General features: G+C 51.9%; 5 protein-coding genes across 6 annotated transcripts; 2 read left to right on the forward strand and 3 right to left on the reverse strand.

Moving 5' to 3' along the window:
- The first annotated feature begins 22,549 nt into the window (after positions 1–22,549).
- LOC126028233 (interferon-inducible GTPase 5) lies at positions 22,550–23,953 on the forward strand. Its single transcript, XM_049787282.1, has one exon. The coding sequence runs from the start codon at positions 22,550–22,552 to the stop codon at positions 23,951–23,953; it is 1,404 nt and encodes a 467-aa protein (XP_049643239.1).
- A 1,980-nt stretch (positions 23,954–25,933) lies between these two features.
- On the forward strand, positions 25,934–28,650 carry LOC126028561 (interferon-inducible GTPase 5-like). Its single transcript, XM_049787517.1, has 3 exons — positions 25,934–26,025; positions 26,789–27,440; positions 28,105–28,650. Exons 1-3 carry the CDS (start codon positions 25,934–25,936, stop codon positions 28,648–28,650), a joined length of 1,290 nt encoding a protein of 429 aa, XP_049643474.1.
- An 856-nt stretch (positions 28,651–29,506) lies between these two features.
- Positions 29,507–44,971, reverse strand: SMG9 (SMG9 nonsense mediated mRNA decay factor). The gene is made up of 14 exons (XM_049787267.1): positions 44,696–44,971; positions 41,899–42,054; positions 39,201–39,275; positions 38,821–39,085; positions 38,640–38,737; positions 36,253–36,365; positions 35,552–35,663; positions 33,675–33,770; positions 33,214–33,299; positions 32,258–32,364; positions 31,656–31,763; positions 31,450–31,578; positions 31,218–31,362; positions 29,507–30,383 (listed from the first exon to the last, which is right to left on the reverse strand). The coding sequence occupies exons 2-14, from the start codon at positions 42,046–42,048 to the stop codon at positions 30,305–30,307; spliced, it is 1,563 nt and encodes a 520-aa protein (XP_049643224.1). The 5' UTR covers positions 42,049–42,054; positions 44,696–44,971; the 3' UTR covers positions 29,507–30,304.
- Positions 44,972–52,162: 7,191 nt separating this feature from the next.
- On the reverse strand, positions 52,163–67,575 carry KCNN4 (potassium calcium-activated channel subfamily N member 4). The gene is made up of 9 exons (XM_049787287.1): positions 67,417–67,575; positions 62,345–62,440; positions 60,964–61,376; positions 58,666–58,801; positions 57,188–57,298; positions 56,976–57,094; positions 56,453–56,522; positions 52,495–52,667; positions 52,163–52,195 (listed from the first exon to the last, which is right to left on the reverse strand). The coding sequence occupies exons 1-8, from the start codon at positions 67,573–67,575 to the stop codon at positions 52,503–52,505; spliced, it is 1,269 nt and encodes a 422-aa protein (XP_049643244.1). The 3' UTR covers positions 52,163–52,195; positions 52,495–52,502.
- Positions 67,576–83,617: 16,042 nt separating this feature from the next.
- LYPD5 (LY6/PLAUR domain containing 5) lies at positions 83,618–87,179 on the reverse strand. Of its 2 annotated transcripts, none has more exons than XM_049787325.1 (5): positions 87,138–87,179; positions 85,597–85,711; positions 84,714–84,890; positions 84,381–84,527; positions 83,618–83,886 (listed from the first exon to the last, which is right to left on the reverse strand). In XM_049787325.1, the coding sequence occupies exons 2-5, from the start codon at positions 85,658–85,660 to the stop codon at positions 83,618–83,620; spliced, it is 657 nt and encodes a 218-aa protein (XP_049643282.1). In that variant the 5' UTR covers positions 85,661–85,711; positions 87,138–87,179. The 2 variants fall into 2 exon arrangements, with proteins under 2 accessions (XP_049643282.1, XP_049643281.1); XM_049787324.1 differs by having other exon boundaries at positions 85,597–85,716; positions 87,122–87,179.
- Positions 87,180–104,660: the final 17,481 nt, after the last annotated feature.

A 104,660-nucleotide genomic window follows, 5' to 3' on the forward strand; every position in this document is an offset into this window, starting at 1 on the left:
TGGGAATTGAACCCAGGTCAGCCATTTGCAAGGCAAGCTTTCTCCCCTCTGTACTATGGCTCCAACCTAGGGACTATTTATTTTAATTTATTTCATTTTATTTTATTAGTATATATATATATATATATATATATATATATATTTTTTTTTTTTTTTGGCCACACCTGGTGGCACTCAGGGGCTATTTCTGGTTCTGTGCCTAGAAATCTCTCCTGGGAAGCTGGGGATCGAACCTGGGTAGGCTAGATGCAAGGCAAATACCCTTACCCATATGTTATCACTCCAGCCCCGAGACTATTTCTTTTCAAATCACAACACTATGAGCAGCAGTAAGAAGCTTTGCAGCTGCCCATGAACCACCTACAATCATAATTCTTGGAATCTGCTATTCCATCAGTGCCAATGTTTCAATAGAAAACCACATTCAAATGATTCACGGCTTTGTTTTGACTCAGGGAAAATATGTGTAAGCCACTTCCTCTTCCATGTTTCAGATCTCTATGAAACACCCAAAACTAAAGAGGTGGTAAAAAAAAAAATACCTAGAAATCTAAAATAACTGGGCTCTAGGGCTGGAAGATAGGACAGAGCATAAGACACTTACTTGCCTTGCATGTCACCCACCCCAGCTCACCCTGACATGGCCTTTATCAAACCTGGGAATGAAAAACACACACACACAAAAAAAATTCACTTTACGGGCTGGAGAGATAACACAGTGGTAGGGCATTTGCCAATTCAGGTGAGATGGTGGTTCGAATCCCAGCATCCCATATTGTCCCCTACTCCTGCCAGGAGTGATTTCATAGCACAGAGCCAGGAGTAATCCCTGAGCACCGCCGGATGTGATCCCCCAAATGAAGTTCACTTTTAGGGCCAAAGAGATAGTACAGTGGGGAGGGCGCTTGCCTTGCATGTGGCTGACTTGAGTTTGGTCTCCTGCACCCCATATGGCCCCCTGAGTACAGAGCCAAGAATAACTTCAGAATAACTCCAAGAATAACATCGTTGGGTGTGGCTCCCCCTAAAAGGTCACTTTTCTCCCTCTTTCCCTCAGCTTTTTTTTGGGGGGTTGTTGATTACTGGGGTGTGCTGGTAATGGCAAGGGGTTGCTCATTTATTTCCAGTGCTCAGGCAGCACATTTTGGTTGTTGTACTCATGAGGGCTCATGCCATTTTATTTTTGTTTTGACTTTGGGCCTTACCCAATGGTGCTCAGGATTTACTCCTGGCTCTGCACTCAGGAATCACTCCTGACGGTGCTCTGGGATGCTGGGGAACTGAACCTATTAGACGCGTGCAAGGCAACACCCTCCCCACTGTATTCTCTCTCCAGCCCCCTTTTTTTCTAGTCCCCTTTTTAATTGTTTTAGAAATGTAGAGCTGGAGCAATAACACAGTGGGTAGGGCATTTGCCTTGCATGCAGCCTATCCAGGACCGACCCGGGTTCGATCTCCAGCATCCCATATGCTCACCTGAGACTGCCAGGAGTGATTTCTGAGTGCAGAGCCAGGAATAACCCCTGAGCACAGCCGGGTGTGGCTCAAAAACAAAAACAAAATTAAAAGAAATTTAGGTGGCTGGTGTTTGTGTGTGCATGTGCCCTGGTTGCAATGTCTAGACACTTGACTGTGGTGCCCCGAAACTGCACCTAGCAGTGGGGTGTTTTCTGGGAACTGACTCAGGAGAGAGGCAGGTAGTACCCTTGAGCCTCTCCCGGGAGCCTCTGACCCTGGCTGGGGGCCGGGCCTGCAGAACAAGCCCCGACCTACTGGAGTACACTCCAGTAACACAAGCCTGAGAACCCAGGCCCCAAAGTTTGCTCAGGACCCTCAGTGGTCGCAGGAGGCAAGTCTGTGGCTCAGCTCTGTGCAAGGGATGGCAGGTGGTGGGGAGTTTGTGGGGCAGGGGGCCCTAGAGAGGGGGCACAGGGTGACTCCACTTTCTCTCTCCAGAGACAGAGACTGAGGCCCAGCCCAATGGCAACCAATGTCACTACTGCCACGGTAGCCTGGAGGCCCCCTGTGACTCCCTCTCTGTCCTGAACTGCTCAGGGAGGGAGACTTCCTGTGTTGGTTTTCCAGGGAGCTGGCATGAAGGTAAGACACCCCCCCCCACTACCTCCCAGTTTGCCAGGACGCTGGCCCAGGACTCTATTGCACAGAGCAAATAGTGGTTCTATACAACTTTATGTTTTATGTTAATGTTCTAATTTATGCTTCTCTTTATGTTTATGTTCTCATGTGTTTATTTATTTATTTATTTATTTAGGCAACACCCAGAGGCACTCAGGGTCTGGGGGGACCATATGGGTGCTGGGGATCCAACCCAGTTCTGCCCCAAATCAGCAGTGTGCAAGGCAAATGTCCTACTGCTATGCTATCCTTCAGGCTCTGTTCTCATTTCTTTATGAGCATGCCCGGCAGTGCTCAGAGCTGTCTCCAAGCCCTGTATTCAGGGATCACTCCTGGCGGGGGCTCAGGGACCCATAGCGGGTGCTGGGGATTGAACCTGGGCTGGCTGCATGCAAAGGAGGTGCCTTTACTCATTGTCTTATTGCTTCTGCACCCAGCTTGGAGTTTCTAAGAACTGGGGGGAAACCATGAGCAGACCTAGGTCTTGAACCTGCTCTGGGTCAGCCACGGGTGTAGGGCGCTGAGTGTCTGGGCTCCTATTTCAGCTTGGGCCATGAGGGGTTGGGAGGGGAATAGTGGAAAGGACCCCATGTGGATGAGGCCTCTTGGCTCAGCACAAAGGCAAAATTCTCTCTGAAGAAAAGACCCTGTGGACTCCCCCTAGACCCACATCCACCCAAGTTAAGTGCATGCTCTCTGAGGAGCAAAGAAATTCTCCAGGAAAGGGGTCTCGAAGTGTCAGAGGTAGAAACAGGAGTACTTGGGGGGAGCCCCATAGATGGGTGAGATGAGGGCAGATGGCACCTCAAATGGGAGGAGTCCAGGTGGAAGGGAACTGGTAGGAGGAGCTCCAGGTGGGAGGACTCCTAGTGGGAAGAGTCCCTGGAGGGGGGGGGCCTCATGTGCTGTCAGGATCAGCGACCCAACTGAAATAGCAGCTAGCCCTGTTGCTGTGCCAGGCATCATAAAGTCAGATTCCTCCAAAGGTGTGACCCAAGCTTGGGAGGAGACTTGAAAATGAACCTGTCGCCCCATGCTGGAGGCCTTCTCCCTAGCCTGGGGAGTGCTGGGAGGCTTGGCAGGCCCCCAGCCGTCCTCCTCTTTCTCTCCTGGACTCCAGGCCCTCCCTGGGTGCTGGCCCAGATGGCCAGAAGTGGATTCAGGTGGATTCTTAGCGATCCTCAGGCTTCCCCCCTCCCTCCGTACTCCAGTGGGGAGGTGCATGGGGAGGAGGGTAGGCAGATATCTGGCTTCCGGTTTCCCCTTTGATTCTGGAGACCAGCTCTTGCCAGGTATGGGGTTTGGGGAGAAAAAAAAAAAAAAAAGAACCTGTCAAGAGAGCCAGGACAGATAGAAGCTAAATAGAAGCTGAGGAAGACAGACATAAGGGTGGGGCCTCCCTATTCCATTCCCCTGCCCCTGTTTCTGCAGGGGGTCCTCAAATCCTGATGGGCTGTGGGACACCAGAGATTTGCGAGCAGCAAGCCATGGCCGCCCTGGAGACGTCTGGATTTCAGATCACCTCTAAGGTCGAGTGTCGCCCCACAGTTCACTCCATCCACCCAGGTGCTTTGGATGTTTTTTTGTTTTTTTCTGTTTTTGGTTGGGGGGAAAGTTTGGTTCATGCCCAGCTGTACCCATGCCTTCCTTCTGGCTCTGTACCCAGGGATACTCCAGGCCTGCCTCGGAGGAACTATATATGATGCCAGGGATCCAACTGGGTTGACTGTGTGTAAAGCAAGTGTCTAACTCCACCCCACTCCACCCCCTGCATAGCACTTTCTTTCTGGTTGGGTGCTTTGAACCCCAACTTCCTGAGACCCTACATGCCCTTCCCAACACTGTGTCTCCAGGGCACCCTCTCCTCCAGCTCAATGCTCTCTGGGAACACAAACACACACACACACACACACACACACACACACACACACACACACATCCCACCAGACACATTTCCTATTGTGCATAATTATCTCCCCTTATATCCCAGCACCCCAAAAGCTAGCTACAGAGGAGCGCAGCTTTCTAAACACGAACTTCCTATTATTTAAGTGAGATCAGAAATGGGCCTGGGATTTCAATAAGAAATCTGAGTTCCTTTTCTTCACTTCCTCGCTTGTGAAAGCAAACAGATTTGCCAACAGTCCTCTCTCACTCGGCTTCACAAAGAACACGGACAATCATTTTTTATCTGGCAGGAAAGAGAAATGCTGATTGAGAGCGCCATTTACTGGGCCGACAGCTTTTGAAGCCAGCCGGCTGAGTCGAATTATAGGCATTTTCGGAGTGAGAAACTCACCTTTTCACCCCGAGAGAGCCTTGTCCCCTCATGGAAGGAGAGTGGGATAGGAAAAGGGGTGGAAGAGAAGGGGATGGGGTGTGTTTGCAGGCAGCAGGAGGCTTTTTTCCTCCCCTAGAGACCCCATAACAAGTTCTTAACTGGGCTGAGGATCTGGTTGGCTAATCTGCATTCTGCCCTCTGTGCTTCTCATTATAAGCTGTTTGGGACTTTATAGCTCAGTTTAGCTAGTGGATTAAATAAATGACCACCATATTGAAAAATAATGTGGCCAGGAAGCTAAAAAAATAAAGTACAATAGAGGGGCCAAAGTGATAGCACAGTGGGCAGGGCTTTGCCTTCTATGTGGCTGATCCAGGTTTGATCCTGATCCTGGCATCCCATATAGCCATTGAGCTTGCCCTAGAGTAATTTCTTTTTTGGGGGTGGGGTGGGGGTGGGGGTTGGGTCACACCAGCGGTGGCGGCAGTGTTCAGGGTTTACTACTGGCTCAGCACTCAGAAATCGCTCCTGGACCATACGGGATGGCAGGAGTCGAACTGGGGTCTATCCAGGTTGAGCACATGCAAGGCAAATGCCCTACCATTGTGCTATTGCTCTGGCCCTTCTAGAGTAATTTCTGAGTGCTGAGACAGAAGAAAGTCCTGAGACTAGTTGGATGTGGCCTACAGAAAACAAAACAAAACCAATTTACAATATGAAAAAATTTCAATAAAGGGAATCAGAGATAGTTGTTTTTTGTTTTTTTTTTTTTGTTTGTTTGTTTGTTTGGTTTTTGGGTCAAACTTGGCGGCACTCAGGGGTTCCTCCTGGCTCTGCCCTCAGAAATTTCTCCTGGCAGGCTCCGGGGACCAAATGGGATGCCGGGATTTGAACCACTGTTTGTCTTGGGTTGGCTACGTGCAAAGCAAACGCCCTACCACTGTACTATCTCTCTGGTCCCGAGATAGTATGGTTGAAGGTACTAGCCTTGAATGCAGTCAACCTGGGTTCATTCCCTGGCACTGCAATAGGAAATAAAGTCAGGAATAACCTCTGGGGGGAGGGAGGGGAAAAAAGGCAATAACCTCTGGACATGGCTTACTCTTCCCTCCCCTCAGAAATTACAGTACAGGAGGGAAAAGCACCAAAAGAAAACTGTTAACAACAGTTGCAACCTCTTTGGACAGATAGTCCTGTAGGAAACCCCCCCCCAGTTGTTGGGGACACACATGGACTGAGTCACTTGCCCACCACCAACATAAAGAAGCATAAAGAAACCAGATGTGCCCAAACATTTGTGTTTCTTTTTGTTTGTTTGTTTGTTTTTTGTTTTGTTTTGGTTTGGTTTGGTTTTTGGGGCCACACCCATTTGATGCTCAGGGGTTACTCCTGGCTAAGCGCTCAGAAATTGCCCCTGGCTAGGGGGGACCATATGGGACGCCGGGGGATCGAACCGAGATCCTTCCTTGGCTAGTGCTTGCAAGGCAGATACCTTACCTCTAGCGCCACCTCACTGACCCCAACATTTGTGTTTCTTACACATCTGCCTCCACAGGGCTGAAAGTGGCCAAACCTTCTTGGGTGCAGACACAGAAATGGCACACAGACCGACATAAACACAGATGTGCTTGTGTCCACACAAGTTCTCTCTCTCTCTCTCTCTCTCTCTCTCTCTCTCTCTCTCTCTCTCTCTCTCTCTCTCTCTCTCTCTCTCTCTGTCGGGCCACACCCACCAGAATCGCTCAGAGGTTACTCCTGGCTCTGCATTCAAAAATCACCCATGACTGGCTGGGATGCCAGGGATCAAACCCAGGTTGGCTGCATGCAAGGCAAATGCCCTATCCATTTTGCTATTGCTCAGACCCCTCTATCTCTTTATTTATTTATTTATTTATTTATTTATTTATTTATTTATTTTTTGTGGGGAGGGGGGGCCTGTCAGTACTCAGGGCTTACTCCTGGCTTAGTGTTCAGGAATTCCTGGTAGGGTTGGGTTGATCTGGGTTGGCTGCATACAAGCTCTCCCCGCTGTGTTATTGCTCCAGCCCCATATGCTCTCTTCACCTGGATATGTGGAGATCTTCCAGTTCTCAGAGGGAGGCAGGGAGAAGCACGTAGAAATGCCCCTGCTCTTACAGAATGCACCAGGTTCAACACAGACATATGCAATCATGTGTGCAAATCAAGAAATGAGGGTGGGGAGGCTTCCACACAGCCTGTCTGTGAGGAGATGGTACACAGTCCTGGTGCACCTTGACCCTTATACAGGGGCACTGCCAAGAGGTGCAGGCACATATGTACACACACAGACACAGGGACAAATGCCCTCACATGTGCAGGACACACCCTTGCACATGCGTGCACATACCAGCCATTCATCTTCTCTCTCCAGCCTCCCGCAAGACTGAGACATACCTGGAGGTAGATGCCATTGACGGCAAGGCAATTGATGAGACAGTCAAGGGAAAGGATGTGACCACCACTGCAATACCTAGTACCTATAGCAATGGGGCCCACGGCAAAACTGGGATCCACCACATAACTAAGACCAATGGCACAACAAAGGCCCATGGCACAAGAGAGGCCCGTGGCACAACTGGGATCCACCAAACAACTAAGACCAATGGCACAACAAAGGCCCGTGGCACAACTGGGACCCACCAAACAACTAAGACCAGTGGCACAACAAAGGCCCGTGGCACAACTGGGATCCAACAAACAACTAAGACCAGTGGCACAACAAAGGCCCGTGGCACAACTGGGATCCAACAAACAACTAAGACCAATGGCACAACAAAGGCCCGTGGCACAACTGGGACCCACCAAACAACTAAGACCAATGGCACAACAAAGGCCCGTGGCACAACTGGGACTCACCAAACAACTAAGACCAATGGCACAACAAAGGCCCGTGGCACAACTGGGATCCAACAAACAACTAAGACCAATGGCACAACAAAGGCCCGTGGCACAACTGGGACCCACCCCAAAACTGGGACCCACCCCACAACTGGGACCCACCCCACAACTGGGACCCACCACACAAATGGGAACCACCACACAACTAAGAGCCCTACCATACTCCAGAGCAGCAGTGTGCTGAAGAACACCATGTGTTTCAACTGCTTGGACCCCAACAACTGTCAGACTTCGCCCTGTCCACTGGACAAGGATTACCGCTGCCTTCAGGTGGCTGGTGTAGGTGAGTGGCCCCGGGACATGATGCCCAGACCTTTCCACTTCTGCCTCCTGGGGACTGAGGCTGGCATGGGCTGGTGGCAGGGGAACTGAGACGCAGCCACACTGGCTGTAATGCCAGTGGCTGCAGCACATATTGGCTTATGGTCCAGTGGCTGGGTCAGTCCCAAAGAACCAGTTCCGCTGGAGACCTGAGTCTCACACCATAGACAAAGAAAACAAAATGGTAGCAGCTATTGTTTTTTTTTTCTTCTTTTTTTTTTGGGGGGGGGGAGGGGGTCACACCAGCAGTGCTCAGGGGTTACTCCTGGCTTTGTGCTCAGAAATCATGCCTGGCAGGCTCGGGGGACCATATGGGATGCCGGGATCAAACCACCATCCTTCTGCATGCAAGGAAAACGCACTACCTCCATGCCATCTTTCTGGCCCCTCTTTTTCCTTTTTTTTTTTTTTTTGTTGGGGGGAGCACACCAAGAAAGAGAAAGCCAGCAAAAAATTGTGGGAGCCATAGTGATACTACAGTAGGAAGGGTTCTTATCTTGCACATGGTTGACCCAAGTTTAATCCCCAGCACCCTATAGTCCCTCCAAGCCCCACTAAGAGTGATCCCTGAGCCAGGAGAAAGCTCTGAATACTGCCTCGTGTGACCCCCAAAACAAAACAAAAAAGTAAAAGAAACAAAAAATATGTTCTCTATGGGGCTGGGAAGGTGGCGCTAGAGGTAAGGTGTCTGCCTTGCAAGCGCTAGCCAAGGAAGGACCGCGGTTCGATCCCCTGGCGTCCCATATGGTCCCCCCAAGCCAGGGGCGATTTCTGAGCACATATCCAGGAGTAACCCCTGAGTGTCAAACGGTGTGGCCCAAAAACAAACAAACAAAAAAATGTTCTCTGTATTGTTGAAGTGTTTTTTTGTTTGTTTTGTTTTGGCCACACCCAGTAGTGCTCAGGGGTTATTCCTGGCTCTGCATTCAGGGATCACTTCTGGCAGGTTTGGAGGACCATATGTGATGTCAGGGGTGGATTGACTCTTGCAAGCACCCTACCCACTGTACTATTTTTCTGGCCTCTGAAAAGGCCATTTTTTAAAAACATTTTTTAAAAACATATTATTATTGTTTTTGAACCACATTCGGTGACACTCAGGGATTACTTCTGGCAATGTGCTCAGAAATTGCTCCTGGCTTGGGGGACCTATATATGACACGCTGGGGGATCAAACCATGGTCAATTCTAGGTTAGCCCATGCAAGGCAAATGCCTTACTGCTTGTGCCACTGCTCCAGCTTCTAAAAACATATTGTTGACACAAATTCATTATTAGTTATGTGGTTTGTAAGTTTTTTCTCCAAATATCTGGGTTTTGTTTTGAAGTGGTGAGGTCATGGTGGGAGGGAGGGAGTATCTCCAGCCATCTGAGTGGGGCCTTCCAGAGCTCCTCCAAGTCTGCCCCACAAGAAACTGGAACTTTCTTCTGTAAAGGGGAAGAAGGATTCCAACAATGCATACAGGAATGAAGACTGTCCCAAACTGTGTGGGCATTTCTGGGGTCCTGGAGAAGTTCTGGCTCCATTCATGAAGTGCCATGACAGGTTGGACATCAGGTAACAGAACCTTTCCTGATGAGTGGACAAAGAAACGGTGGTATATTTACACAAGGGAATACTATGCAGCTGTCAGGAAAAATGAAGTCATGATGGATATTATGCTGAGAGTATTATGCTGAGCGAAATGAGCCAGTGGGAAAGGATAGATACAGAATAATCACACTCATTTGAGGGATATATTTTAAAAACAGATAGTATGGTAATAATATATCCAGAGATAATAGATAGAAGCGAGGGCCAGGATGACTGGTCCATGGTGGGAAGCTTGTCACAAGAAGTGGAGGGAGTGCAGTGAGGGCAGAGAAGGGACCACTAAGATCATGATAGTTGGAAATGATCACTCTGGACAAGAACTGGGTGCTGAAAGGAGATAAAGCGATATGCATGATACCACTTCAGTAACAAGGTTGTTGATCACAGTGTCTAAAAGGGAAAAAAAGGAAGACAGAGAGAAGGGGGTGGGGAATGTCTGTCATAGAGCTGGCAGAAGGGAGGGCGGGGGAGAAATTGGGCACATTGGTGGCAGGAAATGTGCCCTGGTGAAGGAATGAATACTGGACATTGTATGACTGAAAGTCAGTCATAAACAACTTTGTAATTGTATCTCATGGGATTCAATTAAGAAATGTAGGGCCCGGAGAGATAGCACAGCGGCATTTGCCTTGCAAGCAGCCGATCCAGGACCTAAGGTAGTTGGTTCGAATCCCGGTGTCCCATAGGGTCCCCCGTGCCTGCCAGGAGCTATTTCTGAGCAGACAGCCAGGAGTAACCCCTGAGCACCGCCGGGTGTGGCCCAAAAACCAACCCCCCCCCCAAAAAAAAAGAAATGTATTAAAGGGGCCGGAGAGATAGCATGGAGTTAGGGCGTTTGCCTTTCATGTAAAAGGACGGTGGTTCGAATCCCAGCATCCCATATAGTCCCCCCGAGCCTGTCAGGGGCGATTTCTGAGCGTAGAGCCAGGAGTAACCCCTGAGTGCTGCTAGGTGTGACCCAAAACTAAAAAAAAAAAATTAAAAAAAAGAAATATATAAAAAAAAGGGGGGGGGCGGAGAGATAGCATGGTGGTAAGGCATTTGCCTTGCAAGCAGAAGGTCGGTGGTTCGAATCCTGGCATCCCATATGGTTCCCTGAGCCTGCCAGGAGTGATTTCTGAGCGTAGAGCCATGAGGAACCCCTGAGCACTGCCGGGTGTGACCCCCCCCCCCAAAAAAAAAGAACATGTTTCTAGCAGAAGGTAGGCCAAAGGCCAGGAAAACTTTATTTTTCTTTTGGTAATTTGGGGCACACCCCATTACTTTGGGGTGACTCTCAGCTCTGTGTTTGGGCATCATTTCTGGTGGGACTCGGGGCACTATACACTGCTGGGGATCAAGAGGAGTTTTTCAGGGATGCCCAGAGTTTACTCCAGGCCCCCCCATGGCGCAGGAGATTGAGCCTAGCTTGGCCACATGCAAGGTCACACCTTCTCCACTGTTCTGTTTTTTGAGTTTTTTTGAGGGGCGGTCACATCCAGTGGTGCTTAAACTTGATACAGGCTTGGCTCTGTACTTCGAATTCACTCCTGATGGGCTTGAGGGAACCATATGGGATGCCAAGGATCGAACCTGGGTTGGCTGCTTGCAAAGCAAATGCCCTCTCTGCAGTGCAATGGCTCTGGCCCCTTAAAAGGCCATTTTGAACCTTGTGATCAGATCAATAGTGATGGGATCCCAGCCTAAGGGAAATCAAGAGGGATCTGGAAGCTCTGGTTCCTTTTTTTGGGGGGGGATGGGGGGCACTACCTGGTGGTGTTGGTGCTCAGGGCTTACTCCTGGCTCTGAGCTCCTGGAGGGGCTCAGGGGACCATACTGGGTGCCAGGAATCGAACCTCGGTCTGGCACATGCAAGGCAAGCACTTTCCCCACTATACTCTCGCTCTGGCCCAGTGATGGCCTTTCTCCAGTTTGCTTTCTTCATCTTCACAGCCTCCATGCACAGCAGCATCTCCCCTACTTCGTTTAGAAAGGGTTTCTGTGTGGCAGCTGAGGATTGCCGCTTCAGTAACGAAATCGTTTCCTTCACCTTCCGCAACGGCTCTGGTTTCTGGGGCAACATCACCTGCTGCCAAGGCCACTGCCCGGCCCCTCCTCCTCTCAGTAAGCTGCCCACAAGGCTGCCTGATGGGTGTGCCGGCTGGTGCTGGGTGACTTGGGTGGGGGCGTTAGGCCTCACTGGCCCCAGCTCAGTGGGAAATGCCACTGTGTCAAACTGTGCTCAGGGACCCGCTGATCCCCTCTCCTATAGAGAAGTTGCCGGTCTCAGATCGCCAGAGCAAGTTCCTGTGTCCTGTATGTGCTGAGGACATCCCAGGACCCTGCAAGTCTTCCTTATATATGCAGTGTCCCAGCAAGGAGACCAGCTGTGTCCAATTGGACATAGGGCAAGGTATGTGAATGTCCATGTGTGTGAATGCATGTAGTGCGTATGTCCATGTTCATATGTTCGACTGCATTGTGTGTGTCCATGATGCACATGTGTCCACCTAAGCGTGCATGCATAAATATGCATTTGTCCATGTATGCATGAATGTCCATGTTTCTCCTTGTATATACACATGTGTTTCTGTGTACATGTATGCACGAATACATACATGTCCATGGATGCATTGTTGTGCATACGAAGCTGTGTGTTTGCATGTACACACGCGCTTGTTCATGTATGCATGAGCATGGTTCGTTGGAACTGGGGCCTGAGTCTATTGCTGAGTCTTCGGGGTACAGAAAAGAGAGAGGCTTCCTTTGCTGACCCCCCCCCCCACAGCCACTCCTCTTCTGCCAAAGAGGTTGAGAGAGCCACCTGCCAGAATTTGGGAGGATAGAGAGTTCTGTGCAAGGTGACTGAGGCAAAGTCACAGAGCAGGACTCTGTGGGCTGGGGAGGACTACAAGTGGCAGATGGAATACATGCCTTACTCGGGGGAGGTCCTGAGACTGACCCCGGTGAGTCCCCCAAGTCCTCCCCACACTGCAACACCAGGCCAGGTACCCAATTGCAAGGAGGGTTCCCTGAACAACATTGGGGTGACTAATCTCTGTGTGTATATGTCTGTAATATATGTATATATATAATATAAATATAAACATATATTTGGGAAGACAGAGAGATCCATACAGAATTGAGAAAATGTGGGTAAGGGATTAGAGAGTGTAACATGCAAGAAACTTGCTTTACATGCTGCCAGTCCAGATTTACTCCCCAGCGCCCCCGAGGGTCCCCGAGTCCCGCCAGGAGTGATTCCTGAGCACAGAGCTAGTAGTCAGCCCTGAGCACTGATGACCCAAAGAGAATCACAGTGGAAGGAGCCACACGGCGAGCAAGATCTTCACTCAAGGACCAGCACATTCCTGGGGCAGAGACTCGAAAGGCTTACCATCCCCTTCACACCCACCTCTGACCCCAGTGACCCCAATTTTGTTGCGGCCAAGTCCTTTCAGGAAACCTGGTGGAGGTGGCAACCCCAATGGCGGAGAGTCTTGGGGAGTCTGTAGTATTAGGTGGGAGAGTGGGACTGGGGCACACAGGGGCACCTCTCCATGTGGTCGTGGTCACTGCGCCTTTGCAGGTAGCCAGAACATCAGCATCAAAGGCTGTGGCACCCCTGACCTCTGCAGCATCTCCAAGATCTCAGATCTCATCCAGTTCGTTGCCTCCGGGCTGCCCCTCCCGCGTGTCCATTGCGATGACAGAAGCCGTGTGGTCATGGACAACAGCGGACACATAGGTGCCACCCCAGGCCTCCACCTGGCTTTACCTATGCTTCTGGTGGCACTGGGAACCACACTGTTCTGAAGAACCCTCCATGCAATGCAGGACCCCCTTCCTGTCCTATCCTCGCTCGGTAACTCCCTACCCTCACCCCATCATTACTAGAAGCTGCTGGAAGCTTCTGGTGAGAAAGCCAGGACAACCTCCTCCCTTAGACTATGTGCTTCCTCCCTCAGTCTAGATTGCCTTTCTTCCTCATGCCAGAGACATTCTCCTTCCCTTTGGGCACCCTGAAAAATATAAAGCCTCCTTCTTTTCACCCTTCTGCTGGGGGTGGGGGGACTTCCCCAATACCAAGCCATCCTTCTGTGTATGGAATAGCAACTCCTCCTTTAGCTGATCCCCCCCCCCACTACTTTCTGGTTTAATAAAGTCCTGGGTAGCCAAAGTGGACCACATGTACCACCCCCTTTTTGGACATCCAGAACAGCCATCCTAAACCCCCCCCCACCCTGTCTTAGACCCTCCCCTGGCTCTGTCCCCAGCTGTGGCTACATCAGAATGAATCCAATCCCATAACAAGCGGTGTGTTTTCTTTTTTCTGAAGGGATTTGAGAGTGTGGGGGGGGTTCTTTTCTCTCCTGTGGGGGTGTCTGAGACCTCGAGGGACCCACAGAGCTGAGATGTGTGGATTTGAGTGCTCCCTGGGGAGTGGAGCCTGGCCCAGAGGACCAGGAAACCTGCTCTCACAAACTGTTTTTGTGACGAGCACTCGAGCGTGTGTGTGTGTGTGTGTGTGTGTGTGTGTGTGTGTGTGTGTGTGTGTGTGTGTGTGTGTGTGAAAGAGAGACAGAGAGAGACAGAGAGAGACAGAGAGACAGAGAGAGACTATTACACAAATAATGGTAGAAAGCCCCTTCTCCTGAGACATAGCACAGCAGGAAGGGCATTTGCCTTGTATGAGACTGACCCAGGTTCGATCCCCGGCTTCCCTAAAGTCCCCCGAGCACTGCCAGGAGTAATTCCTGAATGCAGAGCCAGGAGTCACCTCTGAGCACTGTTGAATGTGGCCCACAAACAAACAAACAAACAAACAATAACAACAAATAAACAAGAAGGGCACTTGCCTGTAGGGCTTCTTGCCTTGGACAATTGATCTGGGTTCGATCCTTGACACTCGTATGGTCCCTTGAGCCCTACTAGAATTGCTCCCGGAGCACAGAGTCAGGAGTAAGCCCTCAAAATAACTGAGTGTCCCTGAGCCAAACATAAATTGTAAGAGTGAGTTTGGAGGGGCCGGGCGGTGGCGCTAAAGGTAAGGTGCCTGCCTTGCCAGCGCTGCCTTGGACGGACCGCGGTTCGATCCCCCGGTGTCCCATATGGTCCCCCAAGCCAGGAGCAACTTCTGAGCACATAGCCAGGAGTAACCCCTGAGCGTTACTGGGTGTGGCCCAAAAACCAAAAAAAAAAAAAAAAAAAAAAAAAAAGAGTGAGTTTGGAGGGCCGGGCGGTGGCGCTGGAGGTAAGGTGCCTGCCTTACCTGCGCTAGCCTAGGAGACGGACCGCGGTTCGATCCCCCGGCGTCCCATATGGTCCCCCAAGCCAGGAGCGACTTCTGAGCGTATAGCCAGGAGTAACCCCTGAGCGTTACCGGGTGTGGCCCCCCCCAAAAAAAAAAAAAAAAAGAGTGAGTTTGGAGCTGAAGAGAGAGCACAGGGGTTAGGGCACTTGCTTGGCACTCCTGTTTCCATCCCGGTGCCACCGGGTCCTCTGAGCATTGCCAGGTAGAATCCCTGGAACCCCCAGAGCACTCTGGCATGTGTGTGTGTGTGTGTGTGTGTGTGTGTGTGTGTGTGTGTGTGCTTGATGGTTCCCAGAGGTCCCAGACCTGAGTCGTCTGGCACTCACAGACTCTAGCACTGGAATGTCCATCCGAGAATCATTAGGAGTGAGTTCGGCCTCCTCAGCACCACTTAGGGAGCTTCTCTATGGTCTCCTCCAGCAAGAAAAAGTTTTCTCTGGCTGACTGCAGCAGCAAATAATCCCTTTAAAGAATGAAAAAGAGGGGTCAGAGCCATAACACAGCGGTAGGGCATTTGCCTTGCATGCAGATGACTTGGGACAGACCTGGGTTCAGTTCTCATTGTCCCATATGATCGCCATAGCTTGCCAGGAGCGATTTCTGAGCACAGAGCCAGGAGTAACCCCGAGCGCTGCCGGGTGTGGCCTAAAAACAGAAACAAAAGAACGGAAAGGACTGATGCCCTGGATTGATGCTGCATTGCTGGCTTGAAGTTGGTGTCATTCAAATAGCCAGCAAGTGGCCACAAGGGACCAGAAGTGACCTTCAGCTTAGAGCCAAAAACAACATTCGGGAGCCCGGGGCCAGGGCCTATAAAAGCAGAGCACAGGCCTAGCACATGGGAGGCCTGAGTCCCACTGTCAGGTCAGGCTTCTAGTCCCCTGAGTTTTGCAGGGGGTGGCCCCTATGAAAACAGGGCCTCCAGCGCCCAAAGAGATTGCTCAGTGAGCAGAAGCATAGCTTTTTTTTTTTTATATTTTATTTATTTATTTATTTATTATGGTTTATTCTTGTGTGTGTGTGTGTGTGTGTGTGTGTGTGTGTGTGGTTTTTTTTTTTTTTTTTTTTTTGGTTTTTGGGCCACACCCTGTGACGCTCAGGGGTTACTCCTGGCTATGCGCTCAGAAGTTGCTCCTGGCTTCTTGGGGGACCATATGGGACGCCGGGGGATCGAACCTCGGTCCGTCCTAGGCTAGCGCAGGCAAGGCAGGCACCTTACCTCCAGCGCCACCGCCCGGCCCCCATGTGTGTGGTTTTTGTGATGCTCAGGGGTTATTCCTGGCTCTGCACTCAGAAATCACTCTTGGCACGCTCAGGGGACAATATGGGATGCCAGGGGATCAAACCCAGATCTGTCCCTTGTCATCTGCATGCAAGGCAAATGCCCTATCACTGTGCTATTACTCTGACCCATATTTTTGGTTTTTGGGGGCCTACCCATCAGCTCTCAAGAGTTACTTCTAGCTCGCAGTCAGAAATCACTCCTGGCAGGCTTGAGGCACTATAGGGAATGCTGGGGATCAAGCCCACGTAGGCAGTGTGCAAGGCAAAAATGCCCTACCAGTTGTACTCTTGCTCCAATCCTGCATAAGTTTGTTTTTCTTTTTCTCTCTTTTTTTTTTGGGGGGGGGCCACACCTGGCTGTGCTCAGAGGTTATTCCTGGCTATCTGCTCAGAAATAGCTCCTGGCAGAAACAAGGAACCATACGGGACGCTGGGATTTGAACCAACCACCTTGGGCCCTGCATCGGCTGCTTGCAAGGCAAATACCGCTGTGCTATCTCTCCGGTCCAAGTTTGTTTTTCAAAGCAGGGTTTTGGGTTCTACCTGGTGGTGCTCAGTGGTTACTCCTGACTGTGCTCAGGAGCGACCCCTTAGCATGGCTTAAGAGACTGACTCTGTGGTGCTGGGATTTGAACCCTGGTTGATGGGATGCCAGGCCAGCACCTTACTTCCTGTCCTAGCTCTCTGGCTCTGGAGCATTTGCTTTGGGTTTGATCCCCAGAAATGAGCACAGTTGGGAGCAACTCCTGAGCACTGAAACAGAAGTAGCCCTTGAGCACTCCCCGGATCCCAAAAGCAAGCAAGCAAACAACAATAACAAAAAACAAAACAAAACAAAACAAAGAAAACAACCAAATAAACAAACAGGGAGGGGACCTGAGCCATAGTCCAGCAGGGGGCCAACTCAGGTTCAATCCCCGGCGACCCATATGTTCCTGAGCCTGCAAAGAGTAATTTCTGAGCTCAGAGCCTGGAGTCACCTGAGTGTGGCCCAAAAACAAGAACATAAAATAGGGGCCGGAGAGATAGCATGGAGGTAAAGCGTTTGCCTTTCATGCAGAAGGTCATTGGTTCGAATCCCATCACCCCATATGGTCCCCCGAACCTGCCAGGAACAATTTCTGAGCATGGAGCCAGGAGTAACCCCTGAGTGCTGCTGGGTGTGACCCCCCCCCAAAAAAAAAAACCCCAAAAAATAGAGGTCAGAGTGATAGCACAGAGGGAAGGGCATTTGCCTTGCACACATCCAACCTGGGCTAGATTCCCAGCATCCTATATGTTCCAGGAGTGATTCCTGAGTGCAGAGCCAGGAGTAATTCTTGAGCATCACTGGTTGTGGTCCCAAAACCAGCAAACAAAAGCCCAGCAAACCTCACAGAAGCAGCGGCAAGAAGACCGAAAATATGAGTCTTGAAAAGGGACCCACAGCCCCGGACTGGTACAAACCTTCCTTCCTGCCTTATGGTCCAGTGACCTTCACCCCAACCTGGCACCTGTGATTTGGTTCCACACCCATTTACATTGGGGGGGGGGGCTGAGGCTATGGAAGTGGGGACATATCAGGAGCAGGAACTAAACCAGCCAATGTGCCTAGCCACATCTCTAGTCCCAACTTTGCATTTTTCTTTGTTAGTTTTGGGGCCACACCTGGCTGGGCTCAGGAACTATTCCTGACTTTGTGTTTAAAGAGTGATCTCTGGGGGTTCTTGGAGGCTGCTGTGTTTCTGGTAACCAGAGTCAGCTGTTAACCCTATACTCTTGGGCACTCCTTGGCATTATTTGACTTTTATCTTTCCTCTTTGACTCACTCCTCTCTTCCTCCCCACCTAAAAACTCTTCTCCAGGAATTTGGGGCACTCCTTAAGAGTCTGGGGTTAGCAATCCCTTCCTGTTATTTTCCCCAACAGCCAGTTAGAGGTGAGTGCAACTACCGTACAGACAAAGTGTTGGTAGTAGGGCATAGCAGCAATGATCACACTAGAGTAGGGGTCTCAAACTCACGGCCCTCGGGCCGCAAACAGCCCTCCATACAACATTTTGTGGCCCTGCCCTAGAGGAATCCTTTTTTGTTTTGTTTTGTTTTAGTTATTTGGGTCACACCCTCCAATGTTTAAGGCTTACTACTGACTTTGCACTCAAGGATCACCCGACTTTGCCTCCTGCGGCCCCCAGTAAATTGAGTTTGAGACCCCTGCTAGAGTGTGCAGGATGGGGGGATAATTAATGATATTGAGGCTCCGTGCTCTCTCTCTTTTTTTTGGGGGGGAGGGCACATCCGGCAGTACTTGGGTTACTCCTGGCTCTGCACTCAGAAATCTCCCCTGGCAGTCTTGGAGACTATATGGGATGCCGGGGATTGAACCCAGGTCAGTCCAAGGTTGGCCATGTGCAAGACAAACACCCTACTACTGTGCTATAACTCTGGACCTGAGGCTCCATTCTTGGCAGCCTCCTTTGCTTCCTCAACAGCACCTCACAGCAATGCCCTGAGTCATCAGAGCCCTGCTTTGCCATGGCCCCGAGGTTCCCAACTTTGAGAACTCAGGCAGATATACTGAAGAGTTTGTAACTTCTTTTTTTGGGGGGGGGGGGAGGTTTGGGTCACATCTGGCAGCGCTCAGGGGTTACTCCTGGGTTTACATTCAGAAATTGCTCCTGGCAGGCTTGGGGGACCATATGGGATGCCGAGATTCAAACCACCGTCCTTCTGCATGCAAGGCAAATGCCCTAACTCCATGCTCTCTCTCCCCCACGTTTGTTTTTTCTTTTTTCTTTCTTTTTTTTTTTTTGCGAGTTTGTAACTTCTTTGTCATATTCCACAGTGCAGCTGGCAGCGAGCACACTCTTGTCTGGGGCAGACAACTGTGTCGTTCCCATATGTCTTGTACACGTCTAATACATTTTATGGATTTGGGGGGGGGGTTGGAGCCACTCTCAGCAGTGCTCAGGGCTTACTCTGGCTCTGTGCTCAGGGATCAGTGTTAGTGGTGCTCAGAGAAGATGTGGTCAGGGACTGAACCCATGTTGTTGACAGGCCAAGCAAAGGTCCTCACACCACCACCACCACACTGCTATTCCAGTCCCTATTTTTGTTTGTTTGAGACCACACCCAGTGGTGTTCAAGGGTTACTCCTGGCTCTGCACTCAGGAATCACTCCTAGCAGTCTCAGGGGCGATATGGGATGCTGGTGATCGAACTCAGGTCAGCCAAGTACAAGCCAAGTACAAGTACGTCCTCCCCACTGTGCTATTGCTTCTGCCCTGTTTGTTTTTATGCCAGACTTTTCTGTCAACACTAAAGCAATTGGGGGGAAAAAAAGTAAAAAACCAAAATTCTAAAATGGGTCTATGAAAGTACATTATTTTGACTTCATCTCTTTTATTTCTACCCAAACAGAATCTATTATCGTTTTATTTCTGCCAACATCAATTAGTAATTATTTAGATAACATTTGGTCCAAAGAAACTGTGAAAATGATCTCTCTCATACGTGGGATATAAAGAATCAAAACAAGGGTAACAAATACTCAAAGGCAAGATAAACTGAGAACTAGACTTCAGCTGGAAGCTCCCACAAGGAGGGGAGGGGAATTAAGATAGGGAAGGGCAATGGTGGGGGAAGTGATGCATGAAATCTTGTTATTGGAAACTCAGTGTCCGAAAGTCAGCATCTGGCCCACAGGTGTTCAGGAAGAGTGTGTTGAAGCTGTCATTTAGGGGTGCAGAGATGGGGAAAGTGAGTTTGTAAAGAAAGATAATCATGGGGTGGGAGATAGCGCAGCCAACTTGAGTTCGATCCCTGGCATCCCTTCTGGCTTCTGGTCCCTGTTGCGCCACCAGGAGCGATCCCTGAGCATAGAACCAGGAATAATGAAACCATTTATGTTGTTGTTGTTGTTTTTTGGGTCACACCCAGCAGCGCTCAGGGGTTACTCCTGGCTCTGTGCTCAAAAATCACTCCTGGCATGGGGGACCATATGGGATGCTGAGTTTTGAACCACTGTCCGTCCTGAATCGGCTTGTGCAAGGCAAACATCCTACCGCTGTGCTATCTCTGTGGCCCCAGAGCTGATCTCTTTCTTGGGGCTGCCCTACCTACCTACCTACGCACGCGAGACACACACACACACACACACACACACACACACACACACACACACAAACACAAATGTTTTCCAGAATAGAGGTCTAGCGCCCCCTGCTGTCATGGCAGGAAGCACTGCCCCCCCATCAGCTAAGTCATCTCCTGAGGTGAGTTGGTGAGCAGAGATGGCCACAGTCTCCCAGATGGGGAAGAATTTGGGGTAGACTGGACCCCCCCCACACACAAATACTAGGCTGTGGACTGAGAGAGTGGGTGAGGGGGGCTGGTAACCAGGGATGAGTCTTGAGTCAGTCTGTGGAATGTCTCTCTGGACCCCCCTGAACAGTAGAGGGTGGGGCACCCATGGGGCACCCATCCCAGGACCCACCCCCTGACATCACGCTCACATTATTGCACTGGGTCCTGCCGACCAATAAGCTGTGTGTGGCTGCCATAATGGATCTTAGCAACAGGGCCTGAGTGGGCTAAAAGGACCCCCCCCCCCCAGCGGGGACACTGAGGGGAGAGGGAGAGCCCACAGGGCAGGTAAGTCCCCAAGGTGGGGGCACACTCAAGTATAGCCTCCAGAACAGTCCTCTGAGCTGTGCCCCTGCCGCCATGGCTGAGATCCATTTGGGGGGGGGGGGCCCAGACTCCTGCCAAGGGTGCAAGGTTGGGGTCTTGAGCATCAAGCTGGTGGGAGCTCAAATCCCAACCACTACCCTTGTTTTGAAGGCCTGGGCATGAGTCCTGAAAGGTTCTGGGAATCCAGCAAGCATCTCAGTGAGAAAATACTTAGGAGAGTGAACAGGGAGGGGGACTGAATCTGTGGGGACCCCCCTGCTGGGCCCCAGGAAGGGAGGAGTGCAGCTTTGCCAGACCAGCCAGCTTTCCTCCAGCCAGCTAAACTCATAGACCTATGGGCACAAGTGGCCCTGAGCAATATTGGGGGCAAAGGGTCAGTCTCCAAGTGGCACACGGGCTCACAGAGGTCAGGGCCTGGCCATCAGTCACCCAGCTGAGACAGGGAGGAGAGTGGGGAGGGGGTTCAGAGGCAGAGCAGCATGCCTGGTGGGTGGAAGCCCTAGGGTTGATCCCCAGGACCACAGACAGCAAGAAAAATGAAGCAACACAAAACAGGGAGAGTGAAATTTGGTCCATGCAACTAATACAGGCTGAGCCAGGAACATCTATAACTATTTTTCTTTTTTTTGGGGGGGGGGGGGAATGCACACCCAGCAGTGCTCAGGGCTTACTCCTGGCTTGGTGCTCAGAATTCACTCTTGGTAGGGCATGCAGGGCTGGGGATCGAAAAGAGGACAACCACGTGCAAGGCAAGCACGTTACCTGCTATACTATCTCTCCAGCCCCTACATTTCTATTGCTGAGGTTTTCTTTTATTTTGGGGGCGGGAGGGTGTTGGTCATATTCAACGGTGCTCAGATTCTTACATGCAGAACTTTTGTTCTAGCCCTTAATCAACTTCAGCCCTGAGCTAGGCCCTCACTGACTCTCATTCCCAGTGGCCCTATGAGTGGTAGCTGAGTTAAGGCAGCTGGGTCAGTAAGAGTTAATGACAGAACCAGGATGGGAGCCCAAGCAGATAGGGTCTGAGGACATGGAATAGGGCCTGTGGGATAGGAGCAGGCCTGGTTGCAGAACTTTGGATTCAGGGACTAACAATTTTGGGGGTTGGCAGGGGGCTCAAATGGGAGAGGAAGGCCCAGCATGGGGGTGGCTCTGAGCTCCATCCTCAGGCCACTGACCCCTGCCAACAACCACCAGGTAGTCCTCGAACACTAACCCCACAAAGAAAGTGAGGCCCCCTCGGAACTTAGGACTCACAGATGTGGGTGGCCCTGGGTTCCAGTCCTGGAGCGTAAACATTGACAAAAACCATCAACAACATATTCAGGGGCTGGAACGATAGCACAGTGGTAGGGCGTTTGCTTTGCACATGACTGATCCAGGATGGGCCTGGGTTGAATTCCCGGCATCCCATATGGTCCCCTGAGCCTGTCAGACCCGAGTTACCCCTGAGCACCATCAGGTGTGGCCCAAAAACCAACAAAACAAAAACAAAACAGAAAACATTCAGTGTTAGCAGAGGGTAAAGCTAAGGCCTGAGTGCAGAGCCCTGGGTGACCCCTAAAATGAGTCCCATTCCTAGATTCCTCACCTAGGTTCCTCAGCACCTTGGGAAGAAAGTTGGCACCAGGAGAAGCAAAGCAGCCCAGAGAGGTGCTTGACTTGAGCCCAGGAGGACACACAGCAAACCTTGCCTGGGGGAGAGGGGGTTCCAAAGTCCCCTTCCCAGTATCCTAGTGTATCCCAGGTGTGAACAGAGAAACAACACAGGGGTTAAAGACTGACTGGCCGAGCTAGGTTCAAACCAACACCATCAGAGAAACCCAAACACAGAGTCAGGAGTGAGCACTTGAGCACTTTGAGCATATGTGGCTCAAAACAGCCCCCAAATGACCCTTAGATTAGGGGGAGGAGAGGACAAGGTTTCAGAGGGACTTTTTCCCCCCCATACCCCACTGCCTCCCTTCTCTCCCCTCCTCCTGCAGACGCTGAGCCCCGTATCTGGGGCCTCGCAATCACCCCCCACGGCCCTCTGAGCTTGGGGTGAGCATGGCTGAGGCCAAGCTGCCCACAACGGCTGGGGGGGAGGAGTCCACCATCCTTATGGCCAAGGAAGAGCTGGAGGCCCTGCGCAGCGCCTTCGAGGCGGGAGACCTCCCCCAGGCTGCCTCACGTCTTCGGGAGTTGCTGGCCTCCACAGAGACCACCCGCCTGGAGGTGGGGGTGACAGGCGAGTCAGGGGCCGGCAAGTCGTCACTCATCAACACCCTGCGTGGACTGGGGGCTGAGGACCCCGGTGCGGCGCTCACGGGCGTGGTGGAGACCACCATGCACCCTTCAGCCTACCCACACCCACGTTTCCCCGACGTGACCCTGTGGGACCTGCCCGGGGCTGGCACACCGGGCTGCTCGGCCGACAGGTACCTAAAGCAGGTGGATTTCGTACGCTACGACTTCTTCCTCCTGGTGTCCCCACGACGCTGCGGGGCCGTGGAGACACGCCTGGCGTCGGAGATCCTACGGCAGGGCAAGAAGTTCTACTTCGTACGTACCAAGGTGGACGAGGACCTGGCGGCCACTCGAAGCCAGCGGCCTTCGGGCTTCAGCGAGGCCCTGGTGCTGCAGGAGATCCGGGAGCACTGCACAGAGAGGCTGCGGGCGGCTGGTGTGTCTGAGCCACGCATCTTCCTCGTGTCCAACTTGTGTCCCTCGCACTATGACTTCCCGCTGCTCTTGTCCACTTGGGAGCGTGACCTGCCGGCCCACCGGCGCCATGCGGGTTTGCTGTCACTGCCTGACATCTCGCTCGAGGTCCTGCAAAGGAAGAAGGACCTGCTGCAGGAGCAGGTGCTCAAGACGGCACTGGTGTCGGGGGTAATCCAGGCCCTGCCTGTGCCTGGGCTGGCAGCGGCCTACGACGACGCGCTGCTCGTGCGCTCGCTGCGTGGCTACCACCGCAGCTTCGGCCTGGACGACGACTCGCTGGCCAAGCTGGCCGAGCAGGTGGGCAAGCAGGCGGGTGACCTGCGCTCGGTCATCCGCTCGCCGCTGGCCACCGAGGTCAACCCCGAGACGGTGCTGCGGCTGTATGCACGTTCATCCGACGGTGCCATGCGGGTGGCACGCGCCTTCGAGAGGGGCATCCCGGTGTTCGGCACGCTGGTGGCCGGCGGCATCAGTTTTGGCACCGTGTATGCCATGCTACAGGGCTGCCTCAATGAGATGGCCGAGGATGCCCAGCGGGTCCGCATCAAGGCCCTGGAGGAGGACGATGAGCCCCCCACGTCGTCCGAGGCCGGCCTGGAGGCAGGTGGCGACCCCAGCCTGGAGAAGCATGGCCCCAGGGAGGCAGGCAGCGACGATGCCCCCCTCTCCACCCGCAGGAAGCTGGGCCTGCTGCTCAAGTATATCCTGGAGAGCTGGAAGAAGCGGGAATTCTCCGAAGAGAAATAGGGCAATGTTGTCCATCAACCCCCCCATCCCTCTCCGCTGCCTCCCCACCACAGCCAAGCCTTAAACAAAAATGATTGAATGAACCAAACCGGGCCCATGCACGCAGTGAATGCCAGAGCTGGGGTGGGGTGCAGGGGGGAAGGCGGAGGGGAGGCCGCTGTGCCATCATCTCAGGCATGGTGAGTGAGGAGGCGGCGGTGGGGGGAGTTGGGGAGACTCTGAGTCTCAGAGGACTTGAAAGGTAGAACAGTGGGGAGGGCGTTTGCCCTGCACATGGCAGACCCAGGTTCAATCCCCCCCCCCCCCAGCCCCGCACACATAAGATTCCCTGAGCTGGGGCCAGAAAGATAGCACAGTGGTAGGGTTTTTGCCTTGCACGTGACCAACTCAGGACGGACCCAAGTTCGAATCCCAGCATCCCATATGGTCCCCCGAGCCTGCCAGGAGCGATTTCTGAGCACGGAGCCAGGAGTAACCCCTGAGAGCAGCCGAGTGTGACCCAAAAATCAACAAAAAAAGATTCTCTGAGCCTCTTCAGCTGTGAACCTTGAGCCCCACCAGGTGTGACCCCTGAACCTTGCCAAATACCAAACAAATGAAGATCTTAGATCGTCAGGAGTTGGTTCAAAGGGCTGGAGCAGTGGCCCTGGATTCTATCACTGGCACTGCCAAGGACCATCAACTATGGACAGGAGTGGGGGTGGGGGTGAGGGGTCTCAGGGCTGCTTGGTATTCGTCTCTCTGATCCCCACCCATGTAGTCAGGGGCACTTATGGGATGACAGGAAGCCCGACCTGGAGAGTGGGGTTGGGCCTACTAAGGGCCTCATTTGAGTTTGACTCTATCCCTCCCTCCCTGTGTCCCATGGGAAATCAAGGGCGGCCAATCGGTGCCCAGGATGAGCACAATGGCGCCTAGCAACTGGCTAAGCAGTCACCTAGTGGGTCTGGGTGAGTGATGATGGGTATGGGTGGCTGGGGATTAGGGCTTTCAGCTGGGGCTCTGGGCAGAAATGGGGGGAAGATGGGAGCGAGGGAGTGAAGAGGAAGGATGAGGGTTCGTGAGCACACAGGAGAGAGGAGGCAGGGGAGGGGTGCTTCTCCCCATCCACCTGTGTCCAGTTTGAAAGGTCTTTGGGATGGGGGAGGACAGGGGCGTCCCAAGTCAAATTCGCTGGCATTTGCATGCTGGAGTCTCTGATGTCAGGGTACAAGGCCGCTGTGTGGTGGGTTTCTGTGCAGGATATGGACATAAGCAGCACACAGGATGAGGAACCCCAAGATTCTCATCTCCCTTGCTGTTTGGGGGGTTCCCCTGACCTGACACCCCTTTCCTTCTCACTGAATGAATCACAGCAACTCATCACCCAGGTTACCTTCTACCTTCAGTTCAGATGAATCAGCAAAGGGTCAAGTTTCCAACTAGATGGAGTCAGGGAGCGTTCCCTCCCCACCCCCACCCCACCCCCGCCCAAGCCCTGCTGGTTGCCCACACTGGAATTTTCCAGTTTGTGATGGTCCTGGTCCTATTCCTGAACCTCACATTGTCCCAGGCCCTGGAAAGGTTTTTATTCCTGCCTGAGAGATGAAAGAATGTGCCAGTTCTCTCTGCCCAGTGCATATCAAAACGATCCTTTCCCGATGCTTTCCCAAGAGAATTCTTGGGGTTCACCTGGGGTTGAAGCAAGAGCAGATCAAGGAATCTCAGGAGTCCCCCAATGTACAAGAGAGAAGATCCCTTTATATTCCATTCCCAAAGGCCTGGAGAACCAGCACAGAAAGTAAGGCATTTGCCTGGGTTCAGTCCTGAGCACTTCCAGGAGTGATTCTTAAGCACAGTCGAGTTAGCCCTCAGCACAGAGGAGTCAGCGCTGAACACTGCCAGATGAGCCCCACACTAGAAAAATAATCCCTAACCTTCCACAGCACCCACAGATAAAGATCAAGTCCCGGCCACTGGCCCCCTCTCAGCATCCTCGCCATGGCCTCTGCCTGCCCCTCACCACAGCCAGGCCACAACCTTCCTCAAAAGGAACAGGGAGAACTTGGAGATACGCAGGGGCCAGGCCCCAGGTAAGAAAACTCACTCTTCGGGGCCCGGAGAGATAGCAAAGCGGCGTTTGCCTGCAAACAGCCGATCCAGGACCAAAGGTGGTTGGTTCAAATCCCGGTGTCCCATATGGTCCCCCGTGCCTGCCAGGAGCTATTTCTGAGCAGACAGCCAGGAGTAACCCCTGAGCACCGTCGGGTGTGGCCCAAAAACCAAAAAAAAACAAAAACAAAAAAAAAACCTCACTCTTCGGTGACACAGCTACCCAGGGTATGTGCTGGCTCCTCGGCTTCTGTCATTGCAGGGGGGGTGGGGGTGGGGTCATTTCCACCAGGTTCCAGAGCTGTGGTCTTGCTCAGTGTAAATGCCAAAAAAGACTGGGAGCTAGAGCTATAGTACAGTGGGGAAGGCATTTGCCTTGCACATGGCTGAACTCAGGTTCTATCCCCTGCATCCCATCTGGTCCCCCGAGCCCACCAGAAGTGATCCCTGAGCAGAGCCAGGAGTAATCCCTGTGCCCCTCTGGGTGAGATTCAAAAGCAACACACACAAAAAAAAAAGACTTCAAAGCTAGGATTAGGAGACTTGAATCCTTTTTGTTGGTGGGCGTTGTGGTTATCCTTTTGTTATTCCCTCGGCAGAGCTGGGGACGAAACCAGAGCGTCGTGCCTATAAGGCCAACGCTCAACTACTAAGTTCCATCTCTTGTTTTAATAGTTGGGAACAACACTGTAGAATGGAGAAAGGGGGGATCCTCGTGTGAAAATGCTCCTTTCCCCACCGAAGGTCATCAAGTCCTGAGCACAGTAACCCGGGGGTCAAGCAGTCCCCAGACAGCACCCTGGATCTATCCAGCTTCAGCACATCCAAGCTGCTGGAGCTTTCGAGGAGTACCAGGGCCCTGACAGAGGCCTTCGAGGCGGGTTCCCTGCCTGCAGTGGCCGCCCGGCTCCAGGCCACCCTCCAGTCCCTGGAGAACGCCCAGCTGAACATCGGCATTACCGGGGTGCCAGGCTCAGGCAAGTCAACCTTGGTCAATGCCCTCCGAGGCCTGGGAGACGAAGAAGCCAACTCGGCCGCCACGGGTGTGGTGGAGATGAAGACGGGGCCCACGGCGTACCTACACCCCAAGTATCCCAATGTGGTCATCTGGGACCTGCCGGGCATCGGCCCGACCATCCTTCAGGTCCACAGGTCCCTCCAGCAGCTGCTGCGACAGCCCTATGACCTCCTCCTCATCCTCTCGGCGGGCCGCTTCCCCAACAGCCTGGCCCAGCTGGCCTGCCGGCTCGACCAGCAGGGGGCACACTTCTGCCTCATCCGCTCCAAGGTGGACGTGGATGTGGCCGCTGCCTGCAGCCGCCGGCCCAGCACCTTCTCTGAGGAGGCTGTGCTCGGCCAGATCCGGGACGACTGTGCCAAGCAGCTGGAGGGTGAGGCACGGGCCTGAGGCAGGGCTGGGGTTCAGGGAAAATATGGGCCCCCCAGGGTCCCTGGAAGAAGGGAGAGACCCCAAGTCAAAGCATGAGGATTCGGTGGTCATCACTGAGCTGGCACTTCTCAGGGACCAGGGTCCAGTAAATTGCAGTTTTATTTGGGGGAGGTGAAAGGGATGATTCTCAGGCAATGCTCAAGAAGGCCCGGGAAGTCACTTCTGGGGATACTCCTTCAGTAGGGCCTGCTGGGCTGGTGCTAGTCTAATGAGTGGGATCTGCAACAGGGTCACCAAGGCCATGCCTGACTGTGCCCTGAAATCAAACCCAGAACCAGATGCTATATTCCCCAGCCCTCAGTCATTTGCCTCAATGGAAAGGTCTGTGTTGGCTAGTGTGTGCCAAGGTTCTGGTGCCAGCCGATGCTGGCAGAGGTGGCTGAGGGGACCCAGCACCAAGTGAGGGACCGCCCCTCCAGAGAACAGGGTCCGGTTTTGTGCTGTCCCTTAGCAGGAGGTTGATTCAGCACGGGGGCTCGCAAGAGAAGCCCAGGGCTTGAGCAACAAGTTGAATGACACAGTATAAGGGGCAGATAGAAGGGTGAGGATTTGGGGTCAATAGGCTCAAGCCCCTTAGGGCTTGATACCTGCCCTTGTCCTTGCAGCGGAGGGCTTGAAGGGCCCACGAGTCTTCCTCTTGTCCACATTCAACTTGAAGAAGTATGACTTCCAGCAGCTGCAGGAGGCCATGGTGCAGGGGCTGGCGAGCCACAAGCGGCGTGCTCTCCTGGTGGCCATGCCTAACGTCTCCAAGAACATTCTTGAAAAGAAGGCCGCAGCGCTGTGCCAGCACATCTGGCTGGTGGCCCTGGTGGCCTGCAGCATCAACCAGAGCCCTGTGCCAGGAGTCAAAGACGTGGCGTGTGACCTTGCCATGCTCACCCGCTGCCTGCAAGGCTACCGCCGCTGCCTGGGCCTGGACACGGGCTTGCAGGGGGAGGCCAAGGACACCATCAACCAGGCGCAGGTGGTGGAGCTGCTGCGAAGGGCTGTGGAGGAGGCCTCTGCCTTCACGCACGAGCTCCTCCGGGTGCCCGTCCTGGGCAACCTCACCACCCAGGGCATCTCCTTTGGTGCCATCTACCAGATGCTGCGCAGGTCCCTAGATATGGCTGTCAAAGAGGCACAGGACATGCTGGTTGGGCCTGACTGCTGAGGGTTGAGCTGTGACACACATTCCAGGGGTCTATGCCCAGGCCAGGAGGTGGCAGGAAAGGAAAACATGCAGCTGAGCCGGGCCATCCTGTGTCTGTTCTGGGTTCTTTGCTCTGCAGGCTGCTGAACCTGTCCTTAATCTGGGGAACCCACTTACTGGCCAATAGCCGCCCCACCCCAGGGAAGCAGGTGGAAGGGACACATTACAGAGCATTCTGGGGGCAGGCTCTGAGGGGGCCAAAGGATTCTGAAACATTGTCCATGGAGGCCAGCACCCAGTGCCCAGCTGGCCCACTAGTCCTGGGTCTCCCCACTCCATCCTTCTACTACCAGGAAGCCGCCCCTCTACTGTTGCCTTTGGACTCCAGTGCTTTGCTCAGTGTCCTCCACTGATTGCCCCAATTTCCCTGAGACTTTCCCCAAGCAGGGAAAGTGAGGAAGAAGGGATGGCCCTGGGGAGCAATGGATACTGAGGCACAGGCTGACGGGCAGAGTGGACCCTGCGTGGAGTGGGGGGATAACTGGACATGGGGCAAGCTTGGGGGATACGGGGAGTTCAATCTGGACACAATTTTTGGGAAACACTAACACTGAACTAATCAGTGAGGCTGGCATGTGTGGGAGGTTGTGGTGTATTTAAGGGCTCAGAGCAGCTTCTAAATTCAGAGCAGGTTCTGGGGCACACCTGGCGGTGCTCAGGTATTACTCCTGACTGGGCTCAAGGCATCAAACTGGGGCAGGTACGCACAAGGAAAAGGCCTTCCCCACTCTACTCTCTGGCCCTGAAGTTAACACCTTTGTGGGAGAGGAGACCAAGTTAAGGGAGTCGAATATTTCTTTTTTCATTTATTGGACATCCTGTAGTGCTCAGCAGTACCCAGGAGCCGGGAAGACAGTACTGAACCCACAGCAGGCACCGTCTCGGGATAGTAAGACACGAGCTGGGTTGAGCCTGATTCTGTGACACCCCAGGACATTTAACTCAGTCATTTCTTGACTCCTGTGGTGACAAGGGCTGCACACACTGGCCACTTTTTGCTGTAGGGCAGTGGGGACACATCTGGCTAAGGAACACAGGGATCTCACGTCGCACTGAAGTACATGGGGAAATGCCAGGGACCCCGCTCTGGGCTTCACGGGCCTCAGCAGCACAGAGCTGCCTGGTGAACCCATAGTCTTGGCGGGTGCCTCCCTGAGGGCACCAGCATTCATAGGGAAAAGAGACAAGTCACTGCATTCACCCTATACCTCCAGATCAGATCAGAGCCCTGAGGTCTCCCTGGAAAAACAACCCAAGGCCGCCTCCTCAGAGAGACCATCTGAGGGCCCAGGAGTACTGAGAGAGACGCAGTTCGGGGAGGGACCGGCAGGCCGGTGCAAGTCTGTGATTCGGACATAGTTGATGATCCCCAACCCTGGACCCCAATGGGGAGGTCACACTGGGGACCATCCAGGCTCCTCCAAACTGGCCTAGCTGGGGAACCCTGAGGGGCTGCTCCCAAGTCTGAGATTTCAGTGTCACCCCTGAACAACACTCCATCGAGAGAGGGCTGGGACCCAGTGACCAGCACAGCCCAGGTCCTCATCCATTGGGCCGGGCCATTCTCCTGCCGACCACTGGGAACCCCAATGCCTTGCACGACAGCGCCCTGGGCTCAGGCTAGCAGGCGACTGTACTCGGCCAGGGCTGAGGACTTTTTCACCCCGTCCCAGATCCGGGCGGCGTAGTGGAACCTGTGGGAGGAGAGGAGCAGGTAGAGTCCCAAGGAACCTGGGAACCCCCTCATGTGTGTCTTGGCTAGGGGGGAGGGGTAGGGGATGCTGAATTTGTTTGGTGCTAGCAAAGGAGACGAATTCCCTTAGTTGAGCCTCAGGGACCAGGATCCTTCTCCACCCACTCAGGACGGTGCTGGGCAGGAACCATCCATCCCTGCTGCTGCTGCTGCTGCCTACTCGGCCCTGACTCGGCACTGGGGACGCTGAGCTGTGCCCCACCTCCTGGACACCTGCCGTCTACTTGTCTTTCTGGCTCCCAAGCTGCAAACAGCCTCCCAAACCCCACAGAGGCTGCAGGGAAACAGCTGCTGCCTTACACACCCCGGGTGGACTGTGGAGGTGGGTGCCTATCACCCCCCACTCGGCTGCACAGCAAACCCCTTCCCATTCCCTCAGGGCTCCCAGGCAGTGAGAGACCACCTGGCTGAACCTGATAGTGTGTGAAATCGATGTGCCTGCTCTAGCTCTAGCCCTTTGGGCTTCCTCTGCCCCAGCTTTCATGGACACCTCCCTATAGCGACCTCACGACCGCGCCTCTGCCTCAGCTCCCAGGGGCTGGAGGGATAGCATAACAGAGAGGGCACTTGCCCTGCACACAATGACCCAGGCTCAAAACCAGCACCCCACGTGGTCCCCTGAGCCCCGACAGGAGTGATCCCTGAACACTACCAGTGTGGCCCAAAAACCAAACCAATTTCCCCCGAGAACAAGGGGCAACAAGACCCATACCCCACTGGCTACGTGGGTGTTTTCTAGGCTGGGAAGTGGGTGCCTCCACGAACCCCAACCTACCAGTTCTTCTCGGTGAGGATGGTGTGTGAGAGCTGCGGTCGGGCCATGGACATCACCTGGCTCCGGAGTTTGCTCACCAACGACTGGAAGCTGGGGTGGCCCCTGTACCCAGGGAGCAGGGAGAAGAGCGGGCTGGAGCCAGGACCTAGAAGGGAGAGGAGATGAGGTGGGACCGCTGGCCATTAGGGGCTCCCCACTGGGCGAGAGCACCCTGTCCCTCCAGGCAGCCCACCTGCCCTCGGTGGGGTCTCGCTCTCTGCCTCGCTGTCCATGAAGGGCACTAGGAACAGGTTGACTTCTGAGTCCAGGAAGTCGGCTGGCAGCCCAGGAAAGATGTCGCACTGCAGCATGGACAGGGTCCCTGCAAGGGCCTCCATCAGTCACTGCCCTACCCTGAGCACCCCCCAAGCAGGGTGATGGGGCAACTGGGGGCCTCACCCTTGTAGCGCAGGTGCGAGTGGGCCATGAGCTGGTCGATCATGAGGTGCATCTGCCGCAGCTTGCGGGGACAGAAGTCCTCTCGGCGCGCCTTGTTCTGCAGGAAGACTGGGCACGGCGTGGGGCTGAGACACAGCTGGTACTGGCCACGTGGGAAGTCCTGACACCCCCTCCCAGTTCACAGCACTTGGGGATACTTAGGACCATGGACTTGCACTGAGCGATAGGCAGAAAACCCACAATCAAGCCCTGCCTTCTGCAGCACTCCCAGCCACCCAGTGGAGAGGAGAGGAGAGGAGGAAGCCCCTCTCCATCAGCGGTGAGAAAAAAGGGGGTAGGGGAGAGTCCAGGGAGGAAGAAGGTGGAGGGGTGTGGTGAGGCAGAGCAGGGCCTAGTCGAGTGGAGGGAGCCAGAGGAACATGCGGGGCTGTGGGACAGTGGTGAGTGGCCACTGGAGACCTCACTTGCCAGAAGCCTGTGGGAGACCCTTCTACCTGACCACAGTGGACTTGGGTGCCAGCCCGCTGTGATGGGAGCAGTACCAGACTCGGCTCACTCCCTCAGTGGCAAGGCAGGCCTGAGGCAGTCCCCCAGATGCTCACCCAGGTGAGGGTAGTACTCGGTGCCCTCCTCGGAGCCTGACGAACTGCTCGACTCATGGCTGGGGGACGGCGTGGACGGCTTTACCATCTCAGCTGTCTGCAGGAACCTGGTGCATTTGAAGGAAGGGAGATGCTCCAGCTCTGGCCCCCAAATCCCTCAGCCTGGGGCCTGCTATAGAGTTGGCTGCTACGGAGCAACAGTTACACCCAGAGAAGCCACAGATGGCTGCAGCACCTGCACACAGGATCCGGGCTTGGTGCTTGAATCCAAGCTCATAGAGAAAGCCTAAACTGAAGCCTGAGTCTCCCCAGCCCTAGCAAGACAGTTATTTTTGCGGGGAGGACCCTACTGGATGTTGGGGATTAAATTCAGGTCAGCTACATGCAAGGCAAGTGTCATTCCTGATGTGCTACTGCTCCAGCTCACCTAGCAAGACACTTTCAACAGTTGGCCAGACCCACAGCTCACCCCAGAATTACTATGACCAGCAGTGCCCATTTATCCAACCATACATGATGTACCAGGCCCTGTGCTGAATGCTTGGTATTTTGGGGGAAGGGTTTGCTTTGGAGCCACACCTGGTGATGCTCAGGGGTTATTCCTGGCACTGCACTCAGGAGTCAAGGAATCACTCCTGGCAGTGCTCGGGGGACCATATGGGATGCTGGGGTCAAATCCCGGTTGACCTCATGCAAGGCAAGCCCCCTCCCCGCTGTCCTAATGTCCAGTCCCCAAATGCTAAGTCTTAACCCCGTCAGCTCTGCTTTAGTTTCCAAGGGGGAAGTGCAGTGACAGAAGCCACCTGCATACACAGAGCAGGGCATGGGTGCCCAGCACTGCAGAGTCCCCCTGGGGGGCACACAGGATGACCAGATGGCCTGACCACACTAACCCCGCTCCTCCTGCTCCGTGCAGCCGAGCCCCTGCCCTGGGCTCATGCCAGGCATCCACTCACCTGTACAGACTCAGGTCAGTAAACCAGTCCTGGACAACAATCACCACATGGCAGACAGTGAAGAGGAAGGCGGCGATCTGGAGGGACTGCGGGCAGGAAGGCAGCAGGGGTGAGGCCCCCGACCCCACAGACCTCGAATCCCAACTCGGCAACCACAAGGAATCTCAGTATTGATGGTCTAACTGGGTAGTTCAGCCCTTCCAGTGACGCTGTCCCTGAGGCGGACAAGGACACTCACTCCCATTTACTCCACGGGGGATGAGAGGAACGAGACTGTGGCTTGAGGTGGGGACAGGGGGATGTGTCTGAGGGACAGAGCCAATGGCAGGCTTTGTTGAGACCTCTCCTCAGCCTCTTCCTGCGGTTCTTGCTCCTCCTCCCCAAGCTCTTACAAAGCAGAAAATAGGCCGTCCCATCTAGCTCCTTCAAGAGGGGACCCTGGCGGGGGTCTGGGGCCTTACCTGCATCTCCACGTAGGTGTGGGGGAGGTTGTACTCAGGAGGTAGTTTGCGGTCGTTGTTGATGAGATGGTCCAAGATGGACGGGCTCAGGATGGGCTGGAGCAGTGGGAGAAGGCAGTGACCTTGGAGCCTAGAGGTGGCAGCGACCCAGCCTCTCGGGCCCCGCCACTACGGGATGGCACGAGGTGCAAAGCCCGGCTCTTTCTATTCCTGACAGTGCCAGTCAGCCGGAGGAGGTGAGAGCGAGTCTCACCACAGAGGCCTCAGGCCGGATATGGCAGTCCTGAAGGCCCCCTAGCTGGCTGACAGACTCTGCAGTCTGAGTGAGTCATGTCATTACAGATCTCTTTGTCTCCTCGCAAGTGCTTTCAGAACCTGATGAAGATAATTACTTAGGTCAAAAACAATGATTAGTGTGAAAATTGGTGAGGAAGTAAAAGCTGCATCAGTAGGTGTCAAAGAACCAGCAGTGATTCATCAGACTTGTCTTAAAGGAACACTGCGTGTAGGAGCGAGCACTGGAGCTCAGGAGCCCATCAGTGTGGGCCAGGGTGCTGGAGCGCCTGGGGAGAAGGTGGCTTGTGCTTGACCTGGGGTCCATCCTCAGCACGCCTGCACACACGCTCAGAGAACACAGATTTTTCCATCTGCCTTTTCACTTTCTCAAACTCCACACACCACGCAGAATTTTAGCCTGTCTCATGAGCTGCCTCAGCTGGCGACTGGTTGGTGTTGGTCCCAGAGGTGCTAGTACCTGGGTCTTACTCATCAGTAGGTTTTTCCGCTCTCTAGGACATCAAATGCCCATGCTCCCTTTGCTTCCTTCCAACATCTGGGGAGCACCAATACAGCCTGGGCCCCTGTGCACAACAGCTGAGGAGCTGCGGCATGTGGGAGCTGGAGTAGCAGCTGAGTACTAGGGCACCGCAGGGAGGGGAGGGCTTCCAGGGGAAGACAGGGCACCAGGCATCAGCCAGGAAAAGGGAGGGTTCCACTGTAAGTAAGGGGGCCCCTGTGTCAGGTGCAGCCATGGCCCCTGGCACAAGTATTAATTCAGACACCTCATAAATCCCCACCCAGCAGACAGCTTTCCTCCCAAGAAGGAAGCTGAGGAATAATAAAGACCCTGGCTTGGAGCATGGCTCATTGGTGATTTCAGCTAATGGGTACAGAAGGGGTCAGAGCAATAGCACAGCCAATAAGGAGCTTCTTCTAGCATGCAGTTGACCCAGACTTGATCCCCCAACACCCCATAAAGGTTCCCCAAGTACAGCCAGGAGTGACAGCTGAACCTGGAGTCCAGAGGAAGCCATGAAAACTGGGGTGGGGTGGGGGTCATAAAATCCAACCAAAGGGACCAATACTAGGAAAGCCCTGAGGTGAGAGACCACAGCCAGGCCTTGGTCGTGTGGAGGAGCCAGAGTCTGAGGGCATCTGAGTCCACACTTTTGGGGCTGTGCCGAGGGGCAGGGAAACTGCTACCACACACAGTAGGTCAACTCTCCTGACAGCGACAAGCCCGTCACCAACTGATTCAGGTCCCATAGCCTGCGCCCAGAAGCCTGGGAGGCCACCATGGCCCTTTACTGATACAGACAGATAGTCTGGCCTGGTTGGATCTGGTTTGAGGCCTGGAGGCAGCTCAGGGTTGAGAACTTGCCTGGCAGTTACGAGGCGTTGGGTATAGCTCCTGGCACCACAAAAATAAAAGAAATGAAATGCAGAGGATTTTTAGGCATCTGTAAGCTCAGGGACTGGGGACCTGGGGGAAATGAAAGGAAGGACAAAGGCCCAAGAAAATGCTAGCCCCAGGGAACCCAGCATAACTGTGGCTTGGCCAGCACCACATAGAACCCTGAAGTCCAGGGAAACAGTACCTGCGTGTCCAGAAACACGATCCGCTCCTGGGTAATAAAAAAGTCTATGCCACTGGTCTGGTTGCCCCCTCTTTCCTTCATCTCGGCACTCTGTGCCCGGAAAACATATGCCCTGTGGAGAGTAGGTGGGCCCATTAGTTTCTGGTCCCTGACACTACAAATGTAACATCAGCCCCTGATCGCCTGCCAACCAAGCTCCTACTTGTGCCCATTGCCTAGTGTGGGCATCTTCCACCACATAGTCCAATCTGCTGTGGCCCCCGAAACAAATAAAAGAACAAAAAGAAGGCACCTTAAGGTACATGGCAGGAGCTCTGGCCAGAACTGGAGAAGACCATCACCCCTCCCTGCTTTCCCTGCTGCAGCCCCAGTGCTGCCTTCACCTTGCTGGCCAAGCTCTTTATGTCTCTTCCATAGGGTCCCTTTGAAAATGTACCCCATCACCTGTGCCTGCACCTGGCTTCTCTTCTTGCATCAGGACAACCCACAGACTTCCCTGACACCCCCCAACTGAGCTTTGAGCCCTAAGACCACCACTCTTTGATAGCCCCAAGGCCCTGCCTGGCATAAGGTGTTTCATGAGCACTCCGTGAAGGCTCTTGAGTTGAATCAAGCCAGGATCCTGGGAGACAGGCTCCCGTACCCTCCAGGTGCAACCAGCTCTGGTCCACCTCACTTACTGCTCCCTGTTGTCCCCTTACCTCTGGTCCTCCTCAGGAGTGTTGGCTGACAACAGTGACATCACCATTGACTTGCCTGTCCCTTGCAGGCCGAGGACACCAACCACCAACACATCAGTCTGGTCCAGCAGATACTGAGGGGAAATATGGATGTGGCCTTAGAGATCTGCTGCCGCCCAGGCAGCAGGGGTTGGGCAGATGGGTTTGGGGGAAGGGTCGCTTGGGCACTTTCTTACAAGTCTGGTCACCCATGAAGCAACAGTCCAAGGGTCCCCACCTCATCTGCTTGGAAAAGGGCGTGCATATGTGAGTGTGTGAGGTGGGGAAGTGGGTGGAATGTTTCGGGCCTAAAGAACACAGCTGACAGCTCTAAAGTTGAAAAGGGTGTGGTGTGAACCGGAGGCTAAAGGAAGTCAGTGTGGCTAAAAGTGGACGAAGGGAAGCGTGGGAAACAACAGGGCTACTGGAACCTTCTTCTGGGACACTTGCTGCTTCGAGCAGTCTGGGAAAACATGGGAAGCATGGGAGAGAGCAGAGAAAGGAAGGACAGTCCTTGCGCTTGACCGAGAAGGAGCAGTTCCCTCACCGTCCTGCCAACTTTCACCACCAGGGGTCAAGAGACGCACAGGTAAATAGATCTGCCCTTAAAATCATTCAGATGGATTGTGGCCCTTAAAATCATTCAGAATTTAAAACAGGCTAATCCTGAGCCTCACTCCGAACATCCAAATCCAGCCCTGTTTAACAGGCCAACCTATATGAAGCTACTTAACAATAAACATTTAGGGGCTGACTGGAGTGCTAGCACAAAGGGTAGGGCATAGCCGTTGCATGGGGCCAACCCGGGTTCAATCTTCAGCATCCCATATGGTCCCGAACCTGCCAAAAGCAGAGCCAGGAATAACAACCCCTGAGCACTGCCACCAAGTGTGGCCCAAAAACCAAAAAATTAAGACATCAAGTTTTATTAACCATGGACTAAGGGGCTCGGAGAGTAAATGCTGAATAGTTACGTACAGAAACAGAGGCTGAACTAGACCAGAAAGGCAAACCAGACCACCCAGTAACTACAGTTCTGGGAGTCAGGGCCTAGATACTTTTATTCCTTTTGGGGTGATAGTGAAAGGGATTGATTGGGTCACACCCGGCAATACTCAAGAACTATTCCTCCCTCTTTCCTCAGGGGTCACTCCTGGTATGGCTTGGGGCGGGGGGGGGGGGGGGGGAAAGGGAAGGGCAAATGGATTGCTGTACATCAAACCCAAGTCGGCTGCAAACAAGGCAAATACCTGCTCTGCTACAATTTTCTCTGATTGTTCTTTTCTGAGTTTTTCTTGGGGGGGGGGGGGGCACATGCTCAGGGCTTACTCCTGGAATCCCTTCAGGTATTTTCAAGGCAGGTTGGCTCCATGCAAGGCAAGCACCCTCTCCTCTGACTTCTCTCTCCAGCTCCTTACTTTTTTTCTTTTTTAAAGTAAAAGCAGGTTTTCATTTAGAAATCCAAAGGAAGGAATGAAAGGGAGTGTGAAGCTCTTAACTGAGTGTCCCAGCACACATCCACCGTGACGGGATGAAGGAGAACACAGCACATCTCAGGAGGGAAGAAAGAGGGGACACGAGCTGTGTGTGACATATCATGTGTGTGCACTGGCAAGACACATGGGCTCAGGAACCAGCACACGGACTCTTCTTGGGTTTTTTTTTTTGTTTTTTTTTTTTGGTTTTTGGGCCACACCCGGCGGTGCTCAGGGCTTACTCCTGGCTGTCTGCTCAGAAATAGCTCCTGGCAGGCACGGGGGACCCTATGGGACACCGGGATTCGAACCAGCCACCTTTGGTCCTGGATTGGCTGCTTGCAAGGCAAACGCCACTGTGCTATCTCTCCGGGCCCTCTTCTTGGTTTTTATCTCAGCTCTCCAGTCACTATCTGTATGACAGTGGACAGAGACACAGGATTCAGACACCTGCCAGCCTGGCACATTGCCCATGCAACTGAGAGAGCAGAGGGCAGAGTCTCAGGAGAATCTGAGTGGGACTGTGGGAAAGAGGAACAGATGAGGGAAAGGAGGAGAGAGAGGCCAGAATTCTGCAGGGACAAAGGGGCATGCTTTGGGGGTGCACAGAACAGCACAGGCTTCGGACAACTAGGGCAGGAGGCCCAGTCAGTTGAGGGGAGGATGCAGGAGACACAGGAGCAGCTGTGGGGACCCGTGTCAGAGGGAGGGAAGGGAGGACCAGCACTGAAAGCCACACCACTTGGCCCTGGCTGGACAGCCCCTTTCTGCTCCCGCCTCTCCTGCTGCAACTGCCCAACTGCCAAGTCTCTGGCCCCAGAGTGACCTAACAAGAGGGGAGCAGGGAAGACAAAGAGCTGGGGACGCAGGGCCCCGGACTCGCTCCCTCAGTACCTCGATGGCACTGTCGCACCAGTTCATCTGATCATCCACCAGCTTGATGCTGTGTTTCATGCGCTCTGGAGGCAGCAGTTTGGCCTGGCCCACGACAGCTGAACAGAGGACACAGGCGGTGAGGGCTGGGCCAGGAGGGTGTGTGGGGCCCCCACGTACATCCTGCCCAACTCCAACTCACGGTCCATGGCTGCTGGGGCCGCGGTGCCCATGCCCCGGTTCTGGATCTGGTACACAGGCTGCGTGGGCCTCTGTCCTTCCTTCTCTCCCTTGGGGGGAGCCGGCGTTGCAGGGGGTGGCGGTGTGGTGCCCTCGGGGGTTGAGGCAGTGGACGAGGCTGTAGGCCCCTTCCCTTCCTCCCGGGGCTTCATAAGAACGATAGGTTTCTCCAGCGGGGCTGGAGCCGGTGGGGCAGCGGGGGTGGCCGCAGGTGCTGGCTGCTTCGACTATGGGGAAAAGAGGGGTCCAGTGGGCAGGGGCGACCCTATGCCCCGGAGAGGGGGCCCCCGGGGGCAGGAGAGACCCTATCCCCTCCCCTCCCGAAGCTTCCTCCCTGCTCACCCGCTCGGCTGGAGGCTTAGAGAGGATGATGGGGGTCTTCTGTATGACGGCCGTGTTGGTCTCTTCACTGCCATCCTGTGGGGAGGGAAAGAGGCACCAGTCTAGTGCCTCATCGGCTCATCTCAATCCTCCTACAGGTACGACGGCCTCCATTTTACAAAGGAGGACTTGAGAACAGAGAGGTTAAGTGCCCTGCACAAGGCCACACAGCCCATCAGGAGTGGTGCTGAACACAGGCAGCAGGCTATGGAGGAGATGGCCCAGAACTCACCTTAGCCCACCTAAGCATCTGCCTAGCCAGCAACCCTTGGAACCAGACAGATCTGGGTTCACAACAGACCTTGCCTTTGGAAAGGCCCCTAAATCCGGATGAAGATCCACCCTCAATTAGGCCTGTTGAGTTGCCGCCTAGCTGGAGGAATTCCTCTCACTGAGAATCCCTGAGGCCAACAGGAAATGGAGCAGCATTTCCTCTGACCCCCAGCAGCTCCATACCTGCTACCAGCTGCCTGGCCCCCTCTTCTCCTTCTTCCAGCTCTGACTCACGAGCAGAGACCACTGTCTGTCTGTCTGTCTGTCTGTCTGTCTGTCTGTCTGTCTGTCTGTCTGTCTGTCTGCCTGCCTGCCTGCCTGCCTGCCTGTCTCCCTCTCTCTGGCTTCCTGAGTCACCTAGGGAGGATTTCCTTCCCAAATACTGGGTTACCGTTAACATGGGGAGAGTAATTGCAGGAAAATGCTAAGATGTGCCAAAGACATGAATGATGCAGAGAGGTCAATAGTGGGGGAGGAGGCTCAGGGGCAAAGAAGAGATTTAAGAACTGCTTGTTCCCAAATTCTTCTGGGCTCAAACCTGAGGGTGTAAGAACTGGTAGCATCCCCCAAAAGGGAGGGAGAGAGAGAGCGAGCAAAAGATGAGAGAGAGACACAGAGAGAGAGAGAGAGAGAGAGAGAGGAGAAAGAGAGAGGAGAGAAGAGAGAAAGAGGAGAAAGAAAGAGAGAGAAGAGAGAAAGAGGAGAGAGAAAGAGAGGGGGAGAAAGAGAGAGAGAGAGAGAGAAAGAGAGAGAGAGAGAACACTGGAACCCCATGGAAGAGCCATGCTCATTTGGAAGCAACTTGCCCTCAGGTTTGCCTACTTACAGTTCACACACAGTTCAAACTGTTATTTATTTATTTATTTATTTATTTTGGGTTTTTGGGTCACACCCTGCGGTGCTCAGGCTGTCTGCTCAGAAATAGCTCCTGGGAGGCACGGGAGACCATATGGGACACCGGGATTCGAACCAGCCACCTTTGGTCCTGGATCGGCTGCTTGCAAGGCAAATGCCACTATGCTATCTCTCTAGGCCCACAAACTGTTATTTTTTTCCACCCACTGAACAGCCAGAGGTGGAGGTGGGCAAGCCTGGGGAAGAGCAAAGGTTCTGGGAGTGAACCAATGAGCACAGGTGGGGTGGGGCAGGGCACGCAGCGCCCCCAGGGATCTCACCGGCAGGCACGGCCACAGCAAAGTGGTTGAGTGAGGCAAGGGCCCCAAAATGCACAGGCGATTGTGACCCGACAGAGCCTTCTCCTTCTGAGGCTCATTTTCCTTATGGGTGGAAACGGGGTCTACTTCGGGGGAGGGGGGAAGAGGGATTTGAAAGGCTCAAGAAGACCCACACACCGGGCACTTGGCACAGAGCCAAACATTCAGGCTGCTCAATAAAGCGGCAATGTTAGGGTCATACAACCCCTTAAACACAAACTTGGGGCTATGTTGGAGTGATGGTACAGCGGGGTGTACCTTGTCCTGCACATGGCCAACCTGGGCTGACTCTCCTCCACGGCATGCCAGAATGGTCCTGAGTACCACTAAGAGTGATTCCTGAGCACCGCTAGGTGTGGCCCCAAAACCAAAATAAATAAATAGTTCTCAGCACCTTGAGCTTTAATCCCCAATGGGAAGTTCAGTGAACCTCAAAGTTCTTTCCTGATTCCCTCTGACTCATTTTCTTTTTTTTCTACTTTTTGGGCCATACCTGGCTTTGCACTCAAGAATTACCCCTGAGGGCCCGGAGAGATAGCACAGCAGCCTTTGCCTTGCAAGCAGCTGATCCAGGACCAAAGGTGTTTGGTTCAAATCCCGGTGTCCCATATGGTTTCCCGTGCCTGCCAGGAGCTATTTCTGAGCAGACAGCCAGAAGTAACCCCTGAGCACCGCCGGGTGTGACCCCCCCCCCCCAAAAAAAAAAGAATTACCCCTGAAAAAAAAAAGAAAAAAGAATTACCCCTGGTGGGCTCGGGGAACCATATGGGATACCAGGGATTGGGCTGGGTTGGGCGCATGCACGGCAAATGCTCTCCCCACTGTGCTATCGTTTCAGCCCCCTATCTCATTGTCTAGTAACTTCTATTTTACCCACAGCAGCCACCCTCCTTCAGAACACACCAGTTCAGCCTCAGCTACTTGGCATTTGCGTTTCCTTTAGATGGGAGTCCTGGTCCACTCCCTCACCCTCTTCAGAAGCCTTCTCCAGCCTGATACCTTCACAGCAGCCCCTTCCCCACTTAGCCCTCTTCCTACATAGGGACAGGGGGGTTTGCTCAGATTCATCCCAGCACTTACATCGGTGTCTGGCATGTGACAGCTGCTGACAAATACATCTGGGAGCGGGTGGAGTCCCGAGGGTGCCTTGAACAGACTGAACACACACTCACCCGCCTCTCTCTCTCCCACGGCGCGATGTAGTCCCGTTCCCGACCACCAGGTCCAGAGAGATTCTGGGGGCCCCCAGGGCCTGGCTCCTTCCACCGGCGCCGCCGCTCTATGCCGCAGAGCCCTGGCTGACTGTGCCCAGACTCAGACATGGTGGCCTAGAGAGAGAAACGAGTAGGTTTCAGGGTGCAGGGTCGTTCCCCCACTGCTGGGTTCATTCTTGCCAAAGATTTCCCTAGGGCTGGCACAGTGCCAGCCGGCAGATTCCTAACAGTCATTCTTCAAGGCTTCCGAACAATTAAAACCAAGTTCTGAGCTCAGGATTCCTGACTCCCCAGAGGACAATTCTCAGCTCACCTCTTCTCAAAGCCAAGTGAGGCATGGGGCCTAGGAGCTTTCTGGCCAATGATCTAACACCTGTCCAGTGTTTGACATGAACCCTCCTTCACTGACTAGCACATGACTTTGTCTTTTCCTCTTCCTAGCTGGAAGAAATGGGATGTGGATGTGAAGGTTGGAGCCCAAGCTCCATAGAGGACTATGAGGCAAGTACAGAAGAGCAAGATACACGGTTCAGAGGTCTGTTATCAACCTTGAACTAACTACCTCTGCCTGAAGTGAACACAGATAAACACTTCTTTTACTTGTAGCCTAAGCTACTTCCAACTATTAGTCATTTTACAAAACCTCAACATAAAGACAATGGGGGGAAGAGTCAAATAAAAACAAGACAATCGGGCAGGAGACACAGGAAAGCAGAGAAGGCGCTTGCCTTGCATGCAGTGACCTGAGTTTGGGTTCAATCTCCAGCACCTCATATGGTCCAACAAGTCCTGCCAGGAGTGACCTCTTGATGCACAGCAAGAAATAAGCCCTAAGCAGCGTGGCGGTAGTTTCACCTTGTCTCTGCAAAAGCAGTAAAATCCTCCAAAATGACCGGGGAGCATCAGTAAACAGTCCTCTCGCCTGGTTCCTTCTGCATCTGAGCCCTTTTACAGACATTGTAGAAAGTCCTGGTCCCAATGCAGCCCACTCCTTATCAATTAAGTAGTTGTCTACCAGTCTGGAGGGAGTTTCTTGGCTATTTATACACCTTTATGCATTCAATCTGACCTGCCTTCAGCTGTCAATCTAACCTGGGGGAGGGGAGTGAAAAGGTACAACGATGCTCAGGAATTTCTCCTGGCAGTACTTGGGGGACCATCTGGAATACTGGGGATCAAACCCAAACTCAGGTCACTGCATGCAAGGCAAGCGCCTTCTCCGCTGCACTATGGCCCTAGCCTGAACCCTGGCTCCTTACTGAGCATTATGTCCCTCAGCTGCCCATGAGGGTGGAGTGAGCTGATGCTACAGCCTATGCCATAGGCCCTATGACATCTGCAATTACTAAATCATTACTCGGGTGCATGCACAGTCATTCTCTGACTCCCCACACCACCTACCCCAGACTGTCTCTGAAACCAAAGTGTGGCTTTTGCAGGACATGGGTGTGATTTCACAAGCCAGGAAGGCACCTGTCTGGTTCCTTAGTTTTGCTTTGATTTGGGGCTACACCTGGCAGTGCCCAACGAGTACTTCAGGCTCTGTGCTCAAGATGGTGGGGGTCGTATTTGGGTTACCCATATGCAAGGCAAGGACCCTGCCTACTGTACTGTAGCTCTGAGTGGCCCCACTACCTGATGAGAGCAGGACTCACTGTCTAGTCTCAGAAAAACCCTACAGCCTTACCACAAAGGGTCTGTTTATCGTATTTCTGGGGACACTTTCTAGATCTGATTCCAGGCCTCTATGGGGATTATCCCCACAGAATGTGTCTGCTCAGGACTTTCCAATAAGACCCATCTCATATAAGTTGATCCATTTGCCCATTTACTCTGAGAATGTCCACATTATTAGATTCTCCTTCAACAGTTCCTAAAGGAAAGTTCCCCCAAACTTAAAGAAGCCCATGGACATGCAATTTAGGTTCCTCCAGAAGGCCAGAGATAGTATTCAGCAAGTAGGGTGTTGCAGTTAACCAGGTTTGACCCCTGGCCAGAAATAAGCAGCGCGCACCACAGGTGTGGCTCAAAAATTTCAACAATAACAATAACCTTTTTAGCAGTTTATTTATTTATCAATTGATTGGGTGTTTGGGTCACACCGGCGATGCTCAGGGGTTACTCCTGGCTCTTTCTTTGCTCAGAAATAGCTTCTTGGGAGGCAAGCTTGGGGAACCATATGGGATGCCAGGAATTAAACCAGGTCCATTCCAAGTCAGCTGCATGCAAGGCAAATAAATGCCTTACCGCTGTGCTATCTCTCCGGCCCCAATAAATAAATAAATTTTAAATTGGACATCTCCAATGTTGCTTCCAAAATAGTTTGGGGTTCACTCCCCAAGAAAACCCCAAACTTAAAAATAAAAGCCAATCTTTTTTTGGTTTTAAGTGTTTCCTAAGGATAGCCTGGGAGAGGAGAAGAGAGAAGGGGGAGTCTAGGTGTGAGATACTTGCCTTGCAGGTAAGGAAGCTTAGGTTCAATTCCTAGCAGCACTTTTTTTCTTCCTAGACTTTCTGGAAGGGTCCTTGCATCCAGGTCACCGGTTCTGCCAGTTAAGCTATAACTGAACTTTCTATTCACCCCCCAACAGGTACTCAATGGACTGCTCCTGGTTCCCCCTCGGATCCACGATGAGCCTTTCAACAGTGGGGAAGGGGCGTGGTCTAAGTGACAGATGGGCGTGACTTGTCCACAAGCCCCGCCCATGGCCACGCCCACCCGCCGCCCCCGGAGCGCGGGTCGCGGGCCTCTTACCTAAGGCGGCGTCTGATTGGCTCCTGGGCGCAGCGCGCGCGGTCCGTAAAAAAATGTGGGTGCGGGGAGGTTTCCTCCTCAGGCCACCAGCCTAGAAATGGGGTTCAGGGTATTGGGAGCAGGGAGATAAGGGGGAAAGCAGGTACCGGCTACTCAGGAACGGGTCGTAGCCTCCCGGAAGCGGCCCACAAGAAAAGCCGGCTGGAAGGAAGACGCGAGAAGGAGATCTCGCGAGATCCGGCCTAAGATCGCGCGCCGCAGGCCGCCGGCTCTGCGCGTGCGCGCACGAGTACGCGAACTGGGCATGCGCAGCTGGAGGTGGTTGTCCTCAGTGCGCATGCGGGTGACGGCAGGTCGTGGGGGAGGGGTGAGGCTGCGGCGCTGCCCCTAGTACGCTTGCGCGCAGCTAGCCTAGGACTTGGGCGAGCGCAGACTGGGCGCTCCCGAGGTTGCAAGTTCGAATCCGGTTTCATCAGCGGCGCTGGCTGGATGCGTTAGGGCGGGGTGGCAGAGCGGATGTTAGTGCCTTTGGACTGAGGCAGCTCAGAGAACAGAGTGACTCAGATTTGGAAGAGATCCTGGTCTGTGGAGGGAAATGACAAGAACATCCAATTCACTAGGAAACCTCGAAGAGGTTCAAAAAGGCAAAGCACTCTGGGTGGAGAAGTTGAGGCTGACTTGGACTCAGTTTCCCCGAATTAGGAGGCCAGACAGGAGAGATGGATGGGCAAGCCAGATTTCTGCACTGCCTCCCTCAAGAGCCTCCAGGATTTGAACCTGAAGGGCTCAGATCTAGCACAAGTTCAGCCTGCCTGTATTGGAGCTCAGTCAGGCCCCTCTGCAGGTCCTCGAGGAAGCCAGCAAAAAACACTTGTGCAATCCTGAGCTCTTAGCTGGGGTTATTAATTGCTTACAATTAAATGGGAATGAAGATTGTTCAAGAGAAATAGAGATGGCCGGCTGGAGTGGTAGTACAGAGGGGAAGGTGCTTGCCTTGCAAGTGGCCAACCTAAATTTGATCCCCAGTACTTCATAGAGACCCCTGAGCACTGCCAGGAGTAACCTCTGAGTTATTGTTGTGCAAACAATTTGGGGGACTGGAGAGATGATAGTAGAGCGGATAGGACGTTTACCTTGCACATGGTCTACCTGGGTTACATCACTCCCATTCTATTTGGTCCCCTGAGCCAGAAGTGATTTCTGAGTAAGTAACATGAGAATTGGATGTGCTTCCCCCCAAACCAAATATTTTTGGTAGGGTAGGGTACTTCCCTTGCTCGAGTCCAACCTGGATTTGATTTCCAATACTATATGGTCCCCCAAGCCCGCCAGGAATGATTCCTGAATAGAGCCATGAGTAAGCCCTGACCGCCACTGGGTGTGTCCCCAAAACAAACAAAAAGACTCCTAGGTGAAGAGGGAATTTAATACTTCACATTTGAAATCCTTTAAAAGTTATGTTGGGGGGGTAGGCAATACCACAGCAGAAAGGGCATTTTCCTTGCACAGGCCAACCCGGCTTCAATTTCTGGTATCCCAAATGGCCTCCAGAGCCTGCCAGGAGTGGTTCCTGAGTGCAAAGCCAAGAGTAACCTCTGAGTGCCACCGGATGTGGCCCAAAATAAAAAAAAAATCTTTGAGGAACTGGAGTGATAATACAAGGAGGGAGCATTTGCCTTGCACAAGCCCCAATCTCTTAATTCATTTGTTTTCACTCATCTTGGGGACAGCTAGCTCTGTCCTCCAACCACAGTTGTGGAGTGGAGGTCTCTAAGGTGGACCTATCCCCAACAGCAGACATCCAGGTATTCTAAAGGGTCAGAGGATGTCAGAGAAAAGTCAGGGTAGGACCAAAGTGATAAAACAGCTGGTAAGAGGGCCACAGCGTTGGCGAAAGCGATAGAGTGTTTGCCTTACACACACTGACCTAGGACCGACTGTGATTCGATCCCCCGGAGTCCCATATGGTCCCTGAAGCCAGGAACAATTTCTGAGTGCATAGTCAGGAGTAACCCCTGAGTGTCACCAGCTGTGGCCCAAAAACCAAAAAAAAAAAAAAAGTGGGTAAGGCGCCTGAGCACCACCAAGAGGGATTGACTCCTGAGCACAGAGCCAGGAGCACCATTGGGTGTAGCCCAACAGAATAACAACCCCAAAACCTCACGATAAGGAAATTGACTAACTGTAGTGAATGCGATGGGCAGTCAAGGAAGGCTATTTGGAAGAGGTGACTTTAAAACAGAGGCCTAAAATAAGGGAAAGCAATGAGCCATGTGAAGATGCTAAAGAATAGTCAAGTGGGAAGACCCTGAATTGGGAGTGGACCTGGTGGCCCAAAGAGGCTTAGAAGGTCCAGAATGGAGCATATGACATATGGACATATGGAGTATATGGACATAGGAGAGGCTGTGGGTAGGGCTCTTGCAGGTGGGAGAGCCAAAGAGGACCTGGATTTGGGCATATATGTCCAGTGCAGTAGCCCTAGGTGAGCTGGGAGCACAGTCCAAAGGTTCGCCCTGTGTGTCACAGGCATTTCTCTTTAGGGGGTAGACACATGACTTTGTATGTGGGAGACCCTCGTTTGAGCTCCAGTACCACGTGATCCAGGCTCCTCATGGGGATAGCACAAGCCAATAAAGGAAAGCAGAGCTGCCTGCTGGGAGTGTGGGACGGATTTGCTTCCTGTGACGCAGCACAGGGGAAACTGAGTCACCTCTGATCGTTTGTCCTAAGGGCTTGGGCCTGAGCAATAGTGATGAAGGATGAAGATGAAGATGGGGTATCATGATGAGTCATGAATAGACTTGGAATCTTGTTGCTTGTTTGTTTTGTTTTGGGTCCATTAGCAGTGTTCAGAGCTTACTCCTTTTTTTTTCTTCAGGTTTTTGGGCCACACCTGGCAGGGCTTAGGGGTTCCTCCTGGCTCTGCACTCAGAAATTGCTCCTGGCAGGCTCGGGGACCATATGGGATGCCAGGAGCTGAACCCAGTTCCGTCCTGGGTCTGCCGCTTTCAAGGCAAACACCCTGCCACTGTGCTATCACTCTGGCCCCAAGGCTTACTCCTGGTTCTGCATTTAGTGATCATTTCTGGCGAGCTTGAGGGACTATATGGAGTGCTGGAACTGGATCCTGGATCTGCCATGTGAAAGTACGTGCATTACACACTGTACTATCACAGAACTTTTCGAAGTGTATTGGGCAGTAGCTAAGTGGTCAGTTGTTGGAGTAGGAATGAAGTTTGGGGCCGGGTGACTCATTAAGTGCCTTGTCTTGCGTGTGTGAGGCTTTGGGTTCTCCCCCCAGCACTGCAAAAATTTTTTTGTTGGAAGGGTCACACCTGGCAATGCTCAGAGGTTACTCCTGACTCTGGCTAAGGAATTACTCCTGGCAGTGCTCAGGAGACCATGTGGGGTGTTGGGATCAAACCCAGGTTGATCATAGTCAAGGCAAATGCCCTACCCGCTGTATTATTGCTTTAATCCCAAATGAGGATTTTTTGTTTTGTTTTGTTTTGTTTTTGACCACACATGGCAGCTCTCGGGTTATTCCTGATTTTGTGCTTAGAATTTACTCCTGGCAGACTCAGGACCATGTAGGATACTGAGGATCAAACCCAGGTCTGCCACAGGCAAGGCAGATACCCTCCCCACTCCATTTGGGAGCTCCCAGCTCCCAGACAAGAGTTTAATTTATTATTATTTTTTAAAATATCAGAATATTTTATTGGGGGGGGACCATCTTCAGGGGAGGATGGAAAGCCCACTTCCTTATCAGGCTGAGATTTCCACAACCATATGGCTGCAGAAAGACGAGAGTTTTTGTTTGTTTGTTTGGTTGGTTGGTTTTGGGTCACACCTGGCAGCGCTCAGGGGTTCCTCCTGGCTCTACATTCAGAAGGCTCAGGGGACCATATGATATGCCAGGATTCGAACCACTGACCTTCTGCATGCAAGGCAAACACCCTACCTCCGTGCTATTTCTCCGGCCCGATGGGAGTTTTTTTTTTAAAAAAGCGGTCAGTGCCCAGGGTTTGCAGAGGCAAAATGACTCACTAAGGAGTTTAATTCTGGTATCAAGAACTTCCGTATGCCAATTATCCACTGTTAAGCCCATCTAAATAGTTTACATGTATTGTTTCCTTTATTTCCCCTCACAAGTATAAGCATAATTTTTGTAGTTTCTTTTTTTCTAAAAATAAAAGGATGGGACTCCCAGTGTTGCTCCAGGTCCAGGCACTTCTCCCCATTGACTTTTAGCCTAGCTGTGGGGCCTGTGGATTTAGTGTTTAAGGGTCTCAGTAGTGTCAGTGATAAAAACTCAGGGACTCTAGTACAGGGTAAAAGAATTGTCTTGCACATGGCTGATTCCAGTTCAATCCTCTGTTACCCATGTGGTCCCTCAAACACTATCAGGAGTGGTCTCCCAAAACAAAACCAAAAAAATCAGGACCTCATGAACGCCATGTAGACATCCTGCCTCTGAGCTCCCTGGTCCTTTTTTTTTTTTTTTTTTTTTTTTTTTTTGGTTTTTGGGCCACACCCGGTGACGCTCAGGGGTTACTCCTGGCTATATGCGCTCAGAAGTCGCTCCTGGCTTGGGGGACCATATGGGACGCCGGGGGATCGAACCGCGGTCCGTCTCCTAGGCTAGCGCAGGTAAGGCAGGCACCTTACCTCCAGCGCCACCGCCCGGCCCCCCCCCCTTTTTTTTTTTTTTCATTTCTTCCAGTTTTTAAAGTTTTACTATTGGTAATGCTGGAAAGATCATGGGATCCCAGGAAATGGACCCAGCAGAGCTCCTGCAGACAAAATGTGTGCTTCAGCCCTTTGTGTTGTCATCCTGGTCCCCTCTTTTGGGGGAGTGTTTTATTTTAGGACCACACCTAGTGATACTCTGGACGTACTCCTGGCAGGCTCTGGGACCATATGGGATACCAGGGATAGAACTCGGGTCTGCTGTCTTCCAGGCAAATGCCCTTCTTGGTGTGCAATGACACCACCACAGTTTTCTCAACTGTGAAATGGGACCAGTGACCACCCACAGCCCTCTCCTTTAGCAGAGAGTCTTTGAGTCATTTACACAGAAGATTTAGCCCTAGGTCTTTCAGGACTTGAGAGGGGACTCACTGACGGAGAGGAAACTGAGGCCTAAAAGAAGAGGGGGAAGAGGTTTGGGTATTATGCTCAGACTTACTCCTGGCTCTGCACTCAAAAATTACATCTGGTGGAGCTCACGGACAATGTGGAATGCTGGGGATTGAACCTGGCCAGCTGTTTACAAAGCAAACACCCTCCTTACTGTGGCTCCAGCTCTAGGATTGGTTATTTTATTTTATTTTATTTTTATTGTTTTTTTTTTGTTTGTTTTTGGGCCACACCCGGTGATGCTCAGGGGTTACTCCTGGCTATGCGCTCAGAAGTCGATCCTGGCTTGGGGGACCATATGGGACGCCGGGGGATCGAACCTCGGTCTGTCCAAGGCCAACGCAGGCAAGGCAGGCACCTTACCTGTAGCGCCACCGCCCGGCCCCCGGTTATTTTATTTTATTTATTTATTTATTTTTGTTTGTTTTTTTTGGGTCACACTCGGCGGCGCTCAGGGATTACTCCTGGGTCTGCACTCAGAAACCGTTCCTGGTAGGTTCCGGGGACCATAAAGGATACTGGGATTCGAACCACTGTCCGTCCAGTTATGGCTCAGTGCAAGGCAAACGTTCAATCGCTGTGCTAACTCTCCAGCCCTGTAGGTTGGGTTTTTGTTTCTTTTTTAATATATATAATTTTTGGGTTTTGTATCACACCCATTTGTGTTCAGAGCTGACTATGGCCTCTGTGCTCAGGGATCAATCCTAGCAGGGCTTAGGGAACCCTATAGGGTTTTGGGGATTGAATGAAGGTCAGCCACATGCAAAGTAAGCACCCTGCTTGCTGTACTCTCACTCCAGCCCCAGTTGTTTTTTGTTTTGTTTATTGTGGTACCAGGAATCAAACCCAGGTCTCATCCATGCCAGGCACGAACCTTGCCACTCAACTGCCACCCAGTCTGGAGAAGAAAGCAGTTGGCCAGACGATGGGGAAAGAATGGTCCCAGAGCACCGGACCTTTCCAGTGCTGTGAGGAAGCCGCCTGCAGATGGCAGTGGAGGTCCCTATCTCAGGTCCCCTTCCAGGTCCTGGCCCTTCCCTTCCTTCCTTCACAGGTGCCTGGCAGCCTGCAGCGGGGAGTGGGTTAGGCGGGCAGGGTGGGGCTGGCGGGACGGTTAGGAAAACCCAAAGATAGCTCAACAGCTAGGATGACTTGCCCTCTGGGATGGAAGCGAGGTGAATCAGCGCCCCAAGCCCGCTGCAGTGCCAGCCTGTGGGAAGTGACACTTGGTTTCGGGCCCAAAGCCATGCAAGCTGGGGCTGAACCCAGCAGGAGCCTCTAGAAACCGCTGCTTCTGTATCTGTCTCTAGGGGGGCTGCGGTTTCTAAAAAGGGAGTTCCCGCCCCCCCCTTCCCTCTTCCTGTCCCAGCAGATGTGAAACGAAATGGGGCTCTGGGGGGGTGCTGTGGGGTTCCTGTGAGTCTCCTGATCTGACCTCTCCAGGCATCGTGTGTGTCTGTGTGTGTGTGTGTGTGTGTGTGTGTGTGTGTGTGTGTGTGTCTGTGTCTGTGTGTGTGTGAACTCAGAAGTTCAGAAAGGTGAAGACACCGTAAATCATACTTAGAGGCAGAATGGGATTTGACACCTTCCCTCCTCCTCCCCCTTCCCATCAAGTTGGAGGCGTTCAAAGCCTTGACAGCTGGAGATCGTCATTGGGAAGTTTGGGTACTTGCCAAACCTAGCATCATCCCCAGTGCCACAGGGTGCCTCAGCTGAGCACTATCAGGCTAGTCAGGAATAGCACCTGAGCATACCAGGTGTGGTCCCGGCTCCCCAAAAACAACTTGGTGAATTCAGAGCCCTGAGACTCAGCACAGGGCAGAGTGGGGAGCCGACGTTCTGGCAGGGAGGGGTGAGGTTGTCCTGGTGTGGGTCCTTTGGGAAGAGATGGCACCTGCTATCTTCAGTCAATATTTATTACAAAGTAGGAGAGCAGAGATCGGGGGCATCTCCTGCCTCCCCAGATGTCCTCTGGGACTCCCATTCCATGCCTCAGGTCTGGTTCCTTCAGCTCTGCCGGCCAGCGGGAACTGAGGCAGCCCAGGAGCCTGGAATGCAGCCCCCTGGCCCCTCCTCTGGGGCACAGTCCCCAGGTACCCCCAATTCCATTTGAGGCCAGAGTTGTCCCTAGAACAGTGAGGTCTCTTCGTTGACGACCTGGGGGTGGTGAGGACCATTTTTTCACCCTTCTTCAGAGGGTGTCCCTCTGGCCGCTGTCAGGGAGGAGTCCCCCACCAGCCCCTGGGAGGAGGGAGCGCCCTGCGCCCCTCACCCTGCAGGTGTTTTCTTCATGGTCCAGGCCAGGAGCAGCAGGGGACAGCTAGGATCTCCATCCAGGGTCTTCTTTTGCAAGTCCTGGAGAGACAGGAAAGCTATTGGGAGAGGAGTATATGCATGGCAGTGGGTGGACAGCGAGAGGAGAGGGTGGGCATAGGTAGTACCCCAAAAGTCCAGGTGCAGACAGCCATGCGGAGAAAGCCAGGGGAAGTGCCCAGGAGGAGACCAGAGAGGGGGATGTCCTCGCTATGCGCACTGAAATCCAGATGGCCAGAATGAGGGTGGGAGTGTGTCCCCTGGGTGCACCCCCCCCACTTATGCCTTAGCTAATGGGGTCTTGGCTGCCAGCGCTGCTCTTTCCAGTCCCATCCCAGCACCTGCACAGCTACGTGGCGTCCTGGGTGGCTTCTGGAAGTTGCTGCGTCTTCAGGGCAGAGCTGAGCAGTTCACTCAGCACGTCCAGCTTCACGGCCAGTGCGTCAATGCGCTTCTCCAGGGCGCGGTGGGAGCTGCTGAGACTCAACTGCAGGTCGCACAGGATCATGTGCATCTGCGAGAGAGGGAGGCGGGCTCAGGGCTGGGGCGGCCCCTTTTGGCTGCGGGAAGAAGTCGGTGAGGCCCCTCCTGGGTTCTTGCTGGCGCCACACCTGTCCCCAGTCCTATGCAGGGCTGGAAGTCAAACCCAGGTCAGAAGGGAGCGGGGTGAGGGCCTTAAACATCTCTCTCACCCCCTTCATTTTGTTTGTTTTGTTTTGGGGGCCACACCCGGCAATACTCAGGGCTTACTCCTGGCTCTGCCCTCAGGGATCACTCCTGGCATGGTTCATGGAATCATATGGGGTGCTGCGGTGCAAAGCCAAGTTGGTCACAAGCAAAGCAAGATTGTACCTGTTGTACTATTTCTCCTGCCTCCTTTTAATATTTCCTTTTTTTTTTTTTTTATTTAGGGAAGGGATGCTGGGAATCAAATCCAAGGCTTCGCACATGCAAGACAAATGTTTCTCACTGAGTCACTCTGCCAGCCCTGAGTATTTCTCAGAGTGGCCCACCATGCTCAGAGATACTGGGGGTGTCAAGGATCAAACTTGGGACCTCACACATCCAAGGCATTCACTCCAACCCTTTTGTTATTTTTTTGTTTTGTTTTGGAGGGGCACATCCAGTAGAGCTCAGGGTTTTTTCCTGGCTCTGTGCTCAGGGATCCCTCCTAGCAGGACTAGGGGAGCCCTAGGAGGTGCCAGGGTTCAGTCCTGGTTGGCTGTGTGCAAGACAATTGCTCTCTCCATTCTACTACTGCTTTGGCCTCAAGTTGAGTCCCAACCCTTTGAACTGCCTCCCTGGCTCTGCAGAGGCTGTAACAGTAAGTTAACCTCAAAGTTAAGCCCAGCTACTTGGCAATTTGAATTCTTGAAAGGGGCCAGTACTATAGCACAGCAGGTAGGGCGTTTGCCTTGCACGCTGCTGACCTGGGACGAATCCGGGTTCGATCCCTGGCATCCCATATAGTTCCTCAAGCCTGCCAGGAGCGATTTTATTTTTTTTTTCGGTTTTTGGGCCACACCCGGCGGTGCTCAGGGGTTACTCCTGGCTGTCTGCTCAGACACGGGGGACCATATGGGACATCAGGATTTGAACCAACCACCTTAGGTCCTGGATCGGCTGCTTGCAAGGCAAACACCGCTGTGCTATCTCGCTAGGAGCAATTTCTAAGCACAGAGTCGGAGTAATCCCTGAGCAACACCAGGTGTGGGCCAAAAACAAAAACAAGCCCAAACAACAACAAATCAGGGCCGGATCGAGAGCACAGCGGTAGGAGGTTTGTCTTGCAAGCCGCTGACCTGGGTTCCATCCCCGGCATCCCATATGGTCTCCGGAGCCTGCCAGGAGCAATTTCTGAACACAGAGGCAGGAGTAACCCCTGAGTGTCACCAGGTGTGGCCCCAAAACAAATAAACAAACAAACAAAAAACCTCCTGAAAGGTGGGATGGATTAGTGGGAGTGATGAGGGGACTCTTGTTGGTATATTGGCAGTTGGGAAACTGAGGTCTGGGGCAGTGAAGTTTCACGCTGCAGGGCTTTCTCATGCACCCTGTGTGTCCTAATGAGGGCCTCGCTTGTGAATCCCCAGAAGCTTGTGGATATTCTGAGACTTGAGGGGTAAACAAGGGGCACTTCATAACTTCAGCCTAGAATAAGCATTTTTTTTTGTTTTTGGGCCACACCCGGTGACGCTCAGGGGTTACTCCTGGCTATGCGCTCAGAAGTCGCTCCTGGCTTGGGGGACCATATGGGACACTGGGGGATCGAACCACGGTCCGTCCTAGGCTAGCGCAGGCAAGGCAGGCACCTTACCTCTAGCGCCACCGCCCGGCCCCAGAATAAGCATTTTCAAAGGTTCTGGAATCATCTAGGTTATTTTGTTTTTGTTGGGTGTTTGGGAGTGGGGGATGAGACACACCTCACAGGCTCCCACAAGGTGGTCCCCAGTGGTGGACATGAAATGGGACTGCAGCAAGCAAAACCTCAATTCCAGCCCACAAAGCCTTCTTCCCAGGTTCAGTGCATTTGGAAATTCTCTATTGGGGTACCACCGAGCTTCTGAAATGCAGGGGCTCGTGGCTGAGAGATGGTACAGCAGAGAGGACAACGGCCAAAGCAGGTTTGATCTCCAGCATTTTATATGCTCCCTTTAGCACTGATCAGAGTGATTCCCGAGTGCAAAGCCAGGAGTAACTAACCCCTGAGCACTACTGGGTGTGGCCAAAAAATTGTTGGGACTGGAGCTATAGTACAGTGGGGAAAGCACTTGCCTTGCAGGTGACAAACCCAGGTTTGATCCCCAGCAACCCCTATTGAGCACCACTAGGAGTATGGTTCAAAAGCAAAAACAATCAAAACAACAAAAATAAAACAAAAGCCAAAAACGTGGGGGCCAGAGTGATAGCACTGTGGGTAGGGTATTTGCCTTGCAGGCAGCCTACCTGGGTTTGATCCCCTACATCCTATAGGGTCTCCTGAGCCTGCCAGCAACAATTTCTGAGCACAGAGCCAGGAGTAACTCCTGAGTGACACCAAATGTGATCCCAAAACAAAAACAACAACAACCCAAAAAATTGGTCACCTGCCATCAAGCCAGAGCGAGCGGACCAGTCCCTGCCCCACTGCAGGTCACAAGGTTTAGGGACGTGTGTCTGTGACTGTTTACCATGGCCAGGTGCCACAGGCCACCGTTTGAGTTGTTGTAATCAAACAGGGAAAAGCAAAGAGCTACCGGGTCTGGCATCATTGCTGTCACACTCTGGCCAAGGCCCAACAGGAGGCGGCGTGCAGGAGAGTCACGAGGCTGGGCAGACCTGTCAGCCGAAGGGCACCTGGCAGCCCAGGCCGAGTTTGCCCAAAACAATGCTGCCTCTCTGCTGGGCCAGCTAGTTCCTATATTTTATTGGTTTCGCCATTTATCTTGGAGCTCTGTTGGTTAATTTGTTCTGGTTTTAAAGTGGCTTAAGACTTGGAGTTAGGAAGAACTGAGCTTCCGTCCACGTAGACAGTGAGGAGATTGGCATATAGGGCCAGAATGATAACACAGCAAGGAGGGCGTTTGCCTTGCATATGGCCGACCTGGTTTCTATCTCCAGTATCCCATATGGTCCCCTGAGCACAGCGCCAGAATGACCCTTGAGCATTACTGGGTGTGGCCCCAAATCCCAACCCCTCCTCCCAGAAAATAAAAGAATCCTGCAGGGGCTGGAGAGATAGTGCAGAGATGACAACACCTCCTTGCAGGTGGCCAACCCTGGGAAGATCCCTGGCACCACCTGGGGTCCCCTCCATCATTGCCACATGCAGCCCTGAGCACTACTTGGTGCCTGGGGCCAGGTGCCCCTAAAACTGCAGGACCCTTGCACGGAACACCGTCCTGGGGGCAGAATCACCAAGCAGGATGTTGAGTCTCCTGAACACTGCGAAGGGGAACCCTCACCCCTAAACTTAATACTATACACTTCTTTTTGGGGAGTCAGGCCAGACCTGAAGGTGTTCAGAGGCTACTTTATGTTTTGTACTTTGGGGACCATGGGGGGGGGCATATCAGGGTGAGCACTGAGTGCCTGCATTGCCTTTGGTTATGGAAGGTTGAAAGGAACCTGCCTCTCCCCTCACTACAGGGTCCTGTTCTGCCTCATTCACTTGGCCGAAGGTTAGGTAGGGAGGCCCATGTGTGCTCTGTTCCAGGGCCTGGTTTACACACACACACACACACACACACACACACACACACACACACACACACACAATTGCGCACCCCTCCCACCCTGCATCCAGGGGGAGCCCCGAACCTTGGAGATGTCCACCATAGAGTTCACTTGTTCCCGGAGCTTCCGGTGCTTTAACCGCACCTGTCGGAATCTGTATTGAGAAGGGGGTGGGGGGCGGAGGTCATGCCTGGTTCCTACATGGGGTTTAAGCTCTGAGATGGGGTTGAGAAAACCAGGGAGACACGGTGCCCAGAGAAAAATGAACAAAGGACGTGGAGGGGCAGGGGACGGTCAACATCCATCAGAGACCAGGGGTCTGACCCACAGACTCCAGCCACAGTCAGAATGGATAGACACTGATCAGTGAGCCCAGGCGTGGGGTCCTGCCAGATAGGTGGGTGCATGCAAACACAAGCACACGGTGCATGTCACAGGACATGGGACACATATATGCACAGAGATCATAGGATATATAAACACATGTCGTGGGACACATATGCATATGTTATAGGACACACATAAGCACACATGGGATAAGAGACACATGTGCACAAAGGTCATGGGCCACACACATGTATGCAGACCACGCGGGACAGGCGCTCACGTGTTGATAGCGGCCAGCAGCCTGCGCTGGTGTCTGCGGGCAGAGCCTGCGTCCTTCCTGCGCGTGTGTTTGTAGAACAGCCAGGCCTCCTGCAGCACACGGGCTGCTGACTCCTTCATCTGAAGAGGCAGAGTGGGGGGGGGGTGTCTGAGGTCGGGGGAGGCTGGGCTGGGCTCCGGGTAAGTGGGGGCCCCATTACCACCCCTTCTCACCTCCTTGGCGTATTGAATGTCCAGCATGAAGTTGTGTACATGCTTCTCTGCCTTGTTGAACTCCAGCTTCCGGGCCACCACAGCCACCAGCAGGGCCGTGCAGCAGACGCCCTGTGGGCCGAGCCAGGAGTGACCCCACTGTCCCCAGGTCCCACCCCCCGGCAGGCCACCTCTGGGGCACAGAGAGAGCAGTGCATCCTCTCTCTCAGGGGGGCATGGTGGTGACTCAGGGTAAAGCCCCCATCTTTGCTTTGCAAAGATGAGGCCTTAAACTTGACTTCTGTGGCCTGTGTCCCACCCCGCCTGATACTGTCCAGTAACCTTGCCGCACCCTCATCCAAATGTACCACCAGTACAGCCAGGTGTGTGGGCAAGAACAAGTGCCTCCCAGTGACCGTGTGACCCCAATCTAACAACAAGCACCTCAAAGGGAAGGGGATGATGGGCAGGAAGGGCTTCCTCTTCAGGGGCTGTGGGAGGTGGGGCAGGGCTGGGCTGACTGTTCACTCCCAGGAAACCAAGGGCCCCCCACGACTCCCCCAGCCCTGCCTTCCCCCGCCTCTTTAGAACCTCAGCACGCCCCCCCACCCAATTTCCTCTGACTGAACTTCTTTCTCCCTTCTGGCTCTCCATGTATGGTCACTCTGGATCACGGCTGGAGGTGAGGGTCACCTGCTCCCCTTTCCTTTCTTGCCTCAGACTAGTGTGTTCCCCAGAGGTGCTATTGGGGAGGGAGATACTGGAACAATCCAGGGAGTGGGAGGTCCTAAGAGGTAATGAGAAATAGCTTTCTGCTCATCAGAGAAGGGTGATTTCTGGAGGACCTTAGAAATAGCACAACAAGGAAGGTGCTTGCCTTGCTCAAGGCTGACTGGGTTTGATCCTTGGTATCCCTTGAGTAATTTCTGAGAGCAGAGCCAGGAGTTACCCCTGAGCACAGCAAGGTGAGACTCAAAGAGAAAAAGAAAATTTGGAACCAGAGCAATAGCATAGTGGTAGGGAGTTTGCCTTGCATGTGGCTAACCCTGAACTGATTCAGGACTGACCCGGGTTTGATCCCTGGCATCCCATATAGTCCTGAGCCTGCTAGGAGCAGTTTCTGAGCATAGAGCGCCAGGAGTAACCCCTGAGCACCGCTGGGTGTGCCCCAAACCCATCTCGCAAAAACATAAAAAAAAAATCAATAGGGGCAGAGCAATAGCACAGCAGGGAGGGCAGATGGAATGTGCAGGTTTCAAGTCCAGGAAAGCAACTGTTTCATCAGTGCCTGTTCCTTATCTGGCAGTTGGGTTGGCCTCCCAGGAACTCTGTGGGTGCCAGCAGTTAGCACTGGCCTGGATTTAGAAAGTTGGTGCTAGGATCCAGGGAGAGGTCAGTGGTGGAGCACCGGCCTTGCCTGCCTGAGTTGGATCCCAGCACTGCCCCCCATGTGTGAGGCCTCACCAGACCCTCGGCTCACCCAGAACATGTATACTCACCATGACCCCGGTACACAGACAGACGATTTTGCCCCACATGGTGCCTGGCACCACATCCCCATAGCCGATGGTCAGGAACGTGATGGGGATCAGCCACAGCGTGTCGGAAAGGTGGCCGGTGGCATTAACGGTCTGCCTGCGGGGATGGGATGGGGAGGTTTGTTGGGAAATTGCTCCTGGGACTCCCCCAATGAACACACAGTCCCTCCGAAGTCCTAAGAAACCAGTACCCTGGGAGCCTTAGATCCTGCCCCACACAGAGCTAAAGGGATCCCATAAGCTGCTAGTTACAAAGTCACTGCGTGGGGACTAGAGAGCCAAGACCACTACTAGGGCACTTGCTATGAACACCCTGACATGGCTTCAGTCTTCAGAACCACAAAGGGTTTCCCAAACACCACCAGGAGTGATCCCAGAGTACTGAACCAGGAGTTAGCCTTGAGCACTGCCAGCCGGAGGGGCCTTACAAACCAACTAACCTAGAGCCAGAATGATAGTGTAAGCAATTTGCATTGCATGCAGCCAACCTAAATTCAATCCCTAGCACCCCATATGATTTCCCCAAGCACTGCCAGGTGAATACTGGGAGTGGCTTGAAAAATAAAAACAAAACCCAAAAGAAGACAACAGCCAAATAAGCAAAAAAGCCAAGCAAACAAAAACTAACCAGCAGCATACTCTGCAAGCTACCAGCTTAAGGAAGTAGCCGGGGACACAGCATTCAGGACAGGGGTTAAGAGGTGGGAGGGCAGGTATAGAAATACAGCAAATTCACCTGAGATGTTGGCAAAAGCAGGTAGGGTGATGAAAGGCCACCTTTATTTTGGGGAGAGCCACACTCGGTCACGCTCAAGGGTAACTCCTGTTTCTTGCCCAGGAATCACTTCTGGTGGTGTTTCAAAAGAACTTCATGGGATGCCAGGGATCGATCCCAGGTCCCAAGGCAAGTGCTCTACCCACTGTACTATCTCTCTAGCCCTTTTTCTAATAGCCACACCAAAAAAATCCTCGGGTTGGGGCGATGGTGCAAGCGGTAGGACTTTTGCCTTGCACACGCCAACCTAGGCAGACCGGGGTTCGATCCCCCAGGGTCCCATATGGTCCCCCAAGTCAGGAGTGATTTCTGAGCGCATGGCATGGCCAGGAGTAATTTCTGAGTGTTACCCAAAAAGGTGTGGCCCAAAAAGAAAAAAAAAATCCTGTGGCCTTGAGGTGGCTTTGTAGACCATTTCCTGTCAGGACTGCGACCACCCCGATGCAGTCAGACTGTCTTACTCAGATCCTGTAGCCAGGACCTGTGGTCAGACTCGCTTTGTGAAAACCAGGGACACCTCAGATTCATGCACTGTGGGTCTGGACTTACCCTCACTGTGGCTTAACTCCAAAACACACTTAGGGTTGCAGATGGCTGCCTCTGGAGGTAGAAACTCTACTCCCACCCCTGCCTTTCGTGTGTGAGACGATTGACAGGCTGACAGAGGTCATTTGAGTTCCCCCTAAGTCTGCCAGGAGTAAGCTCTGAGCACCGCTGGGTGTGGTCCCAAAACAGAAAATAAAAAGAGAGGGCCAGAAATAGTACAGGATTAAGGCCTTACATGCAGCCAACCTGAGTTCAATCCCAGATACTGATTGGGGTCCCCCAAGCCCCACCAGGAAGAACCCCTAAGTGCAGAGCCAATAGTAAGCACTGAGCATCGCCGAGTATGGCCCCTGAACCCAAACCAAATAAACAAAAAAGCCAAAAGAATGTAAGGAAAAAAGTCCCTTGCCAGACAGAGGCTCTGCCCTGGCCGTAGGGAGCTCCTGACATCTGTCTCTGTCCCAAGGATCCTGTCCCCCCCCCAACCCCACCCATTGGCTTCAGGTTACCCCTAAATTCCTTCTCCATGAGAGGGAGGAAGAGATGACTAGAAAGGGTTGGGTTATGTTGGGCAGGCAGCCTGCAGGCCACAGAGTCCCTTCCACCACACCGAGCCCTGAGGACACACCTCCAAAATCAGGGAGCAAAGTGAAGGGAGAAGGGGAGGAGGAGAGTGGAAAAATTGAGGCTCACAACTGCTGTGCTCCATGCAACCATTCAAGACAGAGCCAGATTAGAACCGGGGGTTCCTGCAGGCTCAATCATGTGCACCCCAACCCCGCCCCAGGCTCTCTGGGACTCTAGCTTCTGCTGTGTTATAAGTTTGCTTGCAACCTGCTCTACCGTACAGGGCGACTATGATTGTCTGTGATTTCCCACTAGGGACTCCCCTTCCTTCCCCACCCAAAGGGGAGGAGAGGGGTAGGGGACTCCCTCACCTCTCAGCCACCGACAACACCCAGGCGGTGGTGAGCCAGAGGCCCAGGGTGAGACACAGCAGCAAGCGGCCCGGGTGTGTGTTCATGTACAGCTTGGCCACGAACCAGTGGCGAAAGCGGACCTGGTTGAGGGCACCGATGCTGCGGTAGGATGCGTTGAGCAGGACCCCGCTGCGCAGGAGCACGGCCCTGGGTACCAGGTAGAGGCGCAGCAGCATCGCCAGCGACAGCAGCGCCTCGCCCTGGTCCAGGAAGCCGGGCCAGGAGTCCTCGGTGGCCCGGAGTGCACAGGGTGGGCCCCGAACCGGTGCGGGGTGCAGGCCACACACGGCCAGCTCCAGCACGATCTGGGCCACCTGCCGACCGGTCAGCGCCACGCGCCAGTCCCGGAGCCCGTTGTCCGTCATGAATAGCTGCGGGGGGTGGGGGGCAGGTTAAGGGGTGCAGGGAGAGAAGAAAGAAGGAATGAGAGTCACTGGGTGGGCCCCCCAGTCGTGGGCCAAACCCGCGCAGGCAGGCAAGATAAGGGGGGCGCGCCTCGCAGTCCGCCTGGGCCACGTCCGAGAGGTGATAGCGCAGGGTGTGGGGCCCCAAAGGGTGGGGAACAGGGTAGGACCTGAATTAGAGCTTCTCCCCAATTGCTGCTTAGGCCTGGAGGGGCTCAGCTGGCACCTAGAAGTCACTTACAGAGACGTCTACATTGTGAATGACACGTTCCCCTCTTGAGGCCCCCCAGAATCCAGACAAAACCCCACCTCCCTGCAGCTGACTGACTCACACCCCTGGGGAGCCCCATTCTGTTTCTGGGGGGATCCCTGCGGTGACTTTCAACTACTAGTGACAACAGAGCAACCCCCTTCCTTTACATTTCTGAAGGCAGCCAATGCTCAGAGAACAGCAGGCTGAGTTGTTATCAGTTCCCCAGATGGGGAAACTGAGGCTGGGCAGTGCTGAGCTCCCAGCTTGGGATCACTTCTACTGCAAGTCACTGCTAGTGACCATGTGGCCTGGTTGGAGACCCTCTAGCGAGCCAGGGATTGCAAGGGGAGGGTCAGAGACATTGCCACTGAAGTCAGTAGCGTCCCCCACTTTAATATTCAGAGGGTGCAGCGAGCCAGAAAGGCCCTAGGAAAGGGAATAAGAGTGTGAAAGGGAGGGCCAAGAGAAAGGAGGCTCCTTCTGTCCTTCGGGTCCCTCCATCTGTCCCGACTGTCTGCCTGTCTGTCTGTGGTTCATGCAAGCCAGGCCGAGGGAGGGTGTGGAAGCCTCTCAGGCGGGCGGAAGATTCTCATTACTCAGCCTGGGAGGTGGAAAGTGTGAGGCAGCCTGAAGTGGGGGCCAAGAGCAGCTGTGGGGGAGTCTGAGGGCAGGGCTGACTTACCTGGACCTCCTTGGCATGAAAGGCCAGGATGAAGCACAGAAGCAGAAAGGTGGACACACTGATGGCACATTTCACAAGGAACAGGTAAAGCGCCCACTGCATAGAGAGGGTGGAGAGTGTGAGTCTCCCTTCAGTCAGACCCCGACCCCGTTCACAAATCTTGTTCCAACACTCCAATCCTGTCCCCCTCCACAAATCCAGTTTTTCCTGGTCACCAGCAAAAGTCTCAAAACCACCTTCTAGTAGCGGCCCAAGAGAGAACACTCTTGCGTGTATGTGGCCAGTCCAGGTTGGATCCCCGGCACCACTTAGGGTCCCCTGAGTACCGAGGGGTGTGTCCCAACCCTCTCCCAGAAAAAGCATTTTCTGATTGCCAGGGAGAGTACCAGATACCTAAGTCCCAGATATCAAGGTCGTCCAATTCTTTTTTTTTTTTTTTTTTTTTGGTTTTTGGGCCACACCCGTTTGATGCTCAGGGGTTACTCCTGGCTAAGTGCTCAGAAATTGCCCCTGGCTTGGGGGGACCATATGGGACGCCGGGGGATCGAACCGCGGTCCGTTCCTTGGCTAGCACTTACAAGGCAGACACCTTATCTCTAGCGCCACCTTCCCGGCCCCAGGTCGTCCAATTCTTTTAGGAGCCCCCCAGTTCAGCCCCCCTCATATTTTCAGTGTACATTTTTTTTTTTTTGGTTTTTGGGTCACACCCAGCGGTGCTCAGGGGCTACTCCTGGCTGTCTGCTCAGAAATAGCTCCTGGCAGGCACGGGGGACCATATGGGACACCGGGATTCGAACCAACCACCTTAGGTCCTGGATCGGCTGCTTGCAAGGCAAACACTGCTGTGCTATCTCTCCGGGCCCTTTTTTTTTTTTTTTTTTTTCCCTCAAACTTGCCTGCCATACTCAGAGTGCTCAGGGCCTACTCCCAGCTCTTAGTTTGGGGGTCATTCCCAACTCAGTACTCCTGCCCATAAAGCTTGTGTTCCCATCCACACATGTGCTATCTTCCCAGCCATTCACATTCCTATTTTCTTTTTCTTTTTTTTTTGGGGGGGTCATACCCGGCAGCGCTCAGGGGTCACTCCTGGCTCCATGCTCAGAAATTGCTCCTTGCAGGCACGGGGGACCATATGGGATGCTGGGATTTGAACCACCATCTGTCTCCATGAAAGGCAAATGCCTTACCTCCATGCTATCTCTCCGGCCCCTTCTTTTTGTTTTTGTTTTTGAACCACACTTGGCATTGCTTAGGAGTTGCTCCTGGCTCTACACTCAGAAATTGCTCCTGGCAGTGCTCAAGGGACCACATGGGATACCGGGAATTGAACCCTGGTCAGTTACGTGCAAGGTAAATGCTCTCTCCATTCCAGTCCAACATTTCTATTTCTTTGGGGGTTGGGGCATGGCTTCACCCAGTGGTGCTCAGGACTTAACTTCTGTTCTAAGCTTAATGATCACTCAGAGTGGGCTTGGGAGACCATCTGGGATTTCTGGGACTGAACCCAGGTCAGCTGCATGCAAGGCAAACATGCAAGGCAAACCCTGCCCCCTGTACAATCTAACATTTCTTCTTTTTCATTTCATTTATTTATTTGTTTATTTATTGTTCTTTACCCACACCTGGCAGTGCTCATTTGTTACTCCTCATTTTGTGCTCAGAAATTACACCAGGCCAGCTTTGGGGGGCTGGGGACGATCATACAGGATGCCAGGGATTAAACCTGGGTCGGCTATGTGCAAGGCAAATGCCCTACCCATTGTGCTATGGCTCCAGCTCCTCCTTTTTAAATGTTTTTTTTTTTGGGGTGGGGGAGGAAGAGGGGCACAGCCAACTGTATTCTGGACTTGCTCTGCACACTTAGGAATCACTCCTGGTGGGCTCAGGGGACCAATGGGATGCTGGGGATCGAACCTGGATCAGCCATGTGCAAGGCAAGTGCCCTCCTCACTGTACTATTGCCAGACCATCTCTTTTTGTATGTGTGTGTGTGGTTTTTGGGTCACACCCGGCAGCGCTCAGGGGTTAATCCTGGCTCTACACTCAGAAATCACTCCTGGCAGGTTCGGGGGACCATATGGGATGCCGGGATTTGAACCACCGTCCTTCTGCATGCAAGGCAAATGCCCAACCCCTATGCTATCTCTCCGACCCCCCTCATTCTTTTTTTTGGGTTTTGGTTTTTGGGTCACACCCGGCAGTGCTCAGGGGTTACTCCTGGCTCTACGCTCAGAAATCGCTCCTGGCAGGCTCAGGGGACCATATGGGATGCCGGGATTCGAACCACCGTCCTTCTGCATGGAAGACAAACACCTTACCTCCATGCTATCTTGCCAGCCCCTCCCTTATTCCTTCTTATTGTCAGAATCTGTCCCAGCAAACTTAGGCTCTGTGTATGTGTACGTGTATGTGCATGCATGTGTGAGCATACGTGCTTGCATATGTGTGTGTGTGTGTGTGTGTGTGTGTGTGTGTGTGTGTGTGTGTGGTGAGCACTAGAAACAGATGTGAAGAGACCCTTCCTCTTCCCACCCAGCTGGCCCTGCACAGGTGCAATAACAAGTTTCCCTCCAAATTCCCAAGAATCCAAGTAACATTTGGTGCCTATGTGGTGCTATTCTCTGCTGCTTTCTGGGGGATGACAGACCCCCACCCCAAGCTCTGAGCAAGCCCCCCACCATCCTTCTGTTCCTCTCTGCTCCTCCCTCTACTTCTTCCAGGCCCTGGCTGGCTCCGGGCTCCCGGCCTGCAGCAGATCTAGCCGGAAGCACATGGTCTCCCGGAACCCCGAGATTTTTTTCCTTCTTTGTGTAGCAATACCTTGGAGGAATCTAGAATTCCGGAGGGAGAGATTTGGAAGGGTCAGGGACGACTGGTTCCTCTGTGGGGAAGGAGGTGGGGGTGCTGACTGGGACGGAATGGAGTTGGGTCTGGATGGGTCAGCCCACTGGAGGGAGGCCTGGGAGCCCCTCAGACTGAGCTCGGCACCTGTTTCTTGAAGACGCAGCCAGCTCCTCCTGCCTGCCAGGGCCCCACCTCTGCAGGGGAAAAGGCCAGTTTCCTGCTGCAGGGGGCCTGCCCCCCCCAGAACAATGGTGCTGTTGTCCCTCAGCTCTCCCCACCCTTCACCCCTCTCAGAGCTCCCTGATCCCCTTTTCTGTTTCTTTTTAGAAGCTTCCTTATCATTAGGATTTTCCCTTGGGCTCAGGGCTTCTTCAGGGTGGTGCTGGGGTGGTGTCCAAGTCCAATAGTGCTCGGGGTGTAAGGGGCTATGGCAGGGACCCAGGGCTCCCACAGACCAGGCTAGTGTTCTACCCCAGAGCCATGTCCTGCATCTCTGAGCTTTTTTGCTTTCGTGGGTCCCTGAGTCCACACTTGCTTCCACTGAGGTCCTCAGGTGGGCCCCCACAAAGCCTGCTCCTGGCCCTCCCTCAGTTCTGGAGCCCTGGGTTGGGTCTGTGTCTTCCCATCTCTGTGTCTCCTCGTCTCTGTCCCTCCATCTCTTCCTCTCACTTGCCTCTGTGTTTGCTTTTGTTTGGGGGGTCACACCCGGCGATGCTCAGGGCTGACTCTGCACTCAGGAATCAGTCTTGGCAGTGCTCGGGGAACCATCTGAGATGCCAGATATCAAACCTGGGTCAGCCTCAGGCAAGGCAAGTGCCCTCCCTGGGACCCTCTTCTCACTTTGTCTCTGAGGGTCCTGTCCACCATTTCCTCCTCACTTCCCAGTGCTCCAGAAATCTTTCCCCCTAGAAAGCAGGTGTCTGGGCAGGTGAGTCAGGGTGGGGGCATGGAGGGGGTGCCTATGCTTGAGCAGGGAGCCGAGGAGGAATCCAAGGGTTATTTATGGATGGGGAAACTGAGGCTCAGACAGCTTCTGCTCTCCTCCCCCTGCTTCAACCCCCAGTGCCGCTGCCACCTGGAAAATTAGGGGAGCAGGAGGAGGTAAGAGCCCAAGGTCCTCCTGGCTGCCCCCAGCAGGCCCCCAAGTCCCGGCTTCCCTGCTGGGCGGGTGCTGGAGCGTGGGAGCGGCGGGCAAGCTCCGGCCACGCTTCCTGTTGGCATGGCCCCCGGCGGGCACCCCACCCCCTCCAGCCGGCTGCCCTCAGGCTGCCCTGACTGGCCATATGACTCCTGGGATCCGTCAGGACTTGCCCCTAGACCCCTAAACCCTAGTACTAACCCTGAGCCTTCACCCCCAGGCACCCTCCAGGTCCTCAGATCTGGCCCCTCTAAGGGGTGCAACTCCCACCTTGCCTTCCCCCCTCAGACAGGTCTCCACTCCTGCCCTCCCCCCTCAGACAGGTCTCCACCTCCTTTCCTGTTGAGCAATTCTCTGTCTTCAAGCCACAGCGACTCTGACCTGTGTCCTCCCTGGGCCAGGGCAGAACGCACCAGTGCTCAGGGCCCCACCTGGGCTCAGCTCGACCTGACACCCCCTTAACCTTCTGCCCACTCCCTGCAGGCCCAGGCGTCTCAGCCTCCTCCTCCCTCCACCCCACCAAAGCCTCCACATGAGATTGTGGGGAGGACAATGAGATTGTGGGGAGATGGATGACTGATCTCTCTGGGATGAAAAGGGGGGCAGAAAGGAGTCTGGGGGTGATTTTCCACATCCCTCCCCCACCCAGCCAGGCTCCCTGCCAAGGATCCCTCCCTCTGAGGAAACTTTTCCCGCCCAGATAAGGCCCAAAGCAGCCTCCCAGAGGGGCCTTATTCTCACTTTGCTTCTGAAACCCAGTTTCACCGCCCTCACCCCTCAACACCTGCTAGGACCCAGGTTTCTAACTCTGCACCTGCCTCGGACAGGACAGGGAATCATGGGTGCCCCACTCCTTCCTCACTAGGGGAGACCCTATAGCTGCCTCCTGAGGTCCCCCAACCTCGTCCATCAGACCCAGGGTTTCAATCCCCAGTCCCTCCTCCCTTAGATCCAAGAGTCCAGACCCCACCAATCTCCACCCTCAGACCCAAAAGTTCTGGCCCTTACTGCCTCCTCTCTCAGATCCAAGAGTCCAGACCCCCCAACTTTCCCCCTCAAACCCTAACCCAACCTCCTCCCTCAGACTCACCGGGCAGCCCCCGAACCACAGCATCTCTGCGTGCAGGACCATGAGCCCAATGCCAGCTCCCGCCAGGGCCAGTGCCCAGCCCGCCAGCCACTTCTCCTGCTCCAGCAGCCGCTTTCTTCGCCGCAGGGCCCCCAGGCCGGACAGCACCTCCCCGCCCATGGCCCCCGGGGTCTTGGGGCCCAGCCAGCTTCCTGCCCAGGGTCCCCCACCTCGCAGCACGCAAAGGGCAGCCACTGTGGCTTGCAGGTGGCCGGCCTGCTCCGCTCCCTCTGGGGCTCTGGCTTTGAGGCACTCGGTGGTGCCCTCTGGGAGGTGGTGCCGGCTGGGCAGGGCGGGGAGAGGTTGGGGAGGCCCCTGGGCAGAGGGGCGGCTCCTGGACCCCCCTGCTCAGACTGAGGAGGGGCTGGGGTGTGTCTTGGGCCAGAGCAAGGAAGAGGTGTGCGTCCACATGGCTAAAGACACACACACAGACACACAACGGTCCTGGCCGTGGAAGTCACGCCTCCTGGGGGCCACACCCAGACTCCACCACGAGACACCAGGATACATCCCGACCCACGGCTACACCACACAACTGACACCGAGTGACTCACAACGCCCGCCCCGGCTCCCAAAGCCACAGCCACACCCGACACCGCACACCGGGTGACACACGCCGGCACTTACCACAGTGGGCAGGGCCCCCTCGAGCATACGGCCACCCTAGGTGACAAGTCAGAGGGACAGGAGCTAGGGGAGGGCAGATAGCTCAGAAGGCTGGGGCACCCCGGGGTCCATCCCCAGCACCCAATGGCTTTCCCTTTAGTCTAGGCACTCCCTCCACCCAAATAAATCAAAATCAACACAGCCATTGCCGGCTGCCACAACCTCACAAACACAATACAGTCCAAGAGCTCTGTGGACACACAATGTATCACACACACACACACACACACACACACAGTGAAACTATACAGAAATGCACTTAGGGGGCCTCAACCTCCTCCTGCTATGCAGACACAAGCAACTAGGGAAATGCCCCGGAAGTGCCTAGTTCCCCCAGCACCCCGAGAAATGCACACAGACCCCTCAATATGGGCCTTATGAAACCCTAGAATGAGTCACCACCCACAATTGTGCCCCACACACCAGATCTCCAGCACGAAAGGTCACTGGGATGTAGAGTAACAAGATGTGCTGGACCATGACAAGATTGAGGGACCCCGGGACACACACTGGCACCTAAGCCAGGCCTGTGGGTGCCTCCTGGGTGGGGAGGGTGGGCCCAGGAGTAGGTACATGATATGTCTTAGGGGCTAGAGAGACAGGACAGAGGGAAGGTGCTTGCCTTGCACACAATTCACCCGATTCTATCCCTGGCATCCCACAAGGTCTCGTCTGACCGGGAGTGAACCCTAAGCATCACAGAGGGCACCCCAACAGACACCTGGATCTTCCAGTGGCAAAGTCACACAGTCACCGCACAAGGCTGCAGCAATAGTCCAGCAGGTAGGCCCGTTGCTTTGCAATAGGCTGACCTGGGTTCCATCCTGGACATTCCATGTTATCCCCTCCTCACCAGGAACAATTCCAAAGTGCAGAGCTAGGAGTAACCCCTGAGCACCATTAGGAATATTCCAAAAGCGAAAAAAAAAAAAAATGTAAACACACACAGACACGTAGCACCTCCTAACACAACACTGCAAGCCCACACCATGTGAAATGCAACCCCTCACTCCAGTGGCCCCTCCCACCCGTCAGCCCCTCTCACATTCATGTGGCCCCGCCCAGTCCTGTAGCCCCACCCCATACTTGGCCCCACCTAATCCCGTGGCTCCATCTAGTCCCTCACGGCCTTGCCCCACATCCCACGTGGCCCACCCAAGAACCATTCATAGTGTGGGCAGTCACCTGGTTGTATGCTCTTGGGGGCCCAGAAAATATTCGTAAATGGGATCCCATGCTGCTGAATTCATAAGCGATCTACTGCTTTCCTCCTGCCTTGCTGTGGGGCCCCCAACAGCACTAACAGGTTGTCACAGCAGCCCTCACCCCAAAGGGACATCGGAGGCAAAGACATGGATCGGAATCATGGAGGGGGTCAAGTAGTCTCACAGGCCACCACTTGGGGCCTCATAGCTGCAGTGCTGGCGGAGCCCACATCCTCTTGGCCCCCTCCTTTCCACATGTCCTGTGCCTGGCAGGAATGGGGGGGGGTCATCAGCGACAGGAAAATGAGACATGCACAATCCTGTCTTGCCGGTCACCAGTATGGCCCACACAGACACACCCAGTGACAGTGACAACACTTCCCCATTTGGAGAGAGAGATGGACTTACAGGGAATGCACCCACAGGAGACATGGCTTCCCCAACTCCTCCAACCCCTATGAGCCTCCTCTCCCCACTCCAGAGGGGTTCCTGGTAGCAGCCTGAAGCTCTGGGTTTGTCCTTTCCTAGCTATCTCTTTCTCTGTCCATTCCTGTCTCACTCACTGTTCATATCTCCTTTGTGCTTGTCTCTGCCTCTTTGTCTCTATCCATTTATCTGTTTTCAGGGACTGGAGCGATAGCACAGCCTTGCATGTGGATGACCTGGATTCGATCCCGGGCATCCCATATGGTCCCCTGAACCTGTCAGGAATAGTTCCTGAGTGTAGAGCCAGGAGTAACCTCTGAGTGCCACCGGGTATGACCCAATACCAAAAAAAAAAAAAATCTGTTTCCTTCTCTGACTCTTCAGCCTCTTCGTGTCCCTTTGTCTCCATCGCCACCTCCATATTTGAGTCCTTGGCTTTGTCAGTTTTGACCACTGTCTCTTAGTTGTTTGTGTCTTGGAAGATCTCTGTCTCTTACTAAGAAGTCTCTGGGCTACTCCAGAGCTGTCTGCCTCGGTTTCTCTCTCCTGCTGACAGGCACAACTGACCACAGCTTTGTTCCTTCCACCTCAGCTCTATTCAGCAAACTCGGAGACGAAGGGGAATTCACAGCCTGAAAACCCGACATTCGAGATTCTGAAATATCTCGAGAAAGATTCCAGAAACCCAGGAACGAAGAGGAAGCAGAACAGACACAGGACAGGGAAGTTAGAACAGAAAAAAAGTCTGCCCCCAAAGAGACCACAATTAAAAGGCCATAATTAAAACAGAGCCAAGGTCTGGCTTGAGAGGTGTGTGTATGGAAGGGGGCAGGAGGGTAGAGATTGGGTCACATCCAGAGGGAGCCTTTTTCCAAACTGAAGCTGCATCTGCCCATGGCTGAATGAGGGGCCACAGGAGGACTCTGAGCCAGCCTCCAACCCAGGGAGGGGGGGCGGTTTGCCTGACTCAGGACGTAGAGCTTCCTGTGAGTCAGCCTGCTCTTTGCCCAAGAGGGAGAAAAAGTGGGAAAGAGGGTCCCTGTCAGAGAAAAGTTAGAAGGGCCCCAGGGTCTGACAGTGCAGGGTATAGAAAGAGAAATTTTTGGGTCTGAGAGAGGAAGGTCTGGGGGATAAAACCCTGGGTCTGATGGAGGAGGCTGGGCATGAACCCCTGAACCAGAGTGAAAAAGATCTGTGGCTGGAACCTGGGTCTGAGCGAAGAAGAGCAGACATTTGAAGAACAGATTTTAATTTCCTAAGACTTTTCCTTGGCCCCATCCCAGCTGCCCCACCTTGGTCCCAACCCCATCTCCTGGCTTGGACAGGTCCCAGGTGCCTTGGGGCCCAGCCGGAAGGGGCCAAGGACAAAGGGTTGTTTAACTGGGCAAGGTGTGAAGGGGAGTGAAGAGGTTGTCTCAGCTGGAAAAGGTCACTCGTCGCCTGGGGCTGGTGCAAGGAAAAAAAAAAAACGAGGTTCCTGAGGGCGACATCCTGAAAGTCAGAGAGACCTCCATAGATCTTGGGGGCTCTATTTGATTTGAAATTTTGGAGGGGGTCAGGGCTTTGGGATGCTGCCACCTTATGGTAATATTGGGAACTGCATCCTGGTTTGCTTGGGCATATCAGAGCACTTAAGGGTGGGGGGGGGGGTCAGACAGACAAAACCCCCCTGGAGGTTCAGGCTCCAGAAAACCCCGAGGGCTTTTTGGTCTCTGCCTTTGCTCTCTTGTGGTCTCAGTTTCTCTTCCTGTCCTGCTGCTTCTTGTCACCTCTGGTGCTTCTGGCTCTCCCCACTCACCCCACCTCCGGCCACTGATGAAGAAATAAGGACATGAGTCCTTCCTTCCTTCTGTCTCATCTCCTGAAGGAATGCCAGGTTCCCGCCTGCAAAACAAAGACTGAATTTTGGAAAATTCACGAAAGCTGCAAAGTGGGGGTGCTGATCCCCACGTCACAGTACTGTTGGAAGATCAGGGAAGCGGGATCACAGTGCTGTCACCCATAGGGGTCTGGGGACCCATGGGGGCTTAGGCTACAGTGTCCCACAAACTGCTATTCTTTGTCCAACTGTGTTGGCACCAACTTCTCCCATCAGAGACAAAGTCCCTGTACTGCAGATCTGGCCAGGTGGCTGTGTGCGAAACTCCAGGAGAGTTTCAAGGGCTACAGGTGAAACTTGCATGGGGGGGGGGGGGGTTAAACACAAGACTAGAGGTCTATGGCCAGAGTCATAGCATAACATGGAGGGCAGCCTACCCGGGTTTGATCTCCGGCATCCAATATGGTGCCCCGAGCCCGCTAGGAGTGATTCCTGAGTGTAGAGCCAGGAATAAGTCCTGAGTACTGCCAGATATGGTCCCCAAACCAACAAGACAAGGGGACCAACCAGGACAATGGATGGTAGGAAGGGGACAAGCATAAAAGGATGAGAAATTCTTATTTTAACTAACAGAATGCTGTAGAAACGAAGCCGGGCCAGTTCCAGGCAATGTTCCTTTTCTTGTTTGCTTGTTTTGGGGCCACACCTAGTGGGCTCAAGGCCTACTCTTGGCTCTGTGCTCAGGGATCATTCCTGGCAGGGGGTTGGGAGGAATCATGGGGTTCTAGAGGCTAAACCTGGGTTTAGCTAAACGTGCAAGGCAAGTTATTTAACCTCTGTACCCTTTCTTAGGCCCCTGCAGTTCTTTCTTTCTTTCTTTTTTTAATTACCTGAAGGCTGGAGAGAATATAGGGGTTAAGTTGCTTGCCATATGTAAGGCTTCCTGAAGCTTAGCCCCTGGCATCCCATATGACTTCCCCACATCCTCAACCTCAGGAATGATCCCTGAGCACAGAGCCAAGAGTAAGCCCTGAGCACCTTTGGGTGTGACTCAAAAAAAGCAACCAAAAATTTAAAAGTAAAGTAAAAACAGTATATCTGAATAGATAACTGCATAAGTCATGCAGATGACAAATCTCATTTTTTTTTTTTTTGGTGTTTGGGCCACACCCGTTGGTGCTCAGGGGTTACTCCTGGCTGTCTGCTCAGAAATAGCTCCTGGCAGGCACGGGGGACCATATGGGACACTGGGATTCGAACCAACCACCTTTGGTCCTGGATTGGCTGCTTGCAAGGCAAATGCCGCTGTGCTATCTCTCCGGGCCCGACAAATCTTATTCTTGTCTTTGTTTTGTTTTGTTTGTTTGTGGGCCACATCTGGCAGTGCTCAAGGGACCCTGTGGGGTGCTGTGGCTGGACCCCTCATTAGTGCACAAGCAAGTTCAATGCCTACCACTTTACTCCTGCTCCCCCTTTTCTCTGTTTCTTTTAGCCTCCAGGTCTTTCCATCTCAGCTTATTCTTGGCACTTTCCCTCCCTCTGTCTTCCTTTCTTGCCCAATCTGTTTCCACTTTTCCCTTCTTTCACCTTGAGTCACCACTCCAGTTTTGTTCACCTTCAAACTCACTAAACTTTCTTGCCTCAGAACCAGGACACTTGAGACTCTCCTTATGCTCAAGTGCTTTTTACCACCAACATCTTTGGGGACACTCCTTTGCTGTTCTCATTTCTCTGCTCAAATATATCCTGGCACGAGCCTGACCCAGATTTGACCCCTGACATTCTATATGATTCCTCAAACACCATCTAGAGTCCTTACTGAGTGCAGAGTCAGAAGTAATTCTTGAGCATCTCTGGGTGTGCCCAAAACTAACAAACAAAAAATTAAAAAAAAAGTCCTATTTCTATGAACCAGAGAGATAGTACAGCTGGTAAGGCACTGGTCTTGCACACAGATGATCAGGGTTGATACCTGGCACTATATGTGGTCCCCTCTGCACAGAGACAGGAGTCAGCCCTGAACATAGCTGAGTATGGCTCAAAATCAAATATATATACTTGAATGTAGCCAATCCTGGTTTGGTCTTTGGCACTGTATATGGCACCCCTGAGTGCTACCCAAATGTGGAAAGAAAGGAGGAATAAAGAAAGAGAAAAAAAAAGAAAAGAGAATGAAAGAGAAAAAGACAGAGAAGGAGAGAAAAAGAAAGGAGAAGGAAAGGAAGGAAGGTAAGGATGAGAAGAAAAGAAAGAAGAAAAGGAAAGGAGGGAAAGAAAAGAGGGAGGGGCTGGAGCCATAATAGCAGGTAGGGCATTTGCCAAGCACATGGCCAACTATCTACGCAGGAGACCATATCTGATTCCCAGCATCCCATATGGTCCAACCCCTAAGCAACACCAGGTGCTCCCCCCACAAAAAAAAAAAAGAGTAAAGAAGAGAGAAAAAAAGAGAAAAGAAAGAAAAATTAAAGAGAGAAAAGAAAGAAAAAACAAGAGGCTGGAGCAATAGCACAACGATAAGGCGTTTGCCTTGTACACGGCCAACACAGGACAGACCTCAGTTCAAATCTCTGCATCCCATATGGTCTCCTGCCAAGAGCAACTTCTGAGCGTAAAGCCAGGAATAGCCCCTGAGTGCTGTCGAGTATGACCCAAAAAGAAAGAAAGAAAGAAAGAAAGAAAGAAAGAAAGAAAGAAAGAAAGAAAGAAAGAAAGAAAGAAAGAAAGAAAGAAAGAAGGAAGGAAGGAAGGAAGGAAGGAAGGAAGGAAGGAAGGAAGGAAGGAAGGAAGGAAGGAAGGAAGGAAGGAAGGAGGAAGGAAGGAAAAGAAAAAAAGAAAGAAAAAAGAAAGAAAGAAAGAAGGAAAGAAAGAAAGAAAGAAAGAAAGAAAGAAAGAAGGAAGGAAGGAAGGAAGGAAGGAAGGAAGGAGGAAGGAAGGAAGGAAAAGAAAAAAAGAAAGAAAAAAGAAAGAAAGAAAGAAGGAAAGAAAGAAAGAAAGAAAGAAAGAAAGAAAGAAAGAAAGAAAGAAAGAAAGAAAGAAAGAAAGAAAGAAAGAAAGAAAGAAAGAAAGAAAGAAAGAAAGAAAGAAGGAAATTAGAGAGGCAAAAATGTCAAGTCTCTGTTTTAGACAATTGCTCTTAGATTCTGGCCACAGGAGTGAGTTCCCCGAAGGGCGGGAGCGGAAGTGGCTTAGTTTATCCAACAGGCTGTGGTGAGGGATGTTGGCACATGGATAGCAGCAGTGGGCACCATGTTGCATATAAACATTTACATCTCATAAACCACGGCAACCGCTATAAAAATACATTTGGAAAAATCTCTCTCCTTGTGGCCAGAGCAATAGCACAGTGGAGAAGGCACTTTCTTCGCATGCAGCTGATCTGGGTTCGATTTCCGGCATGTCATAGGATCCTCCAAGCACTGACAGGAATAATTCCTTGAGCACAGAGCAGGGAGTAACCCCTGAGCGTTGCCAGGTAGGCCCAAACAAACAAGTTTCTTCTTGCCCAGAAATAACCCTGGATCCTATTTATTATCTTGATCATGGTATTTAGGATATCTGAACAATCCTGGTTTGTTTGTTTGCTTTTTCTTCCTTCCCTCTTCCTTCATTCCTTGCTGTCTTTTCTTTTGGGGGTACACACATGACTATTCTTGAGGGTACAGCCTGGCTTTGTGCTTATGATTGCTCTGTGGGGGTCCTTGCAGGGCCAGGGATTGGGCCTGGGTCTCCCACTCTTGAGTCTGCATTCACCCTGGTTCTCTCTGGCAGCCAGCCAGTTTTTCTATTTGTCTAAAGGTCATGTGCAGAGCAGTGCCTGGCACGTGAGAGATGCCAGGCAGGACTGGCTGGTAAGACGCTCTTATTCAGAACTGAACCTACATCTATTCTGCCCCCCTCACCCTGTTTCCGTTTCAGGCCCTCCTGTCCTTGTGGCCCAATCCTGGCTCTGGAGCTGTCCTCGGTCCTGATCTGGGCTCTCCCTGCCGCTCGGCTGGGGTGGCTGAGGAATGTGGGAAAGGGGTGATTCTGTAAGTGTATCCCCAGCACAGTGTCATCTGGTTTTATTTCATTTATTTTTATTTTTTTAATATTTTGGGGGCACATCCGGTAATGCTCAGAGGTAGATTATTCCTGGTTCTGTGCTCAGGACTCTACTCCTGGTGGTGCTCAGGGGATGCTATGGGATGTCAGGGATCGAACCCAGGTTGGCTGCATGCAAAGCAAGCGCCTTCCCCATTATTTTGGTTTGGTTTTTGGGTCACACCCGGCAGTGCTCAGGAGTCATTCCTGACTCTATGCTCAGAAATTGCTTCTGGCAGGCTTGGGGGACCATATGAATGCTGGGATTCGAACCACCATCCTTCAGCATGCAAAGGGGGACCATATAGAATGCAAGGGATCAAACCTGGGTCAGCCTCATGCAAGGCAAACGCCCTACTCACTGTATTATCATGGTGGTCTAGAGGAGGTGACAAGATGACAGCTGAATTCCCAAGGGAGGAAGTGCCTGGGCCACAGCAAGTACAAGTTCAACAGTTTTTTCTTCCCCATGTCATGACAGGAAACTTACAGTGCTCAAGAGACTAGAGTCAGCCTCTAAGCATCCTTTGCCAACCACCCAAATGAGGCTTAATTGTATCTTCCCGCTGCCTCCACCCACTTCCTCCCTCCCCACATCATCTTAATGTAAATCCCAAACATGATGTCATCTGATTATATGTTGTATGCAATCATCGCTCTTTGGGCTGACCATGCCGTACATGAGCGAAGTTCACAAATGTTTGGTGTCGAGAGGGATGTAGTTCTATCTGTACATAGAGACAAGAGCCACCAATGCCAGCCTCCAGTCACCTACATTCACAAACTTTCCTGATTTATACCACAAAGAAAGCCTGTATTTTGATTTTTTGTGTTATTATTTATTATTATTATTTGGTTTGGGGGCCATACCTAGCAGTGCTCAGGGGTTATTCCTAGTTCTGCACTTAAAAATTACTCCTGACAGACTTGGGGGACTGTAGGGAATATCAGAAATGAATCCTGGTCAGCTGTATGCTAGCTAGGCAAGAGACCTACCTAATGTTCTATTGCTCTGGACCCATTTTAACCATATTGAGGGGGTGTTTTTGGACACTGTCCAGTGGTATTTAGGGCTTACTCCTGGCTCTATGCCCAAAGATAATTTCTGGTGGGTTCTGGGGGACCCTTTGGGTGCTGGGGATAGAACCTGGGTTAACCATGTGCAATACAAATGTCCTCCCAGCTGTACTATCTCTCCAGGTCTGGCTCAACAGTTCAAATACATGAAAATGAAATAAGGTCCGAGTAATAAAACAGAGCAGAAGGTGGGCCCAGAGAGATAGCACAGCGGTGTTTGCCTTGCAAGCAGCCGATCCAGGACCAAAGGTGGTTGGTTCGAATCCTGGTGTCCCATATGGTCCCCCGTGCCTGCCAGGAGCTATTTCTGAGCAGACAGCCAGGAGTAACCCCTGAGCACCACCGGGTGTGACCCCAAAAAAAAAAAACCCAAAACAAACAAACAAACAAAAAACAGCAGAAGGAATTTGCTTTGCACACAACCAACTTAAGTTCAATCCTTAGTACCCCAAATGGTCTCCTGAGTCCCGCTGGGAGTGATTCCTGAGCACAGAGCCAGGAGTAAGCCTGTGCACTGCAGGTTGTGGTCCCCAAACCAAAGAATAACAACAAGAACAACAGCAAGAAAGGTAAAGAAGGGGGTTCAGGGAATGTCAGACCTGGCATTCCAGAGCACCCCGAGTGCCTGTTTGGGTGAGGACAGAGTCCCTTTGTTCCTGATTCACCCACTTATCTTTCACCCAAACGGTGAGTCCTCTGGGCCATGCCCTAAAGTTGATCAGTAACTTCAGGAACAGGCTTCAGCCTGGAGTCACTTAGGGAGGGAATGAAAAATAGGGTGATGGCAGGGTGACTATGGGGTGGGGCTCTGGGGAGCCTCTGCTCTGGAGCCAGCCCTTGAGAACAAGTTAGGGGGAATCCTTGCCCAGGGAGGAGAGGAGCCCTAGCCTGTTGTGCTGGTCCCATCCATGGCAGAGGGGTCAGACTTGGGGGGTTCTCAGGAGTGGCTGTGCAAACTCCAATGTTTTTCATTGAATTCAGATTCCATAGAATCTTTCTCATCATTGTGCCCAACTGCCACCAGGAAGTTTGCGGTTTTTCTCTCCTGCTTTTTGGTTAATAGTACAACCACTTACTTAACTCTTTCTCACCCCCAAACCCAGGAGATTTATACGAATATTTTATTTATAAAATTTATTCATTTATTTGTTTATTATTTTGGTTTCAGAGCCACATCCAGCAGTGCTCAGGAGTTACTCCTGGCTCTGCACTCAGAAATTACTTCTGGAGGAACAAGAGGAACCATTGCTTTTTTGTTTTGTCTTGTTTTGGTTTGGTTTGACTTTTGGGCCACATCCAGTGATGCTCAGGGGTTACTCCTGGCTATGCACTCAGAAATCGCTCCTGGCTTGGGGGACCATATGGGACGCTAGGGGATTGAACCATGATTCATCCTAGGCCAGTCGAGTGCAAGGCAAACACCCTACTGCACTCTGGTCCCTGTTTTTTTTTTTTTTTTGGCTTGTTTTTTGTTTGTTTGTTTGTTTGTTTTTGGGCCACACCTGTTGACGCTCAGGGGTTACTCCTGGCTATGAGCTTAGAAATTGCTTCTGGCTTAGGGGACCATATGGGTCGCCAGGGGATTGAACTGCGGTTCATCCTAGGCTAGCATGGGCAAGACAGATGCCTTACCCCTTGCATCACCGCACTGTTTTTAAGCCAAAAAACATTTTGGGGGCCACTTTTGGAAGTGCTCAGGAATTGCTCCTGGTTCTGTTCTCATAAATAACTCCTGGAGGCTAGAGGGACTATACAGGATTCTAGGAATCAAACCCGAGTCAGCTAAATGCAAGGCAAATTCTCTACCCACTGGGCTTCCCTTCCAGCCTCAGGCACCAAATTTTTAAAATTTCTATTTTTATAGGCAACACTTTCAGCTGTGGTTGGTTTTTTTTTTTTGTTTGTTTGTTTTGGTTTTTGAGGTTACACCTGGTAATGCTCAGAGGTTACTCCTGACTCTGTACTCAGGAATCACTCCTGGTAGTCTCAAGGGACCATATGAGATGCTGAGAATCAAACCTGAGCGCGTGCAAGGCAAACACCCTTCCCACTGTGCTATCACTCAGGCCCACGTTATGTATGTTTTTATGTTCAGTAAAAGCACAAGGGTTCTCACTCTTTGTTTTCGTTGGGTTTGTGGGTCAACCTGGTAATGTTTTTGTTTTTTTTTTTTTTTGGTTTGGTTCAGGGGTCCTCAAACTTTTTAAACAGGGGGCCAGTTCACTGTCCCTCAGAGCATTGGAGGGTCTGACTATAGTAAAAACAAAACTTATGAACGAATTCTTTTTTTTTTTTTTTTTGGTTTTTGGGCCACACCCGGTAACGCTCAGGGGTTACTCCTGGCTATGCGCTCAGAAGTTGCTCCTGGCTTGGGGGACCATATGGGACACCGGGGGATTGAACCGAGGTCCGTCCAAGGCTAGCGCTGGCAAGGCAGGCACCTTACCTTTAGCGCCACCGCCCGGCCCCATGAATGAATTCTTATGCACACTGCATAGATCTTATTTTGCAATGAAGAAACAAAACAGATACAAATACAATATGTGGCCCTCGGGCCATAGTTTGAGGACTACTGGTTGGTTTTTGGGTGGTGCTCAGGGGTTACTCCTGGCTGTCTGCTCAGAAATAGCTCCTGGCAGGCACGGGGGACCATATGGGACACCGGGATTCGAACCAACCACCTTTGGTCCTGGATCAGCTGCTTGCAAGGCAAACGCTGCTGTGCTATCTCTCTGGGCCCCAACCTGGTAAATGTTTTATATCTGGTTCTGTGTTCAGGGATTATTCCTGGCAGTGCCTGGAATCAAACTGGATCCGATTGTCTGGGCCTCATTTCTCTTCAGTCCCTGATGTTTGGAAATTGTCATTTGAAGGAAGAAGCTGTGACTAAAGCAGACTTGGCAATGACGCTGCTTCGTTCAGCATCTGGAAGGGAACTGTTTTGTTTCTCCCATTTAACATTGCTGAACTATGGAGCTGGAGCCATAGTACAGTGGGGAGGGCATTTGCCTTGCACACGGCTAACCCAAGTTCAATCTCCAGCACCCCATAGTCCCCCGAGAATGGCCAGAAGTGATCCCTGAGTGCAGAGCCAGGAGTAAACACTGACAGAGCATGGCCAGGTGTGACCACCAAAGAAACAAATAAAAAAAAAATGTTGGGGCCAGAGCAGTGGTACAAGCGGTAGGGCATTTGCCTTGCATGCACTGACCTAGGACAGACCACAGTTCAACCCCCTTGTGTCCCATATGGTCCCCCAAGCCAGGAGCGATTTCTGAGCGCATTGCCAGGAGTAACCCCTGAGTGTCAATGGGTGTGGCCCAAAAACCAAAAAAATAATGTTGACTGCAATAATGTTACTGCTGTGTGTGTGTGTGTGTGTGTGTGTGTGTGTGTGTGTGTGTGTGTGTGTATATATATATAAATTAACATAGAGAAAAACTTCTAGGAACATAGAATGGTGGCAGCTTCCTGCTAGAAAGCACCCCAGAGCTGGAAACAGCTGAGAAAGAGAACTGGGAAGAGATCTCTGGGAAGAAATTGGCTCAAGGAGGCCTGAGAGACAATACAGTGGGGAAGGCCCTTGCCTTGCAGGTGGCCAACCCTCTTTGAATTCCTAGCACCAGAGAGGAGTCCCTAAGTGTCACCAGGGGTGACCCCTGAGTGCACAGAGCCAGGAATAGCCCCTGAGCACTATTGGATGTGGTCCCCCAAACAAAACCCAAAGCGAGCACAGCTGGGGAGTCCACTTGCTTCAGAGACTTGCTCTGAAGCTGGGTCATAAACCTTGTTTCTTTTTATTTTATTGGGAGGGGGGGTTGAGTCACACCTGGTGGTGATCAGGGGTTATTCCTGGCTCTGTGCTCAGAAATCGCTCCTGGCAGGCAAGGGGGACCATATGGGATGCCAGGATTTGAACCACTTACCTCCATGCAAGGCAAATGCCCTACCACTGTGCTATCTCTTCCACCTCATACAGGCCTTGTTTCTGCCCTGGGCAGGCTCCGCAGCCCAAAAAAGGGCCTTTCAAAGGCTCCTGAGTCAAGCTCCTTGAGGATTTTGGCTAATCTCCTGATTTATCCCATCAAAGCTGCAAACTGCTTCTGCAGCGTTGCCCAGATAAGCCTTGGAAGGAATAACCAGTCTGGCTGGGTGGACCTTTCTCACCACCGCCCTGTTGTGGCTGCAATATCCCAAGTTGCCCCCATTCCACCCCTGTGGCCCCAAAGGTCAGTTCCTGGAAGGACATTTGCTGCCTCATTCATCTGCCTGCCCCCTAGAACAAGGCCAGTGTGCAGGGTGCTCAGAGATTTAGGAAGTGGGGACAGTAGAAACTAGAGTCTCCTGGGCCCCACAGGGCTGGATTCTGACTCTCTGGCCTCTCCCCTTCCAGGCAGCTCTCCCAGCTCTGCATCCACTTTCAAAGTTCTCTTTCCTTGGACCTTGGGGCTCTCGTCTGCAAAATAGGGGTGCAAATTCCTTTCTTAGGGTACAACCAGCAGGGATGGGGGCATTACACTCTGGTGTTGGGAAGTTGTTTGGGTGCTTGGGAGACCATCTGCAGTTCCAAGGACTGAAGCTGAGATGACCTGTGCAAAGCAAGTGCTTATCCCCTTGGATGACCTCTCCTGCCCCCCAATTTCCTTCTCACTTGGGCAGAGAGTTTGAAAGGACAGGGTAGTGTTCAGAGTGGTCTAGGCAGCGGCTCTCACTACTCATACCATGGGGCTCTGCCCATTACCTTCCTTCCTTCCCTCCTTCCCTCCCTCCCTCCCTCCCTCCCTCCCTCCCTCCCTCCCTCCCTCCCTTCCTTCCTTCCTTCCTTCCTTCCTTCCTTCCTTCCTTCCTTCCTTCCTTCCTTCCTTCCTTCCTTCCTTCCTCCCTCCCTCCTTTCTTCCTTCCTTCCTTCCTTCCTCCCTTCTTCCCTCCCTCCCTCCCTCCTTCCCTCCCTCCCTCCCTCCCTCCCTCCCTCCCTCCCTTCCTTCCTTCCCTCCCTCCCTCCCTCCCTCCCTCCCTCCCTCCCTTCCTTCCTTCCCTCCCTCCCTTCCTTCTTCCCTCCCTCCCTCCTTCCCTCCCTTCCTCCATCCCTCCCTCCCTCCCTCTCCTAGTGGAGCTTGGAGGAACCACATGGGATACCAGGGATTGAACCTGCCAAGTGCTCTACCCACTGTGCTATTCGTCCCATTCCCTCATCCACTCTTCTTCAAGTGATTTGTTTGTTTTGGGGCCACACCCGGCAGCACTCAGGGAGTAATTCCTGACTCTGCACTCAGAATTCGCTCCTGGCAGGCTCGGGGGACCATATGGAATGCTGGGGATCGAACCCGGGTCCTTGCCAGGTTGGCAGCATGCAAGGAAAATGTTCTACCGCTGTTCTATTGCTCCAGCCCCCACTCTTTTTTTTTTTTTTTTTGGTGGTTTTTGGTCACACCCGGCGGTGCTCAGGGGTCACTCCTGGCTGTCTGCTCAGAAATAGCTCCTGGCAGGCACGGGGGACCATATGGGACACCGGGATTCGAACCAACCACCTTTGGTCCTGGATCAGCTGCTTGCAAGGCAAACACTGCTGTGCTATCTCTCCGGGCCCCCAGCCCCCACTCTTATTCAATTGAAAATGTGTCCAGCGCTGGAGAGAACTCAGGGGTAAGGTCCTTGCCTTATACTGAACTGACCCAGGTTCTATCCTCCGCACCCCAGATGATCCCTGAGCACCTCCAAGAGCAATTTCTGAAGCAAGAGTGAGCCCTGAGCTCTTGGGGGTGTGGCTCAAAAAAAGTGGGGGGGGTGCATTCAATGTGCCTCCCAGAACAATCAACCCTCTCCCTCAGCCTCACCCTCTTAGTCCCCCTCTTCCGGGTTCAGCACTCTTGCACTGGCCCTCCCTTGGGCAAAGACACTGAATGCCAAATTTCTTTGCTGGTATTTATTGAGTCCTGGAAGGGAACTGAGGCAAGGGATGCCAGCCTCTGGGCCACAGTGTCTGTGAGGACTGAGGGACCATTGGGCAAATATGAATTAGAGAGGGTTTGGGGATGCCACACAGACAGGCTCAGTCATTTCTGTCTCTGCAATGAGGTCATTGGCCGGGAGGTGTGTGTGTGTGTGTGTGGGGAGTCAGCCTGGTACAGCTGAGACTACTCTCGGGATGGGGGTAGAAAACCAGGGTGACCATCCCTTCTGAGAACTGGTCCCCAAATCAGCTGAAGTCCATGAGCTCATGAAACTCCTACCTTGGCCTCTGGATCCCTTCCTCCTACAAACTCCGCCTTAACCTTTCCTGTTTAGTGGAAGGGTGACCTCCTCCAGGAAGTTTTCTCTAATGTCCCTGATCAGATTGAAGAATATTGTTGTCCAATGTTCAAGGCGTTTTTTTGTTTGTTTGTTTGTTTGTTTTTTCCTGCTACATAAACCCAAGCCCATTCTTTTCCCTTGTAGATGAGGAGGAGATCACCCTTCCCTCCCCAACAGGCTCCTTGCATTCTCCATAGCTCCCCACCTTTTTAAAATCACTATCCCAGAGTCCTCTCAGGGCGCTGTCCATCCCAGCCAATTTAGGCTCCAACCTCAAAGTGGCTTCTGAAGTGTCTGTATTTGAATGGGTGTGTTGGGGGGGGGGAATAGGGCAGCTCAGTGGGGAGCTCCTGGGGTGGCCTGTGACCTGGCAGACACTGTCCCCTAGTGGCCATCTCAAAAAAGTGCATAGAGACCAGACCAAGACCAGGCCAAGACCGCCTAAGACTGGCAAGGGGTGGGGTGCGGGGAACCCCAAGTCTAAATAATATCTCCAGTGGAGCGACTCGTCCTGCGGGTCGGGTCGGGATGTGGCTGGCTCGCCCCACCCTGGCTGCAGGAAGAGCATCATTTCCCCAGGGGAGCCTCCCCGGGCCTAGGAACAGAGGGCACGGGGGCCACCCAGCGCCCAGGCCAGCAGGGCAGCTAGGAGCAGGCCCAGCGTGGTGGGGGCTGGGGATCCCCTTGGGGCGGCGCTGTCGGCCGAGTGCTCGTGCTCAGTCTGGTCGATGGGCTGGCGGTTACACAGGGACCCCTCACAGCAATCGCCCTGCAGGTCAATGTTGCTCCAGGGGCTGCTGGTACCTTTGATGGTGCAGGAGGGCCGGTGGCACGTCCTCATGAACACGGGCACCGAGAAATTACCTGCAGGGGGGCATGGGGCGGGTCAGGGCTGCCTAGGACACCCCTCTCGAGGCCTTCAAACTTCCTCTGATCAGTGCCACCCCTCCTCCCCTGGACCATGCCTCCTCCCTCAGACCTGGGGCTATGCATTCTCCTTCAAGACCAAGAGCCATGCCTCCACCCTCTGACCAAAGATCCTGCATTTTCCTTCCAGACTAAAGCCCCAGGCCTCCTCCCTCAGACCACAAGCTTGATTTCCCTCTCACACCAAGGATCATTTTTTTCCCTTCCAGATCAAGGCCATGTCGTTTTTTTGCAACCCTGAGCCAGGCCTCCTCCCTCAAACCAGAGTTAAACCTCCTCCTTCAGTCTAGACTATGTTTTCTCTTTCCTTAGCTCAGAACCGCATCTCCTGTCAGGTCTGGTGCCTTCTCACCCCCACCCCACCCCGCAGACGTGCCCTGCCCGCACCCTCTTGGCCCTGCCTGGTCCTCCCACTTGTCCCAGCCTCTCACCAATATTCATGCGGCCGTTGCCTTGGAAGCAAACACTCTGGTCCTGGTGACACTGGACCTTCCTGGACTTTCCTAGGGTGCAGTCCTCTGGGTGGGTCCCCGCACATGCATAGCACACGGTGCCACTGAGCCTCTGGGGCGTGGACGCTGGCAAGAGAGAGCAAACGCAGAGCTGCCTGGGACGGTTGTGCCGGTTGTCCACTGCACCAGCCAGTGACTTTCTCTTCAGGGCCCCACCTGGGATGCTCTGCAGCGGCCACACCTCCTTTCCACTGAGGCAGGTGGGGCCTCACACCCCTGACCGCGCCCTCCCAGCCTTGCTCTGTGACATACCTGGACTCAGGTTGGGAATGCTATCGTGGGACAAAAGTCTGTTGTTGCACAAGTTGCCTTCACAGCCCAGCACCTCTGAATAGTCAGGTGGCAGCGCCTCGTCGTGGGTCTGCATTTGGCCGCTCCTGGGACCCGTCCAGCACCCCTTCTGCACCAAGGTCACGGCATCGCGGTACCCTGGGGAGAGGCCAGCGGACATGGGGATGTGGCGGGTCGCCCTGCAGTAGTTTCCTCGAAGCACACTCACCGCTGACTGCCTGGCTTTGTTCAGTCTTGCTCCTCCCTCTCCCTCCTCCCTCTTCCCTTCTGTCTTCCCCCATTTCCAGTCCCTCTTCTGCTCATCCTATTACCCCAGCCTTCCCTTCTCACCGCCCATTCTTCTTCCCTATCCCTCGCTCCTTCCTTCATCCTTTCCAACTCTTTGTCCCTGCTATCCTCTCCTCTCTTCTGCCTCTTTCCCTCTCCCTACTGGGCCCCATCAGACCCAGTTCATTCCTCTTCTACCCTATCCACCACCACCCCCAACTTGCCTTGGCTATCCCCTTCTTTTGACCCCACTCCCTTTTTCCACATACACGCCTTTTTTCTTTCCTTCCTTCCTTCCTTCCTTCCTTCCTTCCTTCCTTCCTTCCTTCCTTCCTTCCTTCCTTCCTTCCTTCCTTCCTTCCTTCCTTCCTTCCTTCCTTTTCTTTCTTTTTTTCTTTCTTTCTTTCTGCTTTTGGGTCATACCAGTAGGGCTTATTCTGGGCACAGTGCTCAGAGATCACTCTGCAATGCCGATGTTCAATGTGGGGTCTGCTGCATGCCAGACCAGCATCTCTCCTGTCCTCTCTCTATGGCCCCATGTCACCTGCTATGCTTTCCCTCCACCTACTGCACTTACCAGTGTTCAGGGACAAGACGGCCTCAGAGCACCCTTGGGGACAGGAGACGTGGTTCATCTTCATGTCGCTGAGGTCGAAGGGGCCCACATAGGTGTGCTGGAAGCTGTAGCACTGCTGGGCTGTGGGGAACAGCAGGGCGGTGAGGGGGACATGGGCGCCCCTGCTCCTGCCCCGCTGCCCACAGCTGCCCACTTCCCTTCAGAGCAGTGGCTGCTGACCTGCTCCATTGTTGAGTGCTCTTTATATATATATATATATTTTGGTTTTTGGGCCACACCCTGCAGCTTTCAGGGGTTACTCCTGGCTCTGTGCTCAGAAATCGCTCCTGGCAGGCTCAGGGGACCATATGGGATGCCGGGATTTAAACCACTATTGGTCCTGGGTCAGCTGCTTGCAAGGCAAATGCTCTACCACTGTGCTATCTCTCCGGCCCCTGATTTTTAAATTATTTATTTATTTATTTATTTGGTTTTTGGATCACACCCGGCAGCACTCAGGGGTTACTCCTGGCTCTACACTCAGAAATCGTTCCTGGCAGGCTCGGGAGACCATATGGGATGCTGGGATTCAAACCATCGTCCTTTTATATGCAAGGCAAACGCCCTACCTCCATGCTATCTCTCCAAACCCCCCACCCCCGATTGTTTTTAATTCAATCTGTTCTAGATCTACCTTCTCCAGGAAGCCCTCTAAGATTTTCGTAAGGGAGGATGTGAATCATGACTGCTCTGCCCATCCTTCCTCCCAACTAAAGTTGTCACATCTAGTTGCATGAAGAGGCTTCATTGCGCATGACCGTCCTGGGTTTGATCTCTGGCATCCCGAGCCAGCCAGGAGTAATTTCTGAACACAGAGCTAGGAGGAACCCCTGAGCACTGCTGGGTGTGGCCCCAAAACAAAAGAAACACACACACACAAAATGAGGTTTTTGAGCCAATGCACCAGTTGAGGCAGCGCGATGTGCATCTCTATTGGAAACACACAGCAGCCCCGGGAGACACACAGGTACACAGACATGAATCAAAACAGCAGCAAGACCTCTTCTCTCAGATACCAGCCTCCTCCTTCAGGCCCCCAGCCTTCTCCCTCAGGCCCCCAGCCTCTTCCCTCGGACCCCCAACTTCTTCTTTAGACCATCCAGCTTCCTCCCTCAGATCCAAGGATCCATCTCATAGTACCAAGTCCTTCAGATCTAGGAGCGCATTTGCTGCCTCTTTTCCCTCAGACCACCAGCTTCCTCTCTCAAATCCAGGAGTCTATCCCTTAGGACCTCTTCCCTCAGACCTAGGAGTCCATTTATTCTGCTGCCTCATTTCCCTCAGACCCCCAGTCTCCTCCTCCCTAAGGCAGGAATCTAGGCCTTGGCCTCCTTCCCCAGACCCAGGAGTCCATCCTCACTACCTCCTCTTTCAGACCCAGGAGTCCATCTCGAAATATCTCCTCCCTTAGACCCCCCCCAATACCTCCTCCCTCAGACCCCAACCTCCTCCCTCGAAGCTGTTGAGCAGCCCCACCCCTTCTCACCAGGTGTCTCAGCAGCAAGCGCAGCCGTAAGGTGAAGCACAGCCCCCCAGAGGCAGAGTACGACAGGAGCACTCATGGCGCTACCTAGGACACTACTGCTGGCACAGCTGCCCGGCTGGTTGTCCCAGAGGCAGTGCCCAGGCATCTGGGGTTCCCAACCCCACCCCTCTGTTCTGTGAGCTCCACCTGGAGGATGATAAGGAGCCGCCCAGAACTCAGGCCCGGCTGGATTCCCCAGGCTGAGGGGAGAGGCCTGACTGGCATCTGCCCCTAATTATGGGGGCCCGTGTCATCCAGAACCTTCCTTCAAGGACTCTGGGTTTCAGGGTGGAAACATAGTACAGCGGTGAGGGGGTGTTTGACTCATAAGAGGCCAATCCAGGTTGGATCCTTGGCATCCCATATGGTTCTCTGAGCATAAAGCCAGGAGTAAGCCCTGAGTATCCCCATGTATGGTCCCCAAACAGAACAAAACAAAAAAGCAGGACCTCTGGATTTCTCTCCCCTCCCTGGCTGAACCCACACCACACACGTTTCATGACTCAGTCTCCAATTCTAGGGTCCCACTTCTGAACCTCAAGAATCAAACAAATCTTCTCAAAACCTTCTCTGAACCCCCATTCATCCACTCACCCTCCTCCCCAGCACCCCTCTGTCTTTTAGTCACAAGTCCCCTAGGTTGGCCTGCCTCCACCATCGGGCTGGGACTCCGTAGAGGCTTTGGAGGATGTTTGTGGGGTGAATAAATGACTTAGAACACGGGGACTCAGACACGGACAGACATACTCTCAGACTGTGTATGTGGGCTGTAGTGACAGGCACAGGTCGGGACCACACGGGTCTCTTATGTAGTTCTGGGGACCCTCCGCTCTCCTGAAGAAGCCCCTCAAAGATAAAGTGCAGCGGGCCCGGAGAGATAGCACAGCGGCGTTTGCCTTGCAAGCAGCCGATCCAGGACCAAAGGTGGCTGGTTCGAATCCCGGTGTCCCACATGGTCCCCCGTGCCTGCCAGGAGCTATTTCTGAGCAGACAGCCAGGAGTAACCCCTGAGCAACGCTGGGTGTGGCTCAAAAACTAAAAAAAGAAAAAAAAAAAAGATAAAGTGCAGCAAGACAGACAGGATTCTGTCTTGGTGCTGTCAGTACATACACTGACACCCAGAATTCAAATGATTTAAGGATGTTAGATTCTAGTTTTGTTTTGTTGGGCAACACACAGCAGTGCTCAGGAGTTACTCACGGTTCTGTGCTCAGGAATCGCTCCTGGCAGGCTCGGAGGACCATATGGGATGCTGGAGATTAAAATTGGGTTGGTCCTGGGTCAGCTGCATGCAAAGCATGCTGTGCTATCACTCTGGCTGTAAGTGAAAAAAAAATTTTTTTTTTTTGGTTTTTGGGCCACACCTGGTGGCGCTCAGGGTAACTCCTAGCTCTGAGCTCAGAAATTGCTCCTGGCAGGCTCGAGGGACCATATGGGATGCCGGGGATTGAACTTGGGTTTATCCTGAGTTCAAGTTCCTTGCAGTGGAAGGCAAATGCCTGTGCTATCACTCTGGCCCAAGTGAATAATTTTAAAAGAGTTTAAAATCAGGCAGAAACAAAGTACAGCAAGTAGGGGGCTTGCTTGCCTTGCTTTTGGCCCACTCTGTTTGGATTCCTGGAACCCCTATACCCACTGTACTATCACTTCCAGCCCCCACAAAATTATTATCTACTTTTAACCTCTGTGATAATTTTTATTTTGAAATCTACTTACATTTAATAACCTCTTTCCACGTTCTTTTCTGGTAGGGTTCCATTTTTTTAAAATACATTTGTTTCAATTGAATCACGGTGAGATACAGTTACAAAAAGTTGTTCATAATTGAGTTTCACTCATAAAAGGTCCCACACTTCATCAGTGCACATTTCCCGCCACCAATGTCCCCAGTTTACCTCCAGCCCTCCCTCTGCCTGCTTCTATTTTCCTCTCTCTCTCCCCTCCCCCTCCCTCCTCTTTTTACCATATTTTTTTAGGAAATTTAGTTTTCAATATTGTTACTGAGGGGTATCATGCACACCACTTTCCTCCTTTTAGCACTAGTTCTTTCCAGAGTGATTACTCTAGCAAAAAGCCTTTTTAGGGGGACACACCCAACTGTACTCAGTGGCTACTCCTGGCTCTGAGCTCAGAAATCCTTCCTGGCAGGCTTGGGGGATCATATGGGAAGCTGAGGATTGAACCCAGGTCGATCACATGCAAATGACCTACCCACTGGGCTATCGCTCCAGTCCCCCTAAAAACCTTAACGAAAACATCCTACATTTTCCTCTCTCTTGGTCATTTTCTTGAGACTTTTTCTTCATGTCTACTGCGAAAGTAGAAAGTAAATTCATGCTCTTTTCTACTCCAAAGATCTAGAAAGAACCCCACTCAGCTGAAACAATTACTGTGGAAAAATCCTGGGGTTGGAACGACTGCACAGTGGGGATGATGTTTGCTTTCCATGCAACCAATCTAGGTTCAATCCCCAGCATCCCATTTGGTCCCCCGCATCAGTCAAGACTGATTACAGAATCAGGAGTAATCAGGAGCAGAATCAGGAGTAATCCCTGGACACTGGTGGTGGCTGTGACGTAAGCACACACACACATATACACACACAACCTCACACTAACTTGGCACCTTAGACTTTCACAATTTAATTCAATGATCTGTTTAGTGGTTGCTGTTGTTGTTATAATTTGGGCCACACCCGGTGGTGCTTAGTGGTTATTTTTGGCTCTGAGCTCAGAGGTTACTCTTGGTAGGCCTTGTGCAAGGCAAAAGCCCTACCTGTCATGCTATTGCTTAGGCCTGATATAAATGGTTTTTTTTTTTTTTTTTTTGGTTTTTGGGCCACACCCTGTGACGCTCAGGGGTTACTCCTGGCTATGCGCTCAGAAGTTGCTCCTGGCTTCTTGGGGGACCATATGGGACGCCGGGGGATCGAACCGCGGTCCATCCTAGGCTAGCGCAGGCAAGGCAGGCACCTTACCTCCAGCGCCACCGCCCGGCCCCAGGTTTTATAGCAGTTTTCTATTGTCCAAATCCAGTTCTTCACCCTTCCCTACTTTTCTTCTCCCCTGCAGTGGTAGAAAGAAATGGGGAGGGTCACATTTGATTGAGGTGCTCAACAGAGATTGAATAGTTGTGATTGGATGATGTTTTCTCATGTTAGAGGTGACAAAGATCAAACTCGGGGCCTCACATCAGTCAGACAAATTTTCTACTTCTGAGCTATCCCCAGGAGGCCTATTTTTCTCTCTTGAGAAAGGTGTCAGATTGGGTAACTATTTTAGGATAGCATTTAATTTGATTTAATCTATTTCTCGCAGTGGGATGAACCCAGGGACCACTGAACTCTCCATGTTAGGCATGTACTTTTCTCCTGAGCCACACCACTGGACCACTTTTAGAATTTTAACATCTTAAAAACCATCTGTAGGAAACAAGTAATTAGAACCCAGTAATATTTTTACACAATTGACATTTTTAAAACACTAACAAGCAATTACTGTAATGGTATAATGAGCAGACTATTGTGTAATGCTCTTTCATTCACACCCACCGACATTCTTTGTAGCTGACTAATAGTAATTGGGTGTAAGTTATTTCACAGTGATTTGTGTCAACTGAAAAGACATGTAGATTTAAATTGGAATCTAATCATTCTGGCCTGGTAGAGTCAATAGCAGAAACTATGAACCAAATGCAGCTAATGCACCAATAAGAATTAAAAAAAAAAAAGATGTTGGGTTGGATTAATTGTACAACAGGGATGACTCTTGCCTTGCATGTAACCAACTTGGTATGAGCTCCAACATCCTATATGATTCCCAAGTCCTGCCAGGGATGAGTCTGTATGCACTCAAGTGTAAGCCCCCAAACCAAAAATAAAAACATGAAGATGTGGGGCTGGAGAGATAGCACAGTGGTAGGGCATTTGCCTTGAAGGTGGCCAACCCGGGATGCACCCAGGTTCGTTTCCCGGTATCCCATATGGTCCCCAGAGCCTGCCAGGAGTGATTTCTGAGTACAGAGCCAGGAATAACTCCTGAGCGCCACCGGGTTTGGCCCCCAAAAGCAAAAGCAAAACAAAACAAGAAACCATAAAGATGTTTAAGAGACTTGGTACAGTGAACAAGAAGCCTGCCTTGCATGAAGTTGGCCCAGCCTAAGTTCGACACCTCATAAAGTCCCCTTAGCATGAATGGGAGTGAACCCTGAGAACCCCCCCCCCAATGTTCTGAAAGACAAATACATAAATATAAAAGATGTTCTGTCTATAGGGTGAAAAGTCAGCTTCTTGTTTAGAAGCCCGGGATATTTTATTTTATAAAATAAATTTTATCCAGCCGGAGAGAGAGCATGGAGGTAGGGCGTTTGCCTTATGCAGAGGATGGTGGTTTGAATCCTGGCATCCCATATGGCCCTCAGAGTCTGCCAGGAGCGATTTCTGAGTCTAGAGCCAGGAGTAACCCCTGAGCACTGCCAGGTGTGACAAAAAAAATTTTGTTTTAATTGATCTAGGCTAGTTTAGGTTCTAGACTTCATGCCACAGGTCGAGGCATCATTTTCACACCAACGCAGTTGATGCAAGACACTTGACAGCCATCTGCTGGACGATCGTTGCAATAACGTTGCAATCACTGCACTAAGCAAAAGAATAATTTTTAAAAATCCTATTTTCAAGGGGTCAGAAGGCATCAGGGAGGAAATAAAAGCATTTCAGAGCGGAACAGCAGAGCATGGGCGGCTAAGGGCTAATGTCTGATCATTCCAACGGATGTTTGGGGTCTGGGCAAGGCAAAGCAAAGTGGCTGGTGCTGGAAAGTGCTCAAGTTCTGGGCTAAGAGGCCCTGTTCTCTGTGTGCAGAGAGGCCCACTTCCTTCCTGAGTTTTTTTTTTTGCACCACTTGGAGCTGGCAAAGGTCAAGCGCTGCCACCTGTCTGGTGCTCTTCCCCTCCCTGACCTGAGAGCTCCCTGAGCACTGCAGATGCAAAGAGATGCAAGGGGCAGAGATGAGGTCGCGGGCTGTCGTTGGAGGTGTAGAGATAGCTCAACCTCAAGGGGGGTGTCGCTGCCACTTATGGCCAAGGGACTGGAAGACCCCTCTTGAAAGTGCAGAAACGAGGTACATTCACTCTCTGAGGCCCTGGTTGTCTCACTTTTTTCATTTTTGGTGGGGAGGGGCATATTCTGCGATGCTCAGGGGTCACTCCTGGCTCTGGGCTCAGAAATCACACCTGGTGGGGCTCAGGGGACCACATGGGATGCCTGAGATCGAACCAGGCTACGTGCAAGGAAAACACCCATCTTCTGTGAATTGCTCTGGCCCTACCTTTGCTTCTTCCAAAAGTCTGACTGTCTCAGCTAATCTATGCATTTGAGTATTTCTTTTTTTGGGGGGATGGGGGGCCACACCCGGCGATGCTCAGGGGTTACTCCTGGCTGTCTGCTCAGAAATAGCTAATGGCAGGCACGGGGGACCATATGGGACACCAGGATTCGAACCAACCACCTTTGGTCCTGATCGGCTGCTTGCAAGGCAAACGCCGCTGTACTATCTCTCCGGGCCCGCATTTGAGTATTTCTATCTACCCACCAGGCCTTCTCTCTTGTCTCCTGACTCGAGCCTAGAATGTTCTCTACTCTCACTCTCCCAACTCATAATCTCTGCCTGGCTTCTCTTTTTTCTCCCAACGCTTTTCTTTGCAGCAGTCTCATTTCCCCCACCATTGTTTTCATCCAACTTCCATCTACTTATAAGCTTTTCTTCCTTCCTTCCTTCCTTCCTTCCTTCCTTCCTTCCTTCCTTCCTTCCTTCCTTCCTTCCTTCCTTCCTTCCTTCCTTCCTTCCTTCCTTCCTTCCTTCCTTCCTCTTTTCTTTTTTTTTTTTTTTTTTTTTTTTTTTTTTTTTTTTGTTTTTGGGCCACACCCTGTGACGCTCAGGGGTTACTCCTGGCTATGCGCTCAGAAGTTGCTCCTGGCTTCTTGGGGGACCATATGGGACGCCGGGGGATCGAACCGCGGTCCGTCCTAGGCTAGCGCAGGCAAGGCAGGCACCTTACCTCCAGCGCCACCGCCCGGCCCCCCTTCCTTCCTCTTTTCTTCCCTCCCTCCCTCCCTCCCTCTGAACTGAAGTTTAAATTTGGTTGTTCTTCAGGACTACTCCTAGTTCAGTGCTTGAGGTTAAATTCACTGCATGGATGGCAAGGCATGATCCTGGTACCTCCCTTCTGCAGAGCCTGTCCACCAGCCCAGCAAACCCTCTTCCATGTCCTGAGAATAAGCATTGATGGTGGCTGTGAGAACAAGGAAAAAGCAGAAGGCGTCTGTGGATCCCCTATAGTCAGAACGTATAACACTAGAGGGAGCGAGAGACCACACAATCAGATCAAAGACATTGGCAAACTGCACACTGGGCTAGGGCAGTTTTGGGGGCCGCCCCTAGCGGAGCTCTGGGGCCCATGTGGTGAAGGGATTGGATTTAGGAGTGACAGAACAGGCCTCTAGCAAGAAAGGGGTGTAAACCTGAAACCAAACCTAACTGTTCAAAGGATGCTGATTTGCCTACTTCCTCAGCAAAATCACCGAATCCTCAATATCCAAATCACTTGGCAGATAAATTGCAAATCTTTTCCTGTGACTTCAATGGTCCCAAGGTGTCTTCTTCTCGCCCTTTCCACCTCTCACAGGAGCTGTGATCGAATTGCTGTGATCCCAGCCTCTGAGGAAATGACAAATGTGCCAGACAAGTACCTTACCCACTATATTATCTAACACCACCCCTCAGCCAAAACCAAACGACTTCCAATAACTGCATATTCATTTTGAATTTCAGGTAGTCCACTCTGGATAAAATCTAGTAGAACAGAATTTGAGAGATTCAGAATCTGTTCCTGAACCGGCATCAGAAATCAAAGTTGAAAAGGAATGTGAATCTAATAAATGTTAAGATGCTTTTGAAGGGGCCAGAGAGATAGCACAGTGGTAGGCATTTGCCTTACGTGCCGACAACCCAGGACAGACCTGGGTTCGATCCCTGGCATCCAATATGGTCCCCCAAGTCTACCAGGAGCGATTTCTGAGCACAGAGCCAGAAGGAACCCCAGTGCCGCCAGGTGTGCCTCCCTCCCCGATAAAAAAGTTGTTTTTGAAGATGCAGGGGAGGTGTGAACCAGTGAATTCTGAAAGACAAGCAGCCAATAATAAAAAATCTTCGGACGTTTCAAGGTAAACTAGAAATGAAGAGAACACAAATCTACACATTTTGGTTGGGGAGTGGTTAAAGAACTTGCCTGGCACACAGCTGGCTCTAAGCTTACGGACCACTCCTGGGATGCAGGGGGAAGAGGCAGATCAAACCTGAGTCAGCTACATGCAAGGCAGGTACCCTCACCACTGTACTATCTTTCAGGCCCCTATACTTCATCTGACAGTGCTCATGGGATCTTCCCAGCTTGATCTTGGAGGCCCATGCAGTACTGGGGACAAGGAATGGACCTGGAGCTTATGTTCCAGCTCATTCAGATATCTCCACTGCCTATTCTAATTTTTTTTTTTTTTTGTGGTTTTTGGGTCACACCCGGCAGTGCTTAGGGGTTTTTCCTGGCTCCGTGCTCAGAAATTGCTCCTGGCATGCACGGGGGACCATATGGGACGCCGGGATTCGAGCCGATGACCTTCTGCATGAAAGGTAAATGCCTTACCTCCATGCTATCTCTCCGGCCCCTATTCTAATTTTTTAAAAATGTATTTTAGAGAACAACTATAGAAGGATATCACAGTGATCAGTTCTGAAAAAAAATTCTGCATTTTGCAATCTGTACATCTTACAATCGACTTCTCATCACTTTCAATCAAGTGGCTGTACTTCATTCACTTCACCTTCAGAGTGTATTAGTAGCAGTTGCTTTAAAAATATCATTTGCTGGGCCCGGAGAGATAGCACAGTGGTTTTTGCCTTGCAAGCAGCCGGTCCAGGACCAAAGGTGGTTGGTTCAAATCCCGGTGTCCCACATGGTCCCCCGTGCCTGCCAGGAGCTACTTCTGAGCAGACAGCCAGGAGTAACCCCTGAACACCGCCGGGTGTGGCCCAAAAACCAAAAAAAAAAATCATTTGCTTTAAAAATGATTTGTTTCGGAGCCCGAAGAGATAGCACAGCGGCGTTTGCTTTGCAAGCAGCCAATCCAGGACCAAAGGTGGTTGGTTCGAATTCCGGTGTCCCATATGGTCCCCCGTGCCTGCCAGGAGCTATTTCTGAGCAGACAGCCAGGAGTGACCCCTGAGCACTGCCGGGTGTGGCCCAAAAACAAACAAAAATAATATATTTGTTTCAGAAAGGGGCCAAAAAAATGATTTGTTTCAGGCCAGAGAGATAGTATGGAGGTAGGGTGTTTGCCTTGCATGCAGGTCAGTGGTTTGAATCCCGGCATCCCATATGGTCCCCTGAGCCTTCCAGGAGCGATTTCTGAGTGTAGAGCCAGGAGTAACCCCTGAGTGTCGGCGGGTGTGACCCAAAAAAAAACAAAAAAAATTTTATTTGTTTCCCAAAATATGTAATTTCTGTTGAAACTTGTACAGGGCAAATGCATTTTCCCCATTGGTTATTGTTTTAATCTCGTTCATTTTGTGCAAATAGCGTGTTCATATTTTCGCCGATCAACAATTCTCCTTTCACTTGACATTATTCCACATGCTTGCCATTTCAATCCAATGTAACACCAAGCAGAAAGCTTTAAATGTTTTACGAAAACCTGGCTAGTGTTTCTTTTCTCCTACCATATTTGTATCCTACCTAGATGTGGACCTGGTGCCTCATCTTAATGTAATGTAATGTAAGTCTCAGGGCCTGGAGAGATAGCACAGCGGCGTTTGCCTTGCAAGCAGCTAATCCAGGACCAAAGGTGGTTGGTTCGAATCCCGGCGTCCCATATGGTCCCCTGTGCCTGCCAGGAGCTATTTCTGAGCAGACAGCCAGGAGTAACCCCTGAGCACCGCCGGGTGTGGCCCAAAAACAAAAAAACAAACAAACAAACAAAAACAAATAAAACAATGTAAGTCTCAGAAATCAGTGCGAATTAGGGTTCAGTAGACAAGGATTCTCTGGGTAAAGTAGTCTTCGAAGGAACGTTTACTAATTCCTCCTTGAGGAAAAACCAAAAGCACTTATCTGATCATCAGAGATATCTTGTAAAGAAAATGGTTAAACTTTGTTTAGTATATTTGAAATATTCCTGTGGCGATGCTGATTTCCATGATCTAGTGCTACTTTCGGCGCGTGTAACTACATTGAGACACACTGCCATGACTAAAAGAGAAACTGAATTGGGAAATTTTATTCACCAATCTAGTTAGCATGATGGAATGAAGCGGTTCTCAAGCGGTTGCCTTTTAATGCTTTATTGGGTGTGAAAATACTTTCTTGTATCTAAGTATAAAATGGCTCTTGAATTTTATTAAAAGGAACCTATTCTTCCTATAATTATATGACGTTTAATTTGTATTGACAGATTAGAAATCTGCTTTAGATACACCAGTTGGCATATATTTTTGTGCACTGCTTTTTTTTTCTTCTGCATTGCATTTTGATGTACTGTTTGATGTCAATGGTTGCGATTTTAAAATATTTTTTAGATATTGGGGCTGGAGAGAGATAGCATGGAGTTAGGGCATTTGCCTTGCATGCAGAAGGACGGTGGTTTGAACCCCAGCATCCTATATGGTCCCCAGAGCCTGCCAGAAGTGATTTCTGAGCGTAGAGCCAGGAATAACCCCTGAGCGCCGCCGAGTGTGATCAAAAAAAAAATTACATATTTATTATCTCTTGAGTGAATCTGTGTAATAATATTCCTTTATTTATTTATTTATTTATTTTTGTTTTTTGGGTCACACCTGGCGGTGCTCAAGGGTAACTCCTGGATCTATGCTCAGAAATCACTCCTGGCAGGCTCAGGGGACCATATGGGATGCCAGGATTCAAACCATCGTCCTTCTTCATACAAGACAAATGCCTTACCTCCATGCTATTTCTCCAGCCCCAATAATATTCCTTTTTAAATGGATATTTTGTATGCAGTTATCTGTGCTTTAAAATTATGAACTGGGCTGGAGTGATAGTACAGTGAATAAAGTGTTTGCCTTGCACTTGGCTGACCTTGCTTCGATCCCTCCCCTGTGACCCCCGATGGGGGACCCCCAACCCGCGGGGTGTGAGAATGAGGATCACGAAGTAATTCGTGGGTCACGAGCGGGATCCGACCTGAAATGGAGGAAAGAGGCTGAGAAAGAAATGAGCTCAAGTCAAGCTGGCTGATCAAGAGCCAAGGTTTATTGAAAGGGGGCTAGTTTTTATAGATAAGCAAAATATGGAAGTAACAGTCAGTACTTTTCCATGGTGTCTATAGAAAAGTAGGGGAGTCGTACAGGACGGACTTTCCAGTTTTACAGCATACCCTTAGATCATACAGACATTCTTTCACAATGGTAGCTTAACAGGATGTGATCTATATCTTATCAACTCAGGAGGTTTATTGGAGCATCTTGTGACTATTGCTAACTGAACTATGTGACTGTTCTTTCCTTTAGGCCCATGGGGGAAATGCCACAGTACAACCTGTCAGGTACGCAGGCCTTTGGTTTCTCAGGCATCAGAGACTCCATTTTGCTCTCTATGTCTTATGGCTTCCAACACTCCCCCTTTGGTCCCTGTAGCCCACCTAGAATGATCCTTTAAGTCAGAGCCAGGAATAAGCCCTGAATACCATAGGTGTGGTGCCCCCCCCCCCCCAAATGGGAGAAAAACCATTAAAATAAGATTGCTGGATTGGGACTGAAGTGAGAGTATAACAATAGGGCAATTACCTTGCATTTGGCCTTCCCAGGTTTGACTCCAAGTATCCCTTATGGTTCCCCAAGCCTGCCAGGAATAATTCCTGAGCACGGACAAGTGTGGCCCAAAACCAAAATAAATAAATACAATACAACTATAAGCTTCCTTAAAGAGTTTCATTTCAACATTTTTTTTTGGAGGCCACACCCAGTGGTACTTGGGTTACTCCTGACTCTGAGCTCAGAAATTACTCTTGGCAGGCTCAGGGAACCATACTGGATGCTGGGGATAGAACCCAAGTCAGCTGAATACAAGGCAAACTTTGCCCACCATGCTGTGCTATTGCTCTGGCCTTTCATTTCAGATTTAAGGACATATGTAGGCTCAAGAAGCATGAAAAACTAAAATGAAAGCATGGAAAACCAAGAGCAAAAATAGTCGTATCAGACAAAATTTTTGTTTTTTGTTTTTTGTTTTTTGTTTTTGGGCCACACCCAGCGGTGCTCAGGGGTTACTCCTGGCTGTCTGCTCAGAAATAGCTCCTGGCAGGCACGGGGGACCATGTGGGACGCTGGGATTCGGACCAACCACCTTAGGTCCTGAATCAGCTGCTTGCAAGGCAAATACCGCTGTGCTATCTCTCCGGCTCCAATTTTTTCAAGAATATATGTGTGTTTTTCAATTTCTCAGGAGGAAGATGTGGAGTGTATATGCAACATACACCCAAGATTGAATATATACATACTAACAGATACAAAAATAAAGGATAGGGGCCGGCGAGGTGGCGCTAGAGGTAAGGTGTCTGCCTTGTAAGCGCTAGCCAAGGAAAGGACCACAGTTCAATTCCCCGGCATCCCATATGGTCCCCCCAAGCCAGGGGCAATTTCTGAGCGCGTAGCCAGGAGTAACCCCTGAGCATCTAATGGGTGTGGCCTGAAAAACCAAAAAAAAAAAATAAAAATAAAAAAATAAAGGATATCAGTTCTCTCCCCTCCCAGACCCATGGATAGATCATCCAGACAGAAAGTCAATAAGGAAATGATGGAATTCAAACAAATATATTTTGAAGTCGCATTACCACACTCAAGGTAGGCAGGAGCACTAGCACCATCTAGGGAGTTTATAGTATCCTTGGGAGAAATCGAGGGGTGCTTTCTCTTTGTTCACTTCAAGCACATTTCCAGGGGTGAGATAGCATTGAATTATTTTTTTCTAAAAAGGGGGAAGTAGGTCAAATATATTGGAAACCTCTGGTTTTGGTTCAGTGGACCTAGTAGACATATAAAGAACAACCATCCAACAGCCACAGAATCCACATTTCCTATCAGGTACACCCAAACATTTCAGGAGAAATCATATGGTAAGCCACTAAGGTCTTAGCAAACTTCAGACTGACCTATGGACTCTCTTAAAGCTTGAAATGTTACACATTTGTGGAACTTAACACACTCCTCAACAACCCAGTGTCCCTCCACCAAATAATCTTAAAAGAGAAGAGAAACACAACGTCATAAACACAGGGGTGCAATAACATCAGAAGTTTACTGTGATAAATGTCTGTCTACGTTAAGAAAAAAAAAAAAAAAAAAGAAAGAGATCTAGTAGTACAGGAAATAAGGCTTTTTGTTTGTTTGTTTGTTTGTTTGTTCTTGGGCCACACCAGCAGAGCTCAGGGGTTACTCCTAGCTCTGCATTTAAGGAATCTTTGGGATTGACTCCGGGTTGGCTGCATGCACGAAAGGCAAGCACCATTCCCACTGGCCGCTGGGTGTGACCCAAAAACCAAAACAAACAAACAAACAAATGAATGAATGAATGAATGAATTCAAAGCATCCCCCCCTCCAAGAGGTCCATGATCAGAATCCAAGCAGGTTTTTTTGGTTTTGGGTCACACCCGGCAGCACTCAGGGGTTCCTCCTGGCTCTATACTCAGAAATCACACTCCCCCCCCCCCCCGCAAGCTCGGGAGATCATATGGGATGCCGGGATTCGAACCACCGTCCTTCCGCATGCAAGGCAAACGCCTTACCTCCGTGCTATCTCTCCGGCCCCTCCCAGCGGTTGGAAGGAAAACTGCAGCCGGGCGGGAAGCCGCGTCTTGCGGGGTATGCTGGGAGTTGTAGTCCCGACGCTCCCGAGCGCTTCTGGGAAATGGAGTCCGGAGCGCGGCTTGGCCGGAGCCACTTCCGATCCCCGGGCCTGAGATCGCGGCCTGCGCATCTCTCCGGGAGGTGAGTTGAGCCTCGGTCGTCCCGACCTCTCAACTTCTCCCACCTGGTCCTTTGGGGAGCCCTCCTCTCCCCTCCCCGCCAAAGACCCTCTTGGGTGGGAGGCGCTGGGGGAGATGCAGAAGGATGGGAACCTGTGGATGGATGATAGACTGACCTGTCTCCCCACCCCTCCTCTTCCATCCTTCCTGGGTCACTCTCTAGCTGCATGATGGTGGGCAAGAATATAAGTCTGTCTGCCTCAGTTTCCCTCTCGGGCATGGAGAATTAATGGCATGGTACAATTTCGCTTTCCTTTTAAAAGTAGAAGAGTTTAGGCGCTTGGCAAAATATTAGCTTGTCTACATTAATGCTATTAAACTCACGTAAAGGGATTTCTTGCTCAGCAATATTCTTTTTCTATTTATTTTTTGGTTTTGTTTGTTTTGGTATTTGGGCTGTACTTGGCTGTGCTCAGGGTTTATTCCTGGCTCTGTGTTTCAGGGATACTTTTGGCAGTGTTTGGGGTTCTGGGGATCGAACCTGGGTCGGCCGTGTGCAAAGCAAGTGCCCTAGCCTACTGTACTTTTGATCCACACTCTGCTTTTTTTTGTTTTGGTCCAAACTGGGCATTGATCAATGCTTGTTCCTGGCCTAGTGCTCAAAGGACCATATGCAGTGGCAATGGCAATGATCAGACTGGGATCAGATGCATGCAAGACCTTAGCTCCTGTTCTGTCCTTCTGGTCACTTGCCTTGCATACAGCTGGGTCCAGTTTGATTCCTTCACCACATGGTCTCCTGACACAGAACCTGGTCTCCTGACACAGAACCTGGAGTATCCTTCCTTACCCTCCTCTCTGTGCCCCCTCCAATACCACCAGTGTGGTCTCCGAACCCCACAAAAAATAAGCAGGCCACGATGACACTAGTCACCAGTACTTAAAGAAATAGTGTAGCATCAACTGTATTTTCAGGTTATTTTTCTTCCAGCTTCCTCTCCTCCCCTTTCCCAGGCTCATAGTGCTGCAGAAAGGAAGGTACAATCCCAGGGCTCCTGCAGCAGTGCCTCCTATGACAGACTTTGGTGTTTGCCTTCCCTTTCTGTTTTTCTGTTTTCATTGGCAGATGTTTCACCATAGAGGTGTTTGGTAGTTGTTTAAATAATTGGAGAAGGACTGGAGCCATAGCATAGCAATAGAATGTTTGCCTTGCAGGTGGCTGACCCAGGGTGGACCCAGATTTGATTTCTGGCATTCCATATGGTCCCTGAGGGGCTGGAGAGATAGCACAGCAGTAGAGCATTTGCTTTGCATGCAGCCGACCCAGGACAGATGGTGGTTTGTCCTGGTGGTATGGTCCTCTAAACCAGCCAGGAGCAATTTCTGAGCCCAGAGCCACAAGTAACTCTTGAGTGCCATTGGGTGTGACCCAAAAATCAAAAACAAACAAAAAAAGATCCCTGAGCCTGCCAGGAGTGATTTCTGAGTGCAGAGCTAGGAGTAACCCCCGAGTGCCACCAGATGTGTCCCCAAAACCAAAAATAAATAAAATAAATAATTGGAGAAACATATAGAACAAGTAATGGGCAGAAGTAATACATTAGTCAAATACTGGATTTTATGTGTCTGAGAGACAGTTCAGCCTGTAGAGTGCTTGCCTTGCACAAGGCTTACCCAGTTCTTATCTCTGGCACCCCATGTGCCCCCATCCAGGTGTGAACCCTAAGCACCACCTGGTGTAGGTCCCCAACCAAAAAAATTACATGTGTTGTTCTAAATTGCAGAGAGCTTTGTAACCATGAAACACTGCACTGTCAGAGGCCTGTACGGTGTTTGCCTCTTTCACCCTGTTTGAAAGTGGAGTCGGAATGAGCAGTGGGGTTCGGATCCCAGATGCAGCTCAGTGCTTGACTACCTGACTTGGATGTGTGAAATCCTTCGTTCCATCCCTGGTGGCAGAAAAGATTGGGTTTTGGGTCTAGGTTGTGTGTGTCTTAGACCTTTGGGTAGTAGTGGTACTTGGGGTAGGGTGGGGGCTGATTTGTTTTATCTTGTTTTTGGTGTGTGACTGGCTCTGTGCTGGGGGTCCATTCTGTGCCAGGGATTGAACCCAGCCTTCCTGCATGCAAAGCATGAACTCCACTACCAACCCCCACAACTAGGGTTTATTTTCCGCTTTCAGGGATCTTGCCTGCATGCAAGGGCTTTCATTCCTAAAAGCACAAAAACAAAGGTTGTTCCGCTTCCCAGATCCTTATCCTACACTGTAAAAATCCTGAAATTGGAGGCTGGAGAGCCCATTCATGTACACACATGGCTTATGTTTGTTTGATTTTTTTTTTTCAGTACCAAGGATTGAATCCAGGGCTTTATACTTGAAGGCAAGTTCTCTCTTGCTGAGCTCCATCCGCGGCCCTCAGACACTAACTTTGAGGAGTAGAACACACCTTCTTCAGAGGGTATTTTTAAAAGTCCAGAGCTGTCTTCCTCCCAAGATGACCACGATCTTGCCCAAAGACTATGCAGGCAGAAAAACTCAGAAATGAAAACCTTCTCCTAATGCATCTATCTGGGATCGGCCTCAGAATGGTGTAGCTCAGGGAGACTTGAGAGTGTCTGTTCATGGCTGCTTTATGACTCTGCCTGGTTCCCACCTACTGGGACCCACCAGATGTCTGCTAAGTATTTCCTGTGTTACAGGCACCTTCCCAGAGTCTGGACATAGAATACTGAGAGTAAGTTTTATTCCCCTACCATCTGATTATTGGTTTTCCCTCCAGAGCTAATGGAAAGATCACCCTGCAAAATATTTCACTGAGTAGAAATGTCTGAACAAATGGAGAGTCAGAACAAAGGGAATTGAAAAGTATGAAAGCGTATTATTCTTTTCTTTTCTTTTCTTTTTTTGGTTTTTGGGCCACACCCGGTGATGCTCAGGGGTTACTCCTGGCTGTCTGCTCAGAAATAGCTCCTGGCAGGCACGGGGGACCATATGGGACACCGGAATTTAAACCAACCACCTTTGGTTTGCTTGCAACGCAAACGCTGGTGTGCTATCTCTCCAGGCCCGAAAGCGTATTATTCCTTCCTTCCTTCCTCCCTCCCTTCTTCCCTCCCTTATTCCTTCCCTCCTCCCTCCCTCCCTCCCTCCCTCCCTCCCTCCCTCCCTCCCTCCCTCCCTTATTCCTTCCCTCCCTCCCTCCCTCCCTCCCTCCCTCCTTTCCTTCCTTTCTTCGTTCCTTCGTTCCTTCCTTCGTTCCTTCCTTCCTTCCTTCGTTCCTTCCATCTTTCTTTCCTTTTTTTTTTTTTTTTTTGGTTTTTGGGTCACACCTGGCAGCGTTTAGGGGTTACTCCTGGCTCTGTGCTCAGAAATCGCTCCTGGCAGACTCAGGGGACCATATGGAATGCCGGGATTTGAACCATTGACCTTCTGCATGCAAGGCACACTCCCTACCTCCATGCTATCTCTCTGGCCCCTTTTTTCCTTTTCTTTTTTTTGATTCTTTTTTTAAATTTTTTTGTTCTTTTTTTTTTATTCTTAAAGCTTATTATTATTATTATTATTTATTATTATTTTGGTCACACCTACCAGTGTGACAGGGGTTATTTTGGACTTAATCCTGGCAGTGCATATGGGACCATATGGGATGCTGAGGATCAAGCCTGGTGAGCCATGTACGAGGCAAATGTCTTATGCACTCTACTATTGCTTCTGCTTCCTGAAGGCATTATTTTTTAAAAGACTAGCAAGCTTCTCCATGTTATATTTTTAATTTGAGGTGGTATTACTAATATAGTTAATAAATAAGCAATTAAATAGGGTCATGTCTGTGGCTTATGCTTTGTGTGTAGGGACCCAGGCCCAAAGTTTGATTCCCAGCACCACCAATTTACCTGGTTGGATGGAGAGAGGCCCATTTGGTTTTCTGAGCACAGTTTAGGAGGACCTCAATCTTCCAAATTTGACAAGAATGACCTTCCTGTGTACTTTGTTCTGACTTTCCACAATCCCTGGAATAAAATCATCTCCTGAGAATTGATGGATGAGTGTTGACATTGGGGCCACCCCTGTGGTCAGTCAGATGGTGGCTGACAAGGGTGCTTGCCTTGGGGCTGAGTGATCACTGCCTGGGATGATAGACTCCTAATGCCATCCTGAGTGAGGGGCTCACAAGTGGTAGTTCATTAACAGCAAGCTCATGCAAGTTTATGCAAGCCCTCTCTTGGGAAATCTTCTAGAATGTGTGAGCTTCCAGATGAGTTCAGATATTGTTGGTGCTTCCTGTGTGGTTCCTGTTGCCACTATCCTCTGCTTTCTGGATCAGTCACTGAGACAAAGTACTGTCAAGTCGAAGAAGCTGGTTATTATGTGAGCCCCCAAGAAAATTCCAGTCCTGCACCCTTCGTGCCTTCTCAGCTTTGTCCTCTGTTCTTTTAAACAGGATCATTGGCTTTAGATTCTTGTCTGGGTT

This window comes from Suncus etruscus, chromosome 14 (genome assembly GCF_024139225.1).
Source record: "Suncus etruscus isolate mSunEtr1 chromosome 14, mSunEtr1.pri.cur, whole genome shotgun sequence".
In the NCBI taxonomy this organism is placed as follows: Eukaryota; Metazoa; Chordata; class Mammalia; order Eulipotyphla; family Soricidae; genus Suncus; species Suncus etruscus.

Bases quoted from the DNA above. Each gene is read 5' to 3' on its own strand.
- LOC126028233 (XM_049787282.1), top strand. From the start codon at position 22,550: ATGGCTGAGGCCAAGCTGCCCACAACGGCTGGGGGGGAGGAGTCCACC.
- SMG9 (XM_049787267.1), bottom strand. From the start codon at position 42,048: ATGTCTGAGTCTGGGCACAGTCAGCCAGGGCTCTGCGGCATAGAGCGG. The intron at 35,664-36,252 runs GTAAGGGGACAA...TACTCTCCACAG, and splicing joins ACTCCTGAGGAGGACCAGAG to GGCATATGTTTTCCGGGCAC. The intron at 30,384-31,217 runs GTAGGTTGGGGT...CTCCTCCCACAG, and splicing joins ATCCTCACCGAGAAGAACTG to GTTCCACTACGCCGCCCGGA.
- LOC126028561 (XM_049787517.1), top strand. From the start codon at position 25,934: ATGGCCTCTGCCTGCCCCTCACCACAGCCAGGCCACAACCTTCCTCAA. The intron at 26,026-26,788 runs GTAAGAAAACTC...TCCCCACCGAAG, and splicing joins ACGCAGGGGCCAGGCCCCAG to GTCATCAAGTCCTGAGCACA. The intron at 27,441-28,104 runs GCACGGGCCTGA...CTTGCAGCGGAG, and splicing joins CCAAGCAGCTGGAGGGTGAG to GGCTTGAAGGGCCCACGAGT.
- LYPD5 (XM_049787325.1), bottom strand. From the start codon at position 85,660: ATGAAGATGAACCACGTCTCCTGTCCCCAAGGGTGCTCTGAGGCCGTC. The intron at 84,891-85,596 runs GTAAGTGCAGTA...GCCTCTCCCCAG, and splicing joins CGTCTTGTCCCTGAACACTG to GGTACCGCGATGCCGTGACC. The intron at 83,887-84,380 runs GTGAGAGGCTGG...GCCCCCCTGCAG, and splicing joins CAACGGCCGCATGAATATTG to GTAATTTCTCGGTGCCCGTG.
- KCNN4 (XM_049787287.1), bottom strand. From the start codon at position 67,575: ATGGGCGGGGAGGTGCTGTCCGGCCTGGGGGCCCTGCGGCGAAGAAAG. The intron at 57,299-58,665 runs GTGAGTATACAT...CTCGGCCCACAG, and splicing joins GTCTGTGTACCGGGGTCATG to GGCGTCTGCTGCACGGCCCT. The intron at 57,095-57,187 runs GTGAGAAGGGGT...CTGCCTCTTCAG, and splicing joins ACATTCAATACGCCAAGGAG to ATGAAGGAGTCAGCAGCCCG.